The 123,332-nt window shown below is 44.9% G+C and overlaps 2 protein-coding genes across 2 annotated transcripts in view; both read left to right on the plus strand.

Moving 5' to 3' along the window:
• LOC147462175 (uncharacterized) overlaps positions 1-29,961 on the plus strand; it is a 151,120-nt gene extending 121,159 nt beyond the window's left edge. Inside the window, exons 9-13 of the mRNA XM_086509580.1 lie at positions 27,046-27,144; positions 27,227-27,347; positions 28,288-28,511; positions 28,596-28,719; positions 28,803-29,961. Coding sequence (XP_086365706.1) covers positions 27,046-27,144; positions 27,227-27,347; positions 28,288-28,511; positions 28,596-28,719; positions 28,803-29,314 — 1,080 coding nt within the window. The 3' untranslated portion in view covers positions 29,315-29,961. The remainder of the gene's footprint in view (positions 1-27,045; positions 27,145-27,226; positions 27,348-28,287; positions 28,512-28,595; positions 28,720-28,802) is intronic.
• A 15,800-nt stretch (positions 29,962-45,761) lies between these two features.
• Positions 45,762-109,689, plus strand: LOC147462177 (Thioredoxin superfamily protein). Its single transcript, XM_086509587.1, has 3 exons — positions 45,762-46,218; positions 109,120-109,209; positions 109,326-109,689. The coding sequence occupies exons 1-3, from the start codon at positions 45,952-45,954 to the stop codon at positions 109,398-109,400; spliced, it is 432 nt and encodes a 143-aa protein (XP_086365713.1). The 5' UTR covers positions 45,762-45,951; the 3' UTR covers positions 109,401-109,689.
• Positions 109,690-123,332: the final 13,643 nt, after the last annotated feature.

The following is a 123,332-nucleotide window of genomic DNA, read 5'->3' on the forward strand; positions in this document are numbered from 1 at the left end:
CGATAGTGGAGTGGACCATGTCAGACATTCCCTCAGTGGTGCGTACCCGTCCCATCACTATCCTGTATAGAGCCAGAATACCCCATATCAGCTCTGTAGGCACACCCATGTCCTGTAGTCTGTGTATAAGTCTGGCTCTCGGCACTGTGTCAAAAGCTTTGCGGAAATCCACAAAGCTACAATAGATTCTCTTGCCGTGGTGTCTACCCTCCTCAATAATAGCTCTGAGTGTCAGAATCTGGTCCAGAGTGGAGAAACCTCTCCTGAAACCTGCTTGCCCTGGTGCTCTTATTCCCTCTCGCTCTGCCCATCTACTCAGCTCTTGCTCAAGGACGGATGCATACAACCTAGCTAATGTGTGGCCAACCATGATGGTGCGATAATTCGCGGGAATCATGGGATCTCCTGACTTGAAAATAGGCACAATCGTAGACATACTCCAGGTCTCCGGGAAGCCTTCATACATGGCTCGATTAAACATCATAGCCAGGAGCTCTGCAAGCATATCCCTGGCATGGATGAAATGCTCTGCTAGTAGACCATCATGATCATGCGCTCTCCTTGTCTTCATCCTGTCAATGGCTTTCCTTACCCTCTCCGCAGTAAAGAAAGAACATGTCTCTAGACATGTCTCTAGTGGGTTCGGCAGAGGTGGTTGCCCTGATGCTGTGTAGAGAGATGTGGCATATTCCCCCCATGTCTCAGTGGAGGTGACCGTGGGTGGTGGTGAATGCTCGTGGAATAGCCTCCATGCTTCGCCTGAGTCCTAACTTATAAATAGCTGATATAGATCCCGCTCTAGCTGAGATAGATAGGCCCTTTTCTTTTGTCGCACTAGGCGGCGAAAGATAATCCGTGATTGTCGATGTGTGGTAATACCCGTGAGCACTTCCCTCTGTAGTTTGATCCTCATCTCTTTGCACTCCTCATCATACCAACTGTTCTGGGGCATGTTCCCAGATCGTCTCCGTGTGGGATGGTTGTGGGGGTATGCCTCTGATGCTGCATCATGGAGCGTCTCTGTCAAAATCTGAGTGAGTTCATCTAGTGGCCGTCCCGGCTCCTGGGTGCATAGCTGCCTGTATATCTCATCCATATACATAGAATCCGTCTCCCTCATGAAGGTATACCGAGTGTGTATGGGGACCCCACCTAATGGAGCTGTGCTGAACTGAAAGGTCAGGGTGAAAGACACGATAGCATGATCAACTGCTATTCCAACTGGCCTAGTGCCCACCATGAAATCCTGAAAGAATGGGATGAGACCTGGCTGAGCCATAACATAATCCACTGTGCTCGCACCATGTCGGTGTTAAAAGCAAGTAAAACCTCCAGCTGTCGAAAATCTTTGTTGGCCATTCACAATGGCCAATCTGTGTGCGGTTCCCATATCTATCAAGTATCTACCATACTCAGTGTATTCCTCATCTTGTGATAGTCTGGATAGACCCATCTCTGTGACGTCCAGCTCCCTGAGCATCTCTTCGGAGAGAGAGAGAGAGATAGAGAGAGAGAGAGAGAATTTTCATTGCTTTTATTTTTGAAAGCTTTTGGGGCTTTGCTTTTGGGCATCCCTTGTAATCTTTAAATACGCGATGAGGGGCTCACTCTGTAGAGCATCTGGACACAGAGTCTGAGAGTGAAACCCTAACCGCTCTTTGTACTTTGACATTGATTTAATACATAAAGAAATACCGAAAGGGGCGCCAGTCTTTGGGGCCAATATCTCTAGGCACGGAACTCCACCGGGCCAGTGCAAATCTATTGTGATCTGTGAATTATTTTGAAGTGGTTATTTGGTGCTGTCCTGATTGATTCTTGACTTGGAGTGTCCAAGTCTGTTACAGAGCGACGCTCCACATGACGGTGTGAGACCTATGGGACCACACTCAAAGTTGCTACCTGGAATTGTAATGGATCTATGGTTTTACCGGGAGAGACATCATCTTATACATTGAGACACATCAGGCCCCTGGACAATTTATGCCTCACATCAGTGGACACAGATGGGAGACAGCCTGCAGACAGGAGACACATTTAGAGCACAGAGAGCGGGGCTCAAGGAGAGTGGCAGTGTTATTCAGGCAGGAGCTACAGCCGTTGATACATATTGCTATTTGCTACTTTCCCCCGAGTACATCAGTATATGCACCACCCAGAGGACAATCCCCCTTTTCTGTTTTGGATGATGACATATGGGAGTTCTCTAGAGATGGTGACATTATCATTCTAGGGGACTTCAATGCTAGGACTGCCCATCATCAGACAGTTTTTTATGATACTTCAGAGGAGATGCTGAGAGAGATGGATGTTGTAGAGATGGGCCTGTCCAGAATATCGCAAGATGTGGAACATATTGAATATGGACGGCACTTGATAGAAATGGGGACTGCACCTGGCCATCTTGAATGGCCTACAGAGATTTTCCTTTGTGGGAGGTTTTACATGCTTTCCACATAGACATGGAGCCAGCAAGCACAGTGGACTATGTCATGACACATCCAAGCTTCATCTCTAGAATCCATGATCTCACAATTGGGCCCAGACGTGTTGGTGTGGCAGTGGACCATGCCTTTGTGTCGATGACCATCTCTTTCCAGTTTAGTGTAGCACACAGGCCACGGGCAGTAGCCCCTACTCGCTACACCTTCACGAGGGAGACGGACTCTGTATACATGGATGGGATTTACAGGCGCCACATTACATGATGCAGCAACAGATGCATACCCGCACACCCAACCTAAGCAGAGATGCCGTTTTGGGAGCATGCCTCAGAATAGCTGATATGATGAGGAACCTGCGAGACTAAAGCCAGACTTCAGAGGGAGGTGCTCTTAGGGGACATCACTCATAGAAAGTCATAGATTGACTTCCAACGCCTAGTGAGGCGGAAGAAGAGGGCTTTTTTGGCTTGACTAGAGCAAGATCTTTACCAGCTATTCTTGAGTCAGGACTGACGTGAGGCATGGAGGCTCTTTCATGAGCCCTCTCCCCCCCCCCCCCCCCCCCCCCCCCCCCCCCCCCTCCCCGCCATTACCTCCACAGAGGCGTGCTGCCAATAGGCATCATCTTTGTACACAGTTCCTGGACAACTGCCCCTTCTCGACCCCCCCGATCCATGCCCACACACTTGTGCTTTCTTCACCCGCTGAGATGGTGAAGAAGGCCATTGACAGGATGAGGACTAGGAGAGCATGATCATGATGGCTTAGTGGCTGAGCATTTCATGCATGCCAGAGATCTACTAGCAGGGCTTCTAGCAGTTATGTTCAATCGGTCCATGTGTGAGGGCCTACCTGATACTTGGAGCCTATCTACTATTGTACCTATCTTCAAGTAAGGAGACCCTATGGAGCCTGGGAATTATCGCACTATCATGATTGGACACACATTGGCACGATTGTACGCATCCATTCTTCAGTAGCAGCTAGTAGATGGATAGAGAAGGAGGGGATACGCGCAGCCAGCCAGGCAGGGTTCAGGAGAGGTTTTTCTGCTCTTGACCATATCCTGATACTGAGAGCCATTATTGAGGAGGGCAGATCACATGGAAGACGGATCTATTGTGGCTTTGTGGACTTCCGCAAAGCATTTGACACAATACCCAGAGCTAGATTGATGCGCAGATTACAGGAGATGGGAGTACCCACAGAGCTCATTTGGGGGATCATGGCATTATACAGGTCAGTAGTGGGGCATGTACGCACCTTAGAGGGTCTATCTACACCGGTTCACTCCGCTATTGGGGTGAAGCAGGGATGCCTGCTCTCTCCTACTCTATTTGGTATGTATGTGGATGAGGTTTCTGACTATATTGAGAGAGATGGGGATAGAGTTGCACAGCTGCCAAGGACATGGATTCCACTATTCTTATATGCTGATGATATTGTGTTGATCTCCGACTCTCCGAAGGATATGCAACGTCACTTGGATGCTTTGCATAGGTTTGCCCATAAAAGTGGTTTGTCTGCCAACCTAAGGTCATGGTGTTTAATACCACCCCACAGTGGATCGGGAGGTCAGCACCTGCATTCACATACGGCGAGGAGACGGTGGAGTATACAGATTCTTACGCTTACCTTGGAGTGGTCTTTGGTGGACCAGCATTTTCATTGAGGAGAGCAGCAAAGACTAGACTGACCAGAGCCCATACAGCATTGGGTAGATTGGAGAGGATGTGTTCACAGGTTCAATTTCAGGAGCCTCGGACGAAGCTCTGGCTCTTTGACACTTCGGTGGCTTCTGCATTGCTCTATGGAGGTGAGATATGGGGACCTTCATTAAATCATCACGGGGTTGGGTCGCACTCATGGATGGGGGGACATGGAGAAGCCTCTGGTATCTATGATCTCGCGGCTCATTAGAGCCAAGGCTTCAGTACCACGTGACATTATACGAGCAGAGCTAGCTGCCCCCCCACTAGTGGTTGCGACGCTCACCAGATCAGTCTCCTCCATACACCGCATATGGGAACTTCCCAGGGATAGATATGCTCGCCTTGCACTTGAGTCCTCGCGACAGTTAGCCATGCAGGGAGACATAGCATGCTGGTATGGAGAGATGACATCATGGTTTCAGGCGCACGGGTTCAGCATAGACAATTTGCCCCCCTTCTAGTTCTCACTGGATACACCCTCTCTGACTCTTATATAGTCCGAGATCACCAGGCTCATCCGCCAGGACCTGACTCAGCTAGACACCAGGAGGACATGGATACAGCCAACACAGGAGATGGGCACGAAGATGGCCTTCTACAGAGAGCATCTTCTCCAGCTTATGGAGGACGGTTTTGTGACGAGACCCATATACATGGATACCCACTTGTCTCATGGGATACGATGTGCTATTGGTTAGATATGCACATCTTCACACCAACTTTGGGTCGAGAGTGGGAGATACAGCGGAGACCAGCAGAGGCCAAGATATGCCCCTTGTGTCACATAGAGCCTGAGACAGAGTTGCACTGCACATGCCACTGCCCAGTCTACTATGAGATACGAGGCCTCTTTCATTGCTTGTTCAGAGAGGATTTTGGACCACTCTCCAGAGTCATGGGGTACGAGGACGAGAGATGCCTCGGTTTGTTTTTGCTCGAGCTGCGCAGACAAGAGAGCCTAATGAGAACTAGCCAGTCTCAGAGACAAATCATAGATTTCTTTAGAGCAGACACCAAGACACCCGGAGGAGCTACCACGGCAACAGAGCCCACACACTCGCTTCGCACCAGAGGCACGCTGATCGATCGAGAAACTGAGCTAGGGAGATCCAGACGCCCATGACTGCTTAGGACTACACAGTATCGATGGAGGTTACGTCAGAGGATTCGGATCACTTTGGCCCAACATGCACGACGCTCGGTCAGAATACGGACCATGGAGGAGATTGATGAGATCCGCCAACGGCCGATGTTGGATCTGTTGTGATTTAGCTAGCCCAGCTAGTTGCTTGACCTCTAGCAGCTTTAGGATTCCATAGTATCAAATTCACTATATTTTGTACCCTGACATTGTATCAGATTCATCTGGATTGTATTGGTCTCGTCTCATAGGTCATTTTGGCCTTTTGCAGACGTTTAATATAACATTTCATTTCTCTCTCTCTCCCACTATTGGGGTGAAGCAGGGCTGTCCCCTATCTCCGACTCTCTTTCGGATATATGTAGATGAGTTTTCAGATTATGTACACACAGAGGGTGATAGAGGTGCTTAGATTGCAGGGACGTGGATCCCGTTGCTATTATATGCTGATGATATTGTGTTGATCTCAGATTCTTCAGAGGGGATGATGCAACATCATTTGGATGCATTGCATGTATTTGCGCAGGACAGTGGATTGTATGTGAACCTTGGTAAGACCAAGGTAATGGTGTTTAACACTACGGCGCAATGGGTTAGGATCACTGTACAGGTGATCTGGTTCATTTTGAGGGCAGAAAACAGAGAATTCAGCGTGCTGCAGATTCTCGCCAGGTTTGGGAAAGTGTCTGTGAAGCCTCCTACTGCGGTTATGTTGCGAAAATCGGGCTAGAGTAGGCCATTTTCAGCCCGTAAAAGCGGGACAGCTCGTAGGAACTTACAGGTTTTCTCCCAAGTTTTTATAAGAATAAAGAAATACCGAAAGGGGCAACAGTCTTTGCGGCCTACAGGGTGTCACTGTCTGCTTGGTAGCACTCTAGCTGCCAAGCTGTGCTTTGTTTGAAGTGTTAACTCCAGTCACAGGTTTAATCGTGAAGTTCCTTCGTGTTGTAAAATTCAAGTAAAGAATCGGGTGAAAGCTAAAGTCGACCGCCCTACGGGCCTGTTTCAGTAGATGCATATACTTATCTTGGGGCGGTTTTCAATGGTCAATATTTTCCCTAAGGCGTGCAGCAGATACGAGATTGACCAGAGCCTATGCAATATTGGGGAGACTATTGAGGTTATGTTTGTAGGTTCAGTTCCAGGAACCTCGGACAAAGCTTTGGCTCTTTGACACTTTGGTCACTTCGGCCATGTTGTACAGAGTGGAGAAATAGGGCCCCTTAGTTGATCATCATAGCAGAGCTAGCGGTACTGATGGATGGAGATGTATGGAGAGGCCCTAGGTGTCTGTGATTTCTCGGATGATTAGGACCAAGGCCTCAGTACCACATGACATTGTTAGGGCAGAGCTCGCTGCTCCTCCATTGGTAGTGGAGGCACTCACTTGATCAGTTTCATTTATGCATAGCACTTGGGCTCTCCCTAGAGATAGATATTCTCGTTTAGCACTAGAATCTTCGCGACAGCTTGCATTGCAGGGATATAGATCATGTTGGTATGCAGAGATGGCATCTTGGTTTCAGTTACATGGCTTTAGTATGGATCGGCTAGTGCCACGAGGACGTGGCAACTACTAATTACTGTTAGAAGGACGTGGCAATTGCTAACCTTAGTTGTTGGTTTCTTTTCGATGATTTTTCTTTAATTTTTGGGACCCTCTTTTTGAAGTCACAAATGGCCGGACATTGTGTGGCGAGTGTGAAATTGCCGATGGCCGAGAGTTTCACCTGCAGATGGGAAGGCCTTGTCGCCACGTGTTCGGGCTGACCGGCAGTGGAATCCAAGCAATAAAAGGGTGTCTAGGCTCAGTTCAAAGTCATTTAGGCCCCCTCGCTACACTTATAAGTCGGTGGGTACTAGGAAATTAACTCAAAAGAGGCAAAGTGGACACTTGGCGGGCTACAGATGATTTTGCCAAGTCTGCATGAAGAGGGGGCTCCCAAAATGAGAGGGGGCTGATTTTTACCCATAAGTGACTACAAAGTGTGGGTGAGTATTGGGTGCAAGTTTCGTAGCTTTAATGGAAAGCTTGCCTTCTCCCTTGTCTTATGTAGCGCGATGATTCCGCTCTCGTGCATCTCTCTCCCCCTTTGAATACAAAAACGTGATCCCCCGCTCAAGGGCTTTTCATCTGTATGTACAGTTGTGTGGGTTCATGCGCAATTGCTGAGTCAAGAGCCTCTTGCACAGGTATTGGATTAGCTAGTTGCACCTAATCTCCCGCAGGTACAAGTGAATTCAGAGAGATTTCACGCGAGAAATCTCGTCCGATTCAAAGGACAAGTAGCCCTACAAGTGCGGGAGCTCAAGGGCTTGCTACGGATGCGACCGACACACAAAATGGAGCCCGAAACAGTGAATTACAGCCTACTGTGTATTTTTACAGGTTTAGGATTTTGGCCCTAATCGATCCCTAATACCCCCAGGAGGTCTGGCAAAGCGAGGGTTGTACATGCTATCTGGTGCATTTTCGGGGTAGAAAACAGAGAATTCAGCGTGCTGCAGATTCTCACCAGGTTTGGGAAAGTGCCCATATGCGCCGGGAAAGTCATCCAATGCGTGGGGATTTTGTCTGTGAAGTTTCCTAGTATAGTTATGCTGACAAATCGGGCGTGAACATGTCTTTTTCAGCCCGGATTATGCGGGACAGCTTGTAGGAAATCGCAGGTTTTATTCCCTCTTGAATAGAATAAAGAAATACCAAATGGGGCGCCAGTCTTTGGGGCCAGCAGGTTGTCGGCATCTGCTTGGTAGCGCTCTAGCTTCCAGGCCGTGTTCTATTGAAGTGTTAATTCCAGCAACGGGTTTTTATTTGCAAAGTTTCTTTGTGTCCTAAAGTCTAAAGTAAAGTTTCGGGTGAAAGCCAAGGTCTACCGCCCTACCGGCCGGTTTCATGGTTCCGTCGTCGGGACAGAATCACTTTTTGCTCAAGAATTGGTTGGTTTTTAGTGAAGACACAAAGTACAGGAAGGCGGGATTACACTATGGCCGACAAAGAGAAAGGCATTATGGAAGAGGGTTCCTCTTCGCAGGACAGGCAGGCAATACCTACAATGTTTGAGGTTGGCGAGAGTTCTAGGCCACCCCTGTCTGTACCTTCTTCTGCTGATGTGAATGCTCCACCAGTGCAGGGCTTTATGACTGGGCAACTTGAAGATGATGCATTCAGGACTCAGTTGGTTGCCGCTGTGAATGTTTTCACTCGATTGGTGCAGAACCCAAGGTTTATGGAGTTTTTGCAAGCGCCACCAGTGCCACAACAAATGAGGCAACTCACATAGCCAGTAGAGCCCGTTGAGGTTCAAGCCTAGGTCCTTCATGCGTCCCAACAGGATAGGGAGCACTCACACATTGCGGAATCTATAGGGTCTCCAAGACAAGTTCCTTCCGTCCATGAACAAGTTGTTAGGACGCCAATTCCAAAGGTTTTGCTAGTTCAGCCCGCCACCTTTCAGAGTCCACATGTTGCATTAAATGGACAGGGAACCAGTTTCCAGGCAATGCATTAGGTTTTTCTACCACCCACGGTACATCCTAGGTATTTCGGGGGTAGATCTGTGTTCCAAAGTATGTCTAGTTATGCGCCTTGAAACCAACAGTACATGCCAAGAGCAGTGTTTGGGGGTATGCAAGGCATGATGCCGAACTCCATGTATGGTAATATCGGCATGCAGCAAGGCTTTCAAAGCAATCAGGGCCAGTTTAGGGTGCCACAAGGCAATTTTGGCATGGTTGGTTTTTTGGACAACAGCCAGATACGGCACTTACGGCGCCAAGGAATGTCGATGATCCCTATTACAGTGCCCATGTTACAGACAATTCCCTATGACAATTTGGGGGCACTGGAAAAGACAAAAGCCTACAAAGAAGGTGGTGCATCTGTAAAATTTGACACTTTCAGCAACTTTGAGGATAAGGCAAAGGCTCTTACTTTCCTATAGCAGTTTGATACAGCTTATGCAGGGGGGAATTTTACAGAGGCTTCTAAGGTCAGGAAAGCTACCACTTTCTTGAAAAGCAATGCGCTTACATGGTGGACGACACTGTTGATGCAAGGACACCCACCACCTGGATATACTTCAAGCAAATGTTTGCATCTGTGTGGATGTCAAATGAATTTGAAGCTGATGTCATGATAGATTGGCACCAACTCACTGCGGCTACTTGCAAGAGCCTACGGGTTTGTGCCACTGACAGAGCAGATTGAGAAGTATTGTTGTGGGCTGCCTAAAGGGCTTCGAGATTATTGTACAAAGAACAAAGCGGCTACCCTCACTTAGCTTATGGAAGTTGCCAACATTGGTCTTGCCTTTTTGAAGGGAGAGGACAGTGGGTTTCCAGGCAAGTGAAAGGGGGGCAACAAAAGAAAAATTCAGCAAAGAAGCCCTTTGTGAAAATGGCTCCTGAAGCGTCACAGGGCTCAGAAAAGGTCAACAAAGACAAGGACTCAGCTGAGACTTTTGGAGTTCAGGCAAAGAAACAGAAAAGAAAGCGTTTTGTGCGTAAGTCGCTCGAGGAAAAGAAGGTCTTGATGGTTGAGAATAAATGCTTTATATACGAGCAGTCTGGTCACTTTGCTACAGATTGTTCACAAAGGAAAAGAACAGTTGACTCATGATAAAGAGGACAAGAAAGAAAAGGAGCCCAAGCCCACAGCAGGTTTAGTGCCAGACATGGTAGGTGACAGGCCAAGCCGGATGCCGGCAAGTTTTGCAGAGCATGGGTTAAAGTCAGAGATCAGACAACACTTATTTTCTTTGATCCAGGTGCCAAAGCGAACTTTATCTCACCAGAGTTAGCTATGAAGCTGGGCATCAGAGCTGAAGAGATCGAGTAGACGGCAAAGGCAAGGTTGGTATGCCCTGGCCACTCAGAGTGTGTTACTTCCATTATAGGAAATCTGCGTCTCCATATTGAGTCGTATATGGACACAGAAGAGTTCTATATCATGCCATTGGAAGGGTGCGATGCGCTGTTGGGAATTCCGTGGATGTCTTTGACAAAAAGATCACCCTTCAACATAGGGGCAAAACTCATGTTTTGGATGTAAAGCTCAAAGGGGAGTTTGTCCCTATTGTATCCGCTTCGGCTATCAGTTCTGTAATTATGAATCATCTTTCTGCGTACTTGATTTTTGCACGTGATGTTTCAGATAGTTGTCAATCAAATTTATGTGTGTTAGATAAAGGAAGGTCAACATTTTTGCGAGAGTTTAATGAATGTTTTTCTGACTCATTACCGTCACAATTGCCACCGGAGAGGCTTGAGGACCATGCGATAGATTTGGTGTCAGGGTGTGGCCAACTCAGCAGAAAGAGATTATGGGCCAGGTTGAGGAGCTTTTAGAGAAGGGGTTGATTCAGCCTAGTTCTTCACCTTTTTGCTCCCCAGTGCTCTTAGTGCAGAAGGATGGCTCTTGGCGCATGTGTATTGACTAACGTGCGTTGAATAAGAATACCATCAAGAACAGGTTTCCTATTCCAAGGATTGATGATATTCTTGACCGTTTAGAGGGTGTTGCAATTTTCAGTAGGATAGACCTTAAGAGTGGGTACCATCAGATTCGTATAAGGCTAGAGGATGTGCACAAGACTGCGTTTAGGACGACATTTGGTCTCTATGAGTCTTACAAATGCTCCTGCTACGTTCAATAGGATGATGAACCCGATTTTCCGCTCGCATCAAAAGTTTGTTGGCACATTCTTTGATGGCATGATAGTCTATTCGAAGAATGAAGAGGAGCATAGGCGTCAATTGATCATTGTGTTCGAAGAGTTACGCAGTTACAGGTTACTAGTCATTCCTAAGAAAAGTGAATTCTTCCTGGAAGAGATCCACTTTCTTGGCCACATAGTGTCAAAGGATAGTGTCCGAATGGATCCCGCAAAGGTTGAAGCTACATGGCCAAACTCTGAAGACTGTGCACGATGTTCGAAACTTCTTGGGATTGTTCTCATATTATAGAAGGTTTATCAAGAATTTTGCAGAGATAGCTTCACCTCTTCACGCTTGCAAAAGAAAGAGGTCATTTTTAGATGGACCCAAAAAGAGATTTCAGCTTTTAGTCTCTTAAAAGAAAAGTTGACTTCGGATCCTGTGATTGTTTTACCAGATCTTAGGAAGTCATTTGTGGTCCAGTGTGACACGTGTGGAAATAGCATTGGAGCAGTGCTAATGCAAGATGGTCGGGTAGTAGCTTACGAGAGCAGAATCTTGCAAGGGCCAGAAAAGACTATGCAAATCTATGAGAAAGAGCTAATGGCCGTCATTCATGCGCTCTCTAGCTGGAAGCACTACCTGTTAGGTGCTGATTTTGTTCTCTAGACAGATCATCAAACCTTGCGATACTTCTTGACATAGGCAAAGTTATCCGAAAAGCATATGCAATGGGCAAATATTCTTTCTATGTTCCACTTCCAGATTATGCATATGGAAGGCAAGAAGAATGTTGTGGCTGATGCATTATCAAGAAAGCCACAAATTTCAGTTGTGTCAATTCTTTATCATCATGAGCTTGATGACATGAAGGAACAATATTCTATTGATGAAGATTTTGCAAGGATCTTTGAACAGTTGCAAGATGGGCAATGCCATTAGCACTACCTCCTCAAGGATGGTTTTATGATGATGCATGGCAAACTATGTATCACTAGGTCATTGCGACATAAGGATGGTAGAAAGCCATGTCCCACCGTATGCAGGGCATCGTGGTATTGATGCGATAGGGTAGAGAGATTCTTCTATTGGCCTACTTTGAGGAGAGATGTGGATGCCTTTGTGCAAGCATGCGTGATTTGCCAAAAGGTCAATTTTGACCGGCAAAAGGCACGAGGGTTATTATAGCCACTATATATTCCAGATAAGCCATTGGAAAGCATTGCTATGGATTTTATCTTTAATCTTCCAAGAACGCCAACAGGGAATGATGGTATATGGACCATTATTTGCAGGTTCAACAAGCAGGCGCATTTTATCCGTGTTAGGAAGAAGATAAAATTTGATCAGATAACCGTGTGTACAATGTGTTTTAAGTACCATGGTATGCCACAGTCGATTGTCAGTGATCGAGATCCTCACATGACAAGTTTGTTTTGGAGAGGATTGTTCGAGAACATGGGCATTACGCTCAAGTTCTCGTCTTTGTTTCATCCACAAACTGATGGACAGTCAAAAGAGGCTAATTCTATTGTCTTGGATCTGCTGAAATGTTGTGTGTCAGATAATAAGGGCAAGGGGGAACAGTATCTACCTATGCTTGAGTATGTGTACAACAATACGGTGCATTCCTCCACAAGCAAGGCACCTTTTGAGATTGTTGAAGGTGGCAAAAAGGTTCCTCCCATTTTGCATACAAAGGACAAGATCTTTGAGGTAGATCGATATGTTGAGAACATGGATGAAATGTATAAGAAGATTAAGCTTGCCTTGGAGAAGACTCAGGCAAAGTAGAAAAGGGTTGCTGATCGTCATCGTCATGAATTACTGTTTTCACTTTGTAATTGGACACTTTTACGGTTTGAAAAGGCAAGGTTAAAGAAGATGAAGGGCAAGGAAAGGTTGTTTCCGAAGCTTAGCATGCATTACTATGGGCCTTTTCAAGTGCTTGATAAGATCAGCGATATTGCTTATAGGTTGAAATTGCCTGACACTAGGAACATTCATAATGCGTTTCACGTGAGTCTTCTAAGACCCTTTGTGGGTGATGTGCCAAAAGATATGCCACAAGAGGGTCAGCCAGAAGTCAATGAACTTGATGAGATCTTGATACCTGAGCATCTTTTGGCACATAAAGAAAGAAAAGTTAAGGGACAGGTTGCAAGATGCTATTTGGTGAAGTTCAAGAACTATCCACCTATGGATGCAAAGTAGATGGAAGAGCATGAACTGTCAGAGTCACCAAATGTATTGCAGCTTTACCTTGAGGCCTTTGGGTTACAGCCTACATATGCCCCAACCCAACGTGTGCAAAGGAGGGGTAATAATGGAGCTAGCACATCAGTTATACATACGGATTTAGTTCAAAAGAAGTGTGCATCGCTCTTCAAGTGTTAAAGGTTTTCTGCTCACTTCTATCATAGATGGAAATGACAAAAGTATGAAGGTCTCATTAAGTCATTTGTATGAGCGTGCTAACAACACAGTTACACAAGATCATCAATGTCATGTATATATGGCATGCAATTGAGGACGTTTGCGATTTCAAGAGGGGGGTATGTCACGAGGACGTGACACCTGCTAATTACTGTCATGAGGACGTGGCAATTGCTAACCTTAGTAGTTGGTTTCTTTTCGATAATTTTTATTTAATTATTGGGACCCTCTTTTTGAAGTCACAAATGGCCGGACATTGTGTGGCTAGTGTGAAACAGCCGATTGCCGAGAGTTTCACCCGCAGATGGGAAGGCCTTGTCACCATGTGGTCGGGTCGAACGGCACAAGAATCCAAGTAGTAAAAGGGTGTCTAGGCTCAATTCAAAGTCATTTAGGCCCCCTCGCTACACAGTCGGTAGGTACTAGGAAATTAACTCAAAAGAGGCAAAGTGGACACTTGGCAGCTACAGATGATTTTGCCAAGTTTGCATGAAGAGGGGGCGCCAAAAATGAGAGGGGGCTGATTTTTGGCCATAAGTGACTACAGAGTGAGGGTGAGTAGTGAGTGCAGGTTTCATAGCTTTAATGGAAAGCTTGCCTTCTCCCTTGTCTTATGTAGCGCGATGATTCCGCTCTCGTGCATCTCTCTCCCCCTTTGAATACAAAAAACATGATGCTCCGCTCGAGGGCTTTTCATTTGTATGTACATTTGTGTGGGTTCATGTGCAATTGCCAAGGCAAGAGCCTCTTGCACAGATACTGGATTAGCTAGTTGCTAATCCCCCACAGGTACAGGTGAATTCAGAGAGATTTCACGCAAGAAATCTTGTCCGATTCAAAGGGCAAGTAGCCCTATAGGTGCTGGAGCTGGATGGCTTGCTACAAATGCGATCAGCACTCGAAATGGAGCCCGAAACAGTGAATTACAGCCTGCTGTGTATTTTTGCAGGTTTAGGGTTTTGGCCCTAATCGATCCCTAATACCCCCAAGAGGTGTGGGGAAGCGAGGGGATCGCTGTACATGCAATCTGGTGCATTTTTGGGGCAGAAAACAGAGAATTCAGCGTGCTGCAGATTCTCATCAGGTTTGAGAAAGTGTCTGTATGCGCCGGGAAAGACATTCAATGCGTGGGGATTTTGTCTGTGAAGTTTCCTAGTATGGTAATGCTACCGAAATCGGGCCAGAACAAGTCTTTTTCAGCCCGGATTATGCGGGACAGCTCATAGGAAATCGCAGGTTTTATTCCCTCTTTGAATAGAATAAAGAAAGCTCAGCTTGCAGGGACGTGAATTTTGTTGCTATTATATGCTGATGATATTGTCCTGATCTCAGATTCTCTAGAGGGGATGCAACGTCATTTGGATGCATTGCATGTATTTGCACAGGACAGTGGATTATCTGTGAACCTTGGTAAGACCAAGGTAATGGTCTTTAACACTACGGTGCAGTGGGTAAGGAGGTCCGCCCCCACTTTTACATATGGTCGAGAGACTGTGGAGTATGCAAATGCATATACTTATCTTGGGGCGGTTTTCAATGGTCCGGTATTTTCCCTAAGGCGTGCAGCAGATTCGAGATTAACTAGAGCCTATGCAGCATTGGGGAGACTTGAGAGGATATGTTCGCAGATTCGGTTCCAGGAACCTCGGACAAAGATTTGGCTCTTTGACACTCTGGTCACTTTGGCCGACCATGCTGTACAGAGTGAAGATATGGGGCCCCTTAGTTAATCATCATAGCAAAGCTGGCTGTACTGATGGATGGAGATGTATGGAGAGGTCCTTGGTGTCTATGATTTCTCGAATGATTAGGGCCAAGGCCTCAGTACGACATGACATTGTTAGGGCAGAGCTCGTTGCTCCTCCATTGGTAGTGAAGGCACTCACTCGATCGGTTTCATTTATGCATAGCACCTTGTCTCTCCCTAGAGACAAATATGCTCGATTAGCACTAGTGTCTTTGCAACAGTTGGCATCGCAGGGAGATAGATCATGTTGGTATGCAGATATGGCATCTTAGTTTCAGTTACATGGCTTTAGTATGGATCGGCTACCCCCATTTCTGTACTCTCTGGATGGCCCCTCCATCTCTCTCGCTAGAGAAGAGATTACCAGGCTCATTAGACAAGACTTGATTCAGTTGGATACGAGGAGGACATGGATACAATCTACACATGAGTTGGGTACGAAGATGGCTTTCTATAGAGAGCATCTTCTCCAGCTTACGCAGAATGGTTTTTTGATCAGACCAGGATACATGGATACTCAACATCCCACAAGATACGATGTGCTATTGGTTAGATACGCACATTCTCACATCAGCTAGAGATCGAGATAGGCAGATTTAGAGGAGTACTTGCTAAGTCCAAGATTTGTCAGGTGTGCCAGATAGAGCCCGAGACAGAGCTACATTACATATGTCACTATTCAGTATACTATGAGATATGAGGCCGCTTTCACTGTCTATTCAAAGAGGGTTTCGAACCACTTTCTAGAGTCATGAGATACCAGGATCAGAGATGCCTTGGATTATACTTACAAGAGATTCGCACACAGAGAGGACCTCTTGAAGAGGGGCACAATGACAGAGATCCAGCAATAGCGGCAGATTACAGATTTCTTTCAGTCACAGACAGAGGAGTTCGAGTAGCCCCCACAGCAGAGCAGCTCCAAAGGCACCACAGGCGTACTGCTTGATCGGGCGATAGAGTTGGGGAGGTCCCGTCACCCAGCCCGCAGGGATGAGCAAGCTAGGTACAATGTGGGTGAGATTGAAAGCAGAGATAGGCAGATATCTTTACATTGCTATTTGCTACTTTCCCCCGAGTACGTCAGTCTATGCATCACTCAGAGGACAGTCCCCCTTTTCTATCTTGGATGATGACATATGGGAGTTCTCTAGATATGGTGACATTATCATTCTAGGGGACTTCAATGCTAGGACTGCCCATCACCAATGTTTTATGATACTTCAGAGGAGATGTTGAGAGAGCTAGATGTTGTAGAGACGGGCCTGTCCAAACTATCACAGGATGTGGAATATACTGAATATGGGCGACACCTCATAGACATGGGCACTGCACATGGACTGGCCATCTTGAATGGCCTACAGAGGTTTCCTGCTGCGGGAGGTTTCACATGCTTCCCACACAGACATGGAGCCAACACAGTGGATTATGTCATGGCACAGTCGAATCTCATCTCTAGTATCCAGGATCTCAGAGTTGGGCCCATACCGGTTGGGGTGGCAGTAGATCATGCTCTTGTGTCGATGACCATCTCCTTCCAGTTTAGTGTAGCACATAGGCCACGGGTAGCAACCCCTACTCGCTACACCTTCACGCGGGAGATGGATTCTGTATACATAGACGGGATCTACAGATGCCTATGCACTGAGGAACCAGGGCGACCTCTGGAGGAGCTTACTACTATACTGACATAAACATTACATGATACAGCAGCAGAGGCATACCCACACACCCAGCCTGAGCAGAGACGCCGTTCAAGGAGCATGCCTCAGAACAATTGGTATGATGAGGAGTGCCGCCAGCAGACTAGAGTTGGACTTCATAAGGGAGGTGCTTTTGGGGGACATCACTCACAAACAGTCACAGATTGACTTCCGATGCCTGGTGCGGTGGAAGAAGAAGGCATTTTTGGCTCGACTAGAGCAGGATCTATACCAACTATTCTTGAGTCAGGACTCGCGTGAGGCGTGGAGGCTCTTTCATGAGCAGTCCCCCCCCCCCCCCCCCCCCCCCTGCCGTTACCTCTACAGAGACCTAGGGTCAGTACGCATCATCTTTGTACACAGTACCTAGACAACCGCCCCTTCCCGACCCCCTCGATCCATGCCCACACACGTGCTTTTTTCACCGTTGAGATGCTGAAGAAAGCCATTTATAGGATGAGGATTGGGAGAGCATATGATCATGATGGCTTAGTGTCTGAGCATTTCATGCATGCCAAAGATCTACTAGCAGAGCTTCTAGCAGTTATGTTTAACCGTGCCATGTGTGAGGGCTTGCCTGATACTTGGAGCCTATCTACGATTGTACCTATCTCCAAGTCAGGAGACCCTATGGAGCCTGGGAATTATTGCACTATCGTGATTGGACACACATTGGCACGGTTGTATGTATCCATTCTTGAGCAGCAATTGAGTAGATGGGCAGAGAGAGAAGGAATGCGTGCAGCTGGGCAGGCAGGGTTCAGGAGAGGCTTCTCTAATCTTGATCATATCTTGACACTCAGGGCCATCATCGAGGAGGGCAGATCTCATGGGAGACGGATCTATTGTAGCTTTGTGGACTTCCGCAAAGCCTTTGACACAGTACCCAGAGCTAAATTGATCCGCAGATTACAGGAGATGGGAGTACCCACAGAGCTCATTTGGGGGATCATGGCATTGTACAGATCAATAGTAGGGCATGTACGCACCCCTGAGGGACTATCTACACCGGTTCACTCCACTATTGGGGTGAAGCAGGGCTGCCCGCTCTCTCCTACTCTATTCGGTATGTATGTGGATGAGGTTTCTGACTACATTGAGAGCAATGGTGATAGAGGTGCACAGCTGGCAGGGACATGGATTCCACTTTTGTTATATGCTGATGATATTGTGTTGATCTCCGAATCTCCGGAGGGGATGTAACGTCACTTGGATGCTTTGCATAGGTTTGCCTACGAAAGTGGTTTGTCTGTCAACCTTGGTAAAACCAAGGTTATGGTGTTTAATACCACCCCATAGTGGATTAGGAGGTCAGCACCTACATTTACATACGGCCAGGAGATTGTGGAGTAAACAGATGCTTACACTTATCTTGGAGTGGTTTTTAGCGGACCTGCATTCTCACTCAGGAGAGCAGCAGAGACCAGATTGACTAGAACCCATGCAGCATTGGGTAGATTGGACAGGATGTGTTCGCAAGAGCCTCAGACGAAGCTCTGGATCTTAGACACTTTGGTGGCTTTTTCATTGCTCTATGGAGCTGAGATATGGGGACCTTCATTGGATCATCACGGGAGGTTGGGTCGCACCGATGGATGGGGAGGCATAGAGAAACCTCTCGTCTCTATGATCTCGCAGTTCATTAGAGCCAAGGCATCAGTACCACGTGCCATTATCCGAGCAGAGCTAGCGGCCCCCCCACTAGTGGTTGAAGCGCTCACCAGATCAGTCTCCTTCATACACAGCATGTGGGAACTTCTTAGAGACAGATATGCTCGCATTGCACTTGAGTCCTCTCGATAGTTAGCCATGCAGGGAGATACAGCATGCTGGTATGGGGAGAGGACATCATGGTTTCAGGCGCATGGGTTCAGCATAGACAGGTTGCCACCCTTCCAGTACTCATTGGATGCACCATCTCTCACTCTTACACGGTCCGAGATCACCAGGCTCATCCGCGAAGACCTGACCCAGCTAGACACCAGGAGGACATGGATACATCCAGCACAAGAGCTGGGCACGAAGATGGCTTTTTACAAAGACCACCTTACGGAGGATGGTTTTGTGACGAGACCCAGATACATGGACACCCACTTGTCTCATGGGATACGATGTGCTATTGGCCAGTTACGCACATCTTCTCACCAGCTGCGGATTAAGACTGGGAGATACAGCAGAGTACCAGCAGAGGCCAGGACATGCCCCTTGTTTGACATGGAGCCTGAGACAGAGTTGCACTACACATGCCACTGCCCTGTCTACTACGAGATACGAGGCCGCTTCCATTTCTTTTTCAGAGAGGGTTTTGGACCACTCTCCAGAGTCATGGGATACGAGGATCAGAGATGCCTGGGTTTGTTCTTGCTCTAGCTGTGCAGACACAGAGATAGCCTAATGAGTGGAGAGGCTAGCCAGTCTCAGAGACAGATCACAGATTTCTTTAGAGCAGACACTGGACAGCCGCAAGAGCTACTCCCACAGTAGAGCTCACTTTCGTCTCACACCAGAGGCACACTGATCGACCGAGCGATTGAACTGGGGAAATCCAGGCGCCCACGATTGTGGAGGACTACACAGCATCAACGGAGGCTACATCAGAAGATTCGGAGCACTCTGGCCAGGCATGCACGACGCCCGGTCAGACTACTGACTATGGAGGAGATTGATCATTGATGAGATCCTCCAACGACCGATGCTAGATCTCCTGTGAGTTAGCTATCCCAGCCAGCCGCCCATTTTGCTTAGTTCACATCGACTAGTCTAGGATCCCATAGTATTTTTTGTTTTGTTATGTTGTTATTTTGTTACTCTAACTTTGTATCAGATCCACCACATTGTAACTTTCTGGTCTCATAGGTCATTTTGGCCTTTTGAAGACGTTAATATAACATTTCATTTCATTTTCTCTCTCTCTCTCTCTCTCTCTCTCTCTCTCTCTCTCTCTCTCTCTCTCTCTCTCTCTCTCTCTCTCTCTCTCTCTCTCTCTCCTGGCATTCTCATAGACGGAGCATTGGAGCTAAGGAGATTTAGACGACCCCGATGGAGAAGAGGAGCTACACAGTTTCGAAGGAGGCTACAGCAAAGGATTCGAGCCATACTCTTTCGTCGTTCAGAGTGCAGATGAAGATGGATCTCTACTCCCCTCCCATATTGTCTTCACATTGTATTGCTTAGTTTAGGATCCCGTAGTATTTATATTTTGCTATCCTAGTTTAATTTATTTTGTTAATCTGACTTTGTATTAGATACACCGCATTGTAACTTTCTGGTCTCATAGGTCACTTTGGCCTTTTGAAGACGTTAATATAACATTTCATTTCATTTCTCTCTCTCACAGGAGCAGGTCGCGGGGTAGCAGGTTGCACCCCTACATCCCAGGTTTCGGGTGCATACAGCAGGCCTCCCATCCAACGGGGTTAACTTTCGGATACCACAGGTCACGCCCTGGAAGGGCTGTTTTCATCACACTATTGCAGGTCGGAGCAGCCACAGTAGGGCTGTGCTCGGGATATCACAGAGGGCTCTATCTCGAGCTCTTGCAGCGGGGCAGTACCTCAGAAGGGGGCTGCGAGCAAGTACATTCTGCGCCCTGAGCGGGCTTGTTGACTGCGCGGGTTATCTCCAGCAGGGGGTTGCATAGACGCTCTTTTCCTACAGGGGTTGAAGCTAGGGCAGACCCGCTGGGGACTGGATCACCTACATTCAGCAGGGTACATGCTTTGCGCCCTTCGAGGTAGCCTTCACTTGCAGGCATTCTCAAGCAGCCAGGGGCTGCGTGATATGAGCAGGACAGCTTTGGATTGTGTTGGTAGTTAAGGCATCTGGCACAAGGCCCTCTTATCATCTGAGGTTTTACTGCATAAAAGCTGGACCAGCAGTTGCTGGTGGTCAGTTACGTAGGAGGGTCATCATACGCGTAGGTCAACAGACACCATACGCATAGGTCGTCATTCTACGCGTAGGTCAGGCATCCTACATGTAGCTGGGAAGACATCATACGCGTAGCTCAGCTGGATATCATATGCGACATCATACGCGTAGGTTTCAGTGGAACATTCTGTGTGCGAAATGGTAAGTGAACAAGATACATCTCTTGAATGCCAAAGCATGGAAGCAATCTCTTCTGCACAGGACACGGATGTCGTCAATGTCTCACCTGTTTGCAAGTCGCGAGCAAAGGCAACCTTCATGCTCATGAACAAGCGGATGGCATAGATGGAGAGGGAAATGAAGGAGTGGAAAACAAAGATGGAAGGATGGTGGAAGGAGAAGGCCAACCTCCTTCAGATGGTCTTCAATGAAGGCGCACAATGGAAGAAGGAGAAAGAGAGCCTTAACGAATAAATACAGACACTCAAAGAAGAAGTCTCAACCCTCAAATAGGAGAACCCAAACGCCGAGATACGGACATTCAAAAAAGAAGTCTCGGCCCTTAAACAGGAGCTTGCTGATAGAGTAAGATGTGGACTAGAGGAAGGCGAATTTCAGCCCTCGGTAATAGATGAAATCAAGGAAATCAAGGAACAGGTAAGGATGATCACAGAGGAAGAAAACTAAGTGTGGCAAAGACATCTTCATGGGCGGAGATGATAACAAGGACACAGAAAAAGGCGAACGAGGCCGAAAAATGGATTGAGGTCGCCAAGAAAGGGAAAGGCCAAGAAACTCCTTGTACACCGACGCTTATCAACATGACTCTCGAAGAGGAACAAAGAAGGCGGATGCGAGCACTGCATGTGAGAGTGATTGGTCTCAAGGACATAAACAATGTGGAGAAAGAGGTCACAAGCCTTACATCCATGATGGGGATGGAGAAGCCTCTGCACACAAAGGCATGGAGGGTAGGTAAGAAAAGTGATGGCACGGGAGAGTCTTAAAAAGGGAGAGCTCTCATACTACGCTTCCCCTGGTTGGAAGAGAAGAAGGAATTCTTGAGGAAGGGGCCTACTCTCAAAAAGACAGGTATTTTCCTTGGTGATGACCTAACTCTCTCACAGCTCGCACATATGAGAGAGGTAATGCCAGAGATTACAGCGGCAAGGGAGAAGGGAAAGATGGCCTTCTATAGAGATGGACAAGTGGTGATTTTAGAGCGGCGCACTGCATGACGGTGCGAGACATATGGGACCACGTTGAAGATGGCTACCTGGAACTGTAATGGCTCTATGAGGTTGGACGTGGGTGCATTTGAGGACAGTTTCAAAGACAAGGATATTGTATTCTTCTCAGAGACTCATCAGGCCCCTGGACAAGTGATGCCACATGTAGTGGGATACAGATGGGAGACAGCTCACAGGACAGATGCGAGATCTGAGCATGGAAGTAGAGGTTCAGGAGGAGTAGCAGTGATATTCAGAGAGGAACTACAACCATTACTGCATATTGTACGAAGAGATGATCATGCTAGATATATGTGGGTAAGACTGAGAGCTGACACAGGTCGATTCCTATATATTGCCATATGTTACTTTCCTCCCAGTACATCAGTGTATGTTGCATCCAGAGGGCAGTCGCCTTTCTCTATACTAGATGATGACATATGGGAGTTTTCTAGGGATGGCGATATCATTCTCCTAGGGGACTTCAATGCCCGAACGGGCAACTCGTAGACAATCTTCTACGACACTTCAGATGAGATGCTTAAAGAGCTGGATGTGGGTGAGTTGGGACTTGACAGATGCTCAGATGATAGAGAGCAGACGGAATATGGGAGATACCTCATGGAAATGACGACTACACATGGATTAGCTATACTTAACGGCTTACAGCGATTTCCTGGAGCAGCCGGTTTCACATGCTTTCCACACAGACATGGGGCCAGTACAGTGGATTATGTTATGACACAACCGAGCTTTATCCCCTACATTCAGGATTTCACTGTGGGAGCCAGGCCAGTTGGCATAGCAGTAGATCATGCTCTCTTGACACTGTCCGTCAAATTTCAATATAGTACAACCCAGACATCAGGAGGCAAGTCACACACCCGCTATACATTTACTCCAGAGACTGATTTCATTTATACATAGGAGATCCAGGACCGTCTATTGGAAGGCACAGCTGGTACAAATGATACAGGCCTCTCAGTGGAGTGCACCACTCTACTGACTGAGACACTACATGGGGCTGCATCAGTGGCATACCCACACACTCAACCGGGCAAGAGACGACATTCTGGGAGCATGCCCCAGAATAGTTGGTATGATGAAGAATGCAGAGAGATGAGAGCCCTGCTTCAGATGGATCTTCTTTTAGGAGTCATCACTTACAGACAGTCTCGGATTGCTTTCCAACGCCTTGTGCGACGGAAGAAGCGAGCTTACCTAGCTCAGATGGAACAAGACTTATATCAGATGTTCTTGAGTAGGGACTGAGGAGAAGCATGGCGACTCTTCCATGAGCACTCCCCTCCCCCAGTGATTACTTCACCTGATGTGTGGGGCCAATATGCGACATCATTATATATGGCTCCTGGATAGGAACCCCTTCCAGACCCTACCAAGCCGTTGCCCAGCTACGAGCACTTTCTTTACACCTGAGATGGTACAAAGGGCCATCGACAGGATGAGGACCAGGAAGGCAGATGATCATGACGGTCTAGTAGCGGAGCACTTTATACATACCAGGGATATGCTGATGGAGGTTCTCGCAGTGTTGTTCAATCGTGCCATGTGTGAGGGATTACCTGAGACTTGGAGGTTGTCTAATATTGTGCCCATCTTCAAGGCTGGGGACCCTACAGAGCCTGGGAACTACCGCACTATTATGGTTGGACACACATTGGCACGGTTTTATGCATCTATTATGGAGCAACACTTGAGTAATTGGGCAGAGGGCGAGGGTGTACGAGCAAAGGGTCAGGCCGGCTTCAGGAGGGGTTTCTCCACTCTTGATCATATTCTGACACTCAGGGCCATCATTGAGGAGGGCAGATCACATGGGAGACGGATCTATTGTAGCTTTGTGGATTTTCGCAAAGCATTTGACATGGTACCAAGAGCTCGATTGATGCGCAGACTGCAGGAGATGGAGGTGCCCATAGAGGTGATTTGGGGGATTTGGGGGACAAATCAGTGGTAGGACATGTACGCACTCCGGAAGGGGTATTTGATTTAGTTCACTCTACTATTGGAGTGAAACAGGGTTGCCCATTGTCTCCTACTCTATTTGGTATGTATGTTGATGAGGTGTCTGAGTACATTGACAGAGAGGGTGACAGGGGTGCCCAGCTGGCAGGGACGTGGATCCCATTGTTGCTATATGCTGATGATATTGTGCTAATATCTGACTCACCAGAAGGTATGCAACGACATTTGGATGCACTACGCAGTTTTGCAGAGGATATTGGACTGTGTGTAAACCTAGGTAAAACCAAGGTTATGGTGTTTAACACCACACCGCAATGGATTAGGAGATCAGTACCTCCTTTCAAATATGGTCAGGAGATTGTGGAGTATACAGATGCATACACTTACCTGGGGGTAGTCTTTACTGGGCCGAGATTTTCTTTGAGAAGAGCAGCAGAGACTAGACTAACTAGAGTTGGTGCACCTCTGGGAGGAATGGAGAGGATGTGTTCACAGGTTCGGTTCTAGGAACCTAGGACAAAGTTATGGCTCTTTGATACTTTGGTTGCTTCTACTATGTTATATGGGGTGCAGGATGGCTGGAGGCGTATGGAGAAGCCTCTGGTATCTATGATCTCTCGGCTGATTAGAGCCAAGGCTTCCGTACCACATGATATCATTCAAGCGGAATTAGCTACCCCCCCTATGGAGATTGAGGCGCTTACCAGATCAGTCTCCTTTGTACACAGTCTGTGGGATACTACCAGAGACAGATATGCCAGGGTGGCTCTAGAGTCCTCCAGACAATTAGCTCTTAATGGGGATACATCATGCTGGTTTGCACAGATGGCATCATGGTTTCAGACACATGGTTTCACCATGGACAGGTTGTCTCCTTTTCAATACTCTCTACAGGCACCCTTGAGGTCTCTGACACGGGTAGAGATTAATAGACTTATTCGTCAGGATCTGATCCAGCTGGACACGAGGAGGACATGGATAGAGCCGTTACAGGAGTTGGGCACAAAGATGGCTTTCTATAGAGAGCATCTTCTCCACCTCACGGGGGATGGGTTTGTGATTCGACCTAGCTATATGGACACGCATCTTTCTCATGGTTTGCGTTGTGCCATTGGCCAGATACGCACGTCCTCACATCAGCTCGAGACTGAGACTGGCAGATTCAAAGGGACACCAGCAGATAGCAGGATATGCCGCTTATGCCATCTAGAGCCAGAGACAGAAGTACATTACATATGTCATTGCACAGTGTACTATGAGATACGAGGCCGTTTTCATTGTCTATTCAAAGAAGGTTTTGGGCCTCTATTTAGGGTCATGAGTTATGAGGATCAAAGATGTCTTGGGCTTTATCTACTTGAGTTACACAGGCATAGAGAAACTTTACTGAGGAGAGCTGAAGAGAGACAACCCCACAGACAGATCACAGATTTCTTTACACTAGATATTGTACACCCAGAAGAACAGACACAGGAGCAGCCAACAGTGGAGAGGTCTACCTGCACTACTGGCATTCTCATAGACCGAGCATTGGAGCTAGGGAGATCTAGACGACCCCAATGGAGAAGAGGAGCTACACAGTTTCGAAGGAGGCTACAGCAAAGGATTCGAGCCATACTCTTTCATCGTCCAGAGTGCAGATGAAGATGGATCTCTACTCCCCCCCCATATTGTCTTCACATTGTACTGCTTAGTTTAGGATCCCGCAGTATTTATATTTTGTTATCCTAGTTTAATTTATTTTGTTAATCTGACTTTGTATCAGATACACCGCATTGTAACTTTCTGGTCTCATAGGTCACTTTGGCCTTTTGAAGACGTTAATATAACATTTCATTTCTCTCTCTCTCTCTCTCTCTCTCTCTCTCTCTCTCTCTCTCTCTCTCTCTCTCTCTCTATATATATATATATATATATATATATATATATATATATATATATGTTAATATAACATTTCATTTCTCTCTCTCTCTCTCTCTCTCTCTCTCTCTCTCTCTCTCTCTCTCTCTCTCTCTCTCTCTCTCTCGCGACTGAGGAGAGGAGCTACACAGCATCGACGGAGACTACAACAGAAGATTCGAGCCATACTCTCTCGACATCCAGAGTGCAGATGAGGATGGATCCTCACCATTTCTTCCATCTTTGTTTCACACACTGTTACATCCAGTTTACCGGGTACCTATTGTATCAGCTGCTACACCCACGTAGTTTTAGATTGTAGTAGTAGTAGTAGTATTTTGTTCCACTTCTAGTTCTTTTCTAGTTCTTTTGTACCCAGACATGGTATTAGATTCACTATTTTGTAACTGATTGGTGTCATAGGTCATTTTGGCCTTTTGAAGACGTTAATATAACATTTCATTTCATTTCTCTCTCTCTCTCTCTCTCTCTCTCTCTCTCTCTCTCTCTCTCTCTCTCTCTCTCTCTCTATGTGTGTGTGTGTGTGTGCGCGTGTGCGCGCGCACGTGCGTGCACTAAATGGTGCGTTGGTGGTTGAACCAAATGGTTCTATTCCACGATAAGACACATGTCCCCTGTCTATGCAAGATACCATGCATTCCTACTTTTATAGGCCAAGTTTAGTTCAAAATTGGAGGAGACGTAGAGCTACTGTACACATTCCTGGTGACTCATGTGCTTCTTATATGAAGCATGGGGGTAAACTCTTTGCTGGTATGGACAACTTCACCAAGGTGTTCATGTGCAAGGGCTTACAGGGAGAGCAATTCATATACGCGGCCTAAGCTCTTGCACCATTCATTACCACCTCTTTAGCAGGGCTTTGGCACAGGACTTTCTGGATGCTTGACTTTACATAAGACAGGGGCCCATGGGACCCTACCAACAGGTGGCAGCCCCATGCATCATGGGGGCAAACAGAACTATGTGAAGAGGAAAGTAAGGCATAACAAGGAAAATCAAGTGCTGCTAGGACGCTGTTAGGCAAAGGGATAGCCTGCACACTCTGAGTTGATGCCTATATTTGAACATTTTAGAAAAGAATTGGAGCTTCAAATTTGTGCTTTTATGTTTATTCTGTGATTGTGTCAAGACCATGTCACTACGTGGGAAGTCTTACTGTTTGCTGATGTATTTTTGAAGGCTGTTTTGTAGAGCAGCCCATTGAGCGGATGGTCAGATTTGTGAAGGAGCTTGCTGAAGATCCAGTCTCATTTGCTGGGAAGATTCTTCCACCAACAAAAGGTGGTGAGGGGAAGGTAGCCTTGTTGTCAACTCTGGTAGCATCCAGTTTCTTCTCGCTCTTGTCAAGACTTTGTTAATTAGATTTTATGGCAAAAGGTGATGGAGACACGAGTTGTAGAAGCAGCTTTGATAAAAATTGCAAGGTTGACAAAAGTAGCTTTAGGAGATGCAGGCATGGATATACTTTCGGTCAACTTGAAAGGAACCGCTTTCAACCGTAAGTAAACTTCAAATTCATAGGTTATTGACATTTAACTCATGTGTGTCGGATGGTCAAAGAATCTCTCAACACTAGTTTGGTAACGTAACAGGACATAAAAGTGTCCTTTCAAAGTTTTGGAAAAATATTTAATACTCCTTGTATATGTGTGAAGTTTCAAGCGTCCTTACATGAGCTTGATGCTAAGGACCCATTCTACATGGGAAAAATAAGTAACATGCATATTTCTTGACTTCTAGGTCATGATAAGCTTCCAAATCCAATGTAGTGCTGCATTTGACTAAAAACAACATATTTTCACGATTAACCCCATGCTATGCAACACAGAGAATTTTTCATGCAACCAATCTATTTTTCTCGTTAACTTCAATGGGTCCCTAATGTAAGTGTAAGGTTGCTATAGCCCCATATTTTTTTACTTGTGTATACGAACGATTAAGTACAAAAGAGTTGCATTTTTATATTCTGTAGACTTGTCATTGGTGTTTGCATAACTACACCCATATTTACCGGTATATATGCTTTATATTGATACACCTTCGTAATTCACCTTCATATTAACACCCACAAAGCATCAAAAACATCCAAATATATTTTTGTATGACAATTCTAGGCATAACTTGCAATTCGTATTGTATGCTTAGGTTTGGACCTTAGAAACAAATTGACCATGTTCATTGAAGGAAATGAGCAATATTGGACATAATACAAATGACTCTGCAGCCCCAAATTCAAAATTGCATGTAGATTGGAGAATGTTCTCCAATCTGCAACTTCTTGTTGTTTGTCTTGTTTGTCACTATGTCGTTGCTGCTGTTGTTGTTGTTGATAATTGTTTTCTTTGTTGAGATATTGTTGTTTGTTGTTGGTGCTTGGTTGATATTCAATGTTTGCTTGATCGTGTTCAGTGTTTGACCTCCTGGTTGAATGGTTGCAGCAATGATACCAGGAAAAAAGATTCGAGCATGTTTTGGGTTTTGCGATATTCGAAATTTCACAGATGCAACAGAGTGCTTACAAGAGGACGTTATGGTGTTTGTGAATAAAATTGCAGACCTGGTGCACAGTAAGGTGGTCATTTATCATGGGTATCCAAACAAAAACATTGGAGATGCGTTTTTGCTTGTGTGGAAAAAAACCTTCTCGGATGCTGCAAACAAGGTAAAGGGACTTTGTCATGAACTATTATCTAACCACTTAATGCTCATCGTCTACATTTTTATTGGCTTTATATGCATTCTCTAGAAAAGAGGAAGCTCTTTTGCTGATCGTGCCTTGAGATCATTTTTGGACATAATATACTCCGTGGAAACTTCCCAAACCCTTCAAGCATATGCAATGCATCCAGCTATTCAACGAAGAATGCCAGGTTGGCGTGCTGTTGCTCTTTTTGCATCACCATCGACAATTTGTATTGAGTTATATTGAGGATAACAACGTACTGGATGACAGGTTACAGGATACGGCTTGGCTTTGGCTTACATGTAGGATGGGCCATTGAGGGTGCCATTGGCTCCTCCCACAAAGTAGATCCTTCATATTTATCTCCTCATGTCAACATGGCATCAAGGTTAGAAGCGTTAACCAAGCAATATGGGGTTGTCCTCTTATTGTCCGAAACAGTGGTCTCCAATTTAACCAAGAGCAGCTTGCGGGACAACTGTAGAAGATTGGATCGGATAACTGTTAAAGGTAGTGTTGAGCCTATGATTCTTTACACTTACGACATGCCCATGTTTCAGAAGGACTTGGTTGGAAACTATGCTGAATACAAGAATACATTTGAAGTGGCAGTAGATGATTATATTGATGGTAAATGGCACGAAGCTCTGGATAAGCTCCATTGGTGCCAGCATTTGTGGCCCACTGATAAGCCCATAGATGTGCTTATTGCTTTTATGGCATCTCACAAGAACATGGTGCCTCAGAACTGGAAAGGATACAGAGAACTGAAAGAAAAGTGACAAAATGATGCGCATGTTCTTGCTCAATGGGTCATGAGCATCTTCTTGTGGGGCTTCTTTTGTCGCATGCGAGAAGCCGTGCCCATACTTTTCAGCTGTGGAATTTTGGTATGCCACAAAGTGATAGCTGCCCAGTATTGTACATAGTATGTATGAGCAGCCCCAAGTTTTGGGGAAGTTCTCATGTGAGCCCCATTCTAAGACTCGACAGTGGGTCGATGCAATTGGGCAGCATGCGGAGGGAGATTTGGTCAGGTAAATAAATATATTTGATCCAAGGTATTTAGCGTTTCATTGAAACCATATGAGTTCAATGGTTTGTATACAATCTTCAACAGTATAACATGTAACTTCAACGTCAGAGATATAAAAGTGATGTTGTCAGTGGAGGATAGCCTTGGAGATGGCAGTTTGATGGATGTTATCGGATAGACATTAGCGGTGTCTATGGTCAGAGAAGGGTGTAGCTTCTTGTTACTCATGTGGCTAGCAAAGTGTTTCCCTTTGGATAAGGAGAATGCCTTGCATTGCATTTGTCAGAAATTTTTGAAAATGCTGAGAAAAACTACCTGCATTTCATGTGTTGATTTTAATTGTGTCCATCTTCTTCAGCTTCTATCTAATGTACAAATAGTCCTTGTGGGGAAGTTTGTACAAGTACAAATTTTTTAGACTAAGGAAACGATACTTCATGTTGATTTAACTTTTAAACCACTCATGAGGAAGAATTACATCAGTACAGGAGAAACATCTCATGGCTTATTAACTGTCAGAAGATGTGAGGCTTGAATTTAATGGTATTTTGTATTTTATCCTTGTTGTCTCGCACACAGTCAAGGGTGTATATCAATAGTGTTATGAATGAAATGTCCCTAATGTGACATAATATTAAACTTACTGACTTCTGAGTTTGGCCCTATCAATTTGTGTCATTGTAGGGTATGTACATGCCTACAGTTCCTTGTGCTTGCAGTACAACTTAATCCTGCACCCCTTGGTCTATGGAGAGCATTCCTTTCTTAAAGGTGATGCATTTGGGTGCTAAAGCTCTCAAAATAGTACATTGTAGGAGTGTTTTAATTCTAGATATCGTATGCCACTCATGTTCCATGCACAGTTCCTCTTTTTTGGTTTTCCCGCTTAATTCTATCTGCTATCATTTTCCAGTGTTCAGAGTTAAACTTTTTGTGGGTGTTAAGTCTAACCAAAGTTGTCATTATTGAAAACTACAAGCGCACGCATGCTCACGCAGAAAGTACACTACAATAAGATGTGAGGTTAAGTGCACATATATAATTATGCGCATCCATGTTTATTAGCCCTTCTTTGTCAATTCCTTTGAATCTTGATTGTTCATTCTTGAACATTCATTTATTTCCATTCTAAGTTCTAACTTTCTATCGTTCACTCACAAAATGATATTTGATCTCTTGGAGAGACCTATTTGCTTTTCTTGTTCCCAAAATTTAGAAGTGAGTGGCCAATTTATATCTCTCATCTTGTTTTGAATTTGGATATCAATGATTGACAAATTGAATCTCTTGAATGATAAGATTTTATTCCATTGGTCATGATAAATGTGAGCATGTGATTCTAATTCCTGCTTCTGTTTGGCAAAAAACCATAGATCTAACGAGTCTTCTATCGATTCGGAGAAGATTGACAAAGGTGAAAGAATGTAAGCTCGCCTATTATCTTCTTCTAAGAGCATCTCCATGTGGTGGGTTTCAGCCCACTCTCCAAAAGCCCTTGATTGTAGGTGTGAAAGCTATTATGTAGTCACTTGCACAAAAAAATTTAAACTCATTACCGTTCATGGGTTTTTTTACCCAAGAAAAAACTTATGGAAGTGGAAACTTAACTCTTCCGCCAAGTAAAGGCTTGCACATCTCTACCATTTCCATGAGCTTGCTCTATAGTGGGCAAAAGAACTCTAAGATCGTAATTGCTAGAACCTATAACATCCTCAATGCATCATGTATCCACAAAAGGCACACACATATAAGGTTGTGCTCAACATTACAAATCCACTTTGCAACCTATACATACATGTTGCACCAAGCCATAATGGTTAGTTTTCTATGTTCACGTTCTCCTTAGTAGACATGCAAAAAGCATCATTTGTGTTGCCCATGGCGAGTGACTTCATGTGATGCAAAAGCTACTTGTGTATAGAAAAAAATCTCCACAAAGCAGACTTGTGCTACATTGCATCCATATAACTTCAAAAAAAAATTGTTTATTGCAAGAATTTGCGTTGTTGAATATCTTACACAAAAGGATGAATTTGCATTTGCAATGTTATCCATAGTAGAAACTGAGGTTCGATTGAGCTTAAGTTGAATTTTATGAAAATTCACCAAAGGCCTTAATTAAGAAAGTGAAACAAAGGGCGTTGGCAATGTTTATTGGAGATGTTAAATTTTGCTTTGATACCAATTCTTGGAATTAGGATCGTCAGAATGCACGCACTTCTTGGAAAAGAAGAAGAAGCTCAAGGGAATATTTTATGAATTCTTGATAATCTGTGTAAGTGCTTCAAGCCATTTTTATCACAATGTGTGCATATACGAAGATAATAGAGGCCCCATGGCTTTGGAAATATATACAGACCAGGAGGAAAAAACTCTTAGTGAGAGAGAGCGCTCTTCTCCTTTTCCATCACTACCATCTTGTAGTAACAACCATAGCATTGACATGCAAGCGAACAAGATCGTCATATGATATTTTATATCTCCAACCAAGAGTCTCTCAACTTTTATAAGGTAATTTTATTATTCTTTGTATACAAAAAAAGTAAAGTGTGAAACGAATAAAGAAATATAACAAATCATTGATGACACTGATTGTTTTTCGTGACGATGTAATGCATGGTCTTCCAACATAATAAAACATGACACAATTGACATGCTAGTTTTGTGGAGTAAAGACAATTGCATTGGCTACTCCACATAGTTGAGGTAGAAATTGAATGGCATATTGTTGTATTGCTTGCTTGATAGCATGCCAATTCACCTCCGTGAAAAATATGTTTCTTAACCTTAATAGTATCACAACCTATAAGCTTAACCTACAATCTTTTGCTAAAAATCAAAGTATAATGGTGAAAGAAATATCTATCTAAGGGTAACAGGATACTAAGAGCTTTTAGGATTTGTCTAAAGCCATCTACAATGTCATGCTTAGGTATTTACTTGATTTCTAGTATCCTAGATCATTTTCAACATGGGCCTTTAGAACATAGCTTTATTCCAAAGCATTTATAAGCAATCTATCCTAGTATATAGTATATGGTGGTAGAATGATAATCTTTGTAAGTGCTTCAAGCCATTTTTTGAGTTGTAAATGTGCAAAAAATTGGTAAAGTTGTTGCATCTCAAAGGTTAAAATAATGTAGGCCAACATCTCTGCAAAGAAGGAGATATAGGATGAGTGAACGTAAGTACTTAATAACATGTGGTTATGGCATTAGAAAATTTTCATGAGCAAAAACCTTAACTTCTACTTACCACTATGATAAAGCTGTAATTGATTGTATGCACACTATCTCGGAGAAGAAGAGAAGTAGAGAGTGCTACTTGTGGTTTATTAGAGCAAAGTACTAGTAGAACCATCCTCATGTTATAGATGTCATGCATTCCCTCTTATGCTTTAATTTCAATTTTTGAAAAAATATGTTATAATAACTAATATCTAATTCGCCTAAATGATTTTCTCATGTTAAACTGGTCATTTAATATGGGGAAGTACCAAGGGAGAAAAAGCTAGATTATTGGTAAGGCTAGCAGATCGGTCACAATAGGGATCCAAAGGGGGACCATCTCTGCAGAAGAGAAATGTGCAAGCAATGGGCTTCAAAGACCTAAGGTTCACCCCATTAAGACTTCCAAAATGCTAAGGTTCCAAAATTCAAAGGTTAAGTCCAATGGTCGTACCTTAGGAAGATTGGATGCTTTGTAGTGTGCAAAAAGTCTTCAAAGACTCCTAAAGAGGAGGGGCGAGCCCTGCAAGTAGGGGATGAGAGAGAAACACACACACACACTCATACAAGCCCCTTTACACAAAAGGCATAGTGGACACATGTCAACTCCCTAGCCCAATTGCCCACAAGGTGCATGCAAATCCTATTGGATGGCCATAGAGGTGGACCAAGATAATTAGGCTAGAGTAAATGTAGTTTAATTCATTTAAAACCACTTAATAAAAGAACTGATAAGAATTAAGCTCTCTAGAAGACTATTGGCTAGTCTCCCAAGGGGTCCAATGAGCATTCAGCAGCCCAATGGCTTGCCTGATTCCTATTAGCCAAAAGAATAAGGGGTCCAATGAGAGTTTAATTGCATTAATTAATTACCTAAAGCTCTCACAAAATGGGAAAGGGGGACACATGTCACAAGGCTATCACTTATGCTTCTTAATTATGATTGCTTAAGCTTTGCAGGGTCCAATGGGATGCCAGCAAGAGTAAATTGCAAGAGGGGTCGACCAAGAGAGAGAGGGGGCTGATTTTGTCAATGCACTATCACACACACACTCACACAATCTCATGTGTGAAGCAAAAAGACTCTCTCTCTCCTTCTGAAGCTTTAATGGAAAGCTCAACATCTACTCCAAGCTTGTGAGAAGGGAGGCCTACACCAACAACTCTTGGCTTTGTGATGCAAATCCAACCAAGAGCCAAGCTTCAATGCATGCTCATCTTCTCTACCATGCTAATTACTAAGCTATGCTAAGCTATTATGAGTGATTATGTGAGGAGATATACTTCTTTCTCGTAAGACTACTCCTTCTTCCTCTCAATCTACTCTCATACCCCGCTAGCTATCACCATCTTCAAAGGTGTGTGAGGTCTTGAGTCTGAGACCGTGAGGTAATTGATGTTGTGTTTTATAAGTGTATACATGGTGCTTGAATCTTCCATCTTCATTGCACCGGTAAGTTATTGAAGGAACACAAAGTATTGTATTGTAAAATGTCTCCCTTGATGGGGGAAACCTATAGTACAAAGCCTTTTGGAGGGGGGACCGGCTCCATGTAAATCCGGTCCTCAACTGTTATAATCTCTTAATTTCTCTCTCTTTTGAAGTATTGTTCATGCCTATCTAACTAGGTGTTATGTTTTTTGTTGCTCTCTTTACTTACAAGCACTCTTACTATGCTCATTAGGAATCTATTCTAATGAGATGCTCACTATGTCTATGCTATTTTCCGCTACACACGAGTTACTAGGCCATTAAATGTTTCATTGGTATCAGAGCACAAGGTTTCTCTTTTCTTGCTCAAGAAGGGAGATCCTCAAGCTAGCTATAAATAATTGGTATTATAATTGCAATTGAGTAAGTAGAATAGGGATTTTTCATCCTTGCAGTGCGCTTGCCTTCGTGCAGATAAGGGGACATCACTGTCAAGAGCTATGGTCTTAATAGTGGAGTCCTACGGGGCTTGCCTACGGCTTAACCACTACTGAGCTATTAGAAGCTTGACAGGAGCCGGTACTATTTTGGTGTTGAAAGACCCTCTCTTCTATTCCTTGCAATTAATGATATTCGAGCCACGGGTAAAATTTGTTAGAATGGCTGACAATAGTAAAGAGAGTGAAATTAATGTTGATAGCTTTGATTTTGCTAATGAGCAAGCTACTAATGATGCCCCTATGCTTGTTAACTACCTTGTTTCTAGGCTTCAACAAGCCATGGACAATCCATCCCTCCAAAGTGAAGTGCAACGGCAGCTACGTGCTCATGGGATTCTCCAAACTCCCCACCATGACAAGAGAGTATCTAGGAAGCCTCCTTGCGAGACTTCCAAAAGAGGCCTCTCTCCGATTCGGGAAGAAGAAGAGGATCCATAGAAAGGGCTCAAAAATTTAATTCTTGATGACGCATCTCCTTCCCAAAGGAGAACTCAAGAGCCCTCACCAAAGGAACGAGAAAGAAGTGAGCTCCTGCTACCTCGCTTGAGATGGCTCCACGAAGATGGCGGGCAAAACGCTCTCCATCACCTCCTAAACGAAGAAGACCATCGCACACCGCTCCACACCATAATTCAAAGAGGGATGATAAAAAACAAGAGAAGAAAAATGCGAGAAAGAGGTCACCCTCTTCTCCATCTTCTTCATCCTCTTCCTCTTATGAAGAAAGTGATGGTGTAGACAAAGAGGAACAAGGCGAGAAAGAGGTCACCCTCTTCTCCATCTTCCTCAAATTCTTCATCTTCTAAAGAAAGCGATGGTGCAACTTTTGAACCATTAAAAAGAAGAGGCCATAGGAAATCCTATGCCGCGTGGAAGAGGTCGTCCAAGCTCAAGAAGTTCAAAGAGGGAGGAAAGAACATCTCTTTCCTTACATACGATGGCACCTTTGGTGCTACAGACAAAGTCTTGGCCTTCATCCAACAATTCTATGCGGCATTTGGAGATGAGGGCTTCATGAAGTCCTCTAAGCTACACCATGTAGCTATGCACTTTCAAAAGTCCACCAGGCAATGGTGGTCTAGCCTACGGACAAACGGTGAAGCCCCACAAACATGGAAAGCTTTAAGAGCTTCCATCATGAAGCAGTTTTTGGCCATCGATGCCAAAGACAAAGTACTCACCGAATGGCGAAGCTTGAAGCTCTCTCCCTAGAATCCATTCACAAATATGTAGACAAGTTTTGGGACTTACATCTCAAAGCCATTGTCTTCAAAAAGATGGACTTTGGAGAGCAAAAACAGTAATTTTGTGCGGGCTTAACTGAAGATATGGTGGAGTATGTCAACTCCCAAAGGCCACGCACCATATATGCGGTCATACATCATACCATAGTGGCTTCTCGAATCAATTTCCAAACAGGGGCTAAGAGAAATTTTAAGCCCACGGAAAACAAGGGTTCCAATGAGCCTAAGGGGAAGGACAATGTCCAAAAGTCTCCTAAGGGCAATTCCAATAATAACAAAGCTAACGAGAAGGGAGTTTACAAAGGCAAAAACAAACTCTCTCCTAAAGAGCTTGAGCATTATCCCAAGGATAACCGTTGTTTCAAACGCGGTGATCAAGGGCATGCGTACCATGCTTGCCCCCAAAAGAACCTGCCATGAGCCTCCTAGAGCTACCTTGGTCGAAATCTAAGAAGAGGAAGCTCACCACAAAGGATCTCCTATGTGCCATGCTTGGGGAAAGGTAAGAGAACATGATGCTTTTATTCTTTGATCCTGGTTCTACTCACAATTTCATATCCACAGAGTTGGCCACCAAACTAGGCACCCAAGCCTATGAGATGGGAGATGTCCTACCCGTCGATGGTGCTTTCAAGGAGCAAGAAGCTTCAGTCACTCCCTTAATCGGGAAATTGAGGCTCCATGTCCAAAGCTATGTGGACAAAGAGGACTTCTTTATCTCTCCTCTCAAGCATGAGGATGTAATCCTAGGGGCACCATGGTTTGATCGTATGGCTGCCAATGTTAAATTCCCTAAAAAGAAAATCTACTTTAGGTTCAGGGAAAAAGATATGTACATAGATGCCAAAGAGATGGGTAACACCATACCCATTGTACATATGCAAGATTTCAACAAGTTAATAAAGAGCTCTATTTCCGTGTACATGATTTTTGTTAAAGATTCTCAAAATGAACCTAATGCTTTAACAAAAGAAAATATAAACAATCTTAAGAAATTAGAGTTATCCAATTTTCTCAAGGGATTTCAAGATGTCTTTATTGATGACATCCCTTGTGAACTACCTCCTAAACGAGGCAATGATGACCATGCAATTGAACTTCTTCCAGGAAGTTCACCGCCTAATAAACCTCCTTATACAGTTTCTCAAGCTTAACAAGAGGAGATTATGCGGCAAGTGCATGAGTTAGTTGAGAAGGGCATGGTTAGGCCTAGCTCATCTCCATTTTTCTCACCCGTATTATTAGTGCAAAAGAAAGACGGCACATATCGTATGTGTGTGGAATATAGAGCACTAAATAGGATCACTATCAAAAGAAGGTTCCGTTTCACGGATAGAAGACCTATTTGATCAACTACAATGATCGACCTACTTTAGTAGAATTGACCTAAAAAGTGGCTACCATCAAATAAGGATAGTTGATCAAGACATTGTAAAGACCGCATTTCGCACTACGCTTGGTCTTTACAAATACATTGTCATGCCTTTCGGCTTGACCAATGCACCAGCCACATTCAACCGCTTGATGAAGAAGCTATTCAGGCCTCACCGAACCTTTACTAGAGTGTTCTTTGATGATATTATCATCTACTCTAATCACTAGACGAACACAAGCAACACCTCCAGGTAATATTTCAACTCTTATGAGAGAATAAACTTAATATTAACCGAAAGAAAAGTGAATCTTTCTTACAAGAGATTCAATATTTACGTCACATTATCTCTCAAGATGGCATCCAAATGGATCCATCAAAGCTAGAGGTAATAAAAGGATGGCCTAATCCAAGGAATCTTCATGAACTAAGAAGCTTTATAGGTATGTGTGCATACTATAGACTCTTCATAGAAAATTTCTCACAAATTGCGGGACCATTACATGACCTAACAAGAAAAACGTTAGGTATACATGGTCTATCAAGGAGAACAATGCTTTTGTAAAGCTTATCGCTCAACCTGTGCTTACACTGCCGGATTCTCAAAACCATTTGAGGTCCAATGTGACGCTTGTAGTGATTGCCTTGGAGCTGTTTTTCTCCAAGAAGGGCACACCATAGCCTATGAAAGTCGTAGGCTCGACCCTATTGAGCAAGCTCTAGGCATATATGAAAAGGAACTCATTGCAGTTCTACATGCCTTAGACTCATGGAAGCACTATTTATTGGGGACTCCTTCATTCTGCGGACGGATCACCAAAGCCTTAAGTACTCCTCACCTATGATGCCCCAACGCTGTGTCTTGCATTGTAGAGAATGAGACCTGAGTTGGATGGAGGCGATAGTGCAAATCACACACACACACACACACACACACACACACACACACACAACATTGAATGAATTGTTCTTTTAGTGACAACATAGGTATGGTTCCACAGATGGACTAAAATTAGAAAATAGAATTGTAGAAGATAGCCAGGTCTCATGTAGAGAAAGGAGCCACCATTTTGGTGAGAGGGAGGCCCGAAGAAGCAAGATGGAGGAGCTATGTTTCCTTACATTGATAAGGGTGTGAGCAATCATATCGATGACATAAAAATTCTAAGAGTACCGTCTCGTTATCTATAACACGTTAGACTCTGGAGGGACAACACTTGGGGTCTAAAGAGGCAACACACTTGATCACATCACTCCCCATCCCCCCACTCCCATTGGTGTTGATTACACTTACCTATCACTCTCATTTCAAATCACACCCTCTCTACACACACTTGTCACCTTTACTCCCACAAGACTCTATTCTTCACTCATTATCTATATGCTAGGTTACATTGTCTATCAGCTACACCCATTTATACATGGCATCTATCAGCCAAGGCAAAAAAAACTCAAGGCGGGACTAAAGGCTTGGGAAGAAATGAAATGAACTGAAATGAAATGTTATTTTAACATCTTCAAAAGGCCATAATGACCTATGAGACTCGAAAGTTACAAAGTGGTGGATCTGATACAAAGTCAAAGAAACAAAATAACCTAGCAAAAGTACAAAACAAAGATATATACTATGGGGGCCTAGGTTGATCGATGTGAACCAAGCAAAAGACCAAGCAAAAAATGGGCGGCTTGTTGGGATAGTTGAATCACAAGAGATCTAGCATCGGTCGTTGGTGAATCTCATCAATTTCCTCCATGGTTAGTAGTCTGACCAGGCGTCGTGCATGCCTGGCCAGTGTGCTCCGAATTTTCTGTCGTAGCCTCCGTCGATGCTGTGTAGTTCTTCACAGTCGCGGGTGCCTGGATTTCCCCAGTTCAATTGCTCGGTCAATCAGTGTGCCTCTGGTATGAGACGAGGGGGAGCTCTCCTGTGGGAGTGGCTCTTGCGGCTATCCCCTGTCTGCTCTGAAGAAGTCTGTGATCCGTCTTTGAGACTGGCTAGCCTCGCCATTCATCAGGCTATCTCTGTGTCTGCGCAGCTCGAGCAAGAACAAACCTAGACATCTCTGATCTTCGTATCCCATGACTCTTGAGAGTGGTCCAAAACCTTCTCTGAACAAGCAATGGAAGCGGCCTCGTATCTCGTAGTAGACGGGGCATCGACATGTACAGTGTAGCTCTGTCTCAGGTTCCATGTTACACAAGGGGCATGTCCTGTCCTCTGTTGGTACTCTGCTGTATCTCCCCGTCTCAATCCGCAATTGGTGAGAAGATGTGCGTAACTGGCCAATAGCACATCGTATCCCATGAGACAAGTGGGTATCCATGTATATGGGTCTCGCCACAAAACCATCTTCCGTAAGCTGGAGAAGGTGGTCTTTGTAAAAAGCCATCTTCGTGCCCAATTCCTGTGCTGGTTGTATCCATGTCCTTCTGGTGTCTAGCTGGGTCAGGTCTTGGCGTATGAGCTTGGTGATCTCTGACTATGTAAGGGTGAGAGATGGTGCATCCAATGAGTAATGGAATGGTGGCAGCCGGTCTTTGCTGAACCCATGTGCCTGAAACCATGATGTCATCTCCCCATACCAGCATGTTGTATCTCCTTGTATGGCTAACTGTCGAGAGGCTTCAAGTGCTATGCGAGCATATCTGTCTCTAGGAAGTGCCCATGTGCGGTTTATGAAGGAGATTGATCTGGTGAGCACCTCCACCACAAGTGGGGGGGCCGTTAGCTCTGCTCAGATAATGGCCCGTGGTACTGATGCCTTGGCTCTAATGAGCCGCGAGATCATAGAGACGAGAGGTTTCTCCATGTTCCCCCATCCGTCTGAGCGACCTGTCCAGTGAAGGTCCCCATATCTCGGTTCCATAGATCCAGTGAAGGTCCCCATATCTTGGTTCCATAGAGCAATGCTGAAGCCACCAAGGTGTCAAAGAGGCAGAGCTTCGTCTGGGGCTCTTGAAACTGAACCTGCGAACACATCCTCTCCAATCTACCCAATGCTGCGTGGGCTCTAGTAAGTTTGGTTTCTGCTGCTCTTCTGAGTGAGAATGTAGGTCCGCTAAAAACCACTCCAAGGTAAGTGTAAGTGTCTGTGTACTCCACAGTCTCCTGGCCGTATGTGAGTGTAGGTGCTGACCTCCTGATCCACTGTGGGGTGGTATTAAACACCATAACCTTGGTTTTACCCAGGTTGACAGACAAACCACTTTCGTGGGCAAACGTATGCAGAGCATCCAATTGACGTTGCATTCCCTCTAGGGATTCGGAGATCAACACTATTTCATCAGCATATAACAAAAGTGGAATCCATGTCCCTGCCAACTGAGCACCTTTATCCCCATCGTTGTCAATGTAGTCAGAAATCTCATCCACATACATACCGAAAAGAGTGGCAGAGAGCGGGCAGCCCTGCTTCACCCCAATAGTGGAGTGAACCGGTGTAGAAAGTCCCTCCAGGGTGCGTACATGCCCTACTACTGATCTGTACAATGCCATGATCCCCCAAATGAGTTCTGTGGGTACTCCCATTTCCTGTAATCTGCGCATCAGTCTAGCTCTGGGTACCGTGTCAAAAGCTTTGCGGAAGTCCACAAAGCTACAATAGATCCGTCTCCCATGAGATCTGCCTTCCTCGATGATGGCCCTGAGTGTTAGGATATGGTCAAGAGTAGAGAAGCCTCTCTTGAATCCTGCCTGCCCAGTTGCACGTATTCCTTCCCTCTCTGCCCATCTACTCAGCTGTTGCTCAAGAATGGATGCATATAGCCGTGCCAGTGTGTGCCCAATCATAATAGTGCGATAATTCCCAGGCTCCATGGGGTCTCCTGATCTGAAGATAGGTACGATCGTAGATAGGCTCCAAGTGTCCGGTAGGTCCTCACACATGGCATTAAACATAACTGCTAGAAGCTCTGCTAGTAGGTCTTTGGCATGCATGAAATGCTCAGCTACTAGGCCCTCATGATCATATGCTCTCCCAACCTTCATCCTGTCAATGGCTTTCTTCACCATCTCAGCAGTGAAAAAGACACATGTATGTGGGCATGGGTCGGGGGGGTTGGGGAGGGGCGGCTGTCCAGGTACTGTGTACAAAGATGATGCGTACTGACCCCAGGTCTCTGTGGAGGAAATAGCAGAGGGGGGGGGGGGGGGGACTGCTCATGAAAGAGCCACCACGCCTCACGTGAGTCTTGACTCAAGAATAGCTGATATAGATCCTGCTCGAGTCTAGCCAAAAAAGCCCTTTTCTTCCGCCGTACCATGCGTCGGAAGTCCATCTGTGACTGTCTGTGAGTGACGTCCCCCAACAGCACCTCCCTCTGAAGTCTGGTCTAGTCTGGCGGCACTCCTCATCGTACCAGCTGTTCTGAGGCATCCTCCCAAATCGGCGGCTCTGCTCAGGCTGGGTGTGTGGGTACGCTTCAGCTGCTTCCTCATGTAATGTCTGTGTCAGTATAGTAGTTAGCTCCTCCAGAGGTCGCCTCGGGTCCTCAGTGCATAGGCGTCTGTAGATTCCGTCCATGTATACAGAGTCCGTCTCCCTTGTGAATGTGTAGCGAGTTGGGACTGCTACTCGTGGCCTGTGTGCTGCACTGAAATGGAAGGAGGTGGTCATTGACACCAGAGCATGATCCACCACCACCCCGACCGGTCTGGGCCCAACTGTGAGATCCTCGATACTAGAGATGAGATTTGGTTGTGCCATGACATAGTCCACCGTGCTGGCTCCATGTCTGTGTGGGAAGCATGTAAAGCCTCTCGCAGCAGGAAATCTCTGTAGGCCGTTCAAGATGGCCAATCCATGTGCAGTGCCCATGTCTATCAGGTGTTGCCCATACTCAGTATATTCCATATCATGTGATAGTCTGGAAAGGCCCGCCGTCTCTGCCACATCTATCTCTCTTAGCATCTCCTCTGAAGTATCATAAAACACTGCCTGGTGATGGGCAGTCCTAGCATTGAAGTCCCCGAGGATGATAATGTCACCGTCCCTAGAGAACTCCCATATGTCATCATCCAAAATAGAGAAAGGGGACTGTCCTTTGGGTGGTGCATACACTGATGTACTCGGGGGAAAGTAACAAATAGCTAGATAGAGGTATCTACCTGTCTCTGCTTTCAGTCTCACCCACATGTACCTAGCCTGCTCGTCCCTGCGGGCTATATGTATCAGTGGCTGCAGATCCTCTCTAAATAACACTGCCACTCCTGTCTGTAGGCTGTCTCCCACCTACATCCACTGATGTGAGGCATGGATTGCCCAGGGGCCTAGTGTGTCTCAGAGTAGAAGATGATGTCTCTTCCAGTAAAGCTATCCTCAAAAGCACCCACATCAAGACGCATAGATCCATTGCAGTTCCAGGTAGCTACTTTGAGTGTGGTCCCATAAGTCTCGCACCGTCATGTGGAGCGTTGCTCAAGTATTACCACTTTTCCGTCTCGATAAAAAGCGATCTTGCCTTTTCCCCTTGCCTCTCTAATCTCCGGCATTACTTCCTGCATATGAGCGATCTGCGAGAGGGTGACATCGTCCCCAAGAAAGATGCCAGTCTCTTTAAGAGTTGGTCTTTTCTTCAAGAATGACTTCTTTGCTTCCATGGAGGGAAAACGGAGGATGAGTGCTCTTTCTTTTGAGGTTTCTCCACTGCCTCCATTTTTCTTTATGTTGCCACTCTCCATGCCCTTGTGTGTGTCGGCTCATGAATCCCCATCAAGGCTGTGAGTTCTTTTACTTCTTCGTCCACATTGCCTTTGTCTTTAAGACCGCAAATTCTCACATGTAAAGCGCGCACCCTTCTCCTCTGCTCCTCCTCTAGTGTCTGGTTAATGATGTTGTTGGGTGTGGACGTGGGTGTTATCTCCTTGTCTTTTCCTTTCTTGGCCACCTTGATCCATTTCTCGGCTTCGTCTGCCTTCTGTTGGGTTTTGGTAAGAACATCCACCCAAGAAGTCGTCATTTCTTTGTGCTGTTCTTCTCCCTCTTTGATGGCCCGTACTTGTTCCTTGATCGTGTTAATTTCTTCAATTACTGAGGGTTGCAGTTCGCCCTCTTCCAGTGTGTTTCTTGATCGGGCTTCGGCGAGTTCTTTCTTGAGTGACGTAATCTCTTTCTCTTGGGTCGTCACTCGATCTTCCAGCGTGCTTATCTTGCTCTCTTGGATCAGCACACGTCCTTCGAGAATGTTTATTGTGCCCCAGAGATTGCGGTTCATCTTGGTGATGGTCTCCGTCATTTCCTCTTTGCATTTTCGAATGGCATCCTCTAGGGGGTCGGCTTTTTCGTTCGTTTTCCTCCTGTTTGATCGCCGTCCGCAAGGGGGTTAGATGCGCGTGTGTACCCACTCTAGCAGCGGGCGCGGCACTGGATGTATGTGTGCACCCACATTGGCGGCGATCGCGACGAGCGGTGGAGCGCGAGGCAGTGTGGCCCGGTGCCCTCAATATGTTCAGCTGTGTGTGTGCGCGCACGCGCCTCGAAAACAAAAGTGAAGGAGAGAGGGGGGGGGGGGGGGGGGAGAGAAGGGGGGGGAGAAGGGGGGTAGAAATGAAATGAAATGTTATACTAAAGTCCTCAAAAGGCCATAATGGGGGCGGGGACGGGGGCAAAAAAAAAAAAATAATAAATAAAAAATTGACGTCCTACGCATAGAGGATGGACGTCCTATGCGTGAAAGAAAAAAAAGGGGGGGAGGTGTGTGTGTGTGTGTGTGGGGGGGGGGGGGGGGGGGGGGGGGGGGGGGGGGGGGGGGGAAGACATGCTACGCGTAGGAAAGGGGGGGGAGACATGCTACGCATAGAGGTTGGGGGGCTTGGGCAGCGTGCAGCGCGGCGAGCAGGGCAGGGTGCCGGGGGTGCAGGACGACGGGCACGCGGGCAAAGGCGGGGGGCAGGGCGGGGGCGCGAGGGCAGAGGCGGGGGGGCAGGGCGCAAGCCAGGTAGCAGCACAGCGCGGCAGCGAGCAGCGAGCAGCACAGAGAGAGCTCAGCAGCGCGCAGGGCAGCACAACGGGGCAGGGGCAGATGCGGGGGGGGCAGCGAGCAGGGCGAGGGGGCAGCATCGCGCGGGGCAGTGGCTCAGTAGCATGTAGGACAGCACAACGAGGCAGGGGCATGTGTGGAGAGAGAGAGAGAGAGAGAGAGAGAGGAGAGAGAGAGAGAGAGAGAGAGAGAGAGAGAGAGAGAGAGGAAAGATTTAGGGGCGGCTAATTTTTTTCTGACTTTTTATTTTCAAAAATAGAAAACTCTCTCCCCTTTAAATTTGCATCTTTCAATGTTGCAAATTGAAATAGCGTTCTCACCTAAGCATTCCCTCGTATTCTAATCTTCATGATGTGAGTGCTCTATTAGGTCTCTCCAATATCTAAAAAAGAAAAAGCCTTTCAAAACATCTTAAGTGCATAAGTCTTCAAGGGTGAGTTTAGGGAATGAAAAGACCAATGATAGTGGAAAGTCAAAAGACTTTTTCTGTCTACATAAATAAGAAATGACCGAGTGCTCATTCTTACATTTGTGTTTTTCTTTTGCTTGTTTTCTCTTTAACGGTTGCTTCTCTTTAGAGTGTCCTAATAGTATATATGTGGTGAATAGAAGCCAATTGGGGGGGGGGGGGGGGGGGGCAATCTCTTTTATTGTTTTATTAGAGAGAATCGGGGAAGATCCCATCTGGCAAACATGAAGGACATGAAGGGGTATCACAAAACAGGCTACCTCGTAGACAGGTAGCGATCAACGACTGACAAGGTGACACATGAAAATGGCGTGGGGAGAAGATGGCACTGAGGCGAAGGGGAATGCCATTAGAGGACAGACGAGTTCCCCCCCCCCCCCCCCCCCCCCCCCCCCCCCCCCCCCCCCCCCCCCCCCCCCCCCCCCCCCCCCCCCCCCCCCCCCCCCCCCCCCCCCCCCCCCCCCCCCCCCCCCCCCTTTCTTAAATGGACTGCATTGTGATTGCATCACTACACACGAGCTGGATTGATTATGAAGACTTTCCATGAGTTATAGAACCTAATGGCTTGGGTTCAAAGCTCTGGGTTCCAGTTTTGAGGTTTCAGTAGGTGGAAGGGAAGCCTCATGTGGGAGGAACAAAAGAATCTTGCAAAGTAACAAATAAAATAAGGCACGCACCAATAGGCAGTAGTCATTAGGTATACCGTATATCTTTTAGTTTGTAGGTCAAAAATACGATGTACACCCATTAGGTCTCCGCAATCTCAGAAAAATAAAAATTCTTTCAAAACATATTAAGTGCATAAGTGAAGGGTGAGCTTAGGAAATGAAAAGACAGATGCAGGTGAAAAGTCAAAAGACTTTGTGTGTCTATATAAAGAGGTGTTTCTCTTCTCCTTCATTTTTTCTTTAGCGTTTCTTTCTCTTCTCTTTAGTGTTTTCCTTGCACTTTCTCTTCTCTCTCTCTCTCTCTCTCTCTCTCTCTCTCTCTATGTTGTATCCGTCCTTCCAAGCTAATACTATTGCAAATCTACGTGTTTCGTCATTGCCCATGGCTATATGCTGTAGACTAGCGTGTCGTTCTTTTGCTTGAGGCAATCTTTGAATTAAGAATACCTTTTAATTTTTTTGAAGCTCGTTTTTTACATGTTTTAATGCTTAAATGGGGCTGCTGGTCGTTGGTGGGCGTCTGTGTGTTCCGACGTTTCCCTCCCTTACGAAGTGGAACGTTACAGCGTCCGTCCGGCCGCCCGCTTCTCTTGCAGCAAAGCTCTCTGTCAGGTCCTTTTGTGAACACCGTCGCTCACTCGATAGGAAGCTCGTTCTGTACAGTAAGCCTGGATGCTGCCTTTGTGACAACCTTAAAGAGAAGCTGCAGACTGTCTTTCTGCTTGGCGGAGAAGATTCTCTCTCAGACGTGCAACTAGAGGTGACTATTTGTGTATTTTCGGAACTTGTCTAAATTTATTTGGACATGTTTGAACTTGTTTGGATCTGATTGGTGTTTGCCTGAACCTGTTTGGATGATTTTGGTGGTAAACCCGCTTTGAGCGGATTAACATGGTGGTAGTAATCACTTTCGGGGAGTGATCTAACAGAAACACAACAACAACCACAATCTCTATCTTATGAAGTGGAATATGATTTTAGTTGTGTCACAAATGGGAGCGCATAACAATATCAAATTTACTATGATGAATAGACTTTATCATTTAGTGTTGAAGTCAATTGATATATATATATATATATATATATAGAGAGAGAGAGAGAGAGAGAGAGAGAGAGAGAGAGAGAGAGAGAGAGAGAATATAGGGCACCTAAAGATGGGCTGGTCCTTTGTTACTAGGGAGAAATCTATACAGCACTTGAACGAACATATTACCACGTTTGTTCTCAGACTAGATGGTACTTGGAAGCATCGGCTTCCTGATCTCAAGGCAAACACCCTATTCCTAAGGACCACCGTTCCGTACTCAGAATCCTTGAGAATCAAGGTTCTCACCCTGGAACTCACCCTCCAGACTCAGGGCATGGTATCTGTGTAACTTTTTTTACGAATCTAGTCCCAGAGTCCTCTTCCCGCAGATGATCTTAGCTTCAGCTCTGCTTTCCTGGACGTGAAGTCCTTCCTTGGGAATCTCAACTCCCTGATCCCAACGTGAGAGTCTATCACTCTCAGATCCATGGATCTACTTCCAAACTCAAGATATGAAACCCTTGGGCTAATCTGGCGTGCTTTTCTCCTGCAGAGACTCATGTCTTCCTCTGCTTCTACTCCCTCGCGAAGAGGAAGTACACTTACAAACAAACACTTAGAGATCAAAGCATGAAAAACATCACATATGAAGTCGGAACGTAACTTGGTTCTCGAAAAACAACGTCTCAAAAGAGATCTCTATGCGGAGAACTTTCTCTTCCAATCCCACACATAGAAGAGGTGTATTCTTGGAATCCTTCTCGTAAATTAGCCTTGTCAACTAGTCAACGATGTTTATGGGCTGAAAACAGAGAAAAACAATAACTTGTTGTGATGGAAACAATCTCCGTAGGCACTTCTTCGCGATGGAACTCGCCTACTTGGTCTTGGCGACATCCATACACTTGGGACAGCCATGGGAAGCACCGACGGTGTCATCTTTGCAGGAATAGGGCACAGAGGGGCGCCTAGAGCTAGAGAGAGAGGGATCGCTTTTGAGAGAGAGAGAGAGAGAGAGAGAGAGAGAGGTGCTAGGGTTTTGCTGCCTTTTTTATACGAAGGCTACCCACTTATCAAGTGGGCGGCCGGCCACTTTCAAAAATGGTCAGAACTTGCTAAAAACTCAGTAAAACCTTATAAGTTGAAAACAATTCTTACACAATCACAACCCATGCATCCGTGGATGCAGTCTCATGCACAAATGCAATGCTAACATAGACACCTCTTTATGAAAAAGCATTTGCTTTTTTGAAAAGCAACCCGCTTTCTTAGAAAGCAATTGTATGTCCTCAAAGTTTCCTCTAAACTAGTAAGTTCGGTGAGAAAGAACTAGGTCATGGGTATTCCTGATGCGTCACAGGGTGGGTGAGGGTGACGAGAGCATCTGAAAGGGAACATCCATAGTCAAGAGGAATTCCGAACCGAGTTAGAATTGTGCACAAGAAATGAGCAAGCACTTGAATGAAAATAAGTACAATCTCCTTCGCAATATCTATGTCACCCATCCCGCATCAGATATACCCGTTCCAGATGGTCGAATCTGATACTCCCTGTCACCCATCCGATGTGACAATCAAAAGTACTTGTTCTTGATGGCTCTACAGATATTCCCGTTCGTAGTGCTCTCGTCATTTCTCTTAATGACGCATTAGAAATATTTGTCTCAGAAGTCTGAAGCGAGAAAAATCCTCACTTATAATTTTAATAATGTATTTAGAATTATCTTTTCCTAAATAAATTATTTTTTCCTTGTATCTCAAGGGAGAAAGCCCTCTGACTTATAATATAAATCTAATAATTCATTTAAAGTTATTTTTCCATCAAATAAAGCTAATTTAGCAACATTCCTCTCACTTATATATAGTTGTCCTCAACTATGTGGTCCAACCAAATTACCCGATGAAAAAAAAGGGAAATTTCAAATCTTGTTCAATGGTGAGTAGAGCTGGTCCTTGCTCAAGAGAGAACTTAAAAAATTAATTAAACAGAAACTCAATAATTCAATAATTACCTTGCCGGTTCGAAAGTAGATGGGTTACTCAACTCCTTCATGAGAAATTCATGTCTTTCCTTGAATTCCTTGAGGATATCATTAGCTGGGCCGTTGTCCAAGAAACTCACCAGTGTTAAGAGTCACGTAGGTAACTCTAATTTCTTTCCTTGAATTCCTTGAGGATATCATTAGCTGGGCCGTTGTCCCAAGAAACTCACAGAGGTCCGAGAATTTGTTCATGCTATTCTATCTTCTCAACCTCGAGAAGAATAATTTTCCTAGAAATCAATCTATCTATTCACGCAACGCACAATCTGGCGCATGTAGTCTCGAGGATAATAAACTTCTTGTGTCCTCCCGCATAGGGCATGTCCAAATCATAGAGCATTCATCTCGTGAGCATGTTTTGTCTTTGACAAACAAAATCTGCTATCTTGCCAAAATTGGCTAAAAGTCATCAAGTGTTTTCACCCCGCAAACATCAATGATGGCTTGGAAAATCTTAGGTAGATAAAATTCTAGCCATAGCATTCTGTAAACGCATGTTTGAACTCGGTTCACATAAGAGCGAACCCACTTTGGTTCTCAGGGATATTCTCCCATATGTGGTTAAGGGAGTAATTTCCGTCTTAGAACGGTTGGCTGATCATACACTCCCAAACAGAAGAGTTCCTGCTCATTCTAGCAGTATGCCAATAATACTCGACCTGGTTATGGAGAAGCGTATGCTGCAACCATAACTTGCTACTTTAGTGGTCAATCCACAGAGTGTACTCAATAATCAATGACCTTCAGAAAGCCAATTCTCAATAAAGAAACTCGGAGCTACTGAACTTATCTCAAATAGAGATTCTCATGTCGGAATATCATTGCGCGCAAAAAGGTGCTCCAAACAATATTGCAAACTCTATTCCACTTCCTTGGTAACAAGGTCTGCATTTTTATGCGCTATCTATGTACGCGAAGGTGTACATCATACTCATGCTGTGTCATGTGCGCATTGCATTGGAGCCACGTGGACAAGCTACTGCTACAGTTTAGCGTCGATCTTAGTTAGCTTAGGATCTAGGCTGGCACTTTGAGGCTCTAGAACGACTTGCATGATCAGGCAAGTCCTACATAAGAAGATTTAGAATTTTTCTCATGTAGGAAAACGGAGTCCTTTTCAATGTTTTTCATACAATGCATAACATCATGAGCTTCTGCTCAAGAGGCACCGCATACCTAGCTAGTTACGATTCGGGGTAGGGGGACCCCCCCCCCATCGGGCTGGGGGTCCCTTGTCCCCAATCGTACCTAGCTAAATACGCTATGCCTCCTTCACAGAAGCTCGTGATGTTGAGGTAAGTCGCAGTGTGGGAATTATTGTGAGAATTTGTCCAAAACTTCTTGTGATAGTTGCATACCCTCACTTGCACAATATAGTCACTTAAGCATATAGGCGTATGAACAACCAGTTGAGTCATTTATTAATAAGTGACTTTGACATGACATGCCAGTGTTTTTGCCTTGGATCTGCCAATGTTTTTGCACTAGATTAGCCAACATTTTGCATTAGATTTAGCCTCAGCACATTTGGACCAGATCCACGCTTTTAGTCTATAGCATCAGATCAGCCCTAGCGTTTTGCAGATCCTCAGCATCAGCATTAGATCAAGCCTAGCGTTTTTGAATGAAGCATTCAGCATGAATATTCAGCATATAGCTTGCAAGTGATTAAAGCAAGTACTTGCTCTGGCAACAGAGCAAGGGGGCCCTTGAGGGTGGTTGGGACCCGACATGTGGTGTCCTCTCTCTCTCTCTCTCTCTCTCATTGTGTTTAGTTCAATTTCTCTTGTGCGAAGTACTAGATCTGAGCTAAATTTAACCCTTCCGCTGCCCCTGACATGCTGTGTTAGAGCTTTGGTGAACTTGGGAGATGTCCTTCCCTATTCAAGAGCTTTAGGGCGAAATTTCTCAACTTGAGGATCTCTCAACTCAACCAAGATCAAACCCACTCGTCAAGTAAACTGGGATGTCGGTCCCTGGAATTTCTCAAGCAGAGGGGCCGCAGCCTTCTCTAAAGAGAGAGTTCATTCACTTGTGCAATAAGCACTATCATAACTTACATTAATTGGTATGGTTTTGGGCTTCGAAGGTACTCAAACTCAGTGAAAGCTTGCTTTTGTTGAAGTTTCTACATAGTTTCTTTGTAATGTCTTACTTGTCAAAGGTGTGGCGGGAAAGGGTGAATCGGATGAGAAACTCGTCTGTAGCCACAATCAAAACACCTCTCGGTGACGGGCAAGCAATAGATCTTGTATGTCACAAACTGCTGACGTGTCAAAGCCCTGAAGAATGGAGCCAACTTGCAGATGCCGGCGGAGGGGCCTAAATCCTAAGAAGAGCAAGTAGCAGAAGAAGAAGTCCTACCAACTTATGGGGATCCAGTCCGATGGGGCCCTAGTGACATAAAAGGATTAAAATAAAGCAAAACTCACACACACACACACACACACAAACGCAACAATTGATGACGTGGCAGCTGTACGAATGCTCCACGTTTTGTGCTGGCTGATGACGTGGCAGTTGTACAAAATTCCGCAAAACGCGCTGTTCTACGACCCCGGACTTATTAGCCACTCCCACCCTTACTTTATCGCGCATCGGGCACGCTCCTGTCTTCATCGTTCTGTCTTACAAGGCATAAGCCATAAAGAACCCAAGACATGGAATTCATGGATTCAACAGAATATTTGTAGTTTCTGCTCAACGAGCTTCACGACATTCTTTCGCGGCATCCTCAGCAGAATCTTCCGATGCTTCAAAGTTTTCAACAATTTTTAAACTACATGTTACCCCCTCTGATGCCCCAGGTGGTATCTCTTCCTTCGGCATCAGAAAGTACGAGAGCTTCCAACTGGCAACCTTCTCAGCTGTCTGTTCCGATCGGGGGAGTCTTCAGGAATAGGGTGCAACCATCTGACCTTGATCCAGTGCAACCGCCTTTGCCACCGCCATTGCCCCCACCTCCACCACCACCACCGCCACCAGGCTACAATGGTTAGAGCCCATTTGGATACCCTTATTATCCATACCCGGGATATGCGCCTAACCAACCCAAAGATTTCAAAGATGGCGGCACGACAGTCAAATTTTTCACCTTTTCCGGGGTGAAAGATCGTAAGAAAGCAGTGCAGCTCCTACAACAGTTCGACAACATCTATGCTTTGGGGAACTGTACAGAAGAATCCAAGATTTCTCGAGCAACGGGATTTCTTTTTTTTTTTCCAGAAAAAAATCCTTCTATTAGTTACTAAAACTGCCCATAGGGCTACAACCACCTCTTCAAGAGAGGGCTACAACAACCATGGTGGGAGACTCTCTAAATGAAAAAACCAGCATATGTACAATGGGGCTAAATCAAGAAATGGGGGGAGGGAAAAGCCACACAGGTGGTCGGTAATGCCATCGGAGTACACCCTGGACCATGGTGTAGAAAGGCCCAGGACGCCAGAGTCGAAGGAAAGCCTCTCTGCGCTCCCGCATGCGGTCGGAGCTGCCCTGTAGTCCCTCGAGCTGTCCTCTAAGAGTGTGGATCAGCTCTAGCCAAAAATCGCTAACAGTCTCTGCTGGTGGCACGGGGCGAGCCTCAAAGATGCGGAAGCAACGGGCCCGCCAGATGAACCAGAGCGTCAGGCCACTGATGAGCTCCCAACACTCCTCTCTCTCACTGCACCACTCCTGTGGAGTAAGCTCTGTAGCAAGCTGGAGTGTAGGTCGCCCCTCCTGCATCACTATCATCCTGCTGGTGGAAGATAGCTCAAACTGAAGTGTCGGGCCTATGAGAGTGGACCAAGCCGCTGCTCCCCAAGTGTATTGTCGAGCCGTGGAGAGAGCATGCATCAGGCGAAGAACTCATAGCCACACTTGCTGGGCTGAGGGACAGTCCCAAAGACAGTGACGCTGACTCTCCACAAGATGGTCACAAGCTGCACATGCGGCCGAGAGACCACTATGCACTAGCCAACTCCCAACTGTTGTAGCTCTGTGTGCGACCAGCCACTGAAACAAGGTGACTCGCCTCGGTTGTCTGGAGTCCCACAACCTCTCCCAAAATGCTGCCAAGAACTCAGTTGTGAGACCCTCCTCCTGCCAATGAGGTGCTGCAGCGGGGCGGGCCTCTCTCTGTGCTGCTAGTATATGACGTCCCAATCGAACAGTGTACTGAAAGAACAGGACTCCTGGGTGGTCTGCAGAAGAGAAGGGATCCCTCCATAGCCACTCACTAGGATCCCACTGTACTCGTGCCAGTGGACAACACTCCAAGCCCACAGCCTCCAGTGTCCAGTCTTAAGAGCTGCTAGGTCAGGGTCTATGACACAAGTCCTCCCACAAATGTCCACTACTCGGATCCTCTGAAAGCGGCACTCTGCTACTTGCGGGGCCTCTACTGCAACTCGTTGAAGGCGTCCCCCACCTTGAAGCTCGAAGAAAAGGGTTGGGACAGTCTCTGAGCAGGCCCTGACTGAGATGAGAACCTCCAGTCGTGTGAAGGTTCCCATCCACCGGGGTGCTACTGGCTCGAGAGGCGTGAGCCACCCAGCTGGAACTGACTCTAAGATGTCCTGGAGGTTGGCACATGCTCTGCACTCCTCTCATGCCGTGGAGACCCTGCACCTCCTCTGACAAACCTGTGAACTCTAGTCAGTCACCTGAAGAGCGCGCTGGACCTGCTGTCATGGGACCCCAGGAAACATGAGGCCGACTACCAACCAAGTGGCCTCTTTGAGTGCTAACCATGGGGTTCCAGACGAGGGGCAGCCGTAGGCGCTCCTCCGTGCACATAGGCTGTCTCTGCTCCAGGCCACGCTGCAAGTGCTTCCAAGATCGAAGCAAACTCACAACGAAGCGGTCCTCCAGTCTCCTGCTCAAACTAACTCTGCGCATCTTTGTAAAGATCCATTTGGTCGAAGGTTGCCAAGGGCCTCCTGCCTGAGGCACCCTAGCACGAAGCCGTTGTAGCAAGAACTCCTTCCAGGGCTTGTCACAAAGTGATGACGTGGCGAACAGCAGAAACCCTAATTTTTGCCAGAAAACCCTAAAATTCCTGCAAACCCTAAATTTTGCCAAAAACCCTAATTTTCGGAAATCGCGGAGGCTTTTTTGTGGAAAATGATGAGCGACGCAAATTTCGCTTTTTTCTCTACTTAAATGAGAAAGAGAGAGAGAATGCTTTTGCTTTCATGTTTTGACTCTCTGTGAGAGAGAGAGAGCAATTGCTTTTGATTTGAAGCTTTTGGGGCTCTGCTTTTGGGCATCCCTTGTAACCTTTAAATTAGTGGTGAGGGCCTCACTTCTCAGAGCATATGGACGCAGAGTCTGAGAGTGAAACCCTAACCGCTCTCTTGTACTTTGATGATTGATTAATATAAAAAGAAATACCGAAAGGGGCGCCAGTCTTTGGGGCCAATATCTCTAGGCACGGAACTTCGCCGGGCCAGTGCAAATCTATTGTGATCTGTGAATTGTTTTGAAGTGATTATTTGGTGCTGTCGCGGTTGATTCTTGACTTGGAGTGTCCAAGTCTGTTACAGTGGTATCAGAGCACGGCCGATTTCTCTTCTACGGGAAATCCGATCCCCGATTTTTTTTTTTCCGCGGCACCTATGGCTTCAGGCAATGATCAGTCGACTCCCTCTGCATCTCGAGATGCGGGCTGGGATCACAACGAAGATTCAGACAGAGAGTATGGCCCGCCTCGGCCTACTCAGGCGGAGCAAACAGAGATGGAGTGTCGTCAATTGATTGGCAATGCAACAAAGATGATGCTCAATTTTGCCAAGGACCCGAAGATGGTAAAATATATGAACCAGACCTCTTTGGAAGAGGTACAGACGGAGTGGAAGAGAACCACAACACCACTCCCGAAACTCGCTCTCAAGAAACCTTCTACCTTCAAGAAAATATACGGAGTAGGAACTGGAGAACGTGGTTGATGCACGGATTGCTCAGCTTTTCGACGTGCAAAAGAAAGACAAAAAGCACGGCAAAAAGCAGAAGAAAGGCACTGACTTCCAGGGATATTTGGGTCGTCGGTTGACATTTGACAAGGCAAAGAAACGGAAGAAGCGTGTTCGATTTGAAGGAGTACCCAGTTCTTCTTCTTCTTCTTCTGACAGTTCTTCTAGCTCCTCGGATTAGAGCGAAGAAGACAGAAAAAGCAAAAAGCGAAGCAAGACACAAAGCTTCGGAAAGGGCAAGAAAAAGGCAAAGAAGGCTACATCTCGCCCAGAGATTGACAGTTCTACTGAGGACTCGTCTACAGACAGCTCAGATTCCGATGATGGAAAGTTTTATGCGAACAAGAAGAATTTTTTTTACAAAGCCAACCAGTATGACTTTCTCGAAGATAAAAGCAAGAAAGTCCGAGAGTTTAAGGAAGGTGGCCACTCGATCAAGTTTGATACTTTTGAGGATACTCAGATGCTTCGAAGGCTTTGTCTTTTATACAGCAGTTTGACATCGCTTTCGCGGGAGGACGCTATTCAGAGCACTCTAAGATTCGGAGAGCTGCCTCTTACTTTAAGGGGAATGCTCGTACTTGGTGGTCCACGCTTCTATTAAGCAAGACTGTGCCAGTTACATGGCTGAAATTCAAGAGGCTTTTTATTTCTTCTTGGTTGACTCAAGAGTTTGAGCGAGATATACGAGCTGCTTGGAACCATCTCCGGATGACCAAGAGCGATACAGTGAATTCTTATTGTGAAAGATTCTGGAGCTCTTTTCTACCCGCCTCTTCATTCAAGAAGATCTCGTTCAGAGAACAGATTGAGCGGTTTACCTTGGGTCTACCTAGAGAGATCCGAAATCACTGCTTGGAACAGAAGTCAACTTCTATTCAGGAGTTGATGAGTCATGCGAAGCGGGGCTTTGCCATTCACTCTTGCAGTCTGACCTGCGCCACAGATGAGGCCATGACACAACGAGCCGAACAGACTTCTGGGAATGAAAGTAGAATGAAAAAGAGCAACCCAAAGAAAAAAAAGGATGCACGACCCAAGCTTACTCCTGAGGAGAGAGCTCGCTTCATCAAAGAGGGGAAGTGCTTTAGATGCGGGGAACATGGACAAATTTCCGCGAAGTGCCCTGATAAGGCACAGGAAGAACAGAATGATAAAGACGACAACAGGTCTGAGAGTTCGAGAGCAGCTGAGGAATGTGGCAGAAAAGGCAAATAGAAAAGCAGAACTGGTACCACATGGCGTGGGACCTGCACCGAATCTAATGAATGAAAGTACAAACTTTGCCGCTTTTGGGGCAAAGTGAAGGATGAGGAAGCTCTTTTGAAGGAGCCAAGGCCAACTTCTTTTCACTTGGAATTGGCGGCTCGATTTGGAACTACGCCTGACAGACTGACGCCACAGGCGGAGGTAGTTCGACTGGCACCCGGATGGGATGTTGCCATTACACCGAGCATTGGCAAACTTTGTTTGCAATGACAGGGGTGTTCAGGGCACGCGAGTGACGTTCTACTCGGGATCCCTTGGTACCACAAGAACTACGCCGTGGTTGACTACCGGGCCGAGAAAGCGACTTTGATAAATGAAGGGCTTAGAGATTGTACTTGATGAACTTCAGTTTTCTTACTCATTCTTTTGGGAGAACTGAACGATGGATAAAGGTTGAATATGTTTTGACCTGAAGAAAAGAACGTCGAGATTTTTTTCTCCACGCTCATGCCGATTGCTTTTGAGAGGGCCTGAAGATCATACCATTGATCTGATATCTGGAAGCACGCCACCGAATCGGCCACCTTATCGTGTGAGCCGAGTACAGAATGAAAAGATTATGAACTCAGTGAAAGACCTCTTGGAAAAGGGTCTTGTCCAGCCTAGTACTTCACCGTATTGCTCTCCAGTGTTGTTGGTTTTGAAGAAAGACGGATCTTGGAGAATGTGCATCGATTATAGCACTCTCAACGAAATCACCATCAAGAACAGATTTCCAATTCCTAGGATCGATGATATACTCGACAGGTTACAGGGATCGTCGTGCTTTGGCAGGATTGACTTGAAGAGCGGATATCATCAGATTAGGATAGCGCCAGGAGATGTCTACAAGACAGCTTTTCGGACGACTTTTGGGTTATTTGAGTTTTTGGTGATCCCTTTTGGCTTAACCAATGCTCCTGCGACATTTAACCGGATGATGGATAGGATTTTTCGAGAGTACAGGCTATTTGTTGGCACTTTCTTTGACGACATCATTGTTTTCTCCAAGAATGAGGCAGAACACAGAGATCATCTGCTTCAAGTCCTTCAGGCATTACGAGATCACACATTAGTGATTAATGCTACGAAAAGTGAATTTTTCCTACCAGAGATACATTTTTTGAGACACATTGTGTCAACAGCAGGAGTGCAAATTAACCCGGCCAAGATAGAGACTATCCGTGATTGGCCCGATTTGAGGAATGTCCATGAAGTTAGAAGGCTCTTGGGATTGTGTTCGTACTACAGGCAGTTCATACGAAAGTTTGCAGAGGTTGCTTCCCCTTTGCATACCTTGACACAGAAAGGAGTACCTTTTTCGTGGGGACCCACAGAGGTGACTGCCTTTCAGACAGTGAAAGAGAAATTCACTACAGGACCAGATTTGACTTTGCCGGACTTGCAGAAGTCATTTGAAGTATTTTGTGATGCTTGTGGTCGTAGTCTGGGTACGGTCTTCATGCAAGAAGGCCATGTCATAGCTTACGAGAGCCGTTTGTTCTCTAGGCCGGAGATGACAGCACAGATCTATGGGAAAGAGCTTTTGGCGGTTATCCACACTCTTACTCAGTGGCGGCATTACCTACTCGGAGCGGATTTTACTGTCTTTACAGACCATCAGAGTTTGCGCTACTTCTTGTCACAGAAGCAGCTTTCGGAAAAGCAGATGCGGTGGGTGAACATCTTGTCACAGTTCCACTTCCAGATTGTCCATGTGCAGGGACAGAAGAATGTGGTGGCAGATGCTTTGTCTCGAAAACCGTTGGTTCTAGCTATTTCAGCGATACATCATAGGAGCTTCGAGGATATGGTCGATTAGTGTGCCACAGATACAGATTTTGCAGATATTCTCACATGGATACGGGATGGGGAGACAGTAGCTGGATACTCCCTTCGGGAAGGCTACTTGATGAAAAAGACTATGTTGTGCGTTACACAGCCGTTGAGGGAAAAGGTTATGACTGATTGCCACTGTCCACCTTTTACGGGTCACCGCGGCATTGCTACCACCATGAAAGGGGTAGAGAGAGATTTCTTTTGGCGGAGACTGAAGAAGGATGTGGAAGAGTTTGTGTGCAGTTGCTTGGTATGTCAGAAGGTCAAGTTTGACAGGCATAAGGCACAGGGATTGTTACAGCCTTTACCCATGCCCGCCCGCCCCTGGGAAAATATTGAAATGGATTTCATTTTTTTTGATCTCCCGAGAATACAGAATGATCACGATGATTTTCCGATTACATGGCACGCCTGAGACGATTGTCTCCGACAGAGACCCCAGATTTATGAGTTTGTTTTGGAAGGCAATTTGGGAGAACATTGGCACGCGGTTGCAGTTCTCGTCATCGTTCCACTTGCAGACTGACGGGCAATTTGAGATTGCCAATTCAATGATTTTAGATTTATTGAAGTCTTGTATCTCGCATCAGAAGACTCAATGGGAAAAGAACTTACCTTTGGTGGAATTTGCCTACAATAACATGATACACTCTTCGACGGGGAAGACGCCATGTGAGATTGTTGAAAGTGCTGCGAAGGTTCCATCCTTCCTGAGCACGAAAGATTAGAAATTTGAAGCGGATGAATATTCGCGAGATTTGGATACGGCTTTTGCCAAGGTTCGCGAGACTTTGCAGGAGTCTCAAGAACGACAAAAAAAGACAGCGGATCGCTATCGTCGCGGCTGGAAACTGAAGGAGGATGATTGGGTGCTCTTACTTTTGAGAAGGCACGCCTAAAAAAGAAAAAGGGAAAGGAGAGGCTTTTTCCAAAGCTTAGTATGTGATACCACGGACCTTTCCAGATTACTGACAAGATAAATGATGTCTCCTTCCGATTGAAACTGCCAGATACTTGGAGGATTCACAATGCATTGCATGTGAGTCTCGTGAACCCTGTTAAGGGTGATGTGCCTGATGATGGGGAGCCTGATGAGCAACCCAAAGTGGAAGAAAACGAGGAGATCCTTGTTCCTGAACAGATTTTGGCACATAATGATACGAAGAAAGGTAAAGTCTGAAGGCGGTTCTTGGTTAAGTTCAAGAACTTTCCTGCATTTGATGCGAAGTGGATGGAGGAGGAGGACCTAGCAGATACTCCTCGGATTGTGAAACTTTACCTCGATGTTTTGGTTTAGCATAGTCTACTCCAAACGGAACCCAGAAACTCAGCTTGGCCGAAGATCTGGTGCAGTGGGATGCACAAGAGGGGAGTTACTCCGCTCCTTTGTCAACAGATGCCTCGATTTTGATACTAAAGTCACTGATGTCTCTTTGAGCTTCAGGGATACTGAGAGCTGACAGTATTCTGCTGGATGACTTTATGAAATGGAATTCCTGATTATGATACTGATTTGTTCTTGACTTCTTGTGAGTGCAGGAACTGATAGCCGAAATGACTGCAGCATTTTGGTTTGATTGATCTCGAATAGACATGGTTGCAATAGGGGTTAGTCAATCGGACATCGATGAGGTCCCGATTGGACCTAGATGTGATTGCTAGCTACATTGCCGATAAATCATGGTCTAAGATCCGAATGAATGTTGAATGTCATGTGATGTCCTGTGATGTCTGGTGATGTCCTGTGATGTCGTGTGATGTGACTGTCGATTTTGTACATGTGCTAGATGTGTGTTCCTAGTACGTAGGTACAAACAGTCAGTGTCTGCTAAGACGGTTTATGGCTTTTGTCGGTTTTGCAGGCGTAATCGCGGTCGATTACAATGCTTTCAAGAGGGGGGTATGTCACAAAGTGATGACGTGGCGAACAGCAGAAACCCTAACCCTAAAATTCCTGCAAACCCTAAATTTTGCCAAAAACCCTAATTTCCGGAAATCGCGGAGGCGGATTATTAAAAAAAATAAATTTTTTTTTTTTTTTTTTGGGAAAATGATGAGCGACGCAAATTTCGCTTTTTTCTCTACTTAAATGAGAAAGAGAGAGAGAATGCTTTTGCTTTCATGTTTTGACTCTCTGTGAGAGAGAGAGAGCAATTGCTTTTGATTTGAAGCTTTTGGGCATCCCTTGTAACCTTTAAATTAGTGGTGAGGGCCTCACTTCTCAGAGCATCTGGACGCAGAGTCTGAGAGTGAAACCCTAACCGCTCTCTTGTACTTTGATGATTGATTAATATAAAAAGAAATACCGAAAGGGGCGCCAGTCTTTGGGGCCAATATCTCTAGGCACGGAACTCCGCCGGGCCAGTGCAAATCTATTGTGATCTGTGAATTGTTTTGAAGTGGTTATTTGGTGCTGTCGCGGTTGATTCTTGACTTGGAGTGTCCAAGTCTGTTACAGGGCTCCTCACCTGGAAGAAGTCCTCTAACGATGAACTTTCCAAGAAGGGCTCGAGCAGCGCGATTTCTTAAAGATAATGCTATGCAATGATGGAGTTCAATCGCGACACAACCGCATGCTCCAAGGACCTGGCAAGCTTTCAAGATAGTTTTTGCACGTAGTTATATGACTTGAATGTTTGAAGTCCGGATTTTGGCAGAGTTGGGCAACTTGAAAATGCTTGCCATCGAAACCATGGACGACTATAACCAAAGGTTTCTTGACGTGTACCTTTCGTTGTCCTTCTTTAAGTTCATTTCCTTGGAGGACTAGTGTGAGCGCTACACCATTGGACTACCATCACCATTGCAAGAATATTCTCTCTCCAAGCAAGTCTCTACCATGCAAGAGCTTATGGACCATGCCGCGGTTGGCTACAAGCTCATGAAGGGAAAGTTGGAGTTTACCACAGAAGAACCTCTGGTCACTAACCAGAACTCCCGACAACAACGAACAAATTCTCGAGAATCCCGTGAAAACCAACCTCAACGGCCTCATTTGACACACCGTCAACGAGACGCCTTGTGTCACGTGCACATCTAACCCTATGTGTACGTGGACAAGCTACTTCATGACAAGGGTTCAATTCAGTTAGCTTAGGAAGTGTTATGGCGCTTTTATGAGTCTGTTCGCAGGCCGTGCATGTCCAGGCACTTCCTCTAGTTGCACACAGCATGATCATCAGATTACCATCAGAGCATATTTACAGTGCACATACGTATTTTCCCTATTTTAGCATTTTTCACTTATTATTAATAAGTGACTTTGTCGGGAAACTGGGTAGGGTAAATTGACCAAGCATGTATATAAGACCTAGCGCTAGCGATTTTTGGCAGAAGAGGCAGCAGGGACTAGGCGTCCGACAGTGCACCTTCTCAGCAAGACTCCCTCGGTAAGAGGACCTAGCGTTTTCAGCCACAAAAACCAACCAACGTTTTTCATCAACTGCAGAACAAGCCTAGTGTTTTCAACAGTTGCAGATCAGTGTAACTAAGTGAGACTTTGTAAATAATTAATTTATTTACGAGAAAAGAATTATCTAATTAGTTGTGTGCACATCAGAATAGATTTAGCAATTCTGGGGCCTCAAGTGCGCCCAAGTTTGGGCCAGTGCACCTCAGGGAGACCCTAGCAAAAAAATACCCTGAAGCCCTAGTGATTAGGAAATCGGGTCTTCAATAAAGGGGTAGATAGTAGCTGTCACCAGCGTGTGACTACTATCTATCCTTTTTGTTGATTTCTTTCTTATTATCTATTTACTTTCACTTTTTGGAAACACACCTCGGGAAATCTAACTGCCCTGCATTGCATAGCTAGTGTGGAACTATCCAGAGGGAGTCCAGGCCTAAGGGCAAGAGAGCACTAAGGTTGGACAAGGACTATGGTTAGCCAAAGTGGGGTCATTGACTAGCCAAACTGGAATCCTTTGTTACAGAGGCTACATTTCAGTTCTGGGTGTGGCTGCAGTGTACAAAGAGGGTCGGATGACCTAGGCAGTATCTCCTAAAATTTAGGGAACTGCTATTTTGGGACCTGAAAATGTGTTTGCGTCATTAGCTCTGAATGACAAGAGGAACATTTTATTGCTCTGCTGTCAAGTCAACTGACGCACCAGTTGAGATATCTTTAGCCCAGTTGGCCAAAATCAGAAACTGGGCGAGGTGTCACTCTGTGAGCCTTTTGCTACTTTTGGCTAGAGGAGGGGGCGCCTAAAATGAGAGAGGAGGCCGATTTTCAGTTTTGGCACAGGTTAAGAGCTATGGAGTGCTTGCTTTCCCTATTATGCACAGTGCGGTGCCAGGAGTGATGCCCTGCACGCTACGCACTGCCCTCTCTCTCCTCTATGGCAGTATGTTATGCCCCACTAGTGGGCTTTTCATTTGACCAATGTACTGTTGTGTGGGTTCATGCGCGATTGCCGAGGCAAGAGCCTCTTGCACAGGTACTGGATTAGCTAGCGGCTAATCCCCCGTAGGTACAGGTGATTCGGAGAGGTTTCACGCTCGAAATCTCGTCTGATTCAAAGGGCAAGTAGCCCTACAGGTGCGGGAGCTCGAGGACTTGCTACGGATGCGACCGGCACGCGAAACGGAGCCTGAAACAGTAAATTACAGCCTGCTGTGTATTTTTGCAGGTTTAGGGTTTTGGCCCTAAACGGACCCGAATACCCCCAGGAGGTTCGGGGACGCAAGGGGACCGCTGTACAAGCGATCTGGCGCATTTTCAGGGCTGAAAACAGAGAATTCAGCGTGCTGCAGATTCTCGCCAGGTTTTGCAAAGTGCCCGTATGCGTCAGGAAAGTCATTTAATGCGTGGGAATACTGACCGTGAAGGGTTCTAGTACAGTTATGTTGCCGAAATCAAACCAGAACAGTCAAAATTCAGCCAAGGTTGTGCGGGGTAGCTTGGAAAGAACCACAACGTTTATTCCCTCTTTTAAACAATAAAGAAATAGCCTAAGTTACGGGCCAATCTGGTGTCGGACTTCTCATACAGGTGCATTCTAGCATCTGTATCCCATTCCCCTCTCTTGTGTCATTATAGCACAGGTAGAATAGACGACTAATAATGGGTGAAAGCTAAATCAAGGTTTGAAGTAAAGTCTACCGCCCTTTTTGGATTGAACAGGCCGGTTTCAATAGCCTCAGATTTCAGGCTCAGAAAATTACGCGCGCCAGTGCAAGCACAGGAATGAGATGGGGTCCTTAGAATAATAACCCTAAGGCCTGATTATTTTACGGCCTTAGGATAAGTTAGTTAAAAGTATTCTTAAACGATTTGCGCTGCTCCAAATGGTCGGACAAGTGCGAACAGGTAATGCCAGAGCATTGCTGGTACGGCAATGCGCTAGGAAGCAGATAAGGTTTTCATTTGTTGCATCTATGTGTGCAGTTGTGCACATAATTGCACATTTCATTAACTAGCATAGGATTTTTAAAGTCAAAAGTTGAATGGTTTAAAAATTTTAAAGTAAGTGTATCACTTTGCACACTTTCCCATGCAAATCTCTCTCTCTCTCCCTCACTCCCTCTCCATGCTAGCGCCCCCTCTTCTGGGAGGCTATAAGAGAGCGGTCCCTCCCCCTCTTGCCTGGTTGGCAGTGCACTACCCCCCCCAAGTTGACCATCCTCTACGCAGCGAAGCTCTCCATTGAAGCTTGAGAGCAGCACCTTGTGGTGTATGTGGAGCCTCTGAGCACCCATCACCTAGAACAAGGCCTCTCATGGTTGCATGCAGCTTTGGGAGAAGTTTCATCGCGTAAAGTAGTAGAAAACTCTTTTTCTCCCTTGTCTAACTACTGCAAATTCCCTGTTTTTAGCCCCTAATCACTTGTATTAGGGTGAATTTCAGCAAAGTCTTAATAGAATCTTATTCCTCACTACCTACTCTACACATACACCAAGTTTGGAGCATTTCCATCGCGAAAAGGACCTCCGTTTTGGCAGTGGAACGCGCTCAGGTAACAATTTCTGGTTATGTGCAGAAAATTACAGCAAGCGTGTGTGTGTGTGTGTGTGTGTGTGTTTTGCATGTTTTTGTGGTTGGTTGATTGCAGGAATGATTACGTCCAAAGTGGCACAGTTAGCGGAAGATAGACCCTCATTCGTAAGAGCTTCCGATGAGTTTTGTGGAAGGTAGACTCTCCCCTACGAGAGCTTCCCAAAATCTCGCAGAAGAGGATAGATCCTCTCAGTAGTCAGAGAGTAGTCCTACTCTGTCAGTCAGAAGCAGAAAAAGGCCAAGCAAGAATAGAGGACGGGCTTTCGCCCCGTTCTTGTGCTTGTAAAGATTCTCCCTTAGTAATAAAGATATTCTCTATATGAGGGGGGACCAGCCCATCTTCTGGTCCCCAATGAAGTGTCAAGCTTTCTCTCTCTCTCTAATTCTCTTAAGTATTTGAAGTACAATTAAAAGTCAGTTTACGCTTCCAAATTTTTGTGACAGTGGTATCAGAGCAAGGTCATCTCTCTCTTCCTTAAGGGATTGATGACTCTTGGCAAACTGCAGAAATGGGAGGACGCGAGATAGAGTTCTCTCTCCTTCAACAGCAGGTGGAAGAGTTGCAAAAAGCTCTCTCCCATCCAGAAGTCCAAAAGATTCTCCATACTCTTGAGAAAGGGAAGGAGAAAATGCCGATGGAGTCGAGAGAAATCCCTCAGAATCCAAAGGTGCCAGAACCAAGGAAAGATCCTTTGATTGGAACATCCCGCATGCACGAGAGGCAGAGGAAACCTCCAAAATGTCATGTGCGGTTTAACCCAAAGGTTCAAGAGCAGGATCCCCCTGATTCCCCTCAGTTCTCTTTCATGAAGGATCTGGATGACATCGTTGCTCCGGAAGACATGTTTCTTGACGATCCGTCACAGCAAGAAGTGCATTCAAGGGAAAAGACTCCCGTCCATAAGGAGTCTAAGCATAGAAAGAAGGAGCACCATAAGAAGAAGCACCACAGGCAGAAAACATTCAAGTCGGGAGACAAAGATGTGAAATTCGACACCTACAATGGATGGCGTGATAATGACAAAGCTTTGGCTTTCATCCGCCAATTCGAAGTTGCATTTGCTGAAGGGAATTTTAAAGAAAGATCCAAGCTTCGCCATGTTAGTATGTACCTGAAAGGCACCGCCAGCAGTTGGTGGTTAACCCATATCCTGGAAGATCGCAAACCCCAAGATTGGACTGCTTTCAAGAAGGAGTTCTACGCACAGTTCCTTCCTCCAGACTATGAGGAAGAGGTAAAGAAAGAATGGGATCAACTTTCACAGTCAGAGAACGAAACTGTTCCACGCTATGTGGATAGGTTTTGGGACGTTCTCTTGAAAGTCACTCCATTCAAGAAGATTGACGATTCGGAGAAGATGCGCAAGTTTGAAGCAGGTTTGCATGAAGCCTTGCAAAAGGCTATGAAGCTTTACCCTCGAGGTAACTTGCAGATACTTATGGAATCAGCCCGCATAGCTGATGGAATACATGACAAGGGTACTCCCAGGAAGATGGAGCAAAGCACTTACCATGCCAAGCAGAAGGCTCTCCATGAGCAGCCTACCTCTACTTCTTCTTCGCAAAAGAAGAAAAGAACCGCCTCCGAAGCAGAAGCAAAGCCAAATCAGCCCAAGAAAGGGAGATATCTCTCTCCTACTGAGTTGCGAACCTACATTAGTGAAGGAAGATGCTTCAAGTGCGGACAAGTTGGTCATATGAAGGGTGATTGTCCTACCAAACCTCCGCAACCACCCTCTTCCAATGCAGTCCCAGATGTACAGGGAAATACAACCAAGGATGGAAAAGAAAGAGCTCTTCTCAAAGCATGGGGTAGTATCAACAACCAACGGGCTCTTATTTTGTTTGACCCTAGTAGTACAGACAATTTCATCTCTACCAAGCTAGCTGACGACTTGAACTTGCAGCCCAATCGTTTTGGAGTTTCTATTCAAGCACAATCTGCTTTCAAAGGGCAGAACTCAAACTCTACTCCAATCATAGGAAAGTTGAATCTAAAGGTCGACGACTACAAAGATCAAGAGTCTTTCTTACTAGCTTCACTTGAAGGATGCGATGTTATCTTGGGAATGCCTTGGCACTACAAGATGCATCCCATTCTTGACTATGTTCAGAAAACCTTATCCTTTGCTCATAAAGGAAAGGAGTATCTTGTACTTGCAGATGCAGGTGATTGGCCTATTCCCATCGCCAATCACATTGCCATCAAGAAAGAAATGAAAAAGTGTGTTTCAACGTACTTGATTTTTGCAAGAGAGAGAGGTGTCTGTTTCACAACTTTCTTCCTCTTTAGAGCAAAAAAGACTTAAGTTATTAGAAAGTTATAAAGATTGTTTCGCCGATGAACTTCCAAATGAACTCCCACCTTCGCGACCTGAGGATCATACAATTGATTTGATCCTAGGAAGTTCTCCTCCAAATCAGCCCCCTTATCGAGTTAGTCTAATGCAGCAAGAGGAAATTCTCAAGCAGGTTAACGAACTTTTGGAGAAGGGCTTAATAAGGCCTAGTACTTCTCCATATTGTTCACCTGTCTTGCTAGTACAAAAAAAGGATGGCACATTCCATATGTGCATAGACTATAGATCTCTAAACAAGATCACAATCAAGAATCGATTTCCAATCGACGACATTCTTGACAAGTTACAAGGAGCAAGTGTCTTTAGTCGTATAGACTTGAAGAGCGGTTATCATCAAATCCGCATAGCTCCTCAGGATGTGCATAAGACTTCATTTAGAACAACCTTCGGGTTGTATGAATTCCTAGTGATGCCTTTTGGACTCACTAATGCACCAGCTACATTCAACAGAATGATGGATAGAATCTTCCACTCATATAGAAGTTTTACAGGCGTTGTTCTTTGATGACGTCTTAATCTTCTCAGAGTCGGAAGATGAACACTATAAGCATCTCGCCTTAGTGTTTGAAGAATTGCGCAAACACAAATTATTTGTGAATGCTAAGAAGAGAGTTCTTTTTAAAAGAAATCCACTATTTGGGCCATATAGTGTCTCACAATCAGGTGAGGATGGACCCTGATAAGATTCAAGCAGTTGTAGAATGGCCTACGTCAACTACAGTACATGATGTACGAAGTTTCCTTGGCCTCTGTTCCTATTATCGGCGTTTCATTCGAGCTTTTGCCGCGATAGCAGGCCCCCTCCATGACCTGACAAAGAAGCGGATTCCATTCCATTGGGGGTCTGGAAAAAAACAAGCTTTCGAAAAGCTTACTACTCAGTCACGGGCCTGTTCTCACCGTCCTTGATCTTCGCAAACCTTTCGAGGTATACTGCGATGCATCTGGAGATTGTGTAGGAGCAGTTTTGAACCAAGAGGGTCACGCGATAGCCTATGAAAGTCGGCGCCTTAAAGATGCAGAGTTGCATGTCTCCATATACGAGAAAGAGCTAATGGCAGTAATTCATGCTCTTTCCATTTGGAAACACTATCTATTAGGAGCTGATTTTATTATCAAGACAGATCATCAAAGTCTTCGCTACTTTCTCACACAGAGAAAGTTATCAGAAAAGCAGATGAGATGGGCCAACTTTCTTTCAATGTTCCATTTTCAGATTTTACACACTTCTGGAACAAAGAATGCAGTTGCAGATGCTCTCTCCAGGCGTCCAAAGATCAATGCACTAACAACAATTTATCATGAGGAACTAGAATCTCTCAGCGAGATGTATCCTCAAGATCTAGACTTCGCCACAATTTGGGCAGATCTTCAAGCTGGTCACTCAAGGCCACCTTATTCCATTAGGAATAATACACTCTATCGTCAACAAGCAATATGCATAGCTCAGCCCTTACGACAGAAGGTGATGGATGAAGCACATAATTCTCCTTATGTCGATCACTTCATTGCGAACGAGTCCGCCGCGAGACAACTTCTCAACAATACAGTACAGAGGGGGATAGATTTGTCAGACCACTGGCCACTAGTGTGCCACCTACACTCTGTGGATTCGGGAGTAGTAGCCAAAGCTACTTTGCCGTCCGTACCCAAATTGGATGCATGCAAGATGGAGGTGAATTGCAGACTATTCCTCAATGACAATCGGTGGAATACTCTGTTGCACCTCGAGCATGAGGATGGACGTGCAACCCAACAGTGTTATGACAAGTTTGTCTCCATTGCTACATCCATTGCCAAAGAGGCAGGAGCTCTTTCTACGAAGCCCCCGCCGAGGCCAAGGTCAGGTTGTCGACTCGAACCTCGGGCTCGGAGACTCATTAATGCGCGCCGGAAAGCCTGGAATAGGGTGAGAACCAAAAGTTCGAGCTCTAGGGCTGGCCGGCAGGCGATTAGGGAGTACAACTGTACAAGGCAATAGCACTTCGTGCGAAGGCCGCTGTCTGTGACAGTAACCAAAGATCCTTCGAGCGCTTCGTGGAAAAAGGGAATGAGCTCCTGAGGGAGGGTCAAATGAAGAAATTCTTTACCCACCTCAAGAAAATTATTGGGAAGGGGAAAGGAACTATTGCCAATCAACCTTTGAACGCAAATTGGGAGCTAGTAATGGAACCAGAGAGGCAATTACAAGTATGGGAGGGCCACTACTCCAGGATCTTCGCCGATACGGACGGTACCAGCAAGGATCCTCTTGCTTGGTATGACAAACACGTGCGCATTTGGCCTGGTATGCCTGACGTATGTGACCCGTTGAACTGGTACGAAGTGCGGGAGGCCTGTTGGCGGTTGAAGAGACACAAGGCAGCTGGAGGTGACGGGTTAGCACCTGAATTCTTTAAGCTGCTTGTGAAAGATAAGGGGCTTAGGTCGGATCCGCGTAAGCCACGATCGAAGATGGGCAAGGCTTACTTGCACATGATTGAGGGCATTTATGATACCGGAGACATCCCGGCCGGCGCTAGCGATGCAGTGATTGTGTCAATCCCCAAGAAGGGCGATTTGACCAACACTGATAACTACCGCGGGATCGCGTTAATCTCCGTCGCCATAAAAGTCCTCACTACGGTCGTGATTAGGCGGATCACTAAGCTACTTGAAAAGAGGAATTTCTTCAATCCCAGCCAAGCAGGCTTCCGTACTAATGAGGAATGCATAGGGCAAGTCGTTGTCTGAAAGAGATCGTGAAACTCCGGCACAAGGATGGGAAACCAACTTATGCGGCCTACATTGATTTCAAGAAGGCATACAACACAGTACCGCACGAGGCGTTGTTCCTAAAGCTCGCTGCGGCTGGCCTGCAAGGTCGAGCACTTAGATTCTTCCAAGCGCTCTACAGGTCCACCTCTGTTAAAGTCCGACATATGGATCAACTGTCGGATTCGATTCCGGTGTAGCAGGGAGTCCGCCAAGGATGCTCGGGATCGCCCTGTCTATTCAATATATACATCAATGATATTTTAGACGCAGATGGGGAAACATGGGGCCTGGAAGTACCTAACCTCCTCAAGAGAATAAAAGGACTCCTTTTTGCCGATGACCTGGTTCTACTTGCTGAATCTCCTGAAAGCCTACAAACGAGCCTTGACAAGGTGAGTGAATGGGCAAAGACCTGGGGCATGACCTTTGGAATTGACAAATGCATGGTCACGGTGTTCCACGGCGACCTGCAAGATCTCTCTATGAGGATCTTTACTTTGGGTGGTGAGATGGTTGAAGTAGGTGAAACGTATAGATACCTTGGCATTGACGTTGACTCGACCTTTTCCATTGAACGTATCGTTAAAGAACGAGCGGACAAGGGGAGGAAAAGTCTCTTCGCATGTCAACACCTACTGGCGAACTGAGCCATCCCTATTTGGTCTCGACTGACTGTTTTTAAGGCGTGCGTGTATCCAGTGATTTGTTATGGCGCGGAAATTATGGGGGCCCACGACCAGCGTGTCCTTCACTCTCTGCAGCGCCTCGTCGCCACCGGGATGCGAATGTTACTCGGAAAGGGAGCAAGGTCAACCTCTGTAGGGACGGCAACTCTCCATCACGAGTTTAACATACCACCCGTACTTGCCTTTTGTGGGGGACAATGAGCACGGGCTTTTGACAAGTACCGCTTGGTTTCATCTACTTGGATAGGCTCCTTGGTAAACAAGAAGCCTAAGAACCAACCGTTCAAGAAGTGGACTTGGACGACAAGAACCGAGAATTGGATGAATAAATATATCCCAGCGGTTGACTTCAGCTCAGTACGCTACCACGCATGGGACAAGTGGGACGAGGCATTCGTGCCTGGCGTTGGAGCCCTATAAGGAGGCCGGCTATGAACAAACACGTGGATACCTGCTGCAGCTCAATAGGAGCACTGTAGTCACTAGGAAGGAGGAGAGAATGCTGGCTCTCGCGAGAGTAGGTGGGCTCAAACTGGCTGATAGTTATATGCGCGGACACAGCATTTGCACGCTGTGCTCCCAGTTAGAGGGTCGTTCGCTTTCACATTTGCTGGTGAGGTGTCCGGCAGTAGATGATTCTAGGGGGAGGTGGCTAGACCAATTCAACTCCACCTTCAACGCTCTCGACCCTTCGTTGGACCCTGAAGAAAGGACCGTTATCCTCCTTGGTGGGGAGGGTCGCGGGAAGCGGCTGCCCTTCTTGGTACGCCGTGATCCGCACTCGAGGGACGGAACTGCAGTGCACGTGCCTATGGCGAAGTTCCTCGGTGAAGTTGTACCCCGGTATTTAGGTGCTCTGCATAGGCGGATGGGGAGATAATGCTCCCCTTCCTATGCCGTTATTTGAATCTGATCCCTTCCGGGGTAAATGACGTAATTCTCCCCAAGCGAAGCTAGATGAGCTACGAGAGCATCCAAGTGCCATCCCCCCCCGGGGGGGTCAACTTCACCTAAAAGGGGTTGGGAAATGCACAATGGGAGACACTACCAGCCTCAACGGACGCCACCTGTGAGCCGACGCCCTTCCAAGCGGGTATGGCATTTCCTAAGGGAAAACCGTCGGGTTTCAAAGGCAGTTTAGTGAGGTGAGCGATAAGTTACCTGGAAGAGGCAACTCCGAAGGGAAGGCCGAAGCAAGTCCTGCAGTACCTGGGCCTCTGAACAGAGGTACTTGGTCGCTGTCACGCCCACCGAAATGGGTCTCTCAACGGAAAAGTCATCGCCCTAAGAGTGTAGATAATTCTGGCCTCCCGAGTCTAGAGGAAACTAGTGACAAAAGCGTCTGCCTTCGGTTTCGCGGGGCATAGTCGTGGTCGTTCTTCTTGTCCATTTTTATGGTGGTTAAGGGGAGCGGCCGGGCTTGCCCCGCCCGACTCCGAAAACAAAACAAAACAAAATTCTCCTTATGCCGGGCATCGGGGAATTGTTTCCACCACTAGTGCCCTCGAAAGGTATTTCTTTTGGCCAACACTCCGTGCAGACATTGAAAAACATGTACGTGAGTGTTTAATCTGCCAAAAAGTAAAATATGACAAACATAAAGTTTATGGCAAGCTTCAGCCGCTCCCTGTGCCTAACACGCCATGGGAAAGTATTGCCATGGATTTTATTACGGATCTTCCTAGATCCAAGAATGGAAATGATGCAATTTGGACTATAGTAGACAGATTCAGTAAGCAAGCACATTTTCTTCCAGTAAAGAAGACGATCAAAGCTCATCACATGGCTAGAGATATATCACATGGCTAGAATATCTCTAGCTCAGATCTTTAAACACCATGGATTGCCAAAGACCATTGTCAGCGATAGAGATCCCCGCATGACTAGTTTATTTTGGCAGGCATTGTTCGAAAACTTGGGAACTAAGCTTGATTTTTCATCAGCTTATCATCCTCAAACAGATGGTCAAAGCGAAATCGCTAATGCCACTGTTCTAGATCTCCTCAAGTGCTATGTTTCGGAACGACAATCCGAATGGGAACAGTACTTACCAATAGTTGAGTTTGCGTATAATACTACCATACATTCCTCAACTGGTAAATCTCCCTTCGAAATTATTTATGGGAAGCCACTCTTACTTCCTATTATGGTGACCAAAGAAAACATCTTCGCCGCAAATGAATTTGTGCGCAATATTGATATTGCCCATCAACAAGTAAAGCAAGCGATTCTTCGTACTCAAGAGCAACAGAAGAGAAAAGCAGACAAGTACAGAAGGAATCTCAATCTTGAAAAAGTACAATATGTCCTGCTTCGGTTTGAGAAAGCTAGATTGAAAAAGTGGGTCGGCAAAGAGAAAGTTGTCAAACTTTCCCATAGATTTTATGGCCCTTTCAAAATTACAGATAAAGTCAATGACGTGACTTTCAGATTGGATTTGCCTTCTAACTGGCGCATCCATAATGCTTTTCATGTCAGTCTCCTCCGACCATATGCTGGACCTCCTCCAGTGGCGCCAATACAAGAAGATCCTCCAGAAGTTGAAGAGACTAAGGAAATCCTTCAACCTGAACAGATAATACATCACTCGGAGAGACAACTCAAGTCGGGGAGTCTACATCGAAAGTATTTAGTCAAGTTCAAGAATTACACTCCTTTAGATGCAAAGTGGATGACTGAGTCCGATCTTAAGGACTACCCAGACATCTTGCACAGTTATGTTGACGCTCTACAGTTGAGGTCAACTGTTTAGAACCAAGAGGGATGTAACTAAGTCAGACTTTGTAAATAATTAATTGATTTACGAGAAAAGAATTATCTAAATAAGAATAGATTTAGCAGTTCTGGGCCTCATGTGCGCCCAAGTTTGGGCCAGTGCACCTCAGGGAGACCCTAGCAGAAAAATACCCTGAAGCCCTAGTGATTGGGAAATCGGGTCTTCAATAAAGGGGTAGATAGTAGCCTTAGATTTCAGGCTTAGAAAATTACGCGCGCTAGTGCAAGCATAGGAATGAGATGGGGTCCTTAGAATAATAACCCTGATGCCTGATTATTTTACGGCCTTAGGATAAGTTAGTTAAAAGTATTCTTAAATGATTTGCGCTAGACCAAATGGCCGGACAAGTGCAAATAGGTAATGCCAGAGCATTGCTGGTATGGCAATGCGCTAGGGAGCATATAACGTTTTCATTTGTTGCATCTATGTGTGCAGTTGTGCACTTAATTGCACATTTCATCAACTAGCATAGGATTTTTAAAGTCAAAAGTTGAATGGTTTAAAAATTTTAAAGTAAGTGTGCCACTTGGCACACTTTCCCATGCATTCTCTCTCTCTCTCTCTCTCTCTCTCTCTCTCTCTCTCTCTCTCTCTCTCTCTCCCTCTCTTCATGCTAGCGCCCCCTCTTCTGGGAGGCTATAAGAGAGCAGCCCCTCCCCCTCTTGCCAGGTTGGCAGTGCACTACCCTCCCCAAGTTGACCATCCTCTACGCAGTGAAGCTCTCCATTGAAGCTTGAGAGCAGCACCTTGTGGTGTATGTGGCAGAGTTACCGGGGAACGCCCCTACCAAGGCTTGGAACGCCGTTCCGGCGTTCCAACCGGTTGCAGGTGCCCGGAACGGCCAGGCGTTCCGACAGACCAGGGAATACCGGAACTGCAGGGGGGAACGGGGCCGGAACGTCTCGGAACGGCCCGGAACGGCAGCAATGGTAAGAAAGCATAAAGGGGCAGATTTTGGGTGTGTGTTTTTCCTTATAAATTGCTCCCCCCTCACCCCTTTCCTTCCCAAATGCAACAAGCCGCAAGGCTCTCTCTCTCTTCCTCTACCCTCGCGCTCGGGCCTCAAGCTCTCTCTCTTGGGCTTACCCTCAATTTTCAACTCTCCCTTCGTCTCAAGAAGTGAAGCCTCTCTCAAGCTCTGTATCTCAAGCATGCATGTGTCTGTTGTGAACGTACTATGACCGCGCATTACCACACGATGCAATCAAGTCATAATAAGGTGGAATGGTATGTTTTTTGTGAGTATTAGAGTCAAAGGACTCTAACACTACTTGTATTCAAAGTTCAAACACACAACGCTAAAAATTGCATTATTTGGGTGTTTTTTAATGCCTCCCGTTCCGCGTCGTTCCCGTTTCGGACCCCTTGCCGTTCCCCCGTTCCGCAGGGAGGCCCGTCGCTATTGCCGTTCCACATTGCGGGTAACTATGGTATGTGGAGCCTCTGAGCACCCATCATCTAGAACAAGGCCTCTCATGGTTGCATGCAGCTTTGGGAGGAGTTTCATCGCGTAAAGTAGTAGAAAACTCTTTTTCTCCCTTGTCTAGCTGCTGCAAATTCCATGTTTTCAGCCCCTAATCACTTGTATTAGGGTGAATTTCAGCAAAGTCTTAATAGAATCTTATTCCCCACTACCTACTCTACACATACATCAAGTTTGGAGCATTTCCATCGCGAAAAGGACCTCCGTTTTGGCATTGGAACGCGCTCAGGTAACAATTTTTGGTTATGTGCAGAAAATTACAGCAAGCGCGTGTGTGTTTTGCATGTTTCTGTGGTTGGTTGATTGCAGGAATGATTACGTCCAAAGTGGCACAGTTAGCGGAAGATAGACCCTTATTCGTGAGAGCTTCCGATGAGTTTTGTGGAAGGTAGACTCTCCCCTACAAGAGCTTCCCAAAATCTCGCAGAAGAGGATAGATCCTCTCAGTAGTCAGAGAGCAGTTCTTCTACTCTCTCAGTCAGAAGCACAAAAAGGCCAAGAAAGAATAGAGGACGGGCTTTCGCCCCGTTCCTGTGCTTGTAAAGATTCTCCCTTAGTAATAAAGATATTCTCTTTATGGGGGGGGACCAGCCCATCTTTTGGTCCCCAATGAAGTGTCAAGCTTTCTCTCTCTCTCTCTCTCTAATTCTCTTGAGTGTTTGAAGTACAATTAATAGTCAGTTTACGCTTCCGAATTTTTGTGACAATCAGCCTGGCGACAACAGAATCCATAGCATTTTTGCAATAGAAACCAAATCTGCCCTAGCGTTTTTGGATCAGCCTCAAGCTCTAGCGTTTTGCAGTTTTCAGCCTTACGACATTGTGATATGGCCCTTGCAGGAGTAGATCTTTACCGCATCGTTTCCCCCGCAATAGATCAGCCCTAGCGTTAGCAGAAACATCAGACCTAGCCTAGCGTTTTTGCATTGGCAGACCTACATTAGCGTTTTGCAGATTCTCTGCGAACAGAAGTACCCTCTACATCAGCGTTTTCAGTTTTCAGCAGATAGATTCCGCACCGTAGCCCCAAACCTCGCAGATCTCACCTTCCCGCAGTAGATCCTCGCCGCACGGTCAGATCAGCCAGCGTTTGTAGATTCAGCCCGCTATTCGTAGATTTCAGCCCGTCTCGTCGTTGTCCTCATTGTTGTCGACATCGTCGGAAAGTCCATTGCATTATAGAGATTTGTGCAATCAATAGTAGACCGCTCTCGCCATAGAGAGTGGGGCCTTCGGAGGAGCGTCCGTGGGAAAGAGAAGAGCTCGGGTAAGAGAAGATCCTTCTCTAACACAGATTGCAAGCTAAAGAAGAACCTCAAGAACTCACGAACCTCAAGACCCTCAAGAACCCAAGAAACCAAGAACCACAAGAACTCAATTTCCTCGCAAACTTAAGAACCCAAGACTTCAGTGTATGGTCATCACCTGAAGCGGAATGGATACTTCCCATGGAGGTGATGAGCATGAGGGTGGTGAAGAAGAATTTTCCCCACCAGGAGGTTTTTCCGACCCTCCCCGTTTCTCATCTACGCCAAGGATTGTACCAAATCCTATGGAGGCTTTGGTCACGATGATGATGGGCAGGATGATACAACGAGAAGCGCAACGCGCCGCCTTGGAGCGCGAGTGTGAAGAAAGAAAGGCAATCTTGGATCGTGAACACGAAGTAAGAATGTCAGTCTTAGAGCGTGAGCGCGAGCAAGCACGCGTGGCGGCTGAAGAAAGAAAAGCAGAATTGGATCGCGAGCGCAAAGAAAGAAAAGCCGAATTGGATCTCGAGCGCGAAGAGAGACGGTTAGCCTTGGAGCGCGAGCGTGACCAAGCGCGCTTGGCGGCCGAAGATAGACGAGCAGCCTTGAAGTTAGAGCGTGAAGCGCAGAGAGACCAATGCATGCAAGAGTTGGTCCTATTGTTTTCTAATGTGCAGGCACAGATTGAAAAGAATCAGGAGAAGGAGACTCTCTCAGTCTTTTCTTCTTCAAAGCACGACACACATGATTTGTACGATCAAGATGTGATTATTCACGAGCATGATGATTTGCATGATAAGGTTGTGATTGTTCACAAGGATGATGGTTTAGTTGATACTTTTTCTAGTGAAGCTAACCTCATTGCAAATTCGATCAATCACGAAGAACGGATCTTGGCTCTCGAGTCGAGGTCTCAAAAGCCCCCACAGGAAGTATTATGTGTTCGAATGATTAGTCAGCACGCATCGTTTGAGTGTTTCATTCGTGATATTTTCCTGTATTTTAGTCACCGTCCTTATGTGATCCCTTTTCATAAGCATGCCATATGGTACGATGAACACGATTCACTCATGAATGAGCACGGATGTATGCGGATTACTCATGAAAAGATGAAATGTTTGCATTCAAGGAATTCACATTCCATGTCTCTTCCTTCGCATGACACAGTGTCACGTGCACATCTAACCCTATGTGTACGTGGACAAGCTACTTCATGACATGGATTCAATTCAGTTCAATTCAGCTAGCCTAGCTTAGGAAGCGATCTGGCACTTTTGTGAGTCTGTTTGTAGACCATGCATGTCTAGACACTTAGATTAGATGCATATCCTCTAGTTTTACACAACATGATCATCAGATTTCCATCAGAACCCCTAAGGAGCATTTTTACAGTGCATAGACCTATTTTCCCTATTTTTGACATTTTTCACTTATTATTTTTAAGTGATTTTTGTTGGGAACTGGGTAGGGCAATTTAGCAAGCCAAGTACATAAGAAACCTAGCGCTAGCACTTTCTAGTAGAAGAGGCAGCAGGAACTTCGCGTTCAACAGGCACCTTCTCAGCAAGACCACCTTTCCGCAACCGACCTAGCGTTTTGAAGTTTTCAGCCCATCTGAAAGCCTAGCGTTTTTGCATGACAGATCAGCCCTAGCATTAGCAGATTCCATAGCAACATAGCAGATCAGCCCTAGCGTTAGCAGATTTCTCCAGCAGGATAGAACCAGCCCTAGCGTTTTTGGTTTGCAGATCAGCCTCGGCATTGTGCAGATCCATCGTGACCGAATCTCAGTAAGCACCAGCGTTTTCAGTTTTCAGCAGTCAGACATCGCAGTCAAAGTCCCAAACCTTGCAGATCTCACCATCCCGCAACAGATCCTCGTCGCACGGCAGATCCAGCACAGTTTGCAGATTCAGCCCGGAAAACGGAGATTTTAGTATCTGCGTTTTGAGCGCGTCGTCGTTGCATCGTTGTCATCGCCGTCATCACCGACATAGAGTCAGAATTCAGCAGATACAAGCTTTGCAGATTTCGGCCCTTAGCATTTTCAGATGTAAGCCCGTCTCGTCGTCGTCCTCATCGTCGTCGACATCGTCGGGAAATCCAAGCATTGTAGAGATTTGTGCAATCAATAGTAGACCGCTCTCGCCATAGAGAGTCGGGCCTTCGGAGGAGGGTTTGACAACATTCTGGTGTCGCATGCTTCTCTTTCTATCTCTCAGTCTCAGCACCTTCATTCACAGTGTTTGCCACTTTATTTTGTGATCATTTGTACTCTCTCGCTAAAGGAACGGAAGGCTCTTTCTTCCGTAAGTAAAAGGAACCTTGAGCACAGTTCGGAGCACTCATCTTGAGCAAAGTTCAACATTCACTTCCGCTGCACCTTACATTGGTATCAGAGCTTTGGCAGTGTTCTGTATCACTCAAGGAAAGAACCACAAGAACCACATATTTTTTTTGCTTGTTGCGATCGCACGTAACCCAAGTCCACTTGGGCGTGTCGATTCCTAATCGTGTTTTTGAAGAGTACAGGAAACCCAAGAAAGGACTTGTTCAGCCTCCCCTTGTTTCCCTCCCCTTGTTTCTCTTTTCACTTATTGAGAGCGGACCGTGCACTTAGCGGTTGGCCAATCGACGTGAGGTGGGAAAAAGCAACCTTGGTCTGAGCGCAAGGCCGCCAAGGGGTGCGCCCGCCGGAAAGAGAGGAGCTCGGGTGAAGAGAAGATCCTTCTCTAACACAGATTGCAAGCGAAAGAAGAACCTCAAGAACCTTAAGAACTCAAGACCCTCAAGAACCCAAGAACCACAAGACCCCAAGTTCCTCGTGAACTTAAGAACCCAAGATTTTAGTGTATGGTCATTACCCGAAGCGGAATGGATATTTCGCATGGAGGTGATGAGCATGGCAGTGGCGAAGAAGAATTTTCCCCACCATGAGGTTTTTCTGACCCTCCCCCTTCTCCATCTACGCCAAGGATTGCACTAACTCCTATGGAGGCTTTCGACAAGATGATGATAGACAGGAAGCTAGAAAGCGACAAAAGAATGGCCGCTATAGAGCGTAAATACGAAGAAAGAATGGCAGCCATTGCACGTGAACGCGAAGAAAGAATGGCAGCCGTAGAGTGTGAGAGCGAGCAAGCACGCTTGGAAGCCAAAGAAAGACAAGCGGAATTGGATTGTGAGCGCGAAGAAAGACAAGTAGAATTTGATCGCGAGAACAAAGCGATGAGCGACCAACACATGCAAGAGTTGTTCCGACTCTTTTCTAATGTGCAAGTACAGATTGCAAAGGATCACGAGAAGGAGACTCTTTCAGTCTCTTCTTTTATAAAGCATGACACACATGATTTGCTTAATAATGATAAGCATAATGATTTGCATGATCAAGATGTGATTACTCACAAGCATGATGATTTACAAGAAAAAGATGTGATTGTTCACAAGGATGATGGTTTAGTTGATGCTTTTTCTAGCGAAGCTAACTTCGTTGCAGATTCGATCAATCACGAAGAACCGATCTTGGCTCTCGAGTCGAGGTCCACAGAACCCCCACAGGAAGATTCGATCCATTACGAAGAACCGATCTTGGCTCTTGAGTCGAGGTCCAAAGCACTCCCACAGGAAGTATGATGTGTTCCAATGATTAGTTAGCACGCATTGTTCGAGTGTTTCATTCGTGATGCTTTCCTGTATTTTAGTCACCGTCCTTATGTGATCCCTTTCCATAGGCATGACGTATTGTACGATGAGCACGATTCCCTCATGAATGAGCACGGATGTATGCGGATTACTCATGAAAAGATGAAATGTTTGCACCCAAGGAATTCACATTCCATGTCTCTTCCTTGGCATGACACAGTATCAGAAAGAGCACAAGAAGGATTGAGCATTAAGCATGGGCATTTCCATTGTGATTTGCCACAGTTGATTGATTTAGATCAGAAAGTCGAGATTTGACCCCATTATTTGCGTGTGTTTGATGAATGGTTTGGCACTCCGTCACTTTGTTCATTTGCATTGCATGCACAATTTTTTCGAAGGAATAATATTTTTCCAGTCACTTTACATGGAATGGGTATCTTCATGTTTTTGTGTTGGAAGTGGTTTCAGAAATTTTCATCCTCGGAGATTCTTGAAGAAGGTAGACGCATGACTATAGACGAAGTTGAAGCATTGAAGGGACCACAAATGACTTTGTGTCCCTTTCGGCGCGGCCCAAAGAGCAAGCTTTGCAGACCTTTATGAAGTTCAAGTATTGCACGACCCGCACAGCAGAGTGGGCCGGCGAAGAGTCCTTTCCAGGATTCCGGATGTTATTGGCAATCTCCCTCAATGCCATTCAGTTCGGTACCGGTACCTCACTTTGAAAAGGAGGGGATGTCACGTACACATCTAACCCTATGTGTACATGAGCAAGCTACTTCATGACATTGATTCAGTTCAATTAGCCTAGCTTAGGAAGTGATCTGGCACTTTTGTGAGTCTGTTCGTAGACCGCGGATGTCTAGACACTTAGATTAGATGCATATCCTCTGGTTGCACACAGCAGGATCATCAGATTTCCATCAGAATCCATCAGGAGCGTTTTTACAGTGCATAGACCTATTTTCCCTATTTTTGACATTTTTCACTTATTATTTTTAAGTGACTTTTGTTGGGAACTGGGTAGGGCAATTTAGCAAGCCAAGTACAGAAACCTAGCGCTAGCACTTTATGGTAGAAGAGGCAGTAGGACCTTCGCGTTCAACAGGCACCTTCTCAGCAAGACCACCTTCCCGCAACCGACTTAGCGTTTTCAACCCATCTGAAAGCCTAGCGTTTTTGCATGACAGATCAGCCCCGGCGATAGCAAGATAGCAGATCAGCCCTAGCGTTAGCAGATTCCATAGCAACATAGCAGATCAGCCCTAGCGTTAGCAGATTCCACAGCAACACAGCAGATCAGCCCTAGCGTTAGTAGATTTCTCCAGCAGGACAGAACCAGCCCTAGCGTTTTTGGTTTGTAGATCAGCCTCGGTGTTTTCAGTTTTCAACAGTGAGACATTGCAGTAGAAGTCCCAAACCTCGCAGATCTCGCCATCCCGCAGCAGATCCTCGCCGCACGGTCAGATTCAGCGCAGTTTGCAGATTCATCCCGGAAAACGCAGATTTCAGCATCTGCGTTTTCAACGTGTCGTCGTTGCATCGTCGTCATCGCCGTCATCACCAATATAGAGTCAATTCAGTAGATACAAGATTTGCAGATTTCAGCCCGTCTCGTCGTCGACATCGTTGGCAAGTCCAAGCATTGTAGAGATTTGTGCAATCAATAGTAGACCGCTCTCGCCATAGAGAGTGGGGCCTTCGGAGGAGGGTTTGACAACATTCTGGTGTCGTATTCTTCTCTTTTATCTCTCAGTCTCAGCACCTTCATTCATAGTGTTTGCCACTTTATTTTGTGATCATTTGTACTCTCTCTCTAAAGGAACGGAAGGCTCTGCCTTCCGTAAGTAAAAGGAACCTTGAGCACAGTTCGGAGCACTCATCTTGAGCAAAGTTCAACATTCACTACAGTCTCAGAAAAAGCACAAGAAGGATTGAGCATCAAGCATCGGCATTTCCATTGTGATTGCCACAGTTGATAGATTTAGATCAGAAAGACAAGTTTTGATTCCATTGTTTGCGTGTGTTTGATGAACGGTTTGGCACTCTGTCTATATGTTCATCTACATTGCATGCACAGTCTTTAAAGAGGACTAGAATTTTTCCAGTCACTTTACATGGAATTTGTATGTTCATGTTTTTGTGTTGGAAGTGGTTTCAGGAATTTTTATCCTTGGAGATTGTTGAAGAAGGTGGACGCATGACTATAGACGAAGTTGAAGCATTGAAGGAGCCACATATGACTTTGTGTTGCTTTCGACGCGGCCCAAAGAAGCAAGCGTTGCAGACCTTTATGAAGTTCAAGTATCGCATGACCCACGCATCAGAGTGGCCCGACGAAGAGTCCTTTCCAGGATTCCAGACGTTGTTGGCGATCTCCCTCGACGCCATACAGTTTGGTACTAGTACCTGAAGGAGGGGATGTCACGTGCACATCTAACCCTATGTGTACGTGGACAAGCTACTTCATGACAAGGGTTCAGTTCAGTTAGCTTAGGAAGTGTTCTGGCACTTTTGTGAGTCTGTTTGCAGATCGTGCATGTCCAAGCACTTAAGAGTAGATGCATATCCTCTGGTTGCACATAACATGATCATCTGATTACCATCAGAACCCATCAGGAGCAGTTTTGCAATGCACAAACCTATTTTCCCTATTTTAGCCATTTTTCACTTATTATTAATAAGTGACTTTGTTGGGAAACTGGGTAGGGCAAATTGACCATGTATATAAGAAAACCTAGCGCTAGCGATTTCTGGGAGAAGAGCCAGCAGGGACCAGGCGTCCGACAATGCACCTTCTCAGCAAGACTTCCCCGGCAAGAGGACCTAGCGTTTTCAACCACAAGAATCAACCAACGCTTTTTTATCAACTGCAGATCAGCTTGGCGAGAGCAGAATTCATAGCGTTTTTGCAACAGAAACCAAATCTGCCTTAGCGTTTTTGAATCAGCCTCAAGCTCTAGCGTTTTGCAGATTTCAGCCTTGCGACATCGCGACATGGCCCTTGCGGTAGCAGATCTTCACCGCATCGTTTCCCCTGCCCGACAGATCAGCCCTAGCAATAGCAGAAACAACAGGCCTAGCCTAGTGTTTTTGCATTTGCAGACCTACATCAACGTTTTGCAGATTCTCTGCGACAGAAGTACCCTCTACATCAGCGTTTTCAGTTTTCAGCAGATAGATTCCGCACCGCAGCCCCCAAACCTCGCAGATCTCACCTTCCCGCAATAGATCCTCGCCGCACGATCAGATGAGCCAGCATTTGCAGATTCAGCCCGTTGTTCGCAGATTTTAGCATCTGCGTTTTCAACGCGTCGTCACCGCCGTCGTCACCAACATAGAGTCAGAATTCAACAAATACAAGATTTGCAGATTTCAGCCATTAGCGTTTTCAGATTTCAGCCCGTCTCGTCGTCGTCGACATCATCGGAAAGTCCATTGCATTGTAGAGATTTGTGCAATCAATAGTAGACCGCTCTCGCCATAGAGAGTGGGGCTTTCGGAGAAGGGGGTTTGACAACATTTTGGTGTCGTATTCTTCTCTCTCTATCTCTCAATCTCAGTACCTTCATTCACAGTGTTTCCCACTTTGTTTGTGACCACTTGCTCTCTCTCAGTAAAGGAACGGAAGGCTCTCCCTTCCGTAAGTAAAAGGAACCCTTGAGCACAGTTCGGAGCACTCACCTTGAGCAAAGTTCAACATTCACATCCGTTGCACCTTACACCTTGTTATAAGAAGGTCGATGCTTCGAATGTTTCCAAACAGGACATACGTTGAATTTCTGTCTTGAGTATGCCTCGACGTTCTCAGTGCAACCTTCTGCTTCCACAACTGACAGATCCCCGGGGCCACCTCCGGCCAAGAGGGCTAGACCTACTATTGAACTAGTACGCGATATTTATGGTATACACCTCGAGAGTTTTAATGAATTATGTAGAGAAGCTTATGAAAAAGTCAACAGCTTGAAAGCCCTTATTTTCTTTGACCTCGGAGCTATGGAGACCTTCATCCATCCAGAATTCTTGAAGCAGATGCACTTTGATTATGATGCAGAGGGTGGAGAAATTGAAGCTGAGCTAGCCACGGGGCAAACTCAGAAAGTGGTACCGCTCATTGGTGCTCTTCCAGTGACTATACAAGATTATCATGGAAAAGCAGATTTTCACATTATGAAGTTGGGCAATTGCGACGTTCTCTTGGGCATGCCCTGGCACGACAAGAATGATGCAACTCTCCAGGTTCGGAACCGAACCATCACCGTGATGCAAGAGGGTAAGCCAGTTGTCCTCAAAAGTTCGGTTGTTTAAACACAGCCCTGAATGACCTCTCTAGTTGTTTTCTAGTTAGATACTTTTGAACATTGTTTGAGAAAATATTGTTTGAAGTATGTTTGGAATGGACGCTATCTGTTTTTAACTTGTCTTGGTGCCGATTTGAATTGTTTGACTCTGGTTTTAAATACTGGTTTCAATGATTGGTGATTTTTAATCCCGGGTACATAAGCGAGAAATACTGTTTTGGTATTGTTTGAACCTCGGAATGACGCAGGCCGATGCCTAGGGAGCGTTTCGTTGTATGTTTGAAAACCTCGGAACGACGCAGACTGATGTCTGCGGAGCGTTCCATTGGATGCTAGAAAACCTCGGAACGACGCAAGTCGATGCCTGGGGAGCGTTTCGTTGTATGTTTGAAAACCTCGGAATGACGTAGGCCGATGTCTGGGGAGTGTTCTGTTGTATGCTAGAAAACCTCCGAATGACACGGGCCGATGCCTGGGGAGCGTTTGGTTGTATGCTTGAACCTCCAAGCGACGCAGACTGCGGTCTGGAGAGCATTTGGTTGTACAGTCCTCTGAGGTCATATGGCCCGGACCTTTTTAGGTTATTTGCGAGGTGAGTGACGAGGTAGCCGTTGAGTAGCTTCATACCGCAAACCGTTTGTCTCGGAGGAGTGCTCAGCGGCGCTGTTTGTTGTGTCTTGTAACATGCATATGTAAGCATTTGTGCTGCATTGTTAGGTGTAGCGGAATGAATGTTTGAACTTTGCTCAAGATGAGTGCTCCGAACTGTGCTCAAGGTTCCTTTTGTTCTTATGGAAGGGAGAGCCTTCCGTTCTTAATGAGAGAGTGCAATGATCACAAACAAAGTGAATGGACACTGTGCGTGAAAGTGTATGAGACTGAGAGATGGAAAGAGAAGAGAAATATGACACCAGAGATGTTGTAAAACCCTCCTCCGAAGGCCCCACTCTCGTCGGCGAGAGTGGTCTACTATTGATTGCACAAACTGGTACAATGGGAATGCATGTGACTGATGCAAGTCTAGGCTAGATCGATGACGACGACGGTGATGGCGAGACCGATCTAAGGGCTGAAATCTGATGGTCTTTATCTGCTGTCCAAAAACGCTAATGGGCTGAAATTGGTGCAAATCCAAAACGCTGGTTTTGGGGCTGATTTCTGCTGATCTTTGTCGCTGAAAATTTGCAGGTCTTAGGGCTGAAAACTGATGTTCTTTAGGGCTGAAACTACCGGTCTTTGTCTGCTGAGAATGGCGGTCTTATCAGCTGAAAACGCTAAGCCAGAAGTGGGCGATGATGGAGATCTGGAAACGCCACTGATGGGGGTGTGTGGGCGATGATCATCATGATGAAAAACGCCAAGGGGTTGATATCTGTGGCGATGGATACTGCCGAAAACGCCAATGTCTGGAGTCTGCTGGGCGATGATGTCCAAAAACGCTAGGTTGATGGATCTTCTTGCTTGGAGGGGGAACCACCAAGGGGGTCTTGCTTGAGAAGTTGCCTGTTGAGCGGTGAAGCTCGTGCTACCTCTTCTGCCAAATAGTGCTAGTTTAGGTTTGCTTATATACAAACTTACTCAATTTGCCCTACCTACTTTCCAACAAAAGTCACTTAAAAATAATAAGTGAAAAATATCAAAAATAGGTAAAATAGGCTAAATGCACTGGAAAATTCCCCTGAAGGATTCTGATGGGAATGCTTATGATCATGCTGTGTGCAACGAGAGGATATGCATCTACACTAAGTGACTGGGCATGCACGGTCTACGAATAGACTCATAAAAGTGCCAGATCACTTATAATCTAGACTGACTGGATTGAATTGAACCCTGATCATGTTGTAGCTTGTCCACGGACACATAGGGTTGGATGTGTCACGTGACATGCATTGTGATGTGCCAACTATTGAATATTCCTAATTGGATGAGATTGCTTGGGTATGTAATTTTAGTTCATCAAGACACCCGTGGAAGATCAGTGTGGTGTAATTTTACTACGTCGGAATATCGAGAGTTTCGATTTGGACAATAGGAGAAGCCAACTCCTTGATCAAAAGAGCCAAAAGGAGAAGCTAACTCCTTAACAAAAAGAGCAAACTGATGGTCCCTCGCGGAATGACCCTCGGAATTTTTTTGAGCTAACTTGAGTTGTTTTGCAGATATGTTGTAATCGCGGACAATTACTTTCTTTCAAGAAGGGGAGATGTCACAAACTGCTGACATGTCGAAGCCCTGAAGAATGGGGCCAACATGCAGATGTCGGCCGAGGGGCCTAAACCCTAAGAAGAACAAGTAGCAGAAGAAGAAGTCCTACCAACTTATGGGACCCCATCCGATGGGGCCCCTGTCACAAACGGGAGCGCATAACAATATAAAATATACTCGGATAAATAGAATTTATCACTTAATATTGAAGCCAAAGAATATATAGAGAGAAACAAATAGAGAGAGAGAGAGAGAGAGAGAGAGAGAGAGAGAGAGAGAGAGAGAGAGAGAGAGAGAGAGAGTGAGAAGATCGACACAGTACTGGGGACCAAAAGATGGGCTGCCCCCCCCCCCCCCCCCCCCCCCTAATAGTATCTTTATTAATGAGAAGAAGTCTATACAAGCACTTGAACTGAACGTATTACCACGTTCGTTCTAGAATAAGACTTGATGGTTCCCGGAAGCCTCGGTTTCCGATTCCTAGGGCAAAACCCTATTCCAAGGAACTTCCATTCCTTATTCCAAATCCTTGAGAACCAAGGTTCTCGCCTCTGGATCTCACCTTCCAGACTCAGGGCATGACATCCCTGCAACTCTTCTTTCCAACTTTGTTTCCAGAGTCCTCTTCCCGCAGAACAACTTTGCTTTCTCGGACACGAAGTCCTTACTTGGGAATCCCAACTTCCGGATCACAACTTGAGAGACTACCTCTCTCCGATCCGTGGATCTACTTTCCAAACTTGGGTACGAAACCCTTGGGCTGATCTGTCTCTAGTTCACAGAGCTCATGCCTTCCTTTGCTCCTACTCCCTCACGAAGAGGAAGTACACTCTGATACCACTGTCACAAACGGGAGCGCATAGCAATATAAAATAAATAGAATTTATCACTTAATATTGAAGCCAAAGGATATAGAGAGAAATAAATAGAGAGAGAGAGAGAGAGAGAGAGAGAGAGAGAGTGACAAGATCGACACAGTACTGGGGACCAGAAGATGGGCTGGTCCCCCCCCCTCCCCCCCTAAATAGTATCTTTATTACTGAGGAGAAGTCTATACAAGCACTTGAACCGAACGTATTACCACTTTCGTTCTAGAATAACACTTGATGGTTCCCAGAAGCCTCGGCTTCCGATTCCTAGGGCAAAACCCTATTCCAAGGAACTTCCGTTCCTTATTCCAAATCCTTGAGAACCAAGGTCCTCGCCTCTGGATCTCACCTTCCAGACTCAGGGCATGACATCCCTGCAACTCTTTTTTCCAACTCTATTTCTAGAGTCCTCTTCCCGCAGAACAACTCTGCTTTCTCGGACACAAAGTCCTTACTTAGGAATCCCAACTTCCGGATCACAACTCGAGAGACTACCTCTCTCCGATCCGTGGATCTACTTCCCAAACTTGGGTACGAAACCCTTGGGCTGATCTGGCTCTAGTTCAGAGAGGCTCATGCCTTCCTTTGCTCCTACTCCCTCACGAAGAGGAAGTACACCTGCAATCAAATACTCAGAGATCATAACATGAAAATCGTTACCTTCAAAGTCTCGACGCTCAAAACGCAACTTGGTTCTCGAAAAGCAATTCCCCGAAAGAGATCTCTACATAGAAAATCCTCTCTTCCAATCCTACACACAAAAGAGGTGTGTTCTCGGGTTCCTTCTCGTAAATCAGCCCCATCTACGACGTTTATGGGCTGAAAACAGAGAAAAACAGCAGCTTGTCGCGATGGAAACATGCTCCGTAGGCACTTCTTCGCGAGGGAACTCGCGCATTGGGTCTTGGTTAGGTGCAGCGGAATGAATGTTGTATTTTCTCAAGATTAATTATCTTTATTGCTCAAGGTTCCTTTTAGTTCTTAGGGAAAGAGAGAGCTTTCCGTCCTATGATCACGAACAAAGTGAATGGATATTGTGCGTGCAAGTGAATGAGATCGAGAGAAGGAGAGAGAAGAGATACGACACCAGAGAGGTGGTAAAACCCTCCTCCGAAGGCCCCACTCTCGTCGGCAAGAGCGGTCTACTTTGATTGTACAAAGGTGTACAATGCGTATGCAATGGACTGATGCAACTTAGACTATGCCGATGACGACAACGGTGGTGACAACGACGACTTGATGGCTGAAATCTGAGATCTTCTAATCGCTGAATTTCGTGGACGGCTTCGGGGCTGAAATTCTCTGTTTTTGTTGAAGGTTTTATGCTGAATAAAAACACTGAGGTGATGCACCTTATGGCTGCGTTTTTGGGTCAATGTCCTAGGCTGAAAGACGCTGGATTAGCAGGGTTTTCCCATGCTGAAAATGGCAGCATCTGCAGGTCTTCAAGCGTTAGTGGGTGGCTGAAAACGTTGGAAAAGGGCAGGTTTTCCAAGGCTGAAAAAACGCTGCTGGCGTTAGTAGTTTGCTGAGTCAAAATCGCTATGGGCTGGGTCTGTTGCTGATGGTAAAAAACGCCAGGAAGAGAACTTGATGGCGACGGGTTGCTAAGGGAGAAAACCCCAAGGATGGGGTTAGGATGGCGATGGTAATCTGCTGGGGGTGCTGAGGGGGGGGTTCTGCTGAGAAGTTGCCTGTTGAGCAGGAAGCTCCTGCTACCTCTTCTGCCAGAAAGTGCTAACTTGGGTTTGCTTATATATTAACTTAGCAAAATTGCCCTACCTACTTTTGTTTGAAAGTCACTTTAAAAAAATAAGTGAAAATAACCAAAAATAGGAAAATAGGCTAAATGCATTGGAAAATTCCCCTAACTGAATCTGATGGATTTTGATGGGAATTCTGATGATCATGCTGTGTGCAACCGGAGGATATGCATCTATACTTAGTGACTAGGCATGCACGGTCTACGAATAGACTCACAAAGTGCCAGATCACTGCTAATCTAAACTGACTTGACTGACGGGAACCCTGCCAGTCTTCTGAATCTCCTTCCTTGCTTCAACTTCGTCTAGAGATCTGCTTCTTTCGTCTTCAAGAATCTTCATGGCTGAAAATTCCTGAAACCATCTCCAACACAAAACCATGAACATACCCATTCCATGTAAAGTGAAGGAAAAAATTCTTGCCTTCTCTAAAGACTGTGTATGCAATGTAGATGAACATAGAGACGGAGTGACAACCCGTTCATCAAACACATGCAAACAATGCGATCGAATCTTTTCTGTTTGATCGAAATCAATCAACTGTGACAAATCACAATGGAAATGCCCATGCTTGGTGCTCATACTATCATGTGCTCTTTCTTCAACTGTGTCATACCAAGGAAGAGACATGGAATGCGACTTCCTGAAATACATACTTTTCAGCTTTTCATGAAAAATCCGCATACATTAGTGCTCATCCATGAGAGAAATGTGCTCAACATACAATATGTCATGCCTAGGAAAAGGGATCACATAACGATGCTGACTGAAATACAGGAAACCTTCACGAATGAAACACTCGAACAATGCGTGCGTATCAATCATGCGAACACACAATACTTCCTGTGAGGGTTCTTTGGACCAAGGCTTGAGAGCCAAGATCGCTTCTTCGGGATCTATCGAATCTTCTTGTGGGGGATGTGTGGACCTCGACTCGAAAGCCAAGATCGATCCTTCGTGATTGATCGAATCTGCAACGAGGTTAGCTTTGCTAGAAAAAGCATTCACTAATACCTCATCCTTGTGAACAATCACATCATCTTCATGCAATTCATCATGCTTGTCTTTTTTATCCAAATCATCATGCAAATCATTATCATTCACATCATCATGCTTCTCATAATCATGCAAATCCTGTGTGTCATGCTGTGGAGAAAAAGAGATTGAGAGAATCTCCTTATCTTGTATCTTTTCAACCTTGTCTTGCATATTAGCAATGAGAGATGGAGAAGGAGCAATGTCCTCTCCATGAATGACAATGGGAGAATCGCTTTTGGCATTGAGAGTGAAGGTGTTAGTCTCCCAATCAATGAGAGGGTTATTATCACAAAACCATCGATGCCCAAAATCATATCACATCCTGAGAGAGGAGAAACAACAAATCTTCTGGTGAAGGCAGCTTTTTGAATTGCAAACAACACATCAAGGCATTCCTCCGTGATGAGAGCGTCCATACCGGGAAGAAATCCAGAGACCTCCATAGGAGATCTCGGACTAACTTCGAGGCGGACTCTCTCAACAAGAGAGGGACTGATCACATCACGCATACTACCTGGGTCAAACAATATGACAAAACGGTGCCCCGACGTACGACCATAACATTTAATGAGAGAATCATCAATGGGAGGGTCCTGAGAAACTTTGGGCACACCCGTGTTATCATTCATTGCATTGACAGATGTAGTGGGTGTTGTGGGTTCTTTAGATTCATTCGATTCAAGTTTAGGACATGTTCTTTTTATGTGACCCTTAATGTGACAATGAAAACAATGACCTTCCTTAGAATATGTGCTTTGTTCTTCCGACGTGATGTACATTGTATCCTCCTACAATTCCTTGTGCTACCTTTTCATCTGGAGTAAGCTTAGGTTTAGCAATTGTGTTAGCCTTACCCTTAGATTCATTGGAAGAATTCTTTGCTTAGGTTTAGCAATTGTGTTAGCCTTACCCTTAGATTCATTGGAAGAATTCTTTGATGAGATACTGTTGGAAGATTGGTTCGAAGAGTTACCATTCTTACCGTTCTTACCGTTCTGAGGGTTCTGAGAAGTCTGCGAGGTACTTGTGGAAGTCTTGTTCTCCTTGGACTTTCCCTTGTTGTGCTTCATCTCCTGTGCGAGAGCAATCGCTACCGCCTTGTTGAGATCGATTGGATCGAGTACCTCGACATCGTACTTGATATACTCGTCCAATCCAAAGAGAAAAGCCTCTTTGCGCTCATCATTCGACATGCGTAGTTGGGTACCTAGCTGCAAAACACGATTAGAAAAGGACATAACCAGCATACCATTTTGCTTGAGAGCGTGCCAATCGTCCTTCAATCGTGCAAGGTACTGAGGTGGCATAAACTGTGCCTTGAGCTTGTCTTGGAAATCAGCCCAACTAAAAGAGAGGGGCGTGAAATCGTCGGCTGCCTCTAGGTGCGCGGCTAGCTGTGCCTCTTGCCATGCGTGGTACCAATTGATGGCATCACCGGCAAGGTACATAGCTGCCGTCAAAACTTTGCTATTTCCTGTCTTCTTAGTTGTCGCAAAATAAGCATTAAATTGATGCAACCAAGAATGAATAACTGTAGTATCCATCTTACCGTCATACTTACTGAAAGTCAGCTTCTCTGTGACTGGATGGTTGGAATCCGCATCGTGCCTTGCGCCACTCGATGAACTCCCACGATCTTTGGGTGGTTCGGTCTTCGAGGCTAGGACTTGGGTAAGCAACTCTTGAGTGCGTAGCTCTCGTCGAGCTTCACGCTCGGCCTCCAAGGCTGCGGCTCGTGCTGTCGCTTCCTCCTTTCGTAGTTCTTTTCTTTCTTTTCTTGCGTCGCGTTCGCGTTCTAAGGCAATGCGATTTTCTTCTTGTTGTGCGGCAAATCTTGCGTTTCTTTCGTTACGCTCGCGGTCCTTGGCTGCTTGGTCTGCGGCCATTCTTGCAATTCTGTCGTCGTGCTCACGGTCTTTGGCTGCTTGGTCTGCGGCCATTCTTGCAATTCTGTCGTCGCGCTCACGGTCCTGAGCAAGGCGATTTGCTTCTTGTCTATCCATCATGGCCATCATCTGCTTGACCATTTCCTCCATAGGGTTTGGTGCACTTGGTGGCGTAGATGGCGAAGGGGGAGGGTTGAAGAAATCATCTCCGGGTGGGGACGAGTCTTCGTCGCCTCTCTCATGCTCATCACCTGTATGTGAAGTATCCATTTCGCTTCGGGTGACGACCATGCACTATGATCTTGGGTTCTTAAGCTCGCGAGGAACTTGTTTTCTTGAAAGTTGAGGGTCTTGGTTCTTGGGTTCTTGGGTTCTTGAGGATCTTGAGGTTCTTGAGGTTTTCTTTCGCTTGCAAATCGCGTTGGAGAAGGATCTTCTCTTCACCCGAGTTCTACCCTTTTTTGCGGGCGCACCCCTTGGCGGCCTTGCGCTCACACCAAGGTTGCTTTTTCCCACCTCACGTCGATTGGCCGGCCGCTAAGTGCACGGTCCGCTCTCAATGAGTGAAAAGAGACACAAGGGGAGGCTGGACAAGCCCTTCTTTGTTGGGATTCTTGTCACTCTTCAACAAAACACGATTAGGAATCGCCACGCCCAAGCGAACTTGGGTTCATGCGATTGCAACAAGCAAAAAAAATTATTGTGGTTCTTGTGGTTCTTTCCTTGAGTAATGCAGAACACTTCCAAAGCTCTGATACCAATGTTAGGTGCAGCGGAATGAATGTTGTATTTTCTCAAGATTAGTGATCTTTATTGCTCAAGGTTCCTTTTAGTTCTTAGGGAAAGAAAGAGCTTTCCGTCTTATGGAGAATGCTATGATCACGAACAAAGTGAATGGGTATTGTGTGTGCAAGTGAATGAGACTGAGAGAAGGAGAGAGAAGAGATACGACACCCGAGAGGTTGTAAAACCGTCCTCCGAAGGCCCCACCCTCGTCAGCGAGAGTGGTCTACTTTGATTGCACAAAGGTGTACAATGCGTATGCAATGGACTGATGCAACTTTGGACTATGCCGATGACGACGACGGTGGTGACGACGACGACTTGATGGCTGAAATCTGAGATCTTCTAATCGCTGAATTTCGTGGACGGTTTCGGGGCTGAAATTCTCTGTTTTTGTCGAAGGTTTTATGCTGAATAAAAACGCTGAGGTGATGCACCTTATGGCTGTGTTTTGGGTCAATGTCCTAGGCTGAAAAACGCTGGATTAGCAGGGTTTTCCCATGCTGAAAATGGCAGCATCTGCAAGTCTTCAAGCGTTAGTGGGTGGCTGAAAACGCTGGAAAAGGCCAGGTTTTCCAAGGCTGAAAAAACGCTGCTAGCGTTAGTAGTTTGCTGAGTCAAAATCGCTATGGGCTGGGTCTGCTGCTGATGGTAAAAAACGCCAGGAAGAGAACTTGATGGCGACGGGTTGCCAAGGATGGGGTGAGGATGGCGATGGTAATCTACTGGGGGTGCTGAGTGGGGGGTTCTGCTGAGAAGTTGCCTGTTGAGCGGGAAGCTCCTACTGCCTCTTCTGCCAAAAAGTGCTAACTTGGGTTTGCTTATATATTAACTTAGCAAAATTGCCCTACCTACTTTTGTTGGAAAGTCACTTAAAAATAATAAGTGATAGGAAAATAGGCTAAATGCACTGGAAAATTCCCCTAACTGAATCTGATGGATTGTGATGGGAATTCTGATGATCATGCTGTGTGCAACCGGAGGATATGCATCTATACTCAGTGACTGGGCATGCACGGTCTACGAATAGACTCACAAAGTGCCAGATCACTACTAATCTAAACTGACGGGAACCCTGCTATGGTGTAGCTTGTCCACGGACACATAGGGTTGGGATGTGTCACGTGACATCACCGACAAATGTCTTCTTTGCGGGTAAACTCTGCAGCAGCATCTCCTTGCAAAAATTGATCCCCCTCTTTGAGTGAGGGCATGTGATGCTTTTATAGCTCCTGGCCACGGGCACGAATAGCTACTCGCGTAGAGATCGCGGCTGGTTTTTTTTTTCGCTGTTCTGTCAGAAAAAGAGAGAGAGAAAACGCTGGCTGATCTGTTGCCTTATTTATCAGATGGCTGTCCACTTATTAAGTGGGCGGCCGGCGATTTTAAAAATAGTCTGAATCTGCCCAAAACTCAATAAAACCTTATAAGTTAAAAACAATGCTTTCACAGCACTTCCCAGGCGTCCCTGGATGCAATCACACGCACAATTGCAATGTAGACATAGACTTCCTCGCGGGAAAGCATTTGCTTTCCCGAAAAGCAATCCCGCTTTCTCAGAAAGCATCTGTTTTTCCTCAAAGTTTCCTCTGAACCCATCTTCATTCAAGTACTTGCTTTTCCTTGTGCACAATTCCAACAGAGTTCGGAATTTCCTCTTGACTATGGATATCCCCTTTCCGATGCACCTGTCACCCACCTTGTGACGCATCAAGAATACCCATCACCTAGTTCTTTCCTACCGAACTTACGGTACAATCTCCTTCGCGATGCTCTATGTCACCCATCCTATGACGCATCAGAGATGTCCGTTCCCAGATGGTCGGATACTTCTTTCCGATGCTCCCTGTCACCCATCCGATGTGACGCATCAGAAGCACCAGTTTCTGGTGGCCCTACAGATATTCCCTTTCACAGTGCTCCCGTCATTACTTTGAATGACGCACTAGGAATACTCTGTACTCGGATGTCTCCAGTAAGAAAAACCCTCTCACTTAAAATTCCAATAATTCATTTAGAATTATTTTCCCTTGGTGTTCCAAACGAGAAACCCTCTCACTTATAAATCCAATAATTCATTTATAATTATTTTTCTGTCAGATAAAGCCAATTTAGCAACATCCCTCTCACTTATAAACAGTTGTCCTCAACTGTAGAGATCCAATTGAACTGCCCGGAGAGAAACCGGAAAAATTCAAAATTTTGCAGTTGAGTTGGTCCTTTCTCAAAAGAGAACTTAAAAATTAAATTAAACAAAAATTCAAGAATTCAATACTTACCTTACCAGCTTATGTCCTTCCTCTAGTACCTCGAGGATATCCTTCACCAATCATCAAACTTACGAGTCATGTAAGAACTCGTCATTCGTGTCTTTCTAAAAGATTGGAAGTTTCCTCGTTCAAGAATCTGTTAACTCACTTTCGCCTTCTCAACCTCGAGAAGAATAATCCTCCTAGAAATCAATCTAGGTATTTGTCCTTGCGCATAATCCTGCGCTATTAGTCCAGAGGGTATTAAACCTCTTGTGTCTTCCCACATAGGGAATGCCCAAGTCATAGAGCATTAATCTCGATGTCTTTCTTTCACAATTTGCGATCACCTTAAAGAAGGTTCTTGTTCCGGGGCGTCGCTCAACGCAGGTGGCACTTCCTTCCAATCTTTTTCCTCTGCGAGTTATTACCACCAACAGTGTTTTCCCGACGCCCATTAGCGTCTCTTACTTACAAAATCATAAAAAATGATTCACCTTGCGAGCATCAATGACGTCTTGCAAAATCTCAGGCAGATAGAATTCTAGCCATAGCATTTTCTGAACGTATGTTCAAACCCGGTTCACAATAGAGCGAACCCTCTTTGATTCTTACCATTTTGAAACGGTCGGCGAACTATATTCTTACAAACATAATAGTTCGAATTTATTCCAACAGCGCGTAAATGCTACTTGACCTGCTCATGGAGAAGCATATACCGCAACCAAAAGTTGCTACTGTAATGGTAAAAGCACATATCGTACTCAATGATCAACGACCATCAGAAAACCTCTTCTCCGTAGAGAAACGCAAATTCCTTCTACCGAACACATCTCAAATAGAGATTCTCGTGTCGGAATATCCTTGCGCGCAAAAAGGCGCTCAAGAGAGTATAACAAACTCGTCCAGTTCCTTGGCATAGGTCTGCATCTTCGTGTGTTATCCATGTACTCAAAGGTGTACATAAGTTTTAGTGAGCCTGGGAAATTACCTTCCCTTCGTAAGATCCTTAGAGCAAAGACGCTCAACCTAACAATCCCTTGGCTCAATCTTAGAGCAAAATCCGCTCATCAAATAAACTAGAATTTCAATGCTTGGATTCCTCGGCACAAGCCGTAGTCGTCACTTGTTCCTTCCCTCGTAAAGAGAGTGTTCATTCACTTGTGCGAAAAGCACTACCATGTCTTCCCTGACCGGGTAGGGGGTGTTGGTTCATAAGCTTAGTGAAAGCTTTTCTTGGTTGAAAGCTCGGAATGGTTTCTTCCTTTCTGCAGTCCTACCCGCAATAGCAGGTAATTTGTTGGTGAACTACCGGATACGAGATCAATAGTTGACCTTCCGGATGGTTGAGCAAACCAATTCATCTCAGAAAACAATGTTTCAAATTGATCCTACTCTCATAAATACTCGAGAGTGATTGTCCCGGTTAGACACATGCATATCTCGTGCATAAAAGCAATACGCATTTTATGAGTTCCTCAAAGATTTAACTTTGATCAAAGACCTGTCCTCTCACTTAAAGTTTTAGGGTCAAAAACTCAGGAGTTAGATTGAATTCCCTTACTCCAAACTTTCTCCGGAGAGCAATGTATCCTTTGAGGAGAGGTAACAAAAATTCGTTGTTTCTGTGTTCAATGGTTCTTCTCCCACTGCGGGGATTGTATTCTATGTACACTAAGGTGTACACTTTCAGCTTTTATTGCTGACTCCACCATCTGCTGCAAAGTATCTTGCAGATGCGTTTACAAAATTCGGGCAAAAGTCCTTCGTTAAATTTGTTCATCTTTCCTTCCTCAGAGAGGATCTCGCTCGTGTTCCTATTGGGCAAACCAATCCCAATCTTCTTGAATGCTTTCCTCAAAGCGTAGAGGGAAAAAAAATTTGTCGGAAAATTCAACCTTGAATTGAATCCAAGTCTTGTTGTAGCAATCCCCTTGAGGTATTTCGTCACATGCCTCACCTTCGACACTTCTCAGAAATTGCGGTCTGCAAAGGCAACTTCAAATTGTCGAATGAAAGCAGTAGTTTTCAGGACATCTTCCCTTTTGTCAAAAGTATCAAACTTGACTGGAGTGTTCCTAGCTCTAGAGACCTTCGTATCCTCCCCGAGATGACGGGATTTCTTGGCTATGGTTCTGGATTGATGTTCATGGATATCTTCTGGGTTCTGAACGATCTTGAGAAATCCGCTCCTTGGATTCTCTAGGTTCTTGAGCATCATGCTCTTGTCGCCTTCTCAAAGAATCCCAAGTCTTGTGTCGACTTCTTGCAGAGAGAAAAAGAAATTTCCAACTCTGCGAGCTTTTTCCTGCAGGACTTAGGGTTCTGTCTGCTTACATCTCTCTTGGGTTGTCATGGCTTCTTCCTGTATCTTCCCAGAGTTGTCCTCCTTTACAGAGAAAGAGAGGAGACCATGTCTGATACCACTGTCACAAACGGGAGCGCATAGCAATATAAAATATACTCGGATAAATAGAATTTATCACTTAATATTGAAGCCATAGGATATATATATATATATATATATATATATATATATATATATATATATATATATATATATATATATATATATATATATATATATATATATATATATATATATATATATATATATATATATATAGAGAGAGAGAGAGAGAGAGAGAGAGAGAGAGAGAGAGAGTGAGAAGATCGACACAGAAGACCCCCCCCCCCCCCCCCCCCCCCCCCGTAATAGTATCTTTATTACTGAGGAGAAGTCTATACAAGCACTTGAACCGAACGTATTACCACGTTCGTTCAGAATAAGACTTTATGGTTCCCGGAAGCCTCGGCTTCTGATTCCTAGGGCAAAACCCTATTCCAAGGAACTTCCGTTCCTTATTCCAAATCCTTGAGAACCAAGGTCCTCGCCTCTGGATCTCACCTTCCAGACTCAGGGCATGACATCCCTGCAACTCTTTTTTCCAACTCTATTTCCAGAGTCCTCTTCTCGCAGAACAACTCTGCTTTCTCGGACACGAAGTCCTTACTTGGGAATCGCAACTTCCGGATCACAACTCAAGAGACTACCTCTCTCCGATCCGTGGATCTACTTCCCAAACTTGGGTACGAAACCCTTGGGCTGATCTGGCTCTAGTTCAGAGAGGCTCATGCCTTCCTTTGCTCCTACTCCCTCACGAAGAGGAAGTACACCTGCAATCAAGTACTTAGAGATCATAACATGAAAATCGTTACCTTCAAAGTCTCGACGCTCGAAACGCAACTCGGTTCTCGAAAAGCAATTCCCCGGAAGAGATCTATCTCTACATAGAAAATCCTCTCTTCCAATCCTACACACAAAAGAGGTGTGTTCTTGGGTTCCTTCTCGTAAATCAGCCCCGTCTACTATGTTTATGGGCTGAAAACAAAGAAAAACAGCAGCTTGTCGCGATGGAAACACCCTCCGTAGGCACTTCTTCGCGAGGGAACTCGCGCACTTGGTCTTGGCGACATCGGGTACACTTGGGACAGTCATGGGCATCACCAGCAAATGTGTTCTTTACGGGTGAACTCTGCAGCAGCATCTTCTTCTTGCGAAAACTGATCCTCCTCTCTGAGTGAGGGCATGTGATGCTTTTATAGCTCCTAGCCACGGGCACGAATAGCTACTCGCGTAGAGATCGCGGCCGTTTTTTTTTTTCATTTTTTTTTTCGCTGGTCTACTTGAAAAAGAGAGAGAAAACGCTGGCTGATCTGTTGCCTTATTTATGAGATGGCTGCCCACTTATTAAGTGGGCGGCCAGCGATTTTAAAAATAGTCTGAATCTGCCCAAAAACTCAATAAAACCTTATAAGTTAAAAACAATGCTTTCACAGCACTTCCCAGGCGTCCCTGGATGCAATCACACTTACAGTTGCAATGCAGACATAGACTTCCTCGCAGGAAAGTATCTGCTTTCCCGAAAAGCAATCCCGCTTTCTCAAAAAGCATCTGTTTTTCCTCAAAGTTTCCTTTGAACCCATCTTCATTCAAGTGCTTGCTTTTCCTTGTGCACAATTCCAACAGAGTTCGGAATTTCCTCTTGACTATGGATATCCCCTTTCCGATGCACCCGTCACCCACCTTGTGACGCATCAAGAATACCCATCACCTAGTCCTTTCCTACCGAACTTACGGTACAATCTCCTTCGCGATGCTCTATGTCACCCATCCTATGAGAACTACTCTTATGAAGATTTGGAGCTAAGAGAGTCTCATAGTACTCAACTTCAAGTACTGTTAGGCAAATTTCTGAAGTCCAAATGTCCTAGTCTGAAAAATCCCTTGGTTGGAAAGAAAGATTTTTTGATAACTATCTTTACCTCCCCTGACTTAGATAAGATTGGATTAAGCTCTATTTTGAGATCTCAAGAAGCTTTGGATGCTCTCCCTCCTTGTGTGAGAAAGGTATGGAACCATCCTGTCGTAGCTTTCAAATATGTGAAAACTTTAGGACAAAAAGCTTTCAACTATAGTGACATAGGACGTAATCTTAAAAAGCAAGAGAGGCTTGCAATCTCAAGTATTGATTGCCCTTGTAGTAAAACTGCCTTTTCTTCTTACGTAAATGGAGCTTTGGGTCATGTAGTTACTGCCGATTGTTCTATCCTTCCTTCGGATTCCTTGAAAGACGTTTTCTCAAGAGGTACTAAATATAGGCTTCCTTCCTCAAACGACTCTTGCCTTCTCAAAGCCATAGAAAAAGGAATTTCTAGTTTCGTAGTAAAGTTTGAAGAGTCTTTAGGAGTTCACAAGGTATTTTTACCCATTGGAAGTCTCTAATCTTCAAGAAAGCTTCTTTGAAATTAGCATCTTGCTCTCGGAACGTTTCTTCAGGAAGGAACAACTTATCTTCTTCTGATCGTGATGCTCTTAGGAAATTTCATCGTGATTTTGTAATCTCTTATGTAGATAAGTGCTCTAATAACTTTGTTGTTACGTGCAAAAAGTTCTATTTAGAATGCTTGTTAGGTGAAGTAAACTCTCAGACTTACAGTGATTGTGATCTTTCAATGCAAGAGGTTATCTTGAAACATCAAGACTTTTGTAAGTCTTTTGGTTTCAAGTGCCAGCCTAAATTACCTTTTTTATATACCGTTTGGAAGTTCCACAAGAACCCTATAAAGCCTAGATTTATAGCTGCTTCTTGTAACACCTCTTTGACCGAGGTTTCAAAATGGCTTAGTTATTGTTTCAAAGTCATTTTACCTAGCGTAAATGAATTGTGGAATAATATGCTTAAGGAAGCAGACGTACCTACCGATTCAAGTTGGATTTTAAATGATTCAATAGGTGTAATTCCTGTTTTAAAGTTTTTGAACTCTTCAAGAAGCCTCAAGGAGAAATCTTCTCCTTTATGTCTCCAAACTTTTGACTTTACAACGCTATACACGAAGCTAAATTTGGAGGACCTTAAATTTAGAGTCAAGTCTCTTATTTCAAAAGTTTTTGCGTACAAGCTTGAGAAGGATAGGTACAAGGCATTGCTAGTAGAAAAGTCAGCCTTGAACTTTGACTTCTTATGGCTGAAAAATAAGAATGTAGATGTAGACAAAGAAAGAAAGAGATTCACCAAGATTGTAGATGACATTGACATCATATCTTGGTTAGATTTTCTTTTGGACAATTTATATATAACCATCGGCGACTCTCTTTTCAAGCAAACAATTGGTATCCCTATGGGTACCAATTGTGCTGTTTTTCTTGCTAATTTCTATCTTTTTACTTATGAGTTTGATTTTATGGAGCGTCTTGTCCTTGCTAACACTTGCCCAATATTTTTGCACAAGTTATGCAATGTAAGACGCTTTGTAGATGATCTTTTTGTCTCTGACGTTCCTTCTTTTCAAGATTTTATGTACTTGAATTCGAGTTCTGTAGGCGGAGGAATTTATCCCAAGGAGTTTTGTGAACTTAACTGTACCACAAATAGTGATTGTTGTGCCTTTTTAGACCTTAAGATTTTTCAGACTCCCTTGGGATTAGAAGTAGGTATCTATGATAAGCGCCTTGAACTAGAATATGCCAATCTAAAAATCATCCGCATGCCTCACATTTCTTCGAACATTTCTCTTTTAGCTAAGTACGGTGTCATTTGCTCTCAACTATTTAGATTTTCTCGTCTTTGTTCTAGTAAATCTACTTTTGTTGTTCAATCTTGCCATCTTATTTCTTTACTAGTTGAAAAAGGATACTCATTCAAAAGAATCATGAAAAAAGTTCGTTCATTTTTGCATCGTAGTAAGTTTATTTTTAGTGTTTCTTCCTTTGGAATGTTCAAGATAATCAGTAGTAAATTCAATAGAAGTGGGGAGCTAAAAAGCCCACTTATTGTTTGACTTAATAACACCTTATGTTGTTGTTTTGATCTTTAGCACTTCTAGTATTTTCACTATAGCTTGACAATTGCTAGCCTTTATCATGGCTGAGTATGCCCATCACCTCCGGAGGGTGATAGAAACTCAGCTCGTTGGTTTTGTAGAGTACGTTCAAAGCATGAATGACCTCTATATAAACCTGCACCTACTCTTGGGCACTGACGACGTGAGTAGGGATGTCATAGCTGTTGTCCAAGCTATGCATGATAAAGGTGATAATCTTATTCTTCCTGTTTGGACAAGCAGTGAAGTTGAGATCACATATTGTCAAGTTTGGTTCTTTGCTCTTCGTAGGTTTGTAGTCGTATTCATTTTTCGATTTCATATTTAGCTTACCTGAGGACTTAAGAATGTGTTCCGTTATAAGTTGTTGTGTGAAGTTTGATTTCTAGGATTAAGTTTTTAAGATGTCTTATCCTTTTTTTTTGCTTAAAGTTGAGTACTTGTTTTAAGCTAAGTAAGTTGCGTCAACTTATTTTACACATGCCTTTTCTAAAAACATTTTTAAGTTAATAATGTTTTGTTTTATCTAGTTTTGTTTCGAAGCAAACAAAGTGATTTAGTTTGTTTGTTTGTTTGTTTTTGTTTTTCTCTTCTTTTTGTGTGTCCCTCGCTTTTATAGTTTTATGAGTGCTTTATTCCCTCTTATAATTCGTGAGTTCAGACTATTTTGAACTTATGTATATATATAGAGTATGCAGTTGAGTCTCATCGAGACGAGAAACATCTGTCTGCATAATGTTCTGGATAGTGACCAAAGCACGTTGCACTTTTTTTTTTTTTTGCCTGGCTACATATTTTCCCACATGTTGTATACATTCTTGCATGCCATAGCAAAAACAATTCCAGGCGCATAACGCATCCACTTCCCCTTGACGTATTTCATCAATAAGAGAATTTACATCAGAAACAAATATGGGATGGTCAAGCAATGTGTTGTTAACCATAAGTGGCCACATGAATCCAGCATCGGATGTATCCATTTGTTCACAATCAGCCAATGTGAGCAAAACAGGGAAGTGATCAGAAAGGGACATCTGTATATCCACTCTAACTTGTGCTGTAGAGGGCAGCCAATCTTGCAGTATGAAGTAGAATCGATCGAGTCGCAACCAGGAGGATAAGTGGGCCTGAGAGTGAAATGTGAAGGGTTGAGGTGTGTGGCCAGTAGCTGTCCACAAATCGGACAAAAGGTAAAGGGAGTGCATGTCCTCCCAAGAATCCCGCTCAGCCTGAGAGAGAATAGTAGCAGGAGAAGTAGTGTCCTCGGAGTGACATACCATATTGAAATCCCCTCCTAAGAGGCCTTGGGAGAGCTCGCAATGTTTCAGCCATTGCCATAGCTGGGTACGAGAACCTGCATTGTTGTCTGCATATACATTGACCAAGGTCAAAGGCCCCCAAGGGGATGTGATCGAGAATATAGAGCAACGACCAGTGGGGTGGTCTAATAGCCAGATGGGTTGCAAAGAGCTTTTGAATACATGTCAGTACACCTGAGTAGGAGGAGGAACGACCTCCGTAGAAACATTGATACCCTCTGTAATGCAGGGTTTGGCCAGCTCGATGATGAAGTTTATGCTCTTGTACGAAGCATACATCTAAATCCATAGAAAGAAGCCAGCGGTTGAAAGTGTAGATTTTGGAGGGATCATTTAACCCTTTCACATTGTATGTGGCTAATTTCATTGAGAGCTTTGAACAGTTTGTGTGTCTCCTTCGCTATCAGTGTCCACCATATTGACTTCGAGTTGAGTCGCAGATCTATCTTGGGAGCCTTGTTGTTTTTTGGCTGACTCGTGCTGAACCAAAATGGCTGCTAAAGTCTCTGGGGATGGCATGTCCTCCATGAGGGCATTATAAAAGTTCATGGATGTATAACCTGATGAAAAACCTCTACTTTTGAAGGTTTACCTAGATGGAGTAAAGCCTTCATTATCTGTTGCTACCCGTTTTCCCTTGTCCGGAATGCCTCTAGGTTTAGCTGATGTCGAGGGTACTGAGGAGTTGGAACCTGGGGTTTTGAACAGGGTTGTTTTCCCCTTGAAATTGACTGATTTGTTGCTAGGATTGGTGGGTTTAGCTGCCCCTGGTGCACTTGCATAGGCGGGGGTGATAGGGGTATTGGGTTCAGAGTATGGAGAAGCATTTCTCTCTGTCTGAGGAGTTTTCCCAAAGATTTTCTCCCGAGGAACCATCGTTTTGCTTCCAAGGTAAAGAGGGGATGAGATCCACTGTAGGAGAGAGCATTGTGGGGCAGTTCTTGGAAAAGTGGCCCAACTGACCGCAATGAAAGCAAGAGCCTGCAAGACTACCCCACTTCAAATAAATGACCAACTTTCCGACTGTCTCGAGATCGATTTCGAGGGTCTCGGGAAACTTGTGGTTGGTTTGCCAAAGGATGCAGGCTTTATTGCGGTTCGGGCAGTGAATTGTGCGGGAGAACAAGACTTTCCCCAATGATTCAGCCAACTCCCCTAAACAAGGCCACAGGAAGGTGGGAAGATCAACGAATTCAACCCAAACTGGGCATTTGGTCAGAAGCTCGTCTTTAATCTGCTTAATGGGCTGCCAAGGTATAATGTGCACTATCTGGCCACAAAGCACAATGGTGGACGCAGATCAACGAATTCAACCCAAACTGGGCATTTGGTCAGAAGCTCGTCTTTAATCTGCTTAATGGGCTGCCAAGGTATAATGTGCACTATCTGGCCACAAAGCACAATGGTGGACGCAGACAGAAAGGCTAACTGATCCTCTTTTCTGTAAAACAATATCTCGAACAATCCTGTACCCGAGTAAATATTTTGTCCACAGCAGCCCTCTTGAAGCCAACGTCGATATTGTATCCAATATCTTGCATTGTAGGTAACTTCCCTGTGAAGAAGAGAACCACAGCCCTGTCTTTGAATATGGACAGGTGCGGCCAGACTATTGTTGGCTTCAAGGTAACCTTATGCTCACCTTTAATGTTGGCGTCAAGAGTTAGCACATCGCGTAAAACGCTGGCCATGAGTGTCGGGTCGTATTCGACAAAGGAAGTACCTAAGACAGCATGGTTGGCGGCATGGCGAGGGTCCAGCTGGAAAGCGGGCGGGAGGGGGGGAGCCATGGCCAGAAAACGTGCGCTAGGAGTAGTTGGGGCACTCGTCGAAGCAGGCGAAGGTCATGGCTCTGCTGCGCGACTCATTTTCTCTCTCTCTCTCTCGCTCTCTCTCTCTCTCTCTCTCTCTCTCTCTCTCTCTCTCTCTCTCTCTCTCTCTCTCTCACGCTTCTGCACACGCGCACCCTCACAGGAACGAGGTCCCACCTCATACCAGCCTTGTAGGTGAGCAACAAAGTGAGGTGCACTGCCGAGTACAGGTACATTTACCTCAAGTACGGACGGGCACAGCCACAAAACAGCCCTCACTCCCTAATCTGCTCCTGGGAGATACCGGAGCTACCACCGGACATGAAATTGAACTCCCTCTCTCAGCCATAGTAACAGGGAATGGCCGTTTTCAGGTCTTCTTTCCCCGTTCCCATTCCAAGTTCGCGTTCCGAATCCCCGTTCCGTGTTTCAAACGTGACTACCCGTAACAGGGAATGGCATTTTGTTCTACGTTCCCATTCCGCGTTCCCGTTCCGTTTTCGCGTTCCTGGTAACTAGGCTCTCAGCTCCTGGACAGGAAACGGGTCCAAGGGAGCTGGCATGAGAGGATAATGTTGCCTATGGAAGAGGTTTGGTGAAGATGTCAGCAGCGTTATCCCAGGGCGGAATGTACTGTAGTTGGATAGAGTCATCCTTGGTCTTCTCACGAACTGTATCTCTATATGCTTGGTCTAGGCATGGAACACCGAGTTCCTCGCAAAGGCTATACAACTCTGGTTGTCTGAGTATATAATGGTCATCTACTGCGGAAAGCCCATCTCCAAAAGTAGCCTCCGAATCCGCATTGACCACATGTAGCACTGCCTCTGTGAAAGCCTTCAAGTGCTTGCTCATTTCTTGTGCACAATTCTAACTTGGTACGGAATCCCCCTTGACTACGTAATATTCCCTTTCTGATGCTCCCGTCACCCACCCTGTGAGGCATTAAGAATACCCATCACCTAGTCCTTTCTCATCGAACTTGCGGTACAATCTCCTTTGTGAGCATCAGAGATGTCTGTTCCGGATGGTCAAATACTTCCTCTCGATGCTCACTGTCACCCATCCGATGTGACGCATCATATGTACCCGTTCTTAATGGCCCTATAGATATTCCCGTTAGCAATGCTCTCGTCATTTCTCTAAATGACACACTAGAAATATCTGTACTCGTGTGTTTCAAGCTAGAAAAACCCTCACTTATATTTCGAATAATTTATTTACAATTACTTTTTTGCTTGAGAATCTAGACTTGGTGATCAACCCGCTTTGAGTGGATGAACATGATGGTAGATCCCCCTTGGGTAGAGGAAATAATTTTATTCATAGCACATGCTTGAGCAGCGGGAACTGGTGGTAAACTTGCTATGAGGGGATGAATTCATGTTTTCATGAATGCATCTGCAAGGTGTGCTTTGTGGCATTGGCACTCACATTTGCATGGCATTGTGTTGGATATATGAAGCATAATTTTTTGGAAATTTTATTCTAGTGCATCAAAAAGTTTCTGATTGGATGATGTAGAAGGATAGTCTTAGTGCATCAAGAGTTCTAACGTGAGTGAGATAAAGTGGATAAACTAGTGCATCAACAATTCTGAAAGGGTGAGATGACTAGATAGATCATCACTTTGGAATATCTAGAGTTCTGAAAAGGATGAGATGACTACAAAGATCACTATTCTGGAATATCCCAACAGTTTTGAAATGGATGAGACGTCTAGATAGAATCTGATTGTGGTGTGTGGATGCATGTTGAAGAATGTGTTGTCCCAATAGGGGCATGCTTGCATGAAGTCAATGTCTGCTCAAGAATTGGATTTCTCTTTATAGGTGTAATTGAAGGCAATTACTTTTCTCTGAAGGAAGGGGTGTATGTCACATGTCACAAATTGCTGACATGTCAAGCCACTGAAGAACAGAGCCGACATGTCGTGCCGCCACCAACCCAAAGATTTCAAGGATGGCGGCACGACAATCAAATTTTTCACTTTTTTCCGGGGAAAAAGATTGGAAGAAAGCATCGCAGTTCCTACAACAATTTGACAAAATCTATGCTTTGGAGAACTATACAGAAGAATCCAAGATTTCTCAAGCAGCGGGATTTCTTAAAGATAATGCTATGCAATGGTGGAGCTTAATCGCGACACAACCGCATACTCCAAGGATATGGCAAGCTTTCAAAAAAAAATTTGCACGTAGTTACATGACTTCTATGTTCTAAGTCCAGATTAGGTCAGAATGGGGCAACTTGAAAATGCTTGCCACAGAGACCATGGAGGACTATAACCAAAGGTTTCTCGACGTCTACCTTCTGATGTCCTCTAAGTTCATTCCCTTGGAGGACCAATGCGAGCGCTACACCATTGGATTACCATCACCATTACTGGAATATTGTTTGTCCAAGCAAGTTTCAACCATGCAAGAGCTTATGGAAAAAATGATGAAAGGAAAGTTGGAGTTTACCACGGAAGCAACTCCGACCACTAACCAGAATTCTCGGTAACAACGAACAAATTCTCGAGAATCCCATGGAAACCAGCCTCAACGGCCTCGTCTACAGTCTGACACACCGTCAACGAGACGCCTTGTTACAAGAAGGCCGATGCTTCAAATGTTTCCAAACAGGGCATACGTTCAATACATGTCGTGAGGGAGCCTCGACGTCCTCAGAGCAACCTTCTACTCCCACGTCAGACAGATCCCTGGGGCCACCTCCGGCTAAGAGGGCTAGAATTGCTATTCCGGTATTTATGGTATACACCTCGAGAGTTCTAATGAATTATGCAGAGCTTATGGAAAAGCCAACGGCTTGAAAGCCTTGATCTTCTTTGATCTCGGAGCTATGGAGAACTTCATCCATCCAGAATTCTTGAAGCAAATGCATTTTGATTATGATGCAGAGGGTGGAGAAATTGAAGCTGAGCTAGCCATGGGGAAAACTCAGAAAGTGGTACCGCTCATTGGTGCTCTTCCAGTAACTATCCAAGATTATCATGCAAAGGCCGATTTCCACATTATGAAGTTGTGCAACTGCGATGTTCTCTTGGGCATGCCCTGACACGACAAGAATGATGCGAATCTCCAGGTTTGGAACCGAACCATCACCGTGATACAGAAGAGTAAGCCAGTCATCCTCAAAGTTCGGTTGTCCGAACAAAACCCTCAATGAACTCTGTAGTTGTTTTATAGTTAGATACTTTTGAACATTGTTTGAGAAAATATTGTTTGAAATTTGTTTAAAATGGATGTCTTGGTACCGATTTGAACTATTTGACTCTGGTTTTAATACTGGTTTCATTGATTGGTGATTTTACTCCCGGGTGGAGAAGTGAAAAATACTGTTTTGGTATTGTTTGAACCGCAGAACGACACAGGCCGATGTCTGGGGAGCGTTTTGTTGTACGTTTGAAAACCTAGGAACGACGCAGGCCGATGTCTAGGGAGCGTTCCATTGTATGTTAGAAAACCTCCAAACGACGCAGATCGATGTCTGGGGAGCGTTCCATCATTTGCTAGAAAACCTCCAAACGGCGCAAACCGATGTCTGGGGAGCGTTTGGTTGTATGCTTGAACCTCCAAGCAACGTAGACTGCGGTGTGGGGAGCGTTTGGTTGTACAGTCCTCTGAGCTCATGGCTCGGACCTTTTTATGTTATTTGCGGGGACAGTGATGAGGTAGTCGTTGAGTAGCTTCATACCGCGACCATTTGTCTCGGGGGAGTGCTCAACGGTGCTGTTTGTTGTGTCTTGTAACATGCATATGTGAGCATTTACGTTGCATTGTGATGTGCTAACTACTGAATATTCCTAACTAGATGAGATTGGCTAGGTATGTAATTTTAGTGCATCAAGACACCCGTGGAAGATCAATGCGGTCTGGGTGTGATGGCTAATTTTACTACGTCGGAATATCAAGAGTTCCGATCAAGACGAAAGGAGAAGCCAACTCCTTGATCAAAAGAGCCGAGAGGAGAAGCCAACTCCTTAACAAAAAGAGCAAACTGATTGTCCCTCAGATTGTCCCTCGGAAATTTTCAAGCTAACTTGTTGTTTTGCAGATATGTTGTAATCGCGGACGATTACTTTCTTTCAAGAAGGGGGGATGTCACAAATTGCTGACGTGTCAAGCCACTGAAGAACGGAGCCGACTTGTAGATCCCGGTCGAGGGGCGTAAACCCTAAGTGAAGATGCAGAAGCAGCAGATTTCAGCAATTCACGCTGGCTTGCTGATGTGGCAGATTGTACGGATTTCGCGTTGGCATGTTGATGTGGCAACCTATACGGATTTCCACAATTTGCGTTGCTGACGTGGTAGTTGTATGGATTTCCGTAAATCACGTTGGCAGCTTTCGAACATTTGCTTTTGGACCAGATGCTTTTGAGTTTGAAGGCTTTTCATGTAAACTGCTTTTAATGGCCAAGGGCCTTTAAATATGAGGCTAGGGCTCATTCTCTGGCACGCTTCACTGAGAGCGTGGAGTACCGGCTTGTACTGTGTTGATGCAATATAAAGAAATACAGAAAGGGGCGCCAAGGTTTGGGGCCAATACTTTCTGGGGTGGAATTCCGCCACTTCGTGTCGCGTGTGCTCTCTCTCTTTCAGTTTCGTTGTTATTGAAGTGCTAAAAGTCTGTTCAGTCTGTTCTTTTCTATTGGGACGTGGTGCCCGTCTTGTGACATCACAACTCGGTTACAGTGGCTTTCCGGAGCTTAGTCGGAGGTGGGCCCAAACTAGAGCTTAGCAACGCGGGAGTTGCGGCAGAAAATCAGTGGGATTCGTGGTGCGTTTTCCGGCGCTGACGTGGCCTCCGCATGGACAGGTGACGATGTGACCGCATGGACTAGGAGCTTTTGGGCGCTAGTTTTAAAGCACTTGACTCTTTGGATTGCTTGCTTTTGATAACAGTTGATTTTGGGACTTTTCAGCCGTGTAAAAGCAAGAGGCTAAGTGCCTATAAAAGTGAGGCCTGGTGCGAGTTCTAGGCATCCTAGTTGGAGCTAGATTCGCACCAGCAGCTGTATCTATGAAGGTCAATAAATAAAGAAATACCCCAAGGGTTACCTAGTTGAGGGGCCAGTGTATCTGGGACTGCACCTTTGTCACTTCGTGTCTGGTCTCAAGTGTGAAGCTCTCTTTCGGTTCAAGTGTTCAGAGTGCCAAAGTCTGTTCCAATTGTTATTCTTCGTCGGCATGTGGTGCCCTGGCCCCTTATGGTTACAACCTGCCTCTTCTGCTTCTTCCTCAACGTCCTCTACTACTTCAACTTCCACTTCCTTGTACCTTCTTTTTGATGGCTGGGAGGTGCTGCTTTCATGGTGATTTGCTACAGTACTGGATCGGACTCAGAAAAGTCGACTCATGCTCTGATATCATTGAGACTGACTGGCCACTTGAACAGGCGGTGAGAGCTGCAGCCATGTCAGATCTAACTGAAAACAATATATAGACTTTACTTGAAATAACGCTGGAGTCAAGACAGTGTAGGGTGGAGTTCCCTTCTTAGACGCACTGCCGGCCTTTACTTCATAGGCACTTCATAAGCCCAGGGGGCCCCAATAGCATCCAAAGCAATCTGCTATTTACAACATGGCCTCGGCCAATAAACATTGCATGGAACTGCAAATAAGCTTGCTTAACGAATTGCCATATCAGCAGGCCATCAGGTTGCCACATCATCTAGTCATGTCACCTGTCAGTACAGATTGCCACGTCAGCAGTCCCGAGATCTCTCGCTCTCTACTCAAGGGAGAGGCTCTCTGTGAGAGAGAGAGAGAATTTTTACCCTGAATTTGCTCACCAGCTTATTTATTATTTTAAACACAAATCTTTTTCTACAACAACTGCCAACAACCAGGGAACATAATGGCATGCCTTGCTTTTTAAAATTTAGTAATTTGCTCTGTTTGCATTCGATGAAGAGAACATCATTGCTGTAAATATGGTCTGTGGTCGTCTTTCATTGACCTTGTGTTGATTTTTTGTCAAGGTAAGGGACATTACTACCAATGCTAATTGGAAGGGGGCATACCAGTATGAGATTCCAGTTTTAGCACGGGTTAATGAAGATGACTCAGAGGTTTGTAATCGTTAACATTTGTTCTTGCATGTGCACTTGAATGTCTCTGATATCAAACTGTCTTCCTTTCACAGTATGTCTGATTTTTATTTTTATTTTTACTTGAATTGATTTAGACGGTGCTTCCACGGCTTTCTCCTCGACTTAGCATTGAGCTGGTCCAGAAGAAGCTTTCTGCAGCACTAAGCTAGTTGGTGAGTATCATTTTGCAAGGCCAGATACACGGCCCCAGGAACAAGGTGCAGCTTGATGTCTACTTCTGCAACACCCAACAGTTATCCTTGGAAGGGCAATATAAAGGTCATCCTGTGCAGGATAGTTCAAAGGCAACATCTGTTTGGATTTGAAAAGCTAGAGAAGAAGGGTATCTTTGAACACCATTACCAAAAGCTATCTTTGCGTTGAATGTTATTGCTCTTGTAGTAATGCTTGGTTGCGCACATAGAGAGAGAAATGAAATGAAATGAAATGTTATATTAACGTCTTCAAAAGGCCAAAATGACCTATGAGACCAATCAGTTACAAAATAGTGAATCTAATACCATGTCTGGGTACAAAAGAACTAGAAAAGAACTAGAAGTGGAACAAAATACTACTACTACAATCTAAAACTACATGGGTGTAGCAGCTGATACAATAGGTACCCGGTAAACTGGATGTAACAGTGTGTGAAACAAAGATGGAAGAAAAGGTGAGGATCCATCCTCATCTGCACTCTGGATGTCGAGAGAGTATGGCTCGAATCTTCTGTTGTAGTCTCCGTCGATGCTGTGTAGCTCCTCTCCTCAGTCGCGGTCGTCTGTATCTCTGTAGCTCCAATGCTCGGTCGATGAGAGTGCTAGTAGTGGTCGAATGAGTGTGGGACGAGCTCTGCAGTGGTGGCTGCTCCTCTGGCTGTCCCATATCTAGTGAAAAGAAATCTGTAATGTGTCTCTGGGACTGCCTCTCTCTAGCTCTCCCCAGTAAAGTGTCTCTATACCTGTGTAACTCAAGTAGATATAGTCCAAGACATCTCTGATCCTCATAACTCATGACCCTAGATAGAGGACCAAAACCCTCTCTGAATAAGCAGTGGAAACGCCCCCGTATCTCATAGAACACTGTGCAATGACATATGTAGTGCAACTCTGTCTCTGGCTCTCTCTGGCATAATCGGCATATCCTGCTGTCTGCTGGTATCCCTCTGAATCTACCAGTCTCAATCTCGAGCTGATGTGAGGATGTGCGTATCTGACCAATGGCACAACGCAAACCATGAGACATATGTGTGTCCATGTAGCTGGGTCGAATCACAAACCCATCTCCTGTGAGGTGGAGAAGATGCTCTCTATAGAAAGCCATCTTCGTGCTCAACTCCTGAGGCGGCTCTATCCATGTCCTCCTGGTGTCGAGCTGGATCAGGTCCTGACGAATGAGTCTAGTGATCTCCACCCGTGTAAGAGACAGCGAGGGTGCCTGAAGAGAATACTGGAAAGGGGGCAACCTGTCCATGGTGAAGAGAGAGAGAGTAGTGGGATGTAGTCAATTAAGTCACATGTTTGTATTCCATAGTTTTTCCATACATAAACCACATGGCACATGCAAAATGGTATGGAAGTGTGGAAAAAGTATGGTGCAGATCCCCGAGATATTATGTATGCGTCTAGTATATGGGACAATATAAACATGCTACTTGTGACAAATATTTAGTGTTTGCAGCACAAAACTTGACAGCCACTGCATCAAAAATTTTGCGCACACACATCACTCTGGCTATTGTCAAAGGTATATATAATGCTTTGGTTCATCTTGTAGATTAAGTATGGTAAATATGTAAGTATGTTTGGTTGTAGACATAATAGCATATGCATAATAACATGAGTAGGACAATCACTATGTTGTATCCCATTGCAACCCATCTTGCTCATGAATAGACTAAGTCAATCATGTGTGGATTGATTGGGTTTCGTAAGGTGCAGTAAAGAGTGCCTTGGAGACAGCATAGATTTAATATGAGTTGAGCCACTCTCCTCTAGGATCTGTCATCTCTCTATGTTTGAGCCTTGGTATCAAGTAGCTTGGTGCTTTCTATAACTTGCAAGTTGCTACAGAGGTTTTCAATATTCTAATTCACATCAGAATTAGTACATACACGAACAATTCCCTTGTATCCCAGTGCAACTATTCTTGCCCATGTTGTATGTAGCCTACTATTTGTTAAGCGATCGTTAGGGCTAACAATAGCTGTGAGCACTTACCCATTTATGTCGTCGTATGTACTTGTAGTCCTTTCTCTGATGTAAATAACAAGCCTCTCCCTTGTTTCAAGGACCCCACATGGTCCAACTTGTTCTTTACATGGGTCTTGGCATATTATTTCGTGCTCTTGCAATTGGTAAGCTTCTCTTCCTTTTGATGCTACAAGTTTTTCAAGTTGCTATCCAATGTAATTTGTTCTTTAATTGAGTGTGATTCAATATTTCTCATTACATATAACAGAATAATCTGTTGTCAAGAATACTAGATTGAGGAGTTTAGGCAATCTAATGTGAATGTTGATCAAGTAAGTAGGATCCTATCATATTATTGCTTGATGCCACCAAATATTGCAATCTCTTTGATTGGTGCGCGCAGCAATAAAATTGTACAAAACCAGTAGCGCATGATTTTTTATGTTGATAAGGAACTTAAATCTAACAAGCTTTGCGTTGGTATAATAGAAACAGATTTTATACGTAAGACTCACATTGTAAATTTCAAATAGGTAAGAAACATGTTGCAAAACGACACTAGAGCTAGCATAGGTCGAAACATATGTAGTCTCAAGCTCCACATTGAGTTCATATGTTTGCATACTTCACCTCATCCTCGTAGAGATATGGAGATCCCTAACATTCTTTTTATGAAGATCAATTGAGTCATCATGATTTTTAGTTTCTTTGGGTATGTCGTCTATAGATTTTATGAATAAATGGTTGCTTGAGTAGACCCGTTATACTCTCTCTCTCTCTCTCTCTCTCTCTCTCTCTCTCTCTCTCTATTCAATCGTGTCATGTGTGAGGTCTATCTGAGACTTGGAGACAGTCTACTATGGTGCCTATCTTAAGGCAGGTGATCCTATGGAGCCTGGAAACTATTACAATTGGACACACATTGGCACAATTGTATGCATCTATCCTTGAGCAACAGATGAGCAGAGAGTGAGGGCATACGAGCAGCGGGACATGCGGGTTTTAGGAGAGTCTTCTCCACTCTTGACCATATTATGACACTCAAAGCCATCATTGAGGAGGGTAGGGCACATGGGAGACGGATTTATGGTAGCTTTATGGATTTTCGCAAAGCATTTAACATGATGCCCAGAGCCAAATTGATGCGTAGACTACAAGACATGGGAGTGTCCATTGAGTTGATTTGGGGGATCATGGCTCTATGCAAATCGTGGTGGGACATGTATGCACTCCGGAGGGGATATCTGATTTAGTTCACTCCACTATTGGAGTGAAACAAGGCAATCCATTGTGTCCTACTCTATTTGGTATGTATATGTATATAGATGAGGTTTATTACATTGGCAGAGAGTGTGACATAGGTGCCCAACTGGTAGGGACATGCCATTGTTGTTATATGAAATTGTGTTGATCTCTAACTCACTAGAGGGTATGCAACAACATTTTGATGCATTACATAGTTTTGTGGAGGATAGTGGATTCTAAGAACCTTAGTAAAACCAAGGTTATGGTGTTTAACACAACACCGTAGCGGATCAGGAGATCAACACCTACATTCACTTGTAGGACGTTGTGGAGTACACAAATGCATACACTTTGAAAGGGTGGTGGTAATGCGTGTGCTAGTTTCCACCCAACCATGCTATCTTATAGCCTTTCCCTAGCTTACACACTGTCCGGCCGTGCCAGTGGCCTTGCCCGCAGGACCCATGTCCTTACATTTACCCCCCCCCCCCCCCCCCCCCCTTGGAGAATCGTTTTCGTCCTCGAAAACGAACGTAAGAAAAAGTTTCTTAAGTGCGGAGATATTCTCCCATGTAGAACCTTCTTCAAGTCTATCTAGCCATTTTACCAACACATATCGTCTGACATGGTGTCTGGTGCGAAGCTCATGAGAATCCAAAATCTTTTCGGACTCATGAGAAATGCTTGGCGGTTCGATAAGGTCAACTAACATGCGTGTGTCAATGACATTATCATTCTGTCCTCTCTGTTTTCGTAAACAACTAACATGAAAAACAGGATAAACTCGTGAGTGCTCTGGAAGAGCTAACTTATAGGCCACTTGACCTATACCTTTGAGAATGGTAAACGATCCACAATAGCGTGGTGAAAGTTTAGCAAATTTTCTCGTCTTCAGACTTTTTAAATGCTCTGAAACTTTTACAAAAACCTTGTCTTCTTAGTCGAAAGTAGCAAGACGATGATGCTCATCTACGTACTTCTTATATCGATCTTGAACTTGCTTAACATTATATCGAGCAACTCGAAGCATGTCAAAATGGTCTTGGAGAAAATCCTTCGCTTGTTGTATCTTCTCCTTAGCCAACCCCATCGTAACGGGTGATCTAGGTTGAAATCCATATAAAAGCATAAATGGACTAAACTCTGTAGTCACATGCTTTGAACTATTATAAGCAAAATCCAATATAGGTAAGTAGTCTTCCCAATTGGTTTGCTTCTTGCTAACGTATGCTCATAGTATATCCTCCAGCACTTGATTAACTCTTTCGGTTTGACCATCCATTTCTGGATGATCAGCCGTACTTAGATTAAGTTTAGTTTTCAACTTTTGAAACACAGCTCTCCAGAAGTAATTATCGAACTTTCGATCTCTGTCACTAATGATACTAGCGGGAAGACCAAAGAGTTTATATATATGCTCTACAAATAGCTTTGCTAATTCCAGTGTCTTAACCGTAGTTTTAGTGGGAATGACCAAAGAGTTTATATATATGCTCTACAAATAGTTGTGCTAATTCCGGTGTCTTAACCGTAGTTTTAGTGGGAATGAATCGACCCATCTTTGTGAAACGGTATACAATTACTCATATGGCATCATGGCCACGATTTGTAGTAGGTAGTCCTACTACAAAATCCATACAGATACTCTCCCACTTACCGTCTTACAAATACCTGGATGACCAGCATTGGATTACCTCTATGGATTTTGTAGTCCTACTACAAAATCCATAGAGATACTCTCCCACTTACCATCTTACGAATACTTGGATGACCAGCATTTGGACTATCGTGACACTCAAATAAGATTTGGCTCCTAGTGTCTGAGTCCTTTGACACACGTACTCTACCTTTGTGGAGTAAGTAGTCATTATCATTGAAAAAATTCTTCCACTACTTAAGCTCTTCCTGAGTAGGGGTGGAGCTTTGTGCGTTGGAGTTTTTATATGTGCGTGCAGAAACATATTGATATGGCTGTACAAAGACATGTGAGTGTGAGGGATCCTTTTTTTAAAATTACACTCCACACTTTAGCATATGATTATATGATTGATCTTGTGCACAGTTGCCACACAATGACTCCAAAAATTCACTTTTTATTTCCGTGAAAACAAGTGAATTAATTTGAGGCATCCGACTTAGTGCATTCGCTACTAGATTATATTGCCCCTTGCGATATCATAGCCTACAATTATAATCTTGAAGGATTTTTGCCCATCTATCTTTACGGTCCTTCGATCCGTTTGAGTAGTAAATCATTTGATACTCTCATAGTCAAAAACTACTTCAAACTTGGCACCATATAAATATTATCGTCACTTTCGTAAAGCGTAAATTATGGCGTAGAGCTCTCTCTCATAGACATAATAATTTTGTTGAGCTCTATCTAACTTTTTACTTTCAAAGGCTATAGGTCTTCTCTCCAAAAGAAGTACCGCGCCAATTGCTAAGTGGGTCAACGATTGCTAGGATGGGAGCATTGGCTAGCTACCTTGAGCTGTTCAAAATTGCGTTTTTGGGCTTCTTCCCAAGAAAAGGTCTTACCTTTTTCTTTAAGTTGATCCGTCATAGGAACAAAGATTTTGGCATAATCACGGATATATTGTCGATAAAATCCAACTATGTCTAAAAATATTTGAAGCTCCTTAATCGTGTTGGGATGTGGCCATCTAAGAATGGCAGCGACCTTGTCAGTATCCATTTTGATGGCAGAACAAGAGTGAGGTAATGTATCTTTGTTTTAAAGAAATGGCACTTGCTTTGCTTAGCATACAGCGCATGAGCTCGTAGCTGTTCGAACACTAATTGTAAGTGTTCTATGTGTTCATCTTCACTTTTACTATAAATGAGAATGTCATCAAGGAAAACCACAATAGATTTTCCAAGATAGGGACATAAGACACTATCCATGAGTGTCATAAATGTAGCTGGAGCATTGGTTAAACCAAAAAGGATAACCAAAATTTTAAAATGCCCGAACCGTGTCTTAAAGACAGTTTTGGAGATATCTTGCAAAAGGATACGCACCTGGTGGTATCTTGAACGAAGATCTATCTTTGTATAGTATCTTGCCCCATGGAGTTGATCAAACAACTCATCCACTCTTTGCAAAGGATACTTGTTCTTGATGGTTATGGCGTTTAATCCGCTATAATCTACGCACATGCGCATAGTACCATCTTTCTTTTTTACCAATAGAATTGGTGATGTCCAAGGCGAAGTGCTAGGTCTCATGAAACCACGGGCGAGGTAGTCAGCCAACTGACTCTCAACCTCCTTGGCTTCTTTAGCACTCATACAATAAGGTGGTTTATTCACCGGTTTAGTGCCTGGCAAGACATCTATGCCATGTTGTACATCACGTGTAGGGGGTAAATCCGGTGGTAAATCACTTGAGAACACATTACTATACTCCGTGAGTAAGTGATTCAGGTTTTGCCGTGCAAAAGAAAGTAAACTAGAGTTATGCTTGGATGGAGAATCTTGTAATTCTTGTAATGTTTGTTTTACAACAGTTGCACGTTGCTCTATAGAATTAAAATTGAGAGCACTTTGCTTGTTAGATTTGTTAACACTTTGCTTATCATTAGAATTCATTGCACTTTGAATACCCTTACTAGAATTCACCACACTTTGCTCTTGAGAATTCACAAGACTTGGAGACAAGCAGTAACACAAAAAGACTTCATCTATTAAATCTGCTTTTTGCAAAATAAAAAACTCGTTGTACATATAAGAGGTGAAGATGGTATATTTTTCTCACCAAGCAAAAGTACATGTTTACCATTGGCCATAAAGGATAAGAAGTTGTGTTCATAACTAGTGTGCAATGTGTTTCTTAAACCATGCAGCCACTCCTGTCCTAAAACTGCATTAGCACGGTCCATGTTCATAACTTGAAAGTCAAGGGTCATCGTATGATCTTGAACAACCGTGTCCCATACTTCTTTATCATTGCCAGACATTTGTTCGACCACATACTTGTGAGAGAAGGGAGTCTGTGTAGGCTTCAATTTCTTGACTAGCTTATAGTTCAGGAAGTTATGAGTTGCACCATTATCCACTAAAATAGGAACACGTTGTTCGTTAATAGTGTCATGCATGCGAATCAAATCATGGGGGCCAAAGGTGGGTTGCCACATTGAAGCAGGCACACAACACTTCTGCTTTTCTTCCATATGAAGAACCTCTACAGCATAATATTTAGGAGATGAATCTAATGTGAGACATTGCGATCTCGTGATAGCTTAGGCTTCTTAGCCTCTTGTGGGCGTGGAGATGTAGATTGTCTCTTATTCCTCTTGGAACGTGTGGGACATCTACCTCGCCATTGGCTCTTAGCCACGCTGCTCTTAACAAAAGTATTCTTAGAGTAGGGAACATTTTCTTTCCTCTCTTGGTCATCATCATATATTTGGGCATGACTGATGGCTTCTTCCAAAGTTTTTGGATGTTGGGTCTTGACATGAAGACGATAGTCTTTGTCAAGATCCCTATTAAAACCCCGTACCTTTTGGAATTCATCTAGACCTTTTAGTTTAATATGATTTTTTGATACTTTGAAAGGTACTGTGTGAGAGATAGGCCAGACATGCGGCATGCATCCCATGCTAACTAATTCTTGTCTTCTTCATCTGAGTCCAAATACTCTTTGGAAAAAGAAGCTTGAACCGTAGCCCAAGAGGGAGGACGAGCATCTATTGGAAATGTCATCCACCACTTATAGGCCTTGCCTTTAAGAGATAGATTTGTTTCCACAGCCGTCTTTATATTCAGGGTGTGTCTCAATCTATGAATACCACTCCATTTGTGTAGGAACGTTGACCGCATCCTTGTTGCGATCAGGCTCTTCCCCAACTTGTGGCTCCTTGAGCCGTCTGTGAATTCATAAATTTCACAAGTAGCTCCGTAAGACTTGTAACATTTGCATTGAGTGCAGAGAAGTTGCGTTCAAGTATGCTTTGGCGATTTTTCAAAGTCTTGAAAGCAGCCATATCTACAAGGCTATGATCTCCTAGATCATCATCGTCATGCATATTAGTGTCAGCACCAATGGTGCCCTGATTTTGATCTACGTGCTCAAAATTAAAAGTGTGTGTAGATGGGATATCCTCACTAGCCATGGTAAACACACACTAATGTAAAGAGAGAAAAAAAAACGTCAACTTGTACCTTGTGAAATTGAAGTCTTGGTGTTTTGTATGCTCCGTGATTTGCGTTGCATGCAAACCTCGCCTTGCGAGAATTGTAACGCTTCACGTGTCATTCGTTGTAAGAACACCTTTGTTGATTCTTCACAAAAACTCGTCGTTTTTGTGAAGGCTTTTGTTCACTTTGAAGCTACCTCCTTCAGGAACAAAGAACTTTTGGAGGAAACTTGATTTCCTCTAAGAAGTGAAAAGGAAGGGTGAAACTACTTCCTTGAAGTTTGAAGCTTTCCCTTTCCTTTTAGTTTTCTTTTCAACACAAGTATGCTATTTTTCCTTGTTATACACAACAAGGGTCAATATCTTGATGGTAAAGTGTTGGTCTCTTATCCTCATGGATTGGGTTCAACCCTCCTTCATGCAAGAGTTGAGCGGGCCTTCCTACTCGCGCAGCCAACGGCGCCAACAGAAGCTTTCGGAGCCTCGGTGTCATAGAGTTGTTGGTCAAGTTTGCCTTGGTCATCCGCTGTGGGTGGGGCGGTCGCAGACGGCTGTCGTTGTTTCTCTACGCGCGCTGTGCACGAGAAACTATGTCTGTCTTCTTTTTGTTGCACAACGGAGATGTCATGTCTACAGAACGTGGGAGAGAAGTAGCGCGTCGCATGCACATGCACCCCACTTTTTCCCTTCCCAAAAATAGCTCGGATACCAGTGAATGGGCGGTGGTAATGCATGTGCTAGTCTCCACCCAATCGTGCTATCTTATAGCCTGTCCCTAGCGCACACACTGTCCGACCCCGTGTCGATGGCCTTGCCCGTAGGACCCATGTCCTTACACATTTATCTTGGCGTAGTCTTCATTGGCCAAATTTTTCTTTGAAGAGAGCTGCAGAGACGAGGCTAACCAGAGCGTATGCGGCCTTGGGAGGATCGAGAGAATGTGTTTGCAGGTTCTATTTTATAAGTATTTATGGCGGATAATGAAAAGAGTCGTTCATAATTAAATGATTATAAATAACTCGAGAAAGATAACCAAATACAAATACAAAATAAATACTTGATTCATACTTGAACTTTGTACAAAAGTGCTTTTATATAGAGCTACATAGGCCACACAATAACAATATTGTCATATGGTTATACATGTAGACTGACACACGGTAGGCAACACAACGCACACATATAGTTTGACACATGGAGAGCGGTCACACATGGGAGTTGTTATAAAGCTTTTAGGTAGAAGAGATTGTTCACACAAGAGATGCAACAAAAGCTTGCATCGTAACAATCCTCCCCTATGTGTGTTTCGGTTGCATATCACTCACACAAGATTATCCTCCCCTCAAGGTGAGGCATACAAAACACAAGCCTCCCCTTGAACAAAAGTAGGTGGAGACACACACAATCGTCCCCTAGACACACAGAGGGTAAGGCACGCAAGAGAGAATTCTCACATCACATTTTGTTTGTTGTCTTTTAAAGAATTTTCTCCCCATGTACTGCAAATTTTCTTGTAATTTGTCGCCGTTGTCCTTCCCATATCTTGAAGTTGTTGTTGTTGATGTTTTGATCTTAGGCAGAATGTGAAAATACAAAGGAAGACACAATGCACACATATGTACAATGGAGGGCAAAACCACGTGGAAAGAAGCCCTCGAATTAAACGATTTTTGAATTATTTTGAATATGTAGGAGAATGTCCCTCAGCTGCTATCCCTTCGTTATAGAGGAATCCAGTTGATCTTGGATACCTCATATACAAGCAAAGCTTCGGCAAGATCATTTTCTACTACTTCTTCTTTGGGCTCTGGTAGAGAAATGGAGACCTTTGTCTGTTGTGGAGGGCAAGCCAGTGGGAATGAGGCCATTAGTGGAGAAGCTCTTAAATTTTTTTTAAAGGTCCGATGCTAACGGGCAGGGGTCTATGTGAATGGCCTCTTAAAGAAAAAGCCAATTAAACCAAAAAAAGGCTCTGAAGACGAAGTCTACTCGTGGCCGTTGGCAAATCGACAGAGAGGACAGCAAACGAGGAGCTCCAACAGGACGATGGCCAACTATGGACAAATCCGGCCAACGATTTGTGGTCGATGGACTGCACAGGCTCGCTGACGTGGCTTGATGAGAGCGAAGCAGCAAATGTGCCCAACAGATGTGGCTCGTTGGTTAATATGATGACAGGCTGTAGACGACGCAACCATGAGCGGGTTGGTGGGCAGGAGCTGGTTGGTGATAGTCGTCTATTCGAAGGCCTGAAGCAAAGTTGGGTTGGGATGCTGAGGCATCGAATGGGCATCAACAACATGGCAGGGCTAAGAACCTGCAGGCTGAGCATGATGACGACGAGGCAGTGGTGGGTCAATGAGCGACAGTAGGGCCGCTTGTTAGGGGAGGATAAGTGGTGATGAGGCCAACAGGTGGTGCAGATAATTAGGTAAAGGCTGATGACGAGGCACTAGTGGCGAGGGTAGTGTGTGTAAAAGGGTTGATAGTAGGCGATGCAAGCACTGTGCGCGCGCGCGCGCACACACACAATTGAAGAAGGTGATTCGAAAGGCTAATGATCTCCAAATTCAAAAGTCGATAGCTCTGCTGCAACTGGACACACTCCAATGTAGTGGGATAGGGCCTTCAATTATAAAGCCTTTAATAAAAATTCATTAAATGGAAAGAGAGGAATTGCTTACACCTAGCATGCATGCATATAGATACGCTTTAAAAAAGGAGAAAAAGAGGGTATTAGATAGTTTTATTATTTGAAAACAATCCTAATGATAGTTAAATAAAACCTTACATTACGCTCTGATACCACTTGTAGGGATTTAGGGCGGATAATGAAAAGAGCCGTTCATAATCAAAAGATGATAATTAACTATTAAAAATAACTCGAGAAAGATAACCAAATACAAATGCAAAATAAATACTTGATTTGAACTTTGTACAAAAGTGCTCTTTTATAGAGCTACGTAGGCCACACAATATTGATACATGTTTATACTTGTAGACTGACACATGGTAGGCAACACAATACACACATGTAGTTTGACACATGGAGGGGTTACACATGAGAGTTGTTACAAAGCTTTTAGGTAGAGGAGATTGTTCACCCAAGAGATGCAACAAAAGCCCGCATCCCAACAAATTCCAAGAACCCCGAACAAAGCTCAGACTCTTTGATACCTTGGTAGCTTTAGCTATGCTCTATGGGGTTCAGGTTTGGAGACCCTCTGTGGGTCAGGATGGGTGGAGAGGTATGGAGAGGCCCTTGGTATCTATAATCTCTGGGCTGATTAGAGCCAAGGCCCCCGTGCCACACGAGATCATTAGAGTAGAGTTAGCACCCCCCTCTATGGAGATAGAGGCGCTTACCAGATCAATCTCCTTTCTGCACATCTTATAAAATACTACCAGAGACAAATTGTCAGATTGGCCCTTGAGTCCTTCAGACAATTAGCTTTACAGGGGGACACATCATGTTGGTATGCACAGATGTCACCATGGTTCTAGATACATGGCTTCAGCATGGATAGACTGCCTCCCTTCCAGTATTCCCTTGATGCACCATTGTTGTCTCTTACACCGGTGAAGATTACTAGACTCATTCGCCAAGACCTAACCCATTTGGACACTAGGAGAACATGGAGAGAGCCGACATAGGAGTTGGGCACGAAGATGGCTTTCTATAGAGAGCATCTTCTCTAACTCACAAGGGATGGGTTTGTGACTCAATCCAGCTATGTGGATACACATGGGTTACGGTGTGCCATTGGTTAGATACAAACATCCTCACACCAGCTTGAGATTGAGACTGGTAGATTCAGAGGGATACCAACAGCTAGAAGGATATGCCACCTATGCCATACAAAAGCCAAAGACGAAGACATATTATGTATGTCAATGCATAGTGTATTACGAGATACGAAGTCGCTTCCACTATCTATTCAAAGACTTCTCGAGAGTCATGAGCTATCTGGACCAGAGATATCTTGGCTTGTATCTACTTGAGTTACACAAATATAAAGATATTTTACTGAGGAGATATGGGGAGAGACAATCTGAGAGACAGATTATTGATTTCTTCACACCGGACACTGGACAGATAGAGGAGCAGCCACCACTGCAAAACTCAGCTCATACTCACACCCGCGGTACAATCATTGACCGAGCATTGGAGCTAGGGAGATCGAGATGCCCATGATTGAGGAGAGAAGCTTCACAATATCGATGGAGACTACAATAAGAGGTTCGAGCCATATTATCTCGACATCCACAGTACAGATGAGGATGGATTCATCACCCATTGTATCTTTCTCTTGTATTGGGCACCCATTGTATTAGTGATCACACATACCCCACACATTTCCAGCTAGTAGCACTTCTAGATTCATTTTAGTATCTCTTTTTTCGTACTCAGACGTGGTACCAGATTCACCACTTTGTTATGGATTGGTTTCATAGGTCATTTTGGCCTTTTGAAGACCTTAATATATCATTTCATTTCATTCTCTCTCTCTCTCTCTCTCTCTCTCTCAAAATTCTCTTCTTCTTCTTCTTCTCTCTCTAAATCCTAAGTGAATGCTCACCAAAACCCTAGTTAGAGTCGCTCATACAAGCAAGGCCTAGGTTGGTTAGTTTCTTTCATTTAAATTAGCATCAAATTAAAGCTCTCAAACTTGCCACGGTAGTTGAAGAAAACCAAGAAGTATTGAACTTTGCTTATTGTAATGCTCCCCTAAAAACACTGTATGAGTTCATTGCCTTCATTTAAAAAAATAGAAACAAAATCTACTACCAACTCATACATACGATTTAATTAAAACAATTACTTAATATTGTGAAGTGCATGAGTGGAAGGCAAGATTGGACTGAATTGAGTGTATCCCATACAAGCATAAGCACCTCCTTATATTGAGAATATGAGGGAGTACAACCGACTACGCATTATCTTGCCACACAAGACATGGGTTCAAACCAAGGTCGTCCGACCACACACCACACCTCCCCCTTAGGGAGAAAAAGATAGGCCTCTTTTTACAATATTAGGTTAAGGATGGACTTGAGAGGAGGGATCAACTCCGATGCCTCATCTGGGGGGAGTGATCATACAACGGCCTATTAAGGACTAGGGACTGAACTTGGGTGTTAGACTCGACATCATCCCAACATCATCAAGGCATGGAACTCATGCATCTCGCTTATGCAAACATTAGGTAGCTATCCCAATGTAATGGACAAAACGAGGAAGAACAAAATTGGAGGCTGAGTGTGATATTTTTGTAACATACATCCATCTCCATAAGGGATTCGATGAGCTTGACTCGATGCTTTATTGAACATAATCTAAGAGCTAAATGGGACAAGTGTTTAAAGAAACTAGTAGTGAGTTGACAGTGGACATCAGCAAAAATGCCAAACTGAGCATGATGAAAACTAAGAAAATTTGAGGATAAGTTAATGAACTTGGGTTTGCTTCGGCCAAATGATTCCCTTGATGAACCTTATTGAGAGCACCTCCTTCTTTAGATGG

Source organism: Adiantum capillus-veneris, chromosome 3 (assembly GCF_014529385.1).
Source record: "Adiantum capillus-veneris isolate H3 chromosome 3, ASM1452938v2, whole genome shotgun sequence".
Lineage (NCBI taxonomy): Eukaryota > Viridiplantae > Streptophyta > Polypodiopsida > Polypodiales > Pteridaceae > Adiantum > Adiantum capillus-veneris.

Excerpts from the sequence above, each read along its gene's own strand:
- LOC147462177 (XM_086509587.1), top strand. The coding sequence starts at position 45,952 with ATGGGGCTGCTGGTCGTTGGTGGGCGTCTGTGTGTTCCGACGTTTCCC. Across the intron at positions 46,219-109,119 it reads TCTCAGACGTGCAACTAGAG|GTAAGGGACATTACTACCAA; the intron begins GTGACTATTTGT and ends TTTTTTGTCAAG. Across the intron at positions 109,210-109,325 it reads TTAATGAAGATGACTCAGAG|ACGGTGCTTCCACGGCTTTC; the intron begins GTTTGTAATCGT and ends GAATTGATTTAG.